This window comes from Tasmannia lanceolata, unplaced genomic scaffold (assembly GCF_043159265.1).
Source record: "Tasmannia lanceolata isolate RefF3 unplaced genomic scaffold, GAP_Taslan_0.1 ptg000005l, whole genome shotgun sequence".
Classification (NCBI taxonomy): domain Eukaryota; kingdom Viridiplantae; phylum Streptophyta; class Magnoliopsida; order Canellales; family Winteraceae; genus Tasmannia; species Tasmannia lanceolata.
In genome coordinates this window covers 16,353,723-16,496,765 of record NW_027518682.1, presented here as the reverse complement: position 1 = coordinate 16,496,765, position 143,043 = coordinate 16,353,723, and the positions used below count along the sequence as shown (strand labels likewise).

Below are 143,043 nucleotides of genomic sequence, written 5' to 3'. Positions count from 1 at the left end.
ATAAAAAAGGTTGCCACTGCTGCCTCCAAAATAACCTTTCTTTAAGAGGAGTTCCATTAGCTCCACCCACTCCGGCCATGGATGCGAGATTTCGACCTTGAATTCTTCCGAGGAAGAAAACCCTCTTCGATTCGGAGCTTCTTTTTCTTCTTCTTCTTCTTCTTCCTCTTCTGTGAGTTTTAGAGATTGAAGTTGTTCAAACTCCTTCAAGACGATACCGAATTTGGAATCGGAGATTTGGGTATTTTTGGACGAGTGGAAATGTGAATAGGGAGACAAGGATTTAGGGCTCTTGGATTGATTTCTGAGAAATCCATGGGTTTTCAGGAGAAGCCTATACATGAAAGTTAACACACTGTATCGAACATCAACAGATTACAGTTCTGTTATCAAATTGCAAAGAGGGTTTGCCTCATTGTAGTGACATCCCCTGCAGCATAGTGGGTTCGCCTTTGATTGATCTGAACCGTCCGTTTCATCGGACTTTGTTGTTGATCTTCTAGGGTTGGGTGATAGATACTTTTCTAATAGCCACTTTTTGGACGCATATGTGCCAAGTGGACTAGATCGGACTCAATCCAATTGTCTATTTTTGTAGACCCATCTTGATCAGATGATCATAGATCCCTGATCCATCAAGCCTCATCTAGGGTTCTGCCCAAGAGACGATGAACCGTTGATTTTTTTTTATAGGCCTTTATCTGATGGATGGGATATATTCGGCATGGTATAGAAAAGAAACAATGTGTGTCATCGTGAGATGATCAATAAGATCAATGATCTAGATTACACAGACATGTCACCGTATGAGCCCAATGTTGATCATTAGGATTGATCCAGATGATGTCCAACTCTTGAAAAATACTAACATCTTAGCGATTGTTAGTCTCTTTCCTAACAGGCACTTTTTGGGTGTCATAAGGTAGCTGTGATTGGGTTCACTAATCCAACTGTTGACCATAAGTCTGGTTTATTGTCAATGGTGCAACTCGGGTCTGGTTGGGTCGACCCGAGGAACTCATTTTTCCAACCCAAATCCGACCCGATTCAATTTTCAAACCGACGAGGTTCAACCCGACCCGAATCGAGGAACCCTTTTTTCTAATCCATACCCGACCCGACTCGACTTCAACCCGACCCAACCCCAGTTTTTAAGCCTTAAAAACTAAAAAAATCATAAAAAATGTCGGGTTACACTTGGGTCAGGTTGCCAAACCCTCAACTTGAGCCCGACCCAAACTCAACCCGGGTTGGGAAAAGTCATCCCGAACCCAACCCGACCTTTTTCCGGTTGAACCTGACCCGAGTTGCACCCCTAATTGTCATCGATGCACCTTGTTAGGATTATCCTAGCCCCTTATCCATCAAACATCTTTTAGGGTTCTACCAAGAAAATCTAAACCATTGTTATGTAGGCCTTTATCTTATGGACAGGATGTCCGTTCGGCATGGGACCCGTATCATATGAGTCACCTAGTCATGGTCGAGAGGATCAACAGTCTCAATTAGGTATGCATGTCCTGATGTTACGATGTATGGAACCCAAATGGCATTCCTATGAAGAGATCTTAATGCCCTGTCTGGACTTGCAATTCAATGTGAACCTAGTCATTTAGGTTTTAGCCCTCCATTTCTAGGCCACTAACCAGATGGCTAAGATGGTCAAATCTGTAACATAACACATCTCCAATCAACTTCATGGAGATTTTGTCAAGATTGAGATTACCCGACTTTGTTAGCTTAGCCGGAGGACTAAACTAAAACTAGTCTTTATCTCATATCCCAAGTTTAAATGGTCTTAGTTGATTCGCTGCTCGTAATTTGAAACTTTCAAATGAACCTAGTTTGGTAGGAGTAAGCTTCTCTGGTTTGCTTCAGTTTGCCAGCTTGGTCGATCTTTGGTTGTATGTAGGAAAATTATTCAAATGGATGGAATGTTTGAAACTTAGAGCAGAAAACACATGGAGCTGTAACTAAGAAAGTTAAAAGCTGGGTATCAAACAGCTTATCTTTCATGTTAATTCGTAATCTGCTAAGCTTTTCTTTCAAGTTAATTCGGAATCTGCCAGTGTTATCTTTCAAGTTAATTCGGAATCTGTCAGTGTTATCTTTCAAGTTAATTCGGAATCTGCTAGTGCTCTCTCTCTCTCTCTCTCTCTCTCTCTCTCTCTCTCTCTCTCTCTCTCTCTCTCTCTCCGTGCGTGTTATCAGTTTAGGTTCGTTTGGCACCCCATTTGGCTTTTTTTATCCATGAAATTCCATCTCCGCCACTGAGATGTCATTTGGGTAGTCCGATAACAACATGGTGTGCAGTTTGTGATCCAGTTTGATTGCTAAATATCAGCTTAGTAGTTACTTAAAAAGGGTAAGACATTTAAGAAAGGGCAGTGATAATCGACCCCATATTTCCCTATACGGAGTCGATTTAAGATAAATGGGGGTCGATTTATCACTGCCCTTAAGAAAAGACACTGTTAAATCCTAGAAACAACATTCACCCCACATATTTTGCACTTAGCAAGATCTGAAACAGCCTCACTTCATGTGAATCTCCACCCCAATGTAGCTCAGTCTTATATTGATGTACCTGTCAAGACACGATGAGACTGCAAAATTATTCCTAAAATTTGTGAATTTATCTGTATACATGAATATTGTTACCACAGAAAGATAATGAATGCAAAATACAGGAACTTCAATGATCAACACTTTTCTCGTTTTTTTTTCGAGTTCTTTAAAAATGAGCTTTACAAGCGGAATTGCCCTTCTTCACCGATATTGCTGGATCGGTATGATCGAGCGCTCTTGCGCCGAAGATGAATGGGGCTAAGCGATCTGCCGAAGCTGTGGGATGTAAAAATGCATCGGTAGTGGCGGCTCAGGATCAGCCTCATGAAAACCTTATATTCCCTAGACTGCTATAAATCATTAAAGCGTCTTCTAACGGCCCTTTTGGGTGTGATTCGTTTGTAAACTTGAAATTTAGCATCTACATCCACGACCGCCTTGCTAGTCGATCTCATATTGATGAACCAAAACCGACACGATCCAATGCACGCACTTGGCATGTGTGCCTTGTGATTGGGACCGTTGCTCAGATGGACCATCGCATCGCATGTAACCCAATGGATCTAGATCAATGTTGAACAGAGATCGAATTCACATGATCGATGCATGCAAAAATTGCAGGCTTTTTTTCATCATGCTTGATTAAAGTTCATCCGACGGATTTATGACGACCAACAATATTCTTCAACCCAATCACCGCACACATGGGATCCATGCCATAGGTGGTTGTTTCCGTGACAAAAATGATGCTCTTCTTAAGAGATATTTTCTTTTGCATCCATTTAATAGATGTTACACCACAAAAAGGAGAGGAGATAAAAGAAAAAAGCAAACGCAGTAAAGCATTCATTAACTTGACGTGCTCAATGGCCAAGGCTTTGTTATACAACCTCGAGGTCGGAGGTTCAATCCCAACTTACGTACCGGAAAAAGGGAAACAAAAAACTATATCAGTTGAAGTCATATATCAAAAAGGCATTCATCCCTCTCTCCATGCGACAGTCGTGTGTATCAGAAGACAGTCATCCGTGCCCTGCTGCTCTTTTGAGTTGATCCATGACTAGATGTGCTACTGATTCATATCCCTTCTCGCGAGCTTTTAAATTCACCACATTCCACGATTAGCAAAACCAAGAATTTTCAGTAATCATTGAGCACATAAGAAAAAAAGACAGAAAAAAAAAATGCACAAGGAGATCTCTCCTAACCTTCATATATTGCTATTCCAGTTGGCGCAATCTTTCTCTTCCTCAAACAAAAAGAGCTATGCAAAAAAAAAACAAATCCCAATGTTACTAATCACCATTCATCTGCAAAATGACCGAAAAGGGAACAATCATTTGTATAAAACACATTACACTGAAACCCAGTACATCACATAAACATCCTCTACCATCCAATCAGTGCACATTCCTACATTGAAAATTGAAATGATCAGTTGGCGCAATTACTACACTGTCACTGATCCATGATATTCTCAATCGTACCTGCTCAAGGGATTGATTGGCATGTGCAGTGATTGGACAGGAGATATGGTTTATGCACAGAGTTTCTATAGCAAAGATCATTCTACATTGTCTATGCTTTCTCCAACAAGATTCCTGATGATACAGTAGGTAATGGTGATGAAGACAAATACCTGTTGCATATCCAATATGGATTTATTCCTTTTTCTTCAATGCAGTGTGGGCACATCCATTCCTTGTTCTCTCTCACCTCGTCCATCTCTACCAAATGATAACCCAACAAAAGATCAATTTACAAGAAGGTTTTATATGCTGTTGTCTTCTTTAATTATACTGTCTTTCTTTTTAGTTCCTACACATGAACTTTACCTTCTCCATATCTAACCTTGAGACAAGCTCGACAGAGAACACCGTTGGTAGAATGGCAGACCGAGCAATCTGTCTTGCCTGGTTTCAAATATGTCATCAAGTGCATTTCTGATTTCTGAAGTCCCAACTAAAAAGCAATGTATTAAAAAAAAATAGCCCTCACCAATGCATGGCTGATCCACATCTCTATCTCCACACCGCTTGCAATCTTCCTCCCCACACAATTTTTTTTGCCTGCATTAATAAGTTTAGAAATTTATGAAAAAAGAGATGACAACTTTTATTAATAGAAACAAATGCCCTGTATTTTATGAAAAAAGATAAAAAGTGACCCCTTCTCACTGAAGAGCAATGATGCCACTTAGATTGGTCATTTTGTTGGATGGGAATGTTTTACCAGACCAAAGAGGAGTTATCCTATTTATTGGCTAGAGGGGGCTTCTCTGAATATTGTTCGAAGACACCACTAGCTGCTGCATTATTAGTTAAGGCAAAAGGCTGGCTAGCATGGCTTACAGGCAGGGGGCTAAAATCCTTTGGCTAAATCCGCGGGATACGGAAAGGCATAGAAGAACTATGATGATGGTACATTCCTTCTCTTAGTTTTGTAATAAGACTAAGATTGAAGAGCTAAATGGGTATTTGAGCAAGAAGATTGAACTGAAGGATCTTGGCCCGGCCAAGCAAATACTTGGGATTGGGATTTAAAGAGATAGGAGGAATGGGACCTTGTCACTTACTCAAAATGGGATTTGTGGAAACAGTGCCTGAAAAGTTTGGCATGAGCAAGGAAAAAGCAGTTAAAACTCCAGTGGCACCACATTTCAAGCTAGCTTCCGATGATAGTCCAAATACAAGAGAGGAAAAGGAGCTCACGGCTAGGTTTCCCTATGCAAGTATTGTTTGGATCTTGATGTTTGTAATGAAGTATACTAGAACGGATATTGAAGTCTGGGAGCTCACGGCTAGGTTTCCTTATGTTTGTAATGAAGTATGCTAGAATGGATATTGCTCATTTGGTTGGTGTTTTAAGTAGATTTATGGCTAATCCTGGAAAGATGCATTGGGAGGCAACAAAGTGGGTGCTTCGGTACTTGAGAGGCACAAGTGATTATTCCATTACTTTTTAGCGAAGGTTCAACATCAATTCAAGGTTTTTTGGAAGCAAGTTATGCTGATGACCGTGGTAAAGGGAGATCTACTACGGGTTTTGTTTTTCGATTTGCTAATGAACCGATAAGTTGGATTTCTAAACTTCAACAATGGTGGCATTATCAATTACCGAGGTTGAGTACATGGCGGCAACGGAAGCTTGCAAGGAAGGGGTTTGGCTTCAAGGTTTGATGGGTGAGATTGGCATTGAGTCAAAACCCATGGATTTATTTGTGATAACATGAGTGCCATTTACTTGGCCTAGAATCTGAAGAATTTTGGAGAGAAGATTTCACTAATCTTGAATATCTTAGATCAATTACAAAGACAATTGGTGGTGCTTATAAAGAGCACTTACATGATAAACATAGAAATAAATCAAGACAACTATGGAAAGAGATAACACTAGAATATTCTAATCTAACCTAATCAAATCTACTTTTCTAATCTCTCTTGCTTGCCTCTTCTAATCCACTTGACTAATTTATCTAGTTGCTTCATTTAGCCAACTTACCCAATCTACCTCCAAGATGATCCAACGGTGAGATCTTAACCCAATCCAACCGCTGGATCCCACATATTCTAACATACCCCCTCAAACGTATGTGGATTGAAAATCAACATACGTTTGATTACAATGAAATTCCCCAATAAGAAAATAAAATTTGCTCCCCATAAGAAAATAAAGTCTTTTGATTGGAACCGCATTGCCGAAGTTTGATGATGAATATGCCTTGATGTTATCGCCGAATGTATATTGCCGAAGAAGATGCCGCTTGTTGATTTGCCGTGAAGAGATGAATGAGAACAAATCATAGCCTTAATGGGCTAGACAAGAATCAAACCTCGATGGGGGAGTGGTAATGGGTCACTATGGACCAAAGCCATAATGGGCAAGTCATTAGGTCGATTTAGAATATCGAACCTTCTGGAAATAGGTCACATTGGACCAAAGCCTCGAAGAGCAAAAAGGATGCCTCGATGGGCGAGAATGAGCCTCAATGGGCCAGACACATGGGTCGGCAAGTTCCGATCCTCATGAAATTTGGAAACAACTCTCTCAAGCACGCACTTCAAAACAAATGAAGCACCTCAATTGAAAAAAGAGAATATTCCGGGCACGCACCTCAAATGAAGTACCTCAACCGAAATATATATGAAAAAAAAATGGAAGAAAAAGAAGATAGAGAAGAAAAATAAGATGGAGACAAACTACAACTAATGGCTCAAGGACGACAATTATTGGCAAACATAAAAGGTCATGCAAAACCTTTCATAAGAAATTGAGCAATGTGTATCCAAAGAGGGCTGCAAATATCAATAATCGGTAACGATATTTCTCTAAAGAAAGGTAAGAGGGTGTTCTTCTCAATTTTGGGGTTAAGATATTTGGGTAAAAGCAAAGGAGTTTAATTAGTAATTTGGAGGTGATTAGGTAGGTAAAGAAGAAAAGGGTTTCTAGAGTAAAACGAGGAGTCCTAAATATGATATTAGTAGAAATTTGGGAATAAATGGGAAGGAAGGGTGTGCTTACCAAATCTGGGGTTGAATATATTGCAAAAGACAAAGGAAATGATGTAGCCATTAAAATGAAGCATAGTAATTCCCCCAGCTCTTCTCACTTCCCCTGAAGAGGCATTTCGGTATATGCCACATACCCCATATGTCTCAATAATACCTTTTCAAACCCCATGTGCATGGCCTTGAATTACGTAATTGCTCCTTTACAAGGCATTATGCAAAAAATAGTGTTGTTAGCTACTGTAAAAAAGAAAGGGCTGCACATAACCTTGGAAATAACAGAGTTTTGCTGAAATCCCTCATCCGTCCTTCACCATTAACAGAAAGTGGAAGCGCTCGAACCATGAAAAGAATCAAAACACAGGTTTGAGCAAGAGCAGCATATGGGATCAGATTTGCTCTCGTTACTCTATTTTTGTGTTGACTCCGAATATCTAGACCTTTTTTTTTTTTTTTTTTTTTGGAATCGGATCTGCCCTCGTTACTCCATCATCTCCAGAGATAAGATAGCTATGCTCTAACCCTCAATGTTTGAATACATTGTGCTTGGATCTAGTGTCTGGTTTTCCTTCTGGTGCTTCTCATTGCCATCACTCCGGTCCACAAAGATGAGGTTCCGATTAAAGACATGGTTGATTTTATGAAATCGGCCATTGGCAAAACCGCTCCTTAAGAAAACCGCATAACACAACAGATTATAGAACACACAGATCTCATATAGAACTCAAATCAGAGAAGAGTAGCAGGACAGCTAGATTAAGAAAACAAGATGGAGGAAACAAATAAAAATGGATGGACCGGGCGGACGGCTGATCTAGCCGTCCGCCAGAGAAATACGTCAGACGAGTTGTGCTCAGGCCAAGGAAATGGGCTGCTCTGATACCATGAAGAATTTTGGAGAGAAGATTTCACTAATCTTGAATATCTTAGATCAATTACAAAGACAATTGGTGGTGCTTATAAAGAGCACTTATATGATAAACATAGAAATAAATCAAGACAACTATGGAAAGAGATAACACTAGAATATTCTAATCTAACCTAATCAAATCTACTTTTCTAATCTCTCTTGCTTGCCTCTTCTAATCCACTTGACTAATTTATCTAGTTGCTTCATTTAGCCAACTTACCCAATCTACCTCCAAGATGATCCAACGGTGAGATCTTAACCCAATCCAACCGCTGGATCCCACATATTCTAACAGAATCCTGTTAATCACAAAAGGACCAGACACATATCGGTCCAATATCACTACATTCAAGAAGCCATTGAAGATGAAATGATTCGGTTGTTGAAAGAGGGAGCCAAAAAGAATGTGGCGAACATGCTTAGTAAAGCGGTTCAAGGCGAGAAGTTGGATTGGAGTTTATCTTCTCTTGGCGTCAAGGAGGAAGGCTCGACAAGCCGGTGATTATGCATCAAGGTTGGAGTTTGTTGAGTTGGTGATACAAAATCACTGATATTTTATTTCTTTTTTGGATGGGGTCCCATTTGGTACTGAAATTGGGATGTTTTCTTGCTCTCTTATACAATTTGTAAATGGAAAGAAAGATAGGGTTTTCAAAAGAAGGGGAAAAGGGAGAGAGGTGAAAAAAAGGAGAAAAGTTTATGGCAAAAGAGGGGTTTTCTCTTGGGGCTCTATAAGGGGTTTTGCGGTGAGACAAAACCGAGTTTTTCTTTTTCTTCTTCCTGGTGGCCTTCTCCCTTCATTCTTCTTCTTCTCCGTATGGCTTTCTTCTTTGTAAGCCAAGCTTTATATTGGAGGGTTTTCCAAAGGGGTTTTTCCTCGTGCTCGATGCAGAGATTTGAGGGTTGCGTAGAAGGTTGGAGAGAAGGGTTTTTTCCGTAGTTTTTACCAGTGTGGAGGTAATATTGTACTATTTTGGTTCTAAATAGTGGATTTATGTTTCCTTGTCCATGGATGTAGCCCATTGTGATGAACCACGTATATTCTTATCTTTTTGTGGTTTCTTGTGATTTATTTCTTTTGCTCCTTTGTGGTTGTGGTTTGTTGGCATATCTTTCTCCATCTTATTTGTGCAAGATTTTGGATTTTCCGGTAGCTTTTACCGGTGAGGTAACATTGTACTATTTTGGTTCTAAATAGTGGATTTATGTTGCCCATGGATGTAGCCCTGTCTGTGGATGTAGCCCATTGTGGTGAACCACGTATATTCTTGTCTTCTTGTAGGTAACATCGGGCTTCTCAGACTAGCTAAGAAGCGAAATACTCGAATCCGCCTCTGGCGGATTCGAGTATTTGTGGTTTGTTGGCATATCTTTCTCCATCTTATTTGTGCAAGATTTTGGATTTTTCGGTATGTTCGCCGGTGGTATTGGTGATAAGTTTTCACCGTTAGATAAATATATCAATAATTAGCATATCATACAACGGATTTCAGAGTCTTGATATGCCCTGTGTGTAAACTCAAATTAAGTTGCTTATATACCTCATTTTATCTAAACATGAAAACATTGATTCTCCCAAAATATTAATCTTCTCTTTATCCAAAGCATACCACTTTTTCCTCATATCCCCGTTCATAACTTGGTCAGTTCTAGTAAAGAATATCCATATTCTAGTTGTATTATACATTTGCATTGTTGTATTCAACATCGACTCGTACCACGAATTCTCTCTTTCGATTTCCAATCAATATTAAAGTTCACTTCCACTACTTGCTTCAACATACCACTCGTAATCATAGGTAATAAGTTGATTATTACTGTTATTCAGAAAAGGGTGGTTTTGTATTTTGATGAACTCGAAATTTAGAAGGGTATTTCAGTGGTATACAAAAGAAAATCAGAAAATTTTCACATCTACAAGAAAATAACTCAGCAAAGGGGGTATAAGAAAAAACCTGCAGAAATGGCAACAAATTCCTAAAACAGGATCATAAACGCTCCCTCTGCTCTTGCTATCACATCGCCGAGATAAAACATCTGGAGAAAGCTGCAGTTTAGAAGGGTGAACGCTCAACAAAGGCGCATTCGCGGGTCTCCTCTCTTCGCTCCTTGCTAGGCTAAACAATCTCTTTCGAGCCGGTTCCACAGACCTAACTTTCTCTGCCATAAGAGGAAATGAGAAAGATAAATCAGAAATCCAGTAAAAGAAAAAGAAAGAAAGGTTTCAAGATTCGAAGAGAACCTTCTAGTGATTTTATCTGGTCAGGACTTTTTCCCTTCAACCGGTCAGAACGTCGCAGAGACGTGTAACTGTATACGGATTTTTTATATTTCCGAACAGTTTTTATTGGGGTGGTGATGGCTCGAAGATCGCTTGCACTTTTCTCTAGCCCTAGAGATAGCATTCGTGCCTGTTCATGAAATATACAGAGAAATCAGATCAAATCAAATCGGAGAGAGAGAGAGCGAGAGAGAGAGAGAGAGAGAGAGAGAGAGAGCGAGAGAGAGAGAGAGAGAGAGAGAGAGAGAGAGAGAGAGAGAGAGAGATCTAATGGGTTTCTGTTCGCGGACCTGATTCTCTGCGATCCGGGCATTTCGAAGATCTTCGTAGTCGCTCTTTGCTCTGAGCCTTCCCATGACGTCAATGCTGAGGAACGCTGGGATTTTTTTCTCTCGGAGAGGAAGTTGGGGCTTAACGGCTATATTTCAGAGTGCTTTTGAAATTCAAATGTTTGTGACCCTGAGGTGTCATCACAGGAGATTTAACCTTAAAAGAAATTACGAAAGCCCACTTTCTTAGTTTCTTGAAATGTTATCAGTACAAGCTTATTTTCATATTTGCGGAAACCCATCTTTCTTGTTTAATTGGCTGGTGAGAGTTTTGTTGGGAATGTAATAACCGAGTTTTTTTTATTATGTAAGCCCTTAAAGTCCCGTATTTTTTCAAAAAGTATTGTACGGACTACGCTATAGGATGATCCAAACCATCCATCTGATGGGCCACAACGTAAATAGGTTGTGCCGAAAAAATCATTTCCATCGATCACAACCCTCCGATCTACAAAGGGACTGAATATTATGGAAACATCATAGATCGGAGGGCTAGGATCATCCCATGGAAATGATTTTTGGGGCACAAGCTATTTGCGTTGTGTTCCATCACAACGACGGTTTGGATCATCCTATGATGTGGGACGTATAGTACATTTTTTAAAAATACGGGACTATAAGGGCTTACAGAATATAAAATCTCGTAATAACCTTTTGAGTGCTTTTTAAAAAGACGACATTTGGTCAAAATATAGTGAAACTGATAAACTTATAACATTCAGCATTATACCCGAAAGATTGTTTTTTGGTTCTTTCTTTAGTCCCATGCTTCTTAGCCCTAGCCCCTAGGAGGTCTTTCTCCACTAGCAACTTGGTTGGAGAAATATCCTTTCTTGGTTTCCTTTCCGCCAAACATTTGACCAATGCCGGAGGATATCACCAACCGGGTATTGAATACCGCTCTCGGATTGAAACAAATTAAATTCACCGCCATATGGCTGACCGGCGATTACTAGCGATTCCGGATCCCAAAAATACTAAAAGAATATCATGTATTGGCCCAGGTAAATCCATTATGTATAAAATAAGAGATAAAAAAAGTTAAAATATTTCATGACCTTACTGACCCAGAGCGCTACCTTCGCGGAACACCATTCTTTACCTGCAAAAAACCGATTATTACGTTCCTCCCAAATGTGCCATACTAACGCATTTGGGATAGAAAACCACATCGATAATCGATTCACCGACACAACCAATGAAAGCTCCGCTCCTTTTTAGAATTAGACTGCAAACACTTCTCTGAACTACCCATGAGAAACCGAAAGATTTGAGTTTCGCCATCCACACCTAGAATGAGAATGGGCAATGTAAAAACAGGTGGTTCAGATACTCATCAGATTTCTTACACAGCACAAACCGATTGGCCATGCTGAGTCCCCGGCGCTTTAGTCTTTCGCAGGTATTTATCCCTCTAAGCACAAGGGTCCAAGTAAAGGCCAAGACGCGAGGAGGGGCCACCGGTTTCCATACAGTAGCATAGTGAGAAGGGGTACCACTATCATCGTTGAGCTTCTGAAAGAAAGACTTGACAGAAAAGCCCCCCTGAGAGTCCGGGGCCCACACCCAATGGTCGCAGATAAGTACACTGATGACAATTCACCCAAGAGATTGCCAAAGAGAGTAATCTCCGAGTCTTTAAGGTTACGCCTCATCCGGATATCCCGTACTGTTCTTCCGTTATCATTGCTCCTATTTATATTAGCAGCTATGGTTGATTCCGGCTCGATTGCAATCCGGTAGAGCTCCGGATAAGATTCAGCAAGCGTAGAATTTCCAATCCAGATGTCTTTCCAGAAACGCACCAGGTTTCCACGTCCAGGCATGAATCTCACTGAAGGAAAGAATTCCTCTCTTGAAGAGGAAATAGATTTCCAGACACCAGATCCTTTATGATTTAAAGGACCATTGCAAGTCCAATCCCCCCATCCCCTACCGTATTTGGCCCCAATGACGGAATGCCATAGCGCCTCTTTGTCGGTACCGAATCGCCAAAACCATTTTCCAAGAAGTGCCTTGTTTCTGAGTCTGATTTTCCCAATGCCCAATCCGCAGTTTCTTTTGGATTTGCAGACCTTTTTCCATGCTAGCAGGTGGCAGAGCCTTTTCCCCTGCTCTTTGCCTTCCCACAGGAAGTCCCTTTGTAGCTTTTTGATGCGCTTAGCAATGCTCGCAGGGATCCTGAAAAGTGAGAAGAAGTACACAGGCATGTTTGCAAGGGCCGACTTAATCAGAGTTATACGACCCCCAAAGGATAGGTAGTTCCTTTTCCAGGTTGAGAGCTTCCTTTCGATTCTCTCAATGACCGGATCCCATTGGGCAGCTTTTGGGATTCCATAGCCTAGTGGAAGTCCGAGATACTTGATTGGGAACAAGGCACCCTGGCACCCTAAAGCTCTTGCGTATGATGCCATCTCCACCCGATCGAGGTTTATACCAACCGCTACGCTCTTAGACATGTTGATTTTTAAACCGGAGATGATTTCAAACCACATGAATAATCGTTTCACATTGATAATCTGAGATGCATCAGAAATAGAACCGTATCATCTGCAAATTGTAGATGGGATAGGGTGGAAGAGGATCGACGGCTAGGTTTTAAGCCATTGATCAGCCCACGATCTTCAGCCTTGGTAATAAATAAGCTCAGCTATTCCGCCACAATGATAAACAGATATGGTGCTAATGGATCCCCTTGTCTGAGACCACGCGAGCAGCCGAAGCATCCTTCAGGAGATCCATTAATTAGGATAGAGAACATTGCCGTCTTTAAGCATGCCGACATCCACAATCGCCCCAAAGCCCATGCGGGGAGGGAATGTAGTCCAAAACCCCCCAATCCACGTGATCATAAGCTTTCTCAAAGTCAACACCCCACCCCCCCCCCCCCCCCCCCCGGCCCGCATTAGCGATTACAATTCCATCCAAAATCTGCCTATTGCGAACAAAAGCCCCATGATATTTTGAGATGATTTCCCCCATTACCGCACAAAGGCGCCTAGCCAAAACTTTCGATTGTTTTGGGATGATTTCCCCCCGTTAATCCTAAGTCCTAACCATACAATTTCATTTAATGGTTAGCTAATTTTTTTGTTTTCTGCTTATATTGTATGTTTTCAGCCCCTGGATTGTTTTCTGAACTATTTCTAGAAATAATGGGAGACTTTTTGTATTGATATTAAATTGGAGAGCTCTTATTTCCACCCACGCATTTGGGTAGTTTCCACCAGCTCCTTTGTTTAAGTTATTTTCAACTGTTTGTAGTTTGTACATTTCACAATGGGTTGTATAGGCCAATAAATAAATTCTAAGCAACAGAGATGGTGGAAACTAGCAAGTAGCAATACAAGTGGTAGTATCCCTTGAAATAATCATGGGAAAACTGTAAAGTTCTGCAATTTCAAGTTGTTTTGATTGTTTGGCATTTAAGAAGAACCACTGGTCAATACTTTTGATTAACTTGGAAATTGGTCATTTTATTTCTCAGTTTAGCTTGAATGAGTCAATGATAGAAGTCTCGTATGTTAAAAAATTTGAAATCTGAATCAATACTTGGGGCCCAACTCAACTTGGTTGAGTTCCAAGTCGATCAGTGAGCTTTAGAACCTTAATAGGAGCTAATAAAGTTCGTTTATCTTGACGTGTTTTCTTTCTCAGGGCGATGGAAACTGTTATCAATCAGTATGGTCTTGATATTGATGCTTTGAGATCAACTCGTCTTCCCTTGGCTGGTGGAACTCAGATGGGGGATTCTGGGTATGTAAGATTAGAATTTGAGGACAAGGATGCGGCTCACAATCCATCTTCTATAGGCAGCGGCACTAACATGCCTTCTAAAGGAGGGCACTAGCAGTGATTGGAGAGGAGATGTGATTTGTGGCTTTATGCACAGAGTTTCTACAGCAAGGATCATTCCACATTGTTTATGCTTTCTCCAACAAGATTCCTGACACTCTATACTATTTCATTAAGTGCATATCTGATTTCTAATGTCTCAATAGAATAGCAAGATATTAAAAATAAATAAATAAATAGCACTCACCTATGCATGGCTGAACCACATCTCTATTTCCACACCGCTTGCAATCTTCTTCCCCACAGATTTTTTATTTTATTTCTTGCAAATCTGAACACGTTTTTGTTTTCTATGGTGAAAGAAAACTGGGATTTTTTTTTATTTACTGAAAATCTCAATGGTGAAAAAAGTGTGTTTTTTCATATTTTTCTGAGTTTTATTTCTTTGAGATCTATTTTTTTTTTCAACAGTGAAGAACTCGTTTTATTTCCTACAAATATGAAGATATTTTATCTGCCATAAGCTACTATAATCTCCTTCGGGGAGAAATTGTGTATGTCACTGAACTTGGTTTCATATCACAATGGTTCATAGAATCACAGTCAACATGCATTTCTTCTATTTAAACACTTGCATTGAACTCCATAATGGTTTCTTATACTCCTTGTCAGTTGGTTTGTACATGGAGAGTGGGCTGGGATACCTGCCCACAAACTAGGGCCCACAAGCTTCTCATGTAATGGTAAAAAAAAGGCCATGATTTTTTTTTTTTCGCCCCCTTGTAGTATAATGCTCCCCCCCTTTTAACGTGATTTGGCATAAAAAACATTAAGTCTGCCCACAATTCACGTTTAAAGGGGGGCGGAAAAATCGTCTCCCTTAAAAATGAGACTATAAAACTTTTTAGAACTCTAAAGACCCGATTACTATGAAGTCCAGGCTGGATGAGTTTCAGGCATTCCCAGAGTCGCTTAGAGTCAATGCAAGTTTCTCAGAGCCACTCACAGTCTGCGAAGTCTAACGTGCATTCAAAATTCCGTGCGACTAAAGCTCCTCCAAAAGCACATGCTAAAACAATTGTGGCTGTTAGGCTTGTTCTTAATAGATATTATTTGGGGCTTGCTCGAGCCCCCATCTCTTTAATCTGATCCATCTGTCCGCTGGGGGCCATAAGCATGGTTAATTAACACCTTGATTGGATGATCTTAGAACTTCTTGATCCATCTAGTCTATTTTACAATTTCAACGGTCTTGATTGCACATACATATCTCCATGTGAGAGTGAGACCCTAGGATTGAAAGTGGCACCATACTGCCTATTGTTTTAAAACGCATATATTATCTTCTAAAACCACCCCCTCTCTCAAGTATATCTAAAGTCTCTCCATTCTCGAGAAATCTCTCTACTAGCCGGGTCTTGAAGGATTCGCACCGACCCATGGGCCTTATCTCTCTTGTAACGCAAGCCCACTCACTGTGCCTGTGTTATAAAAGAAGGTCAATGATAAATTCGCACCCCCGCTAGGATAATTCGCACCCTTGTAAAGGAGGATATGTGACAGACTTCTACGCCTTTTAACATGAATTGGCGCGAATTATCCTATCGGGGGTGCGAATTTATCTCGCCCAACAAGAATCTCGTTTTTTAGGGAAGTGATATATTCGCCCCCTTTTCTTCCCTAGGCCAGCCCACTCTACTGTAGTTGTGTGACTTTTCTCTACTCTTTTACAGTACAAGACAAATAAAGGATGTCCTGGGAAAGAAAAAGGTGGTGAATATATCTTATGTTTTTTTTCATGACTTCGTCGCCCTTTCCTTCTGTGCCTAAACTCACCCCATATGAACAGAAGGCAAAAGTGGGTTCGAACCTCTTAATGGCGTAATTAGGGTTTTCCTTTTCCCATAATTCCGAACAGTAGACGTCTCTCTTCTGATCGCAGGAAAAAAAACCTTAAAATCACTCACTTCTCGTTTTATAAAAGAACTCGGGGGGACTTCAATACCGATGCCGATTAGGGTTGCTCTCTCCGATCCCTCATCATCTTCATTTCCTCCGTGAATGAACTCGGAAAAATTCAGCTCTGGTTTATCGAAAAAGCGTATGCTCTTTTCCAATTTTGTTTTCTTCTCCTTTTTTATTTGGGGATGTTTGCTTACAAATTCACTTGCTATTGCGTGGGTTAGAGAATTGCACTCATATTGTCTATTTTTTTTATATAATCTCTCCAATATGCCATTGCGATATATAAGCAAATGCGTGTACAAAAATAATCTATCTTTTTTGTTTGTAATTTTGTCCCACTTTCCTTTGGTGTTAAACGCTGCCTGTATAAATAGAAAAGAAATGGAAAAAAAACTACACCAGGTGAAAGTGGGTTTGTAGCTTTTAATGGCAGAATTAGGGTTTTCTCTGCAACTACACTGTTACATGCCTAATTGGCCGTAACACGAATAAACAAACGGAAAATAGAAAAAAAGAGGGGGAGATAGAGGTTGATTTGAGGCAACTGGACCTCCTAACGGCTCAATTCGAGAAGAGTCATGACTCTCCTAAACAAAGTCTCCTTTGCTGTAAATTTATCTTCTTCCTCAATTTCATTCAAATACACTTTTGAAATACAAGCATAAAGGTAGTCCCACATCACTACCTTATTAACTCACTTACATGACACGTAACAAATAAACAACAACCCTCACCTACATGACACATAACAAGTAACACGGTAACACCCACAAATCTAAAATGAAAAATCCTACAATAACTACTTTGTAACTAAATCACATACACCATAACAAGTACGTATCATACACCTCCTTCTCCCAGAATTCCGAATCATAGACGAGAATTCTTAAGTTCTATTCATGAAAAACCCTTAAATCTTTCATTTTTCTTATTCAATTCCCGTTTTAGAAAAAGAACTGGCTAAGAGGCTCTCGTAATCAGGTGGCTAAGAGGCTGCCTCAACGTAAATAAAGTGGTGGTTGAAGGAGACTCCCTCAACGTAATCAGGTGGCTAAGAGGCTCTCGTCCAGGTCCATGGAGATTCACTGCTTTTTTTCCTGATGAAATTCAAGATAGAATTGGGGCTGCATCGACTTCATTCAATCATATCAGGGCGGTCAACGAATAGTGAGGCTGACAAATTGGCTAGAGAGGGAGTTGCTAAGGAGACTCTTGAACTCTTCGTTTTCCTTCCCCCATAGCTGTTTTCGTACTCTTATATTTTCTTTTCCTCGAGCTTTGTTATGCTGCTTGTATTGCTAGGGATCTCCTCGGTCTCTATTTGCTTTAATAGAATCCCGTTACCATTCAAAAAAGAAAAGAAAAAGAACTGGCAACGTGACTTCCTAGCGATGGCGATTAGGGCTTCTCTCTCTCTCTCTCTCTCTCTCTTTGATCCGTCAACGTCTCCGTTTCTTCTATGAACAAACCCGGAAAATTTCTGTGCTGGTTCAAGGAAAAAGAGTATGCCCGTTTCATTTGTGATTTGTTCGCCTTCTAATTTTTTCCCCGTGTTATGCCTAGAAATTCATTTTCTATTGGGTTCATAAACCCATTGTTACCGAAAACTTCCTAGTTGGATGGGAAGCTCGCTTCCCCGGAAACTCACTTCGGAAGCTATGTTCTTCCCGCTTCCCAAATTTAGGGGAAACGTGCTTCCCAGACGTTTCCTATGTATTTCCTCTTCAGTGATTATTTCTTCTTAAAAGAATATTTTCTCCTTTTGATAATGCTGAAGGATTGTATTTAAAAAAGATAATGTTTAAGGACTGTATTTAAAAAAAAAGCATGCATTTAAGACATGAAAACTCATCTGAAGTTTCAAATGCAAATTATGTGGATCTTTTCTCAAAATCTCAACGCTAAATATACATGAATAAAACATGTGAAACTATAAAATCCTAAAACTTGTAATTCTAATTAGTCGGTCTTTTGTTCTACTTATAATCCTTTCCTATATGAACCACCCTCCCTAACCTACTACAGTCCTACGCTTTCTATGGACTTTTCGTTCGCTACTTCGCTTACAAGGAGGTTTATTACATGCTTCATGTTGACTTTTAATGATGCTTCCCACATTTTCTCTTCACTTTCTTTAGAGCTTTTCGCTTCCCTCATTTTTACCTTTCTAAACCCCTCGCTTCCCGCATCGCTTCCCACTCTGGCAACTATGCATAAACCTCGGTTTGTTTCATAAACTGTTCCCGCTCGGTTTGGTTCATAAACCTCTTCTCCTTCGGTTGAATTTATAAACTGCTCCTCTTTGTCCCCATATCTTTCCTCTTTTCTCGATCTTATCTCATTCTTGTTTTTGATTCGCTGTTCTTCTATTTCTTTATCCTGGCTGATCAGCCATTATCTTTATACTCTAGATATCCCTCTTCTTCATCCTGCAAAGCTTGTAGCAGGACGACGTTCGAGGCCCAGTACGCAATCCTTGGTAAGGATCTATTATTTATTTTCTTGTTAGCCTACTCATATTTTCTTTGACTCTTCCTCTCAACCTTGACCCATTCTTTCCCATATTATTTTCCATGCTTCATTCCCTGAACCTTCCTAACATTAACCTATTAGCCTTATATCCTGTTAGAATCCTTTTTGGGACGTAGCTAGGTATTAGTTAGAGGATCTGATTTATTTGATTGATTTTTACTGTGATCTGAATTCCTTGCTTATTTAGTTGATCTCTTTTTTACTAGGAACTCTTACTAGGATGGGTGTAATTCTATTGATGCATTAATTTAAAACTTTGGAATTTTAAGTAAATTATAGATGCTTTGATTATTATGTGTTGTTTATTTCCATTTGGGAATGCAAGTTACTGTTACTCTGAAATTAAAAACCATTTCTTATGCTCCTAAAGTTCCCAGAAATTAATCTGCGAATCATAACTTTGCATCACAATCTTAGAGGTTGTTTTAGATATTTGATATGATGGATAAATTTGGAAGTGTCCTGTATATCTTTTACCTGTCGTCCATTCAATTTACAGCAGGATTTTATTTGGTTTTACAAGCAAGGTTTTGCGTTCACATGCAGTTTCCTGCCCAAGATGGCATCATCTCATCACGTTGAAATGGAGGCGGCCAAATTTTTGCAAAAGCTTATTCAAGACTCGAAGGATGAACCTCCCAAACTTGCAACAAAACTCTTTGTGGTGTGCATCACTTTCCTTTTCCCAGTAATAGAATTCGAGGTTAGATCCAAGGTGATGCCTATTTTTTCATCTTTTTGTATTGTAACAGATATGCCAACATATGAAATCAAGTGGAAAGGAACAGTCCTTGCCATATCAAGTAATATCCAGGTGAAAGATACGAAATTTCTTTTTTCCTCTCTAAAGTGATATAAGGGTTTCAAACTTCATTTGAATTTTCCTACTTCTCAGTGGTGAGCTATCATTCAGTGCATGGACAAAAAAGTTATGTAGGGCACCTTTTAACTTCTTGATATTCTTTTAGTTGGGTTTATCTTTTGTTCATGCTTTTGAATTGAAACTAACGCAAATTATTAGTCTCATGGTTCCAATTAATGCCCCAAATATAAGCGGGAAGCATTTTGTATGCATGCATTGTTGAGCACTTCATGTGTGCATTTAGTTAATACAATTGCAAACTAGTTATGTACATTAGAAACCATTAAAAAAAGTTTTGTACAGTAGAAAATACAAGCTTACCATGATTTCTATACATATGGTGCATGTGAATATCTGCATGGATTTTGTCTGTACTAGTAAGATACTGGATATAGCTTGCTTGTGATTCAGGTTGTGACTGTTCCTTGGAAGTATTTCAGATATGGTCCATGCCATAGTTTTATATTTTCCCGAAATGTTTCCATCACCGAAACGACGAAATCTCAATGAATTCCTTCCACGTCATTATTTCCTTAGAAATTTCGACCAAAATGCCCGAAATTCAACCGAAATTGTCGGAATGACAAAAAATGGAAAGATGTTTTTATTTACATCCTATAGAGCTATTTTTTCTCAAAAGAAAAAAATCCTGCCCTGATCCGCTGTAAATTGAAAAACACTGCAAATCAAAGGAACACATTTTTCTTCGTAATTATATGCGGTATTGACATAGAGTTGGGGTCCTTTGAAGGGGAGACTGGTCATTGTACTTTCTTATACTTCATTACATTATACTTCTTTATTGACTTTACTGTTTCAGTCCAGACATGTGCGACAACGCATGCCATTAGGTGTTCGATGTGATTAAGCCATTATGGATGGCTTTCTTGCTTATATAATTTTTTCTAAGTATGTATTTGTGCTTGTTCTAGCATTTCCCAAAGTTTCGTCTTAAAATTTCATCATTTGTATCTGTTTCCATACGTTTTTGTGGTTTTACAAGATTTCCACCGAAACTGAGATGTTTCTGTTTCCCTATCCATCGAAACAAAAACCGAAATTTACAACCTTGGTCCATGCATGGGAACCACATTCTGGACGCCAGTGCATGTGGTTGCAAGTCAAACCTCTTAAATACTACATTTATGTCATTCAGAACAAGACATATTTTGCCTTCAATAAAATTAATTATCAACTCTTAGCGGTGAAGATTTGGATTGCTTAGGGGCTATACGAAATGAGTTCCTCTTGATTTGGTGCCCATCATCAGCAGCACTATTGCTAGAAGCTTACTTGGTGATGTATTAACTTGGTTGCCTATTCAAAAAGAAAAAAGAATGCTTGGGTGTTATATCTATTTACATATCGTGGAGCCAACAATACTGACATTCATCAATTTTGTGTATGAATGAACTTATAAGATGGAAAAAGACCAGGTAACACCCATTTTATGAAGTGTAATCATGGGACAGAGCTGATTATTTGGCATGATTGTGGACATGTTGCTGTTTCGTAGCCCATTCTTGACAAACCTTCATAATTCAACGGCTTATATTGGTTAGATTTTACGTGAATCATGTGGGAGCTTGGGTTTGCGCAGAAGTGCAATCTGAACCTCAGTTTCTCCTTTTCTCTTTGTTTTCTTGCTATATTAAGGTCGTACTGCAATGTAATACCTAAACCTACTGGAATTGAGCATCAAAAACTTGATTCAAAGCGTGGATTGACGAATCTAACCTGAGTTCACGAATTTGGGGATTTTCCCATAGGTAAAATCCCTGATTCTTTCCAATATTTCTTATGGGTTAGTTGTAATTCACCAAAAAACATGTATGATTTGTTGAATGTGTGTGGTTTTGACATGATTTTATGAGATTTGGGTGGTTATTTATGAGGATTTTCTCAAAATTTTTCCCTTATTCCCTCATCTTTACTCTGTAATAAAATTCTTACTTACCAAAGACCAAAAAACTATGAAGAATGCATGAAATGCTTCTCTTTGGTTATTGTTCGCTTTGAGAGTAGAATGTCTGGCGCTTTCTTTGTAGTCTATCCTTGCGAGTGTTTCATTTGAAGCTAGGCCCCCTTCCTAGGCTGTATCATGTCATCCAATGATTTTAATTACTGCAATAAGATCACAGATTAGTATTAACTGAGATAGTTGAATAACCATGTGCTATTTGTCCATTATATTCATTGTGAAGGCTGCATTCTTTCTTTTAATGGTTAGCTAATCTTTTTGTTTTTTGCTTATATTGTATGATTTCAACCCCTGGATTGTTTGCTGAACTATTTCTAGAAATATTGGGAATTTGGGAGTACTTTTTGTATTGGTTTTAAATCGGGGAACTCTTATTTCCACCCGCGTGTTTGGGTATTTTCCACCATCTCCTTTATTTAAGTATTGCAACTTTTTGGAGTTTGTACATTTCACAATGAGTTGTATGGGTCAACTAAAAAAAATTCTAAGCAACAGAGACGGTGGAAAGTAACAATTCAAGTGGCAGTATCCCTTGAAATAATCATGGGAAAACTGCAAAGTTCTGCAATTTCCTTCGAAAACAGGAAACTATTGCTCCTAGACATGTCTCTCCTGTACGTCAAGTAGTTTTGATCGTCTGGCATTTGAGAATAACCACCGGTTGATAGTTATGATTCAACTTGGAAATTGGTCATTTTATTTCTGAGTTTGGCTTGAATGACTCAATAATAGAAGTCTCGTATGTTATAAAAATTTGAAATCTTAATCAAGACTTGGAGCCCAATTCAACTTGGTTGTGTTCCGAGTTGACCAGTGAGCTTTAGAACCTTAATAGGAGCTAATAAAGTTATTGCTTGTAACTTGAACTGTTTATCTTAACATGTTTTCCTTCTCAGGGCAATGGAAACTGTTATCAGTCAGCATGGTCTTGATATTGATGCTTTGAGATCATCTCGTCTTCCCTTGGCTGGTGAAACTCAGATGGGGGGTTCTGGGTATGTAAGATTAGAATTTGAGGACAACAAGGATGCGGCTGACATTCCATTATCTATAGGCGGTACTAACATGCCTTCTAAAGGTGGGCCCGTTAGTGCATGGCATTCTGCGTCGAGTAGTAAGATGAAGGAAGATGACTATCACAGTTCAATACAGAGCGTTGGGATGTTGAAAGATTCTAAAGCAACTTTAGCTGATAATGATGTGGCCAAACACGACACAGTTATTTCAAACAGGCCACCTGTTGGACCAAGCAGGGGGGAAACTATGGGACATGATTTTCACCAAGGATCCATATCTCAAAGAAATGCTAGAGCATTTGAGCATGGAAGTCCTGCCAGTCTGGGAATGGAAGACTCCAGATCTGCCAACTCACAGGATAAACAGGGACATCAAAAAAATAATAAAAAGGTCAGTGGTAAGAGAAAAAAGGGAGAGTCAACAATCACCATGGGGGTGCGTTCTGACAACTTCCAGCTATTAGATACTGTCGGCACGGGATTCACTTCGAAAAAGGGGAAGCTAATGAACAGAGGTGATACTCAAGGTAATTTTACTGTTATGGGAAGTGAAAATGTGCACACAAATCCTGTTCCACATAGCGGTCCTTTGGAGCAGCTCTCATCATTATCTAGTGCCTCTAGGTCAATTAGAGCCAAGCAAGAGCATATGCAAGGTTTGCCTGAAAGGATGGTTGATAAAACAAAAGTCTCTAGTTTGATGTCAAGGCCTCCGCCTCCAAAATATCCCGAAGAAGGGGAAGTTTCTTCTGGTCACGTTGTTTCTGGTCTGCAGAAAGGAGGTTCATCACAGTCCAGACATGATCTTAGTTCTCGGGGTTTCTGGAATCAAACCCAAGCGGGGTTGGTATCAGAAAATTCTCAAGGTTTTAAATTTTCTCCCAATGTTGTTTCAAGTTATTCTGGAGACGAAATTTCGATTTCACAGTCCAAAGAGCCATCTCCTGGAATTAATAATGAAGCTACCACTCCTGGAAAGGAATTGAAAATTAACATACGAGACTCCATATTGTCAGAAAGGCAGATCTTTGAATTTTCTGGACAGTCTTCTGAAGGGACACTTCTGAATAAGGTTAGTAAATTTTGGGGACCACAAAGAAATCCTCATTCGGCGCAGGTAATTGGTGAAGAATCCATTAATAAAGAAGGAGAGCACGGGTTTGCAAGAAAATCATCTGGAGTAGTAAATAACAGCCCACCAGTTGCTAACTTAACCACTAACAGCGCAAGCGGTGTTGGCAAGGTAAATGTGGAAACATCTGGTGGTTTCAGCTCATATGCGACGGTGAAAGCAGGTTTCTCTCCCGCGAGCCATTTTAACAGCTCCTCATTTGACAGCCAGGGTTTGGCTTCAAGAACAGACAAAGAAAGAAGTGCGGAAGCTTCTTCTGGTTCTCAGTTACTGGAGAACAAGGAAATGATGGATTTTGTTACTGACATGAAGGCTCCTTCAATTGAAATAGGTAGTGGTAAAGGTGTCGCTGATATAGTACCGCGATTTTCTGAGAAAGGTCCAGAGGTTCAGGTACGTCTCATCTATGTTCACTTTGTGGTAATTGAAACACTGATGGTTGGTGCTGGCTGCCAACTTAATAGCCATTGATATATCTTTCAAAAAAATACTTAATAGCCATTGATATGATATTCTTATTGTGTTTAACACTATTCAATCAAATATTTTATTTCAACACAAAATGAAATTTCAAACCTATATCATTGCTGTTAGTTTTTTGTCCAAATCCCCTTATCCGGAACAAACAGTGACGCATAAAGAAAATTGTATTTGCAAAGCTCTTCCTCCATACTATGATGAATTAAATTCAGTTTATACATTCTGGCATCATTTTCTGCTACCTTCTATGACCGTTTTTAGTCATTAGGTTTTTTAATGTTCTTTTCTTGTTTCCATCTCCTTGCATAAATTAAGATTGCTTTTATGAAGTGACTTTGTATCTGTTATTTTTTCTTATTGTTAATGGAGTAGCCTTTAATAATTTGGTATGCAGTATTGTACTTTTTTTTTCCTGTCTATTTTGTTGCCTCTTGTGTAATTTACAATATCTGATACAAATATCCAATTGCAAATCTGGTGTTGCATTTATCAAAACTGATGGGAACATCTAAACAGGGCAATGGAACTCCGAGCTTACAATGGAAGTCAGAGGCGCTCCAAAAAGATACAAGTGGTGAGTCAAAAAGTAATATGGAAATGAGTATGCACAAAAGCGCAGCTCCGAGTGATATGGGAAGAGCTTCTGTGTCTCAGGCTTCTGCCTCTTTGGACAAGCCATTCAAGGAACATCATCTGAAACAGCTCAAAGCTCAGTGTCTTGTCTTTCTTGCTTTCAGGCATGCCATCTACCTCAAGTACCTTTCTTTGTATCATGATTGAGCATGCTAAATTTTGTTGTGCAAATCACTAAAACTATCTCCAAATCTTTACTTTGATGATGACTATTCACTACTTTTCTTTTACACACAGAAATGGTTTGGAGCCTAGGCAATTGCATCTTGAAGTTGCACTCGAAGACTACCCGAGGGAAGGCAAGTGCCGCTCTTCTATGTTACATGGATTCTTCTAAATGGGCGAAGAATCGGTGTTGGACACATATCGGATTCCAATCCTGAAGGATTCTCTAGGACACTTCTAGATTTTTTGTCCTTTTTTTTTCTGAATACTATGACCACAACTTTACAACCACTGCATGTTTTGAGTTTTACTCATCCTAATAGTATGTTTCTTAAATGGAAATAATATATTATGTGTACTTAGCCTATTAAAATGTTCAATATATTACTTATTATAGTCATATAATCGTATACAAAATAAAATTTGAAAATTGGTTAAATTATTTTGGTGAATCCATGAATCATCCTTTTTGAGGTTTGCCGAATCCGACACTCGATATGAGTGTCAGATTCCGACACTTGTATCCGTACTGATGCAACATAGGCTCTCTTCAATGCCGATGCTATGTTCTTACTTATTGATCGACCCATGTGCTTTAATTGCAAGGCTAAATTTGAATAGTGGAAATGCAGATGGAATTCACAAAGGACTGAATGATAATAGAAGAGATCTAGCCCTAAAGGTGCCTGGTAACAGTCACGAGGCCACCGGTATGTTTGGACATCCAAATGATCCGAGGGAAACTGAAAAGGAGATTTTACTAACCAGAAACCCACCAGTTTCTTCATCCACTGGACGGCCAAATGATGAGACGGATGCCTCGTCAAAAGGCACAGATATCACAAAGAAGATGAAAAATAAAAAGGGTTCTTCCACCAATCGATCTGTAGCAACAGAAGAAAGAAAACGATTTACAGAATCACAGGCAGTGATAACCATGCCATTGGAGTCTGACTCTTCGTTGAATGGTGGAAGAACTTCATCTGAGAGTCATTATGAAAAGGATGATTCTGAGCATAGCCATCGGCAAGTTGGAAGGCCAAACCAACCCTATCTCTCTGTTTCGGCAATTCGCAAGCAGGTAGAGCCTGAGATAACCAATTTGACTGGAATTGGAATTCATATTGATGCTTGTAAGGAAACACTGGCAACTCCTTTGCTTGAATATGAACCTGTACCGAAAAAAATTGATAACCATATGCACCAGTCTCAAGTTTTTAAAGACAATGGAAGAGAAAGCAAGTTCTATTCAGCAGAAACTTCCATGGTGCGGTCAAATACTCTTTCAGATAAGTACCCCTCTACTTTTTTGGAGAAAGAGCAAATTGCACCCATTGTAGGAAAAGATATTGAACTGGATAACTTCAAACACATGGTGAATCCTCCAAGGGATGTCAATATGTTCTCCTCTAATATGGGTCAGGCAGAGAGATTTCCAGCTGGTGGAAATAATGGCACAGATGAGAAGAGGATTTCTGATATTCAGAAGCAATGCCCTTCTGATGGCTCTAAGACTCTCAATTTCAATGATGCCGTAAAATATGGGTATCCGATTGCGGTGCCAGAAAAATCTGCTGAGACTGAAGAAGAGAACAAATCACTTTCCAATGACGCACCACGTTCTTCTCCAAAGTACAGTACCTCAGAGAAGTGGGTTATGGACCACCAAAAAAAGAAACTTCTTGAGGAGGAAAGTTGGTCATTAAAGCAAAGGAAGGCGGAGGAAAGAATTACAGCATGTTTCGACAAGTTAAAGGTGTGCTTTAAACATGTTTGACATTTTTTTGGCAATGAAATTCTTGAGTATTGTTTTTGGTTGGTATTGTTGTCCACTTTGCAATTATTCATTGTATGTTGGGAGTTGATTTCGAGAGAGTTTCTTGTTAGCTAGAAGATTTATTTCTGCCATTAACCTGGAATATGCTATTTACTACGTCCAGTTGAGCTTGGAAATGACGACATGATTACTTACTGTCTTTGTTTGATTGATAATTATAAACTAATGATAAAATTGCTAAACTTTCAAAGGTCTTCACTGGTTTGGCCACATTCTCGATCTTTTAACACAGAAGCTTATCCAAGACTTCTTATAAAGCTAAAATTGAATAAATGTATTTTGGTTAATTATTAGGCGTAAGGTTGGCAGCCGGCCGTAAATTTTTCCACTTTTCTATGAAATGAATCCTGTAGAGAATTCGTTGGGGCTTAACCCGCTTAGCGATGCGCTACATCGGCGCCTGGATGTAGTGTTAAATGACTAAGGGTCCTTGCAGCTTCATGGGCGGGTGCAGGGAGTGAGGAGGCTAGTCTTGGGCCGTCACTCCCTTATTGACGTGCCACATCGGCGACCGGGTATGGTGAAAAATGAGCAAGGGTCCTCGCACTTTACTGGACGGGTGCGTGGGGTGATGAAGCTAGCTCAAGAGAGTAGGATTCGTTTGGCTAGTTGGAACATAGGTTCTTTAACAGGTAAGCTGAGGGAATTAGTTGATACGATGAGTATAAGTAGAGTTAATATAGCTTGCCTTCAGAAGACTAAATGGGTAGGAGAAAAATCAAGGGAAATAGAAAATATGGATTTCAAGTTATGGTATACAGGGAAGGAGAGGAATAAAATTGGTGAAGGGATTATAATAGATAAGAGCCTAAGAAATGAGGTTGTAGATGTCAAAAGGGTGATAGAATTATTCTAATTAAATTAATATCAAGTGAAGAGACGATTAAATGCGTGTGCACCTCAAATAGGATTAAATGAATCTGTCAAGAGGCAATTTTGGGAGGATATGGATGAAGTAGTCTAAGGAATACCACATGGAGAGAAGTTATTTATATGATGAGATTTAAACGAGCATATAGGAAGAACTAGTAGAGGTTTTGAGAGGGTTCATGGAGGACCGGGTTTTGGCAATAGGAATGAGGCAGGAGAAGATATTTTGGAGTTTGTAGTGGCATATGATTTCATGTTAACAAATACTTTTTTTAAGAAAAGAGATTCACACTTGATAACCTTTAGTAGTGGCACCAACTACAGTCAGATAGATTTTATCCTCATTAAGAGAGAGGACAGAGCTGCGTGTAAAGATTGTAAAGTCATACCCAGGGAGTGTTTAGTCACACAACATAGGCTGGTGGTGTTGGATATATCCATTAAACGTTGGAATTGAAAAGATAGAGATGTTAGACATCCGAGGACTAGGTGGTAGGATCTCAAAAGGAAAAAAACTAAATATGTTTTAGGATAGACTGCTTAAAGAAGGACCTTGGAGTCATGACGAAGGGACCAATATTATGTGGAATGAGATGTTTAGTTATATTAGGAAAGTGGCTAGAGAGGTACTTGGAGAATCTAGAGGGTGTGGTCCGCTGGTGGTGGAATGAGGAGGTCCAAAAGGCGATTATGTCTAAAAGGGAGTGTTATAAATATTTGCATGAGTGTAGAAATGAGGAGAACATTGAGAAGTATAAATTGGCTAAAAAAGAAGTTAAGAAGGCAATAAGGCAATAAGGGAAGCTAGATGCAAGGCCTATGGGGATTTGTACCACAAGTTAGGGACGAAATAGGGTGAAAAAGATGTTTACAAGCTTGCTAAGATGAGAAAAAGGAAGAGCAGGGACTTGAATCATATAAAATGCATCAAAGACGTGAATCAAAGATTGTTAGTAAAAGAAAACGAGGTAAAAGAGAGGTGAAGAAGTTACTTCGATAAGTTGTTGAATGGAGAACCTGTAGCGAATTTGGGAGAACTTGATAATGCTTTTAATGATACAAATCGGAGGTTTGTCCGTAGAATCCGAACATCAGAGGTAAGAGTAGCTATGAAAAAGATGAAATTAGGTAAGGCTATGGGGTCTGACGGTATTCCTATTGAGAGTTGGAGATGCTTGGGTGAGGTGGCTTTGGTTTGGTTAACTAGATTATTTAACAATATTTTGAAGACTAAGAAGATGCCTGATGAGTGGAGGAAGAGTACATTAGTACCTATTTATAAGAATAAAGGGGATATCTAGAGTTCACTAATTACCGAGGAATTAAGCTAATGAGTCACACCATGAAGCTTTGGGAGAGGGTAATTGAGCATAGACTAAGAAAAGAGACTAAGGTGTCAGAGAATCAGTTTGGCTTCATGCCCCGATGATCGACTATGGAAGCTATCTTCTTAATTAAGCGGTTAATGGAGAGATTTAGAGAAAATAAAAAGGACCTTCATATGGTTTTCATTGATTTGGAGAAAACATATGATAGGGTTCCCAGGAGTGTTATGTGATGGGTCCATGAAAGGAAAAAACGCTTACTAAATATGTTAATATGATTGAGGATATGTACGATGGATCAGTAACTAGTGTCAGAATTACGGATGTCATGTTTAGTGAGTTTCCAATTACGATAGGACTGCACCAAGGATCAGCTCTAAGCCCTTATCTTTTTACTCTAGTTATGGATGAACTTACAGAGGGTATACAGGACGAGGTGCCGTGGTGTATGTTATCTGCAGATGACAAAGTATTAATTGATGAAACCAAAGCAGGAGTTAATGCTAAGTTAGAGTTATGGAGAAGTACTTTGGAATCCAAAGGTTTTAGATTGAGCAGGACTAAGACAAAGTATATGGAGTGCAACTTTAGTAATGTAAGGAGGCGGGGCGAGGATGTAGTAAATATGACTGGACAGGAGGTACGTAAGAGGGATATCTTTCGCTATCTTGGTTCAATCCTACATAAGTAAGGAGAGATTGAAGAGGATGTTAACCATAGAATAAGAGTGGAAGCATGTCTCAGGAGTTTTGTGCGCGATCTTAATATACCTACCAAGTTGAAGAGAAAGTTTTATAAGATAGTTGTGAGGCCAGCCATGCTATATGGCTCAGAATGTTGGGCCACCAAGAAGTAACATGTGCATAAGATGAGTGTAGCAGAGATGCGAATGCTTAGATGGATGTGCGGCCACACAAGGTTAGATCGAATTAAAAATGAAGACATCCGTAAAAATGTGGGAGCGGGGCACCAATTGAGGAGAAGATGAGAGAGCACCGCTTAAGATGATTTGGGCATATTCAACGTCGGCCTTTGGATGCTCCAGTGAGAAGAAGTGACTCGTGCCAAGTTGATGAAGTAAAAAGAGGTAGGGGCAGACGGAAAACAACTTGGGTAGAAACAGTGTGGAAAGACTTGAGGGCTAGGAACATAACACAGAACATGACCCTGGATAGGATAGAATGGAAGAAAATGATCCATGTAGATGAACCCAACTAGTGTCAGGAGTATACTTAGTCAATTTGAGCCGGGTAGATCCTTTCACCTTCTTCATGAAAATTCTCTAAAGGAGTCATTAGCCGACTCCAACTAGTTTGGGACAAAGGCTTAGTTGAGTTGAATATTCTAAATGGATGAACTTGTACATCTTCATCAATCAGGAGTTATATATTTCTCTGTCCTGTTTCTCCAACTTATCTATGTGAAGTAACTGTTGAGCAAGTACGAGAAAGGAAAGAGATTTTCTTTGCTTACAATATCCATGTGTGATGAGGTCAGCCATTTTTTTGTGTTATTTGCAAAAGAATGCTCCTAGCTGGACCTCTCTTAGTTTCTCTACGTATTTTTTTTCCGTTGAATTTATGCTGCTGTCAACTGGTTTGCATTGCTCTTGTACAACACACAGAATTAACCTGCCATAATATGGTTTCATGAAGTCTATATCTTATTCTTTTCTTTTTATCAAGACAAATTAATCAACTGAATGGCATTCCACAATGCTATCATTATATTGCCACTTTATTTATCATTTTTTAAAGCTTATACATGTGGCATGCCCATTGTAGTACCCCAAGTCACTACATATTAATCTTAATATCAATTCTCATTAGACCATCAAAAATCATGTTCAATGGATTAATATTTCCTTTGGTATTAATAATTTAAGTTAATTAATTTTAGTTTTACTGGTTGTTACTAGAAAATAAATATGTATATAGTATGCCACCATAATGGTCGATTTTCTCATTAGCAAATAAATGTCGGGTTGACAATCTTTATTGTCAATTCTTTTGCTAATTTTTTCGTAATTGCATTTTGCACTGTGCATGGTAGAATGTCTCATAATTTGTTCATTATTATTGATGTATTATGCTGCTCTTTTGGAATTCTTTTAAGCTGGTCCATTTTACAGGAAAATGTGAGTTCATCTGAAGATATTTCAGCCAAGACAAAAAGTGTCATTGAGCAGAAAAAGCTTCAGCTGCTTCAGGTTCAACGCCGTTTACGGAGGTATTTACTGGCTCTTATTTTAATATCAACACGGTATCTTCTAAGATTATGTTTCTTATTGTTTGCTTATCAAGTTATGTTGTGGTCTATCATTTTATTATATATTATATATGTTATTTCTTGTATATTAAAATTATAGTGGAATGCAAAATCTTGTTTCGTTTTTTTTTTTTTTTTGATAGGCAAGCTGGAATGCAATATCACCATTCAAAAAAAAGAAGCTGGAATGCAATATCTTGTTCGTTTATTTATTTTTTATTTTTCATTTTATTATATGTTGTATATATCATTTCTTTTATATATATATATGAGGAAACTGTTGGTGAGCTTAAGCTCACCAAACTTATGGTGAGCTAGCTTGCCCAATCACATGGGTCCCACATTTTGGGGAGTGATCCAAACCATTCATTTGCAAGGCCTTATCATAGATAGGGGGTGTACCAAAAATCAGCTCCATAGGATCATCCTAACCCCTCCATTTGTGGAGGACAAAATGGGGCAAATTTGTGTCTGTCCATTTTTGTCCTCCACAAATGGAGGGGTTAGGATGATCCTATGGAGCTGATTTTTGGTACATCCCCCATTTATGTAAGGGACTTTCAAATGAATGCTTTGGATCATCTTAACAAAGTGGGCCCCCATGTGATTGGGCAAGCTAGCTCACCATAAGTTTGGTGAGCTTAAGCTCACCAACAGTTTCCTCTATATATATATATATATATATATATATATATATATTAAAACTATTGCGGAATGAAACAGCTTGCTCCATTATTTCTTTCCTGACACTGCTAGTGTTGTTCAAACAGTGATTTTCTGAATGATTTCTTCAAGCCTATCACATCGGATATGGAGCGCTTGAAATCAATCAAGAAACATAGACATGGAAGGCGGATGAAGCAGCTAGAAAAATATGAACAGAAAATGAAGGAGGAGCGACAAAAGCGAATTCGGGAGAGACAGAAGGAGTTTTTCACTGAAATAGAAGCTCATAAGTATGTATTGTTTTTTCTGGTAGTGTCTAAATTTTTTTACTATCATTAGTTCTTTGAAGAATTTGCCCACCATGTTTAGGTGTTTGACAATGGCTTTAGTTTTGTTTAATTTGTGCATAATGTGGTACATAACATTTGGAATTGGGTTTGAGCTAACATATGATTTGGTTGATACTTTGAATTTATTGCTGACACATGTTTCGTGTCATGTCTGACACGACACCCGTGTCCACACGGGTCGACACTCCTTTCGACACTTTTAAATGTACCCTAGAAGTGTCAGACTCAATGTAGGCGTGTCAACGCGCTTTTGTATTATGTCAAGTGTGACATTCTATTTTATTATTGAATATTGTGTTTACCGCTTTTATTATTAACTTTTCTTTCATTATAAACTCTTCTTTTGTCTCTTTTTTAATTAATATTTGTTGTTACATCCCCTCCCCTAAACCTAAAAACCTAAACAAATTCTTATTCCACTATTATATTCATTGTATCCTATTGGTCTTCATTTCTTGTTGCATTGGAGATCGAAGAGAACTAGATTAAATAAATGAAGGCATTGTTATTTGATTATCTCATGTTTGTTTTAGATTATAATTGATTAATCCTATGATTTATTAGTTTGCTAAATGATTACTGTATTTATATTGTTACAAATTATGATAGTAATTAGTAATTTTATATGTATGTGCATGTATGGGTGTGTCACCATTTCTAGATTTTTCAGGGTTTCCATGTCAAACACCTCATATGCATGTCGAAACTCTACACACAAATCTGTGTCCACAAATCATGATTATATATACTTTTTATTTTAGCCGTGTCTCTGTTTCTAAATTTTGGGGTTTGTTGTGTCCGACACTCCCTTTGTGTGTCCACAAATCATTGGAGCAAACTTCTTTCGTTTTTGCATGTTGGGGCACATGATTACAAAGTAACATGCTTTGGTTGTGTTTGGATGATTTCTTTTAGGGAGAGACTGGATGATTTCTTCAAGGTTAAGAGAGAACGCTGGAAGGGTTACAATAAATATGTAAAGGAGTTCCATAAAAGGAAAGAGAGGATACATCGGGAGAGGATTGACAGGATTCAGCGTGAGAAGATCAACCTATTAAAGAATAATGATGTGGAAGGATACCTACGAATGGTTCAGGTATGTGAAACAACCAATTACTCCAGAACCTTAAGCCGTTGGAGATGGCATTATTCAATCTTTTTATGCTTTAACACTCCCCCTCACGTGTGGCCCCTCTTTTTAGTATTGGCCTACACGTGGCACATGAGGCCCCTCTTTTGTGTTCGCCATCACATGTAGATTTTTAATATCAAGGAGTTTTGAACCCAGGACCTTTGCTCTGATACCATGTGAAACAACCAATTACTCAAAAAGCTTAAGCTGTTGGAGATTGCGTTATTTGATCTTTTTATACTTTAACAAGGTGTTAGCAAAATTTCTTTTCTATGGTCATTTAAACTAGTGCAATACTTCTTGATTTATATGTTGATGCATCATCATTCATAACCATCTAGGATGCAAAATCAGACCGTGTTAAGCAGCTCCTCAAGGAGACAGAAAAATATCTTCAGAAGTTAAGCTCAAAACTACAGGAGGCGAAGTCCCTGGTGAGACATTTTGAGATGGAAATGGATGATAATCGGGCTGTAACTGCTGTTGAGAAAACTGAGGCTACTATCGATAACGAAGATGAAAGTGATAATGCACAGGCAAGTGTTACCTTTTGTGCTCTTTCTGTAAGTTAATTGCCTCTCCCTGATTTTTATAAAATTTTATGTTTTGTTTTCCTTTTTACAGCATTACCTGGAAAGCAATGAAAAGTACTATCTAATGGCTCACAGGTATGTATATCATATTATTGTCCTGGCATCTTGGTTTAAGGGAAGGTTGGATGTCATGTGTTGAATGGTGGGCAGTAATGGGCAGAATTTAGATTATGGTGTATAAGTAATGGATTATTGTTTACGCCTTCTGTTTTATTTCCTTTTTCTTTTTTCATCTTTGTCACTGAGAGAAACCTCTGGGCATATTCTGATCTATTTTAAAAAAAAAATTCCATTTTTCTCCATTTATTTGTGACTTTAATGTCACTATTGGGATTTAATACAGTGAAGGTTTTTTTCTGCAGTATAAAAGAGAGCATAAGTGAGCAGCCAACTTGCCTGCAGGGTGGAAAGTTAAGGGAGTAAGTCTAATTTTAATGTTTTTTAGTTTCCCGACTGGTCTTCTCTGTTTATTTTTTGAAATGATGAAATTCATAAAAAAAGATGGAAAAAACAGGAAAATTATGACGTGCCCATGATATTTTTGCGAAGTGCCCATGATATTGCCAAGTCACCCTCCACCCATTAAATCACCACTCAACTCATTGACCAAACTATCGATTCCTGTCAGCATCATGTGGATTTCTCAATTTATTTCAAGTCAAACAAGATATTCTCTCCTTAATTTTTCCACTCTTAATTTTTTTTGTAGCATATAGCCTTTCACTGTAAGTCAAACTTTATGTTTATATGGTCTCCATTTTTTATGTATAGGTACCAAATGAATGGTCTGCGATGGTTGGTTTCATTATACAATAATCACTTGAATGGGATTCTTGCAGACGAAATGGGGCTAGGTAAAACTGTGCAGGTATGGCTGAATGAAATGGAATTTCATAACTTGACATTTTTTTTGTGGTTCTTCTCAGCAATGGGATTCATATCTGTATAGAAGCATTTAATAAGCTGTGTTTTTATAGGTTATTTCTCTTATTTGTTACCTAATGGAAACCAAGAATGACAGAGGACCATTTCTGGTGGTAGTCCCATCCTCTGTTCTACCGGGGTGGGAGTCTGAAATCAGCCTTTGGGCCCCGGGCATTAACAAAATTTCATATGCTGGCCCCCCTGAAGAGAGACGCAGGCTATTCAAGTAATGACATTACTGTGAAATGCTTTGCTTTTTATTGTTTTGCTACTTACTTTAACGATGGCTTAAACTCCATAATTGTGAAATACTTTGCTTTTTATTGTTTGCTAGTTATTGTTATCCTTTCTCTTCGTTGTTATTGCAGAGAAAGGATAGTCCAACACAAATTCAATGTCCTCTTGACAACATATGAATACTTGATGAACAAGCATGATAGACCAAAATTAAGCAAAATTCATTGGCATTACATTATAATTGATGAAGGCCATCGCATAAAAAATGCATCGTGCAAATTGAATGCGGATTTGAAGCATTATCAGAGTTCTCATCGGTTGCTGTTGACTGGAACACCTTTGCAGGTCAGCTGAGAATCCCCTCTCTTCTGCTTTTGTTCTTATCAAGTTCCATGCTGTTTAGTGTGTCCTTGTATTTTTCCTTTTCTTTTTTTGATGTGGCTTATTTTAAATAAGGGAAAACTACATTTACAACCCCTCTAGCTTTTGACACATACACTTCTAACCCTGACTTTCAAAACGTGACAACTGCACCCCTTGAATTGCATTTTGTTATAAGTATACCCCTTCCGTCAACTGTCCGTTAGTTTAACCCGACAGAATGGCCCAAACTAACCTGGGTTAAGATTTTGAGGACAGAAATACCCTCACTGGTTTTATGCCATTTGTTGAGGGATTAGAGTTATGCCTTTTCCTTCATCAAGGCCGCTGTCGCAATCTCCGGCACAACCCATTTACGTTGTGGCATGCCCGAACAAATGGATGGTTTGGATCATCCTATGGAATGGGCGTACCGTACTTTTTGAAAAACCCTGAAAGCAAAAGGTCATGAACCTTAAAAAGAGAAATTATATGGTGTAAGGGCTTACAACAATGAGGCCTTTGTACGGTGGAAGTAGTACCCTTGACATTTGATCCAACAGCAGCTCCTCAAAAAGCTAAGTGAGCTGCTGTTGAATCAAATATCAAGGGCGGTACCCCTACCGTATTGTTGTAAGCCCTTACACCATATAAAATATCCCTTAAAAAAAACCAGGAAATAAGAAACAGGGATAAGGGCAAATGAATGGGCTTTTTTATATACCTGAAATAAGATCTGTGATAGTGTGAAGGAATCAAAATGGGTTTCGAAGTTGGGTGGCTGCGAAGGTGAGTTCCAGCGGCTATCGATCTGGATTTCTGGATGGGCGAATTGGGCTCCGAGAGATGTATTTCAAAGAGGGATGGGATATTGAACTTGGGTTTGAATGGGTTGGCACTGAATCTGGGCATGAATAGATTTGGAAATGAGATGGGTTTGGTATTGAATCTGGATTTGAATGGTTTTGAAGATGAGTGAGATGGGCTTGGAGTTGGTTCAAAGTGGATTTTGGGCCTGCACATTTGGAGCATATTTTTAGGTATCCAGGTTGAAGATGAGATGGGTTTCATGTTTTTGAGATAGGGGTTTTGAACAATTTGTTGAAGTGTTTTGGTGATTCAAGTTACGTTGGATTTAGATCCAAGTTACTGTTTTGTTTCTTCTTCTTATTCTTTTATTACTTTTATTAAAGTATTTTGATTTCAGTTCACATATTAAGGCTCAACAGATCCAAGATTCAATACCCACCTTCGCAGCCACCATATCCATCTCATTTTCAGTTGGGGAAGACGAGGGCATTTTGGTCATTTTCGCCTCGCCGTCTACTCCGTCACGTTAAAAAAACCATTGTAACTTCAAGGGGTGTACTTGTCATGTTTTGAAAGTCAGGGTTAGAGTTGAATGTGTCAGAAACTAGAGGGGGTGTATCTGTATTTTTCCCTTTAAATAATTATGATTTATCGTTTTCATTTACCTCCATCTCCTGTGTCAGTGCTTATATTCTGTATTTCTCGTGTAAATTTTTGTCTGTCCTATTTCCATTGCAATAGTCAATTGTGTTTAAATTCATTTTATTTCTTGTAATGTCTATTGCCTATTTTCGTTCGTTTTTCCCCCTGTAATTCTACTTGGACTCTGGGTTTGGGTTGCGGTTTTCTAATTATGAATGCAACCATGCGTTGATTTATATAGAACAATCTTGAGGAGTTGTGGGCGCTACTGAACTTCTTGTTACCAAATATTTTCAACTCATCAGAGGATTTCTCCCAGTGGTTCAACAAACCATTTGAGAGTGGTGTTGATAGTTCACCTGATGAAGTAAGCGTTTTACTTCTTCTATGCTTGCTATATGAATATGTTGTTCTGTCTTTCTTACCCAAATTTAAAAGCAGGTTGTTAAATTCTTATATTCTTGTTGATGGTTATGATTGAATAGGCTTTACTATCTGAGGAGGAGAATCTTTTAATTATAAACCGTCTTCACCAAGTCCTTCGGCCCTTTGTACTTCGGAGGCTGAAACACAAGGTGGTAGATTTTTATATTTCTCGGATGTATATACACTCTGGAACATGTTGTTCGTGGTAAACTGTTTCTTGAATAATATCATAATAACGGATACTTATAATTTCCGATTTCTTTATTTCTTGAGAAGGTGTAATATATTTACAGTTATTAGTTTATTTTGTATTTAGCCATTCTTGTAGGCTATGCATTTAGTATTTGAAATATGTTGTTCTTGTTGAGCTACTTGATAAAATAAAAATCCTATTAAGTGATGATGTAATACTCCTGGTTCCACTAATTTTGTGGACAAGTTGCATCATTTTGGTACTTAATGTAGTGATATTTGGAGATCTTCAAATTTTATGTATTATGGATTGGATTGGAACTAGAATTTTCATTTTGAATATATATGAATGGCATGCACGAGGCTTTTGGTTTTGTTTATTAAATGTATATAGTATGGACTATAGCCGACCCCAACTAGTTTGGGACAAAGGCTTAGTTGAGTTGAGTTAGTTGAGAGTTGATGTAGTATGGACTATAGAATGACATTCTTTTAAAAATATATGAAATTATATATATGTAGAGTACCAGAGTGACCCAGATTTGGATCCTAATCGACCCGTGAGCCGAAATAGCGAACCGACTTAGCCTACCCTCATCGTACCGCGTACTGGGCTACCATCGTAGCTCGTATCCGTTCTAATCTATTCAGCCTCTTATTTAAATAGAGATTTGTCTAATGTCCCTGCGCTCCCTAGTTTTGGCGGGCGAGATCAATTAATTAGGGAATCAAGCCTCCTACCCTTCCTATCTGAACTCGTGTCTTTTAGGGAAAGTCTTTATTTGCTGGCGAGAAAGGGCTAGGTTGTAGAGTGAGCAAGTGGACCGAGTATGTTAATAATATGGCCCTTCATGCAAAGTATAGCCAAAGAGAGGAAAGTTCCAGCTTAGGCTGTTCCTTCATGGAGCACAACAGAATGAAGAGGAATTTGTATCATTTGAAATTCATATTCTTATTGAGGAGAGGGAACGAGAAAAACCGAAATCCTACTCGAACAAGAAGTCCTTTAGTGAAAAACTCTTCTTTATATAGTAATTCGACCTATTGCTCTAGAACACCCCCCCCCCCCCCCCCCCCCCCCCCCCCCCCCCCCCGAGCTTTCTGGATCCAACCACCGTAGCGTAGATGAAGAACAAGCTACACGAGGAACAAGCCTCCTATTAGTAAGGCCACGGAGTAGACCATCTCGTAGCACATAAACAACACTCCATAACATTCCATAATAGAGAATAGGCTCTTAAGCGCCTATCCACCAGGGAAGGGAGGGGGGGGGGGGGGGGGGGGGGGGGGTTGTTGATGGTGGGGAGGGGATAGGAAGGAATTGAGGTTTGCGAGTCGCGAGGTAGGCCTTTACTTCTCATATTATGAACAAGTCCCCGTTTTCTCTCGAAACATCTTTCTCTTGAAAGATGTTTGGATTATTTAGTATATGAGGTTTTATTGTTCGTGAGATGATTGATGAAACTTGTGCTCAAGAGTTCACGTTAAGGTTAAGGTAAGTGAAGACCTAGAGATGTGTCCTAGTGCGTCTCGCCTTACTAAATAGAGACCTTCAAGCTTATCTGTCCTTTCATCTTCGGGTTGATGTGCACCAGCCCTGTTAGCCTCCTATCCTGCCCCTTTGCCCAAAGCAAGCAATGTCACATGGCAAAGGTAGCTGAGGTTGAGGGGTCTGAAGAAAGAAAGCTACTGCGTTCCTCGGATTCTGGGGGTTGAGTCTGACGCTTTAGTTACGTAGTGGTAGCAAGCAGACGAAGCTACTAGCACATGTTACGTAGGTGAATAACGCTTAGTTCATTAGGCAGCTGGCGCCGCCTTAGGTCATAGAGGGGAATGACATTTTCATAAGCATAGTTGAAAAATCTCATTTTCTGTGTGGTTTACCGTATCGTGTACCGGAACGAACCACGTTCCAAGTAACCTTGTTCCTATCCTGGAAAGTTGACCAAACCGTCTAGGACTCTCCATTTATAAAAGTGGATCCCTAACCTTAAGGTACACGCCTAATCTCTTAGAATCACACTATTATTCTGCGCCTTTGCTCGGGCTCTATTGTTGAGGCCTGATCTGACTTGAGCGTTGGATGGTTCCCCTGGAGTCCAAACTCCTGGTCTCCTGACTGTTTGTTCTTTGAGCGTGGGTCGATTCTCGAGCACCGACACCAACATCCTCCCAGCATCTTCGTGCTCCCATCTAGATCTCAACATCAACAGATTGGTGCCCTCAAGGTGGACTTAGAGGAAGCCTATGATAGGCTTAACTGGTGCTTCCCCAGGGTATTGGACTCATGGGATCGAAGAAAAAACAAGAATTTGAGCACCATGGTAACGAGAAGGAGCAATCGCACTCACCTGGGATCACCTTCTGAGGTGAGACCGACCCCGCAACACGGTTCTTGGGGCCTCTTCCACTTGAAGACATTCGACCCCCGGCCCCGCAGCTAGTAGCTGGACCAACGACCGAAGAATTCAATGATTTAGTGAGACGAGTAGCGGATTTGAGTGGTATGTTTAGAAGATTCGCCGAGATAAAATCGGGTTGCCACACAGGTTGAACGGCCTGCGGAGCAGGTAGATGATGCGTCAGCCCAACCGTACAAACTAGAGATTCACGACCAGGCTCCCCTTGGAAGAAATCTGAGGAGACTGCGGCAGCCGAGGAGTCACTTTGCCTCCGAATCTAGTCTTGGCCAGCTGGCCGAGCAAAACTGCCCAGCGGAGCCTGACCCAGCAAACGCTGATCTCTGAAGTGATCTATGAGATGAACCGGAATATCTGCGAAATGATAAAGGGGAAGGACCTTGCAGACCAGACGGATCTCGACGAAGAGCTGCTCTCACTATAAGAGATTCTGAGGGAGCAAATCCCTCATAATTACAAGTTACCCCAGCTTGACCAGTACGATGGTACCACTGACCCCGTCGGGCGTTTACGATATTCCAAGGCGACGATGCTGTTCCACGGGGTATCGGACGCCGTCACATGCCGAGCCTTCCCATCCACCTTAAAGAAGGCCACTTGCACCTGGCACGCCAAGATCCGATCTGCTTCCATAATCACATTCAAACAGCTCAGGCGCGAGTTCACGGCTCACTTTGTCAACAGCCGTCCTCGCCACAAGATGATCGACGTCCTGAGGGTTATCAAGCTAAGAAAGGACGGGACGCTGAGGGACTACATAGCCCGCTTCAATACCGAGGTGATGGAGATTCAAGAGCTCGACCAGTCCATAGATTTAATGCTGAGACGATGTACATAGCCCACTTCAATACTGAGGGAGTACATAGCCCGCGTCAATACCGACCAGTCCATAGCTCGACCAAGCATTCCATTCAAAAAATAAAATTATGATGGGAGGATTCATGCTGTTGGAGATTGGAATCAGGTTGGTGATCATGCTTCGAGTGGTTGTTGACTTTGGATCATAAAATGGTATAGTTTAGTTGCTCCCACTCCTCCAACTCCTTCCAGATGTTGTGGTAGCTAAGTGATTTTGAAGGGTGTGTTCTAGAAAAGGCAAAGAAAGTGATGAGGGGAAAGGGAGTAGAATGTACGAGGAAAGGAAGGGAGCTTGGAGGTAGAATAGGGACTAGTAAGTTAATATTAGTGGAATGAACCATGAGCTAATAGAAATTTTAGAAATGCTTGCAGAGTTCATTGAATCATTGGTACAATGACATATTGAGAGATGGAGGTAACAGATTGGAAGGATATGTTGCATCCTTTGAATAAGGAAAGATCTAACAGAATAACATGCAATCAAATATATTAGTAACAAAATTCTTAGAATTTACTGCATACATATTTTACTTAAAAAGTGATTATGAAGTTTTAAAGTACTTTGTTCTTAAGTACCAGTTCAGTTATGGTTATAGTCTATTACTTGTAGGATGAGCAAGCACCGATTTGCATTTGATAGTACTGTATGTACATCGGGCTTTGCATCCTTTGTTTGAGAATGAATCATTCCATATGAATGGGTTTGGAGTTGAAATGGTGTAAATCCTTTATTTTATGTCTAGAATTGTTTTTGTAATACTTTTATTATCTTCTCCATCTTCATGAGTGAAAAAACCGTGCTGAATGTGGATTTATATTATTTTTCACACGAATTCCATCATTAAACAGGCAATCTTCTATATCAGTTGCAACAAATGTTCAATAACTTGGGCCTTTTCAGTTTTTGAGTTTGACTTGGCCGCTATCAATGAAAATCTTGCTGATTGTAAAAGTTAGCAATCGATCTCTGAATGGCTGATTTTAATAAAATTTGAATTTGGATCTGGTACTTGGATCATGAAGAAACTGAGCAAACTTGACATAGTTCCGAAGATTATTAGCATGCTTCTTAAACAATGGTCATAGCTGACACTCTGTTTTCTGTGCTTTCTGCTTACAAATTTCTACTCTTAATCGTTCTTAGTTGTGTTGTTTTCTAAAACCGCTGAGAATGTTAAAATCTTTTTTCGAGTTATATTATTAGTCCATTCATACATTCCTTTTCTCTTGTAGGTTGAGAATGAATTACCTGAGAAGATTGAGAGACTTATACGGTGTGAGGCTTCCGCTTATCAAAAACTTTTGATGAAGAGAGTCGAGGATAATCTTGGTTCCATTGGAAATTCAAAGGTATCCTTTACATTCTGATTTCTGTTTCCCATATTTAGGCTTCTTGTTAGTAACATCCGATTACTATGTTAGTTTGGGAGACTTTGACTTCCCTATCCTAAACCTCATTACTCCGTGATCAGGGCCGCTCTGTGCACAACACTGTGATGGAATTACGCAATATATGTAATCATCCATATCTTAGCCAGCTACACGCTGAGGAGGTATGTCCTATTGTCACCATTTCACCAAAGTTTCTGTTTAGAGTATTTCTCGGTTATTGTTGCTTTACTTCCATTATCATGCTGACTGCTTCCGTGCCTGTAGGTTGATAGTTTGATACCTAAACATTATCTGCCACCAGTTGTGAGACTTTGTGGAAAGCTAGAGATCTTAGATCGTTTGTTGCCAAAATTAAAAGCAACTGATCATCGGGTATGTAAAAATCCTAAGATACTTTTCTCAGTTCTCACTATGTTGGACTTGATATAAGGTGATACTTTAAGTACTGATGTTTGTGAACATATGTTTTTCTCTTCTATTCACGTTTTCGGTGACTTTATTTATTTGATATGTCTTTTATATAAATTCTATCCATGACATTGTTGTAAATGAGTATTTTCTTTGAAGGCTGGTCCTCAAACTCTGTACAGTATCGTATATCTTTTTTGTGTTCTCTTATCTGATCCTTATGAGCAATTCTACTTTAAAATTTTCCTTGCAAATTCCTCAATAAAATTTCCCCTTGATGTTGGAATCATTGGCTATTGTATCCTCTAAAGTTGTTGCAAAACATTAACTTCATGTTGCATGTCTTTTTTAAGATAAGGTCCAGTTCATTTTTTTTTAAAGGCATTAGAGATTTAATGGCTTCTACCTTCAGCCATGCTTCGAGGCACGATGCTTTATCAATGAGTGTGGTGTACACTTAGTAGTGTAAATGCCTCTGAGGTGGATGCCACTTAGTGCTGAGACATTTGAGGCGTACTCCTCTTTGTCATTCTGTAAGAGGTGCGAGGCTCTAGAAAAAATCCTTGGGCAGCTTTATCTCTTGTGAAACCTTTTTTTTTTTTGAAAGGTGACTGATTTAATTCCAGAACAGAAGAAGTACATCGAAGGGGACAAGATGTCCCAAAGCCTCAGTGCAATCCCGCCCATGGCTTATAATAGCCGTTACATTAAAATGGAAATCCAAACAAAGCCCATTGAAATAAAAGGAGAAAAGCAAAGAAAAAGTAATGGCATCGGGTAAATAGACAAGTTATCCAAAACCATATCGGGGTATGTTTTGAATCACCGCAACCAATTCCAAATCCACCCCGTCCTTTGCCAAAAAATCTGCCTTTTCATTGGCCGATCTCCTGTAAAACCTTTATTTATTTATTTTCTTTTCTTAAAAAAAAAAAAAAAAACTTTAACTATTTTAATACTTGTAACTATTTTATGTTTTATTTTCTTTTCCTTTGTTTCTTTTTTTTGTGCGTGTGTATTTTGGCAAATGCATCATTTTCTTAATGGTGTAAATTTTATTAGAAAGGGGCGGGGGGCGCTAATTCCCGAGGTGGTCATGTAAAGTACAATCCTCTAAGCAACAATTTCATGAATACACTATAAAACCCAACCAGCGCATTCTCCTCAATGAGACAACTGATCAAATATCAAGATCACCTCTTTATTAACTCCCGAGCGTGCCAAAGCATCCGCCTCTGAATTAACCGATTGCCAAATCTGCTGAATCTTTGTATCATAGCACTCTAACTGATTGTGGATCTCTTCTATAACATCTGCAAATCTCCATGGAAAAGAGATCCCATCTCTCACCCATCTAACTACATCGACGGTATCTCCCTCAATGACTGGCTGGTATATCTGGGATGGGTCATCTAGCCTGATCTCATAAAGAATAACTTGGACCTCTACCTCATTAGAGTGTTTCACGCCTATAGGTCCCGAATACACCCAGAGAACTTTGCTAGCCTCATTTCTTAGAAGCCCCCCATTGCTTGCTGGGCTAGGGTTGCCAACACTCGAACCGTCAAAGTTTAGCCTCAACCTCCCAGGCGGAGTAGGGCCCGTCTTGGCTGAGGATCCTTAGAGTGTACATTGCTCTGCCTGATCTCCTCCCAAGACTTGTAGGCAGAAGGCACCGAAATAACTCGGAAAATGATAAGCCTTTATACCCATTGGAAAACAGTAGAAAAGATTTTTATCTAATTATTATTTACGCCTTTAGATACCCCTCTGAATACTCTCATGTTTATTTCCTTCCATACGAGCCAAAGAGTGGCGGCCAAGAACAAATTCTACAAAATTTTACCTCTGGATGTCCAAGGAGCGAATATCCAGGACTCAAAGTGACCTGCAATATGGCCAACGAGAACCCAACTAATGCTAAAGTGTCAAAAAACGAAGAGCCAAAGGTTGTGGGTTAAGCAAAGGGCATGATGATTAACTATGTTCCCGTGTCGGGATCCGACATGGATTCGAGGTGTCGGATTTTTCAAACCCCCAAAAGTAGGATTCAGATTTGGTTCAAAATTTTTTTTTTTAAAAAAAAAATAAAATATATATATATATATATATATATATATATATATATATATATATATATGAGAAAACGGTTCCTACACATATGTGTAGATAAGTTATCTACACACTAGCTTAAAATACAGTGGGGGCTACATTATTTGGGTGATCCAAACCATTCATTTTTAAGGCCCTCACATAGATAGGGTGTCCACAAAAAATCAGATCCATAGGATCATCCTAACCATTCGAACTGTGGAGGCAAAAAATGGACTAATTTGTGAAGGTTTAAAGACATCAATTTTACCTCCACAAATCGTAGGGTTGGGATGATCCTATGGATCTGATTTTTTGTAGACACCCTATCTATGTGAGGGCCTTTAAAATGGATGGCTTGGATCACCCAAACAATGTGGGCCCCCACTGTATTTTAAGAACTCTCTACACATATGTGTAGGAACCGTTCTCTCTCTCTCTCTCTCTCTCTCTCTCTCTCTATATATATATATATATATATATATATAGAGAGAGAGAGAGAGAGAGAGAGAGAGAGAGAGAGAGGAAAAGGATTGTACGCTCGAGTGTACCTAACCTTAGGTACGCTCGAGTGCCAAATCACATGGGTCCCACATTTTTTTGGTCATCTAAACCATTCATTTGCAAGGCCCCATCATAGATAGGGTGTGTACCAAAAATCAGCACCATTGAATCATCCTAACCCCTCCAAAACTGGAGGGCAAAATGGGCAGATTTGTGGACAAACAGTGTCTGTCCATTTTGACCTCCACAAATGGATGGGTTGGGATGATCCTATGGAGCTTATTTTTGGTATGCACCCTATCTATGATGGGGCCTTGCAAATGAATGGTTTAGATGACCAAAAAATATTTGGGACCCATGTGATTTGGCACTCGAGCGTACCTAAGGTTAGGTACACTCGAGCGTACAATCCTTTTCCTCATATATATATATATATTCATGAAAATTTTGAAGGTAGAGGGTTGAGGCGAGTTTTGTATTAAGAGAGTTTAAGGAGGAAGGGGGTCAATGTTCGAAGCGCTAGGGTTTTTAACTTTTTATTAAAAGAGTACGGGTTGTGCTTTCATTCAGAAAAAGTTAAGAACAAAATACGTTTAAAGGGAAAATATATAGGATTCGCATTTCAAAAGAGACAACGATGAATCGGATTTGCCCCAAAAAAACAGGATTCGTGCGAGACACTGCTACGACAAGAATCCGGGTGTGTCCCACGTGAATCCATGTCCGATTCGGATGCGGAGACGTGTCGACACGGATTCGGCAGAGGGGAGGAAAGAATCCATGCGACATAGACTATGTTCTTATGTCTAAGACGAAGGTAGTGTATTGCGAGGATCTTGTCGACACAGCCATTAAAAAAAAGGATCTTGTCTACACATGCAGTCCAGCAAAAAACATTCTCTCAATGGGGCTTTTGATCTTCCACACATTTCTAGCAGATGATTGGGGAGAAACTTAGATCATGTGGCCATAATAGGATTTTATAGTAAATATACCCGTCGGGGTCCAACTCCATACTCATCTGTCAAATCCCTGTTTCCTGAGATAAACTGAGTTGATTCAGGATCGAAATGATGCAACGACTTCCAATGCCCTGATAAAAAAGGTTCCTTCTAAAATAAAAATTCCGGTCAACTAAGCCGTGCACTCTATGGATCACATCAACCACACATTTCTTTCTGATGCACTAAATTATATACGGAAGGGGAGTCTTCCTTTAATGTCCAGCTCTGCACCTTGTGTCTCTGCAAAATTTAATGTTCACGCCATCTCCCACCCGAAAAGAATTCCTTTATGAAAGAGGTTCGATAATTTCAATCTATCCCACCACACCATAGCCCTGGAGCTGAACTCATCCGAGCTCCATCCACAAAATCATGACCCGTATTTTGCATTTATAGTAACTCTCCATCGGGTCTTTCTATCTCTGCCGAATTTGCATGGCCATTTGCGAAAAAAGGGATTTGTTCGCAGCTTTAGCCTTTTAATGCCTGGCCCGCCCTTTTTGGGTGGCTTGCAGACTTCTTTCCTATTGACCATAGAGAAACCATTTAGCATAATTAAAATAAGTTGGCTGTGCTTGTGAGTGATTTGGCTTGTTGGAATCTCCTGTTTGGTGCGAACTTTGAGAATTGGCACGCCATTGCTTTTACCTTGTGTATGGATGTGATGCCGTGTTCAGTGTTGACTAATGCAAGAGTTTAGTTACTTAGAAAGTTAGAAGTAATTTATTTGAAATTCAGTTTGTGTATTTATACTTGGTAAATGAAGCATATTTTTTTTTCTCTAGATTTTCTCTGTTATGTCTATTTTTTCCGTAACTTTTTCAAGAACTATCAATTTTTAAAAATTGGAAAACTCATTAAGCTTGTTGAGGGGATTATTAAGGGGTAAAGGAGATATTAACATGTTTATAATAGGCTGTAATAGGTTCTAGGTTATTAAGGTTAAGGAAGGTTCTACAGATCTGGATAGATCTGTAATGATGGTGAGAAGGGGTTGATTCCGGATAATAAGGGCCTTTAAATTTCAGGGAGGTTAATGCAATTAAAAATTTAAAACATGTCATGGGAGGCTGTATATACGCTTTAAGGGGCAAGAGCTATGGGCTCTTACATGGTTATAAAAGAACTTTTTTTTTTTTTGAATGGCTGGGTTATCAGGGACTGTAGGTGATTAAACAAGTTGGTTGGGTTCTTTTCGAAGGTTTAGGGGTTGAGGTAAGGTTTATGAGTGCATTCGATGGACTGGGGGAGCAATGGTGTTCATAGGTTGTAGGTTTCAAATAACGAAAGAAAACAAAAAAATGTTGGAGGGAAAGAAGGGGAGAAGAAAAGAGACTGGAGGAGCAACAAAGCCAGGTCAATATCCAAAATTTAGATCTTCTCCTGGTTCTGGACGCAAAACTTGGGAACAACTCAATTTCTCATTCAATTCATTTTGCCTCTAAAGGTCATAGGCCATGCATATTTATAAGTTATTAGCAGTCCACAAAAATAAAAATAAAGGCATGGGAAACTAAACACAAAAAAAGGAAGGTAGATTCTAGCTGCCATAACAAAACATCCTATTAATTTGAGTTTCCTACTGCATGGGCTTTGTAAATAGGTACTAGGACTCTTGAATAGAAACTTCTATCAATACCCCACTAGCCTTGAAACTAAAACTCCACGAAAAATGTGTCAAATGTATTTGCGTTAATATTGATAATGGCACTCCACCCATCATGACACCAGAAATTGATAGTGACACCCAATGTTGATATTGACATCCCTTGTCAATAGAAATTCAAGGACTTGGACTTGACTGGGGCCTGTTTCTTTACCCCTAGTGCAACATATATTTTTATTTTGCAGGAAAAATCTGTGATGATTTCTACTGCAAAGATCCAATTTATGCTGCATCCAATATATTTCTTAACTTAGCAATGTTAATGCCTGCCTTAGTTGTCTTGAAGAGAAGTCTGATGCTCTATTTCCTTGTTCTTTTGTTTGTTTGCCAAGCAGTCATTTTCACACGAAGGATTGCTAAATGGTTATCATGTTAATTAGTATTTAGTAATGTTTCCATCTTAATACTGAAGGGCCATTTGGATCAGTTATTTGGATCGCTTTTCATCCTCTATGTTCTGGAAATTGACTATCTTTATCTGACTGATAATGCTGCAGGTTCTTTTCTTCTCCACAATGACTAGATTGCTTGATGTTATGGAGGAATACCTCTCCTGGAAACGTTACAGGTACCTTCGTTTGGATGGGCATACTTCTGGAGGTGAACGTGGGGCCCTTATTGAGGAATTCAACCGACCAGATTCTTCTGCCTTTATTTTTCTGCTCAGGTGAATTGATTGCTTTGTGTTGCTTCTAGACAGGAGTTTAGGCATCTAGGTTGTTGAATGCAATATGAATTACCTTGTATAGAACCAACTAGAACTAACTTTTTTTTTCTGTATGTCGCCGTAGTATTCGGGCTGGAGGTGTTGGAGTGAATCTCCAAGCTGCTGATACAGTCATTATATTTGATACTGATTGGAATCCCCAGGCAATATATAAAGGCTGTTCTTTTGAAGATTTATGTTTTGTTAACATGCATTTATGTCCATTCTAAGGCTTTAACTGATGGTCAATCAGGTTGACCTGCAAGCTCAGGCAAGAGCTCATAGGATTGGCCAAAAGAGGGATGTCCTTGTTCTGCGATTAGAAACGGTGATATTATTCTCCCTCGCTTAAAAGTAAAATTACTTTACTTGGTTTAGTTGGGAATATCATGCTCCGTGTCTATTTCTCTCCACTTCGTTTAGATTCCTTAAGCTATATTAATGTCTGACAGTATTATTTCCTCTTTGTTTTATGTTTTCACTTTCCTGTTTTTGTAACTACCCTGTGTTTTACTGGCCTTCTCTGTTAGCATTGCACCATTTCTTACTGACACAGGCATGCGTGGCTTATTTTTTTTAGTACATGAATGACTACTTTCGGGTGGCCAAAAATTTACATTTCAATTTTACACAGAAACTGTACCCAGAATTGAATTAGATTGCAAGCAAACAAAAATTTTGCCCAAAATTGAATTAGATAGCACACCAAAAATAGTCCTTAAGTGTTAATTCTTTTTGAAATTTATATTGAACTGATATAATAACTTTAACTACAATATTTGGAATATCAACTTAAGACGCTCTCATACAAAAGCTCAATGGTAGTAGTTCATTGTTAGTGGCTGGCCAGGATGGTAGTGGATTCTGAACCTCAGAGGAAATACTGAGATGGCATTCTCATTGACCACCACTCCACAACGCTTCTGCCTGCATCATCATGCCTCATGAACTTTTATGTAGTCCTGTGATGTAATTGAATAGAGTTTACTCGCATTAAATAATAATGAACTCCTAAAACTTTGATTCAAGTTCAACGTGCCCAAAAAAGCATTCTTTCCAACCTTATACATAGAAATAACTTCTGGGTTTGAATGCGTAAAAACATGATTTATACACTTGTGAACTTTGTTTTCTAGGTCATTTTACAATCCGTTGCTGTAATCAGGTGCGCACTGTGGAGGAACAAGTTAGAGCTGCCGCTGAACACAAACTAGGAGTGGCAAATCAGAGCATTACTGCTGGATTTTTTGACAATAATACGAGGTAAAATGTAATTAGCTCTTTTGAAAGTAAGACCTCTAGAATTTTCTATTATGTAAGGTTGCTCCATTGTGACCTGGTGGTCACGGGTTCGAGTCACAGAAACAGCCTCTCTGCAAAGCAGGGGTAAGGCTGCGTACATCTAGCCCTCCGCAGGCCCCGCAATGGCGGGAGCCTCGTGCACTAGGCCGCCCTTGAACATCCTGCATTTCTATGCAATAGTACTTCAATCCTGTTCATCTTTTGCTGAAGGATTTGCAATGTCTATCTGTCACAGTGCGGAAGATCGAAGGGAATATTTGGAATCCCTCCTAAGGGAGTGTAAGAAAGAAGAAGTTGCTCCAGTTTTAGATGATGATGCTCTCAATGATGTCATAGCCCGAAGGTAAATCTGACCGTTAAAAAAGGGTAAATCTGAATTAGAATAGGAACTAGTCTTTTGTAGACTAACATGCTCTTTTTTTTCTTCATCTTTCAGTGAGTCGGAGATTGACATTTTTGAATCGGTTGACAAACAAAGGCGTGAAGAAGAGATGGTCTGCGTAGATTTAGTCTCTGTTTATTTTTTTATGTTTGTGATTTATCACCTGGATTCGGTGTTATATGCTATTCTAATTGTTAAACTTTCTACCTACCAAATTCCAGGCAGCATGGCAGAGGTTGTTACAGGGACGAATCAAGGAAGGTCCAGAGCCCCTACCCCCTATGCCTTCTCGTCTTGTAACTGATGAGGATTTGAAGGCATTCTATAACGCTATGCAGATATATGAAGCATCTAACATAGGTGTAAAGCGTAATAGTGAGTATCTTGGGGGGCTTGATACCCAACAATATGGAAGGGGCAAACGAGCAAGAGAGGTCAGTTGATAATTTCTTTCACAGTAGTTATTGACATAGTATTTCCACCCTATTTTGGCTGTCATTTCTTGAAAATCCTTTATTTTCAAGGTAAGCCCAAAAGGAGGTGGAAATGCAGTTATTTTAGGAGAAGGCAAAAAAATGGGTGGAAATGCTGAAAAATGAGTTGGAAATATCATTTCAACTCATTACAGACGATGTGGATCCGCATGGAAACCACCAAGTTACCTAAATTACAGGCGATGTGGTTACTGTGATGTGGTGGTTTCCATATGCAAAAACGCCATGGGAGAGTGGTACCTGTCCTGTGTATAAGCTGGTTCAATTTCAGGACATCAAGTTTGCAAGCAGTACGCTCAAATGTTCTATTAAAGGCATTTCTTTTTCAGGTTCGCTCTTATGAAGATCAATGGACAGAAGAAGAATTTGAAAAGCTTTGTCAGGTTGATACGCCCGACTCACCTGAACACAAGGAAGCAACAAAGGATCCGTGTATGACAAAATTCATTGGTGAATCTAAGCTGGGGGGTACAGAAGAGTCCCCACCACTGTCCAAAGAGCCACCACTACCACCCATAGAGCCACAAATGCCATCCAAAGAGCCACCACTACCACCCATAGAGCCACAAATGCCATCCAAAGAGCCACCACTACCACCCATAGAGCCACAAATGCCATCCAAAGAGCCACCCCTGCCATCCAAAGAGCCGCCACTACCATCCAAAGAGCCACAGCCGCCAGCTAAAGAGCAGCCAACAGTGTTACAAAAGCCACCTCCTTATCTCTGCAACGAGCCACCACCTCCAGCCAAACGAGGAAGAGGTAGGCCAAAGAGAGCAAAGGCAGATGTCCCTACACCTCCAAGGATTCCTCCCATACCATCTGAAACTGTCAGCCAACTGGAAATATCGCCTCATAGAGACATTCGTCCTGAATCTGTCACCATCACTGGCGCTACTCCTTTCTTTATTAAGGGACAACACGAGTTTGGCAGTGGATCAGCTCCTGGTTTTCTAACCACTCCTAGTCATGCCATGTCCTCTCAAGTCAAGGGACAAAGTCAAAAGCCTCAAAATGTTTCAAACAAACCTCGAAGACGAGCAAACAAACAGGTTCCCAACTCTCCTGCCATTGGTTCTGATGTTAATTTGGCCTTAGATAATTCCCCAGCATTTGTTTTTGCCCAAGACAAGCAAAGATCAACTAGACCAGCAGGAACTTCTGAGGCACCCGCAGTGACTATTAAGGTTAACCCTATTTCAGGGCTCCAAAAAGTGGTTGATGCAGCGTCAGTCCGTGCCCTGAATACTCCCCGTGTTCAAGATAAACCTAAAAGCATGTTCCCTGCTATGGAGAAAAGGGGAACTCCAGTCTCTGAAGTTAAAGTTGCCGCTCTTGATACCAAATCAGCACCAAGCACAGATCGTACATTCTTGGTGGAATCCAAAAAGCATGACATTGCAAAGACCGGTTTGATTCAAGCTGGACAGGAGAACAAGGTAAGCCTATCTCCAACCATGATGTCTGCATTGGCACAAGATTTGATTGATAAGAGAAACCTTCGAATGGGGTCCTCTGACATGACATCTGACCAGAAGAGAAATCCAACTGGAAAATCAGGGTACTCTTCTGTTCAAAGCACCCAGAAAGTCGGACTTGGTTCTGATGCTCCTAAGGTGGAGCCTCCTGGTAGTTTTATGGCTAATAAAACCACACATATGGAACCTCGAAAAGACAACCCACGTACCAGCAATGCATTACATATGAGCTCTGAAGACATGAAGAAAGAATCATTACATATATCTTCTCCTGTGGCATCTGTCCAGAAGCGAAAGCAAATTGAAAAGCGAATCCGTGCTTCTGTTCAGTATGCTCAGAAAGCGGGAGTTGGTTCTTGTGTCGAGAAGCAAAATCCAATTGAAAAGACCAGGTATTCACCTGGCCAGAGTTCTCAGAAAGCGGTACTTGGTTTTGATGCCTCAAAAGCAGAGCTTCCCACTGGTCTGGCTGGTAATAAGGCTGCCCATCTGGACCTTCCCAAAGTCGAATCTGCTGAAATTCTTCCACATATAATTTCCCAAAATGTGAAGAAAGAAACATTACATGTCGCAACACCCCGCTCCAGAAAGAAATCCTCTGCAGAGAAAAACAAGATTGAGGTACCTGTCACAGCGAATCAGGGACGTGGAAGGAAGGGTCCCATTAGCGCTAATATCAAAGCTTCTTTTGAAACAAAAACTGCACCCACCTATGATTCAATGGTATCTAAGGGCCATGCTTACACGGGGATGTCAAAGGGGCCAGATGGCAACACGATCACTGCAAAGTTCATGGGAGACAAACAAGTGAACAATGTAACCCAACCGAGAATTGTTGAGCCTGAGCAGTCTTGTAATTTGGCAGAGAGAACCCTTAAGATTCAGCCCATTGAAATATTGTCTGAAATGAGGCCACAGTCAACTGAGAAGGCAGAAAGCTCCATTCAAAGTGATCAACAATCAGGTTTGCCAACAATTGGAGATAATGCTGCCAGTTTAATGGACATGAAGTTTGCTCCCAATAAAACAAGTGAAGTCGAATCTGTGGAAGTTAAAGTTAGCAATGAATTGCATCTCAGTGGAACACCACATTCACACTCCCATGAAGCAAAGAAAGAAGGCTCCCCAACTGTAGTCGTTTTATCTCAAATCTCTGTAGATGTGCCATCTCCAGAACAACAATTGAAGACTGAAGACCAATCATCCTTGAAAACAATGTCCCTGGTCGCTGATCGCATAATTGAAAAACAGGAAGGTCACTTTCCAAAAGAACATGATTCACAACTACCATGCAAAATAACTGATTTTCAAGTCTCTGAGGACAGAAGTACTGCACTGGAACTACTTGAAACAAATACTAAAGAAGATCTGGAAGTGGCAAGTGGACTGGTAAACCCTGTCAAAATGGTTGATGTGCCTCTGCTCACTGCTCGGCCTCTTGGAGTTGTAGGACAGGAGAAAGTTGAGGTTGGTCTGGTTGAACCCGACCTCATTTGTAGTGCCGGTGAAAACTCAAATGATTCTAGGCAACTTAACCAAGAGAAGTTTCATACAGGCGCTCGTGTTGTTAGTATTGATTCCGGAGTGGAAGATTCTTCCTCTGGGAAATCAGTCTCAATGGAAGCTAAACCCAACATAATCAGTGACGTGGCTGAGAACCCAACAAAGTCAAGGCAAGTTATGATTCCAGAGATGACTGAAATTGATGACGGAAGCAAACTGGATTGTGGTTCTGAAGAATTTCTAACCAAATCTGCTTCTATCAATGTTAATGATGGGCTTACTCTTCCTAATGAAATTGTCGAACAAGATAGTGGCCAAGTTGTGTCTTTGGTGGCAGACCTTGCTTTGGCTGAAACTTCTTGCTCAGTTAATCTCAATGCAGAGGATACTCCTCAGATACTCTCTGGAAACTCCGTTGAAGTTAAGAATGCCGAGTCTACTGAAAGTCAGTGTGCTTTGGAGAGTAAATCATCTGAACTAGTAGTTAAGGAGGATCTGGATGACCCTTCCAACAAATCTAGTGAGAAAGTTGACAGTGTAACTCCTGCAGAAGATGCTTCTATCCTAAATTGCTCCTCCGTTGAAGTTAAGAATGCTGAGTTTACTGAAAGTCAGTGTGCTTTGGAGAGTAAATCATCTGAATTAGCAGTTGAGGAGGATCTGGATAACCCTTCCAACAAATCTAGTGAGAAAGTTGACAGTGTAACTCCTGCAGAAGACACTTCTATCCTAAATTGCTCTAAGTCTGTTGCCGTTCCAACTGTTATTGGTGCTGAGTTAAGCCAGGATATCAAGAAGGAAAACATAAATTCCACTGGCAATGAAGTGGCTGTAACCGAGTCTGCACTGGATGAGAAAAACAAAGGTTTTGCTGTTGATGAAATTGCAGGGGCAGGCACTGCTCACACCTGCATAGTTTCTGAGAACACCAAGAAAGCTGATGAGCCTGCTGGATTTAGTCAAAGTGAAGTAGTGGATCTTCCTAATGTTGCCTCGGTTGTACCTGTGTCTGGCCAGACCACCCAACCCAACGACCATATCACGGATCCTGTTAATGTCACTGTTGCAGATAATGATTATGTAGCTTCTCTAAGTTCAGTGAAAGCAGATGATTCTACTGGAGAAAGTCACAGTGAAAATCCAAATTCTCCTGGTATTGCTATGGAGAAAGAAAGTGACTCTACTGCTCTATGTCACAGTGAAAATCTTTATCCTAATGGCATTGCTTTGGAAGTAGCTCCCTCCTATCAGCAAGCCCAATTGGATCAGCATACTTTAGAAGCTACTGATCCTGCTGATATCAGGAATGAATGTAATAATTCCGAAGTTCCCACCAATCCCGAGAAAGCTGATGACACTACAAATCTATCCTGTGTCAGGAGTCAAGATAATGGTGCTTGTGTTTCAGAAGCTATTCCTCCATTTCCTGTTGAATCTCGCAATTCAGACACTTTTTCAGAAGAGTGTCGCGAGCTTCAACTTCCAACCGTTGTAGGGGTTAATGATACCAGCGCTGAGAATCGCACTGAAGAAGTAAATCCAGCAGAACTACAAACATCTGTTGAGAAAATTGTTTCCCATCCCGAAGATGATCAGGCTCCAGAAATACTGGATCTATCCAACACTAAGACGGATACCCGTGGAAATTTTAGTGAAGAAATAAACCCTTCCGAAACTCAAACGTCTGTTGAGAAAATTCCGACCCATTCTGTACAGGATCAAGTTGTAGAAATACTGAACCTTTCCAGCACAGTTCAGGATGATACAGTGGGCGTTTCTCAGGTTGTTCCTGAAGAAGTAGCATTTGCAGGAAATACAGACCCATCTTCATCACCATCGGGTGCGAAAGATGAGAAGAATTCTACGGTGTGTACTGCGGCAGGGATAGAGACTAATCAAGAAGAGTGACTGGTGTTGGATCTGATGTAAATTTTGGGCACCTCTGCTGGTAAGAAAGGAGATGGAAAAAATGAAGGTTTTGCTGTATGATCAAGGGAGAATGTTGTGATTATGATAATAAACCTTAGTAAAATTTCAGCGGGGGGGCTCACGTCAAAATAGTATCTCATGAGTGGGTGATTTCACTGCCCTCCACGCCTGTAACTGCAATGACAGATGACCATTTTTTGTTTCTGTGAATGGGGCAAACTGTTCTAATTGTATGGGCGTATATAAAATTTGCAGGGTGTCTCTCCATTGATTTGTTTTCTTGTTTCAGATGTTTTTTTCTTTCTCCCGAGTGCAGACAGGAAACGGGCGTTGATTATGAAGGTTACCACTTATCAGTGCTACTCAGTGAAGATTCTGAATTTAATTTGGTTGTGATTTTCTTATTGTGCTTGTTCACCGTAAGGATATCAACGTGGGGTCTATTTTATCCTTGGATTGACTTGCTATCCTCTGTTCATGTTAACCTTTGTTCTTGCATAAACTTTTATCAAAACAAAATTCGTTTTACAATTGACACGATAATTTCAAGATAAAATAGTCAATCCAAAGAATAGCTTATCCGAGGATTTCTATCCCTGTGATGAGCAACCATATTAGATGTCGCAGATTCCTCATGAAAAAACCATAGAAAATTTAATAGATAATTGTCCACATGGACGAATCACCTTGGCGACGAACACAAATTTCTCAATGAATCATTAAAAGCTTAAATTTATAGACTAATTGAGACAAGGAGATCTACCTCAAATATGATCTCAAAGTCAGTATCAAAGCATTCAAGTGGGGTCACAATAGTTGAATGCAGGCAACGGTTATAAGCTGCAATGTACTAATCTTTATGTATTTTTTTTTATTCTTAACAAAAATTTCAACCCTTTTCTTATGCTAATCCTTTACTCTTCCGTTTCTTGCACCATTTTGAGCCATTCTAGATACCATTTCGAGGCCGTTGGCTCTGATACCATGTTAACTTGCCAACTTCTCCAAAAGCTTAAGCTGTTGGAGAAAGGCGTTATTTATCTTTTATACTTTACCGGTTAACATCACATAAAATCAATCAATATAGAGGTCATGAGAGTCTCGTTTCATTGTGTGCCTTTGTCTCACATTAAGGATGTGTTTGGTTACATCTTATCAAAACATTGGAGTTTTGATAACATTTCCCATTTTTTTTACTTGCTTACAGTATATCTCGATCATCATTCTGCTACCTGGTTGGGTCCTCATGAAAAAAAATGGCATTTCTTGAATGATTCCTGTTATCTTACGAACTTGAAACAAAAGGATTTTCTGACCTGAGTAGTCGATTTGAATTTGAAAAGAGGTGTGACAAGGCAAATTTGCCCCCCATGTATTCATCAAAACTTCACTAAATTTAACAAAGAATGAACTGAATGGAACTAAAATATACATCTCTTTTTTTCACTTTTTTCTGTTATTGAATCTCGTCTCAATTCTTAAACCATGATTTCAAGCAGGAACACCTGCAAGAAATGAAACAGAGTATAACACAAAGCAGCTGCTGCTGCCTTCTTGATTTCTTATCCCCACATTGTGGATTAAGAACTGAATTGGACTGAGAATTGTGTTTACATTCGTGGGGATCTCTCTTTGTACAAGAACACAGGCATCTCTCTGTATCCCTCCTAGTTGGTTGTTATCTCCCCCCGGCAGTTATGAGTATGGTGATGCAGTTCACCAGCTAGATTTGGAAGACGATTCACCAATTTATCGAGTGCTTCTTTCATCCACTGATAAGGACAGTGTTCTTTTGCTTCCATGACAGTTACCTATATCAATCATCACAATACAGAGCATTTTAGGATAACAAATTCGGAAGCTAGCACAAACTACAAAGATACTTGTATATACAATGTGTTCTTGGTCTAAAATATGATCATCTAGGTGTTATTTGAACCTACCCATTTCCGTTGACGGGCGTCCTTCTCAGGCCAGAGATCGAGTTGTTCTGTTACAAGCAAAGGAAACATGTGCCCCTCTCGAAATATATCTTGACTTTTGCTCTTGAAACTCCATTTACCAAGTTTATGCTGCAATGGTGTGGCAAAGTTCAGTTAGTACTTGAGATGCCTAATGTTGAAGTGTAAATGATTAACTGACACCAACTCTTAACAGCTTAAGCTTTTGGAGTAATTGGTTGTTTCACATGGAATCAGAGCTATTGCCTCATGGAAGGTCCTGGGTTCAAAACCCAACAACTCCTTGATTTTAAAAATCCACGTGTACAGCCAACCCAAAAAAGAAGGGGAGTGTTCAAGTATAGATGTTTAAATAACACCAACTCTAACAGCTCAAGGTTTTGGAGTAATTGGTTGTTTCACATGGTACCAGAACTACTGCCTCACGGCAGATACTAGGTTCAAAACCCAACAACCCCTTGATATTAAAAGTCCACGTGTACGGCCAACCCAAAAAAGAGGGGGGAGTGTTGAAGTATAAATTCTTAAATAACACCAACTCAAACAGCTTAAGCTTTGGATTAATTGGTTGTTTCACACCTAACAAATCTCGAACTTTAAGTGCAAACTAACCTTAATTTCTCCGTGTACTCCAGCTTCCTCTAATGCTTCTCTCTTGGCTGCTTGTATAATAGATTCATCGGACTCCCAACCTCCCTGAAAATTATATTGCAAAGCAATTTAAGGTAAAATGGTACCACCAATTTCATTATTATTGCAAAGAAATTTAAGGTAGTATCATTTGAATTAGTCATAAAATCTTGGGTGTTGGTTAGAAGTAAAAAGAGAATGATTCATACCTTTGGGAACAAGAGTCCACGCCCGTTACGTGTAGTGATCACAAGAACTTCCAGTGCCTGTTCTACGCCATTACTTAAAGATTTTTCGAGCTTAAATCTATACGGGATGCACCTGCACATATTTAAAAAAAAACAAGAGTATTATTAGACAAAACTTTAAGTTGTAAGCGTTTTCCTGAAAATAATTATCGACAGAGAATAAGCAAAATAAACCAATGATTCTCAATAATAGAGATTCCACAATTACAGTTTCAATCAGATATTGTTCCTCATAATTCTCAATACCAGGCCATAAGGAATTGTGAATTTATTACATAAAATTAGGGCTCGTTTGGATGTACCCAAGATTGCTATTTCTTCTTTCTTTTTTCTTTCTTCTTTTTTGTAAATAGCAATTTGAGTGCAATCATTTTCACCTCCCTAGATAGCTCTTGCACCCAAATTGTAATTATGGGTAGTACACCCAAATCGCCCTTAGGCATTAAAAATTCAAGTTAATCTAACTAAAATGTTGGCTCCATGTTCAAGAAATAGTGAAAATCCCTCTTTTCATTGAAATAACACATTTATGACCTTAATTTTACACAAAATGAAAAAGCCAAACATCTGTTGTGACCAAAACGCCAAATATATACATAAAAAAGAAGAATCAACAACATAATTTTTATTCACCTTCTCCCTTATTTTCAACTTTCTCCATTGGCTGCTATAATTAAGAAAGAGTTTACAAATGAGCCAAAAAAAAAAAAAAAACCCATGGAAAACAAGGGTTAAAAAAAAAGATAGGGCAAACTAAAACTATTTGTCAAAAATTCTTACAATAACCCCAGAAAGGATTAAAAGAGTCTTAATGGGGGTTTGTATGAAAACAGTCAAAATTTTCAGTTTTCACAAAAAACCCAGAAATCTTCTCAAACATGTCTCTTAAATCCATAGTCAGCAAAACCCAATTAAAATAAAAACCCAAAATGGTAAAATTTTAAAGTCTCACGAAAAGCCAAGATAATTCCCAAAATCTTACCCATAAACCCATGATAATAAGAAAAAACGAGAGAGAGAGAGAGAGAGAGAGAGAGAGAGAGAGAGAGAGAGAGAGACTAACCCTACAACAAGGCGACCCCCGCTTTGGTTATAACGTTGTAATTGTCTTCCCGTGCGAGCCACCAAAGCAACCATCTTTGCTCAATCAATAAAAAAGAAACTCACACTTTGTCTCTTACAAAAGTGCTTCCAAAAACCCTATAAAAATTGCACTCTCCTTTTTCTCAAAACAAACAGACCAATAATGAAAATTCAGTTTCTCTCCTATTAGAATTAAAACTAAGAAGAGGAAGAAGACGAAGCACGATTGATAATTGAGTGGCAAACGTTACAGCCTTTCCTTTAATAGAGAGCGAATGGACAATGGAGAGGTGTGTATAGCGCACTGAAATTGAAAATTATAGAAAAAAAATTTCTCCCAAAGCGTGTCCCGCTTTCGCACACTGTCCCGTTGATTCTCTGCTGTCATAACACGCTAATTGCACGTCAATCTGTTCAAATAGCTGATGATCTGAACCGTAGGATTTAATGACGCGCTAAAAGGCTGCTGAATTAATTGAAAGCCTTTTCGCAGTTGACTTTTGCCTGAGAGTGCGGCCACTTAAGATGATTAACTGAATAAGACAAAATTAGTTGAAAAGTGAGCTTGTGTGGCTGTTCTCTAGTGCAAAAGTCAGCGGTGAAATGGCTTTCCGCGAAATTCCACCGGAGAATGTTCCTTGTCGTTGATTAGACACTTCGATTCCTTTTCTTCCCACCGCTTCTAGTATCACAAGAGGAGTCACAAATACACTAGAGGGGTGGCCTGGGGAAGAAACGGGGGCGAATATATCACTTCACTTTTATTATTGCAATTTCTAGCCTTCTAGGTGGCCGGTGGGTGAAGATTAGATTTCCCGTTCTTTCATTTGGTAGGACCATCAGCTCAATGACAAAAGACAATTTCCGAGTCCAAGGAGGGACACGTGTGTAAAATCAAAACCGTTGATCTTGTAGATCAACATTAGGGGATTCACACGGTCTTGGTCCCATCCCCAACTGGCATCCCATGTGTAAGATAGAAGGTTATATAAAAATCAATCTTACCTTAGCTTTACTTGGAGAACAGTAAAGGAGGTTTGATGGATCAAGGGCCTAGGATCATCCAATCTAGGTTTTTTCAATGGTATTTGGTTGGATTTTCAGATCACCCATCTGATCATAAGAAATAAGTGGGGCCCAACAAGTTTCTTTTAGGAGAGAGAGAGAGAGAGTGAAGTTTTAGTTCTAATTACTGGGCCCACACAACTATTAGGGCATGTCACACAAACTAAAAGGTGGGACCATAGGATACCTGCCCTCCTTAATTGTGGTGAGAAATAGGGTGGCATTTTGAGAGGAGACACTAAAGAGAGAAGATAGATACATCAGCCATGTCCATGATGTCAATTGATCTTATCCAAGAAGAGATTAAAAAGTTAGAATAAGGAGAGACTGAACTAGTTGGTGAGTATTTTAGAATTAGATACTTTTCATTACCCAAATAAAGAATCAGTAAAAGAAGAAAGAGACAAGCCGCACTCCACCCCCTCCCCTAGAAAAGGTCTTTTAAAATCTTCAACTGCTCCGCTTCTTAGAAAAAGTCCTCCACCAGGCCACCACCACCAACAACAACACCAAATACAGTATGTCTCTCTCTTCTTTTTCCTTGAAACTCATTATATTAAGGCTGTTGATGTCATGGGCCCTACCATGTTTTAATAATTGCACAGACTCAGCTTCCGAGACCTATTTGGAGGATCTTTTAATCCTGTCATCAGCTAATTAAATCACAAATATCATTCTTGGGAATTTCTCGGCAAGGAAAATTCTTGGGATGTATTCAATTTTTATATTTTGGGTTTATATAGGAAAAAACGATAAAAATAAAATTATATAAAAATTCAATTTAAGAAATAATATGAAATAAAAAAAACGTCGTAAATTATATATCGTGATATTATCAAGATATTTTTCGGCTAAATGATAAACAAAAAATATCACTATATTTTTTTAAATCTCACAATTATTTTGGAATTTTGTCATTTTATCAAATCGGAGATGTTGGAAAGTTGCCTTATTTCCAACCTTATTTCTCAATTGCAGTGGGATTCGTTTGAGACAAAAAGGAAAGCCATCTTTTTAGGTTTTGGGGGAAAACCTAAATACTAAAAAGAGAGGGGGTTTTCTTGTGTGGAAAAATCAAGGAAGGAAAAGAGAGAAAAAGAAAGAGTAGTGAAGAGAGAGAGACAAATGGAGAAGAAGAAGAAGAATATAGGGTTTTCTATTTGGGTTTTCTTCTTGGGGTATTCTCTTGGGTTTCTCTTGGGGTTTTCTCTCGGATTTTCTCTTGGGTACGATCTTAGGTTTGAGAAGCAAGGAAATGATTGCGGGTTTGTGGGTTTGAGATTAATCCATTATAATCCTTGTATATTGTTTTTCTCATAGTGGAAGATCGTGTTTCTCGCTCGTGGAGTAGGCTTTGCCGAACCACGTAAAATCTTGGTGTTCATCTTGTGGTTTGTTTGTTTATTTTATCTTTCTGTTTAATTTGTGCACGATCGGATTGGATTGCCCGGCGGGATTTTCTCAACAAGTGGTATCAAAGCTCAGGTGGAGCGTCGAGGCTGGGTGGAGTGATCGTGGGTGTTGTGATTGGATCACGGTTAGAGCGATTTTTTGGGGTGGAAAGATTGTCAAAGAAGATTCTTGTTCGAGGTGGAGCGTTACACTGAGAAGTGCGAAGTAATCTGAGATGGCGGTAAAATCGAGTTCTACTCAGTTCAACATCGACAGATTTGACTCAAATGGTAGTTTCACCTTATGACAGATGAGGGTGAAGGACATCCTAGTTCAATAGGGCTTGGCTAAGGCATTGAAGGGAAATGATGGAAAGCCAAAGAAGATGACGGGTGCCGAGTGGGAAGACATAGAGTCGAAGGCGGTCAACACAATTCAACTATGTCTGGCAGATAGCATTATATTTAACGTTATGGAAGAAGAAGATGTGCCTAAATTATGGGAGAAGTTGGAAAAGCTTTACATGTCAAAAAGCTTGGCCAACCGGTTATATCTGAAGCGGCAATTGTACGGGCTGAAGATACAGGAAGGCGGGGATCTTCTGGAACACATCACGGTGTTCAATGGACTTGTGGATCAGCTCCACAAGGTTGACGAAAAGTTGAAGGAAGAAGGCCCTTTTGCTTCTTACTTCTCTTCCTGATTCGTATGACAACCTGGCGATGACTTTATTGTATGGTAAGGATACGATAAAGTTGGAGGAAGTCACAGCGTCGCTCTTATCGAATGAGATGCGGAAGAAACATGTTCTTGGTGCAAGTGAAGAGCATGGGTTGGTTGTTCATGGTGAGAATCAAAGAGGAAGGTCGTCTGACAGGAGATCAGGAAAAGGCAGGTCAAGATCCAGGGTCGGCGAAAAGGGCGTGCAATGTTATCGTTGCAAGGAATATGGCCACATCAAACGGGATTGTCCAAAGCGAGATGACCAGGTGGACAATGGTGCTACGAATACTGTGGTGGCGGTAACGGAGGAACAGAGCGAAGAGTTTGGAGACGTTCTCACATTCTCCACAGGTAATCACACTTCTCCTCATGATGAGTGGATTTTAGATTCAGGGTGCTCTATTCATGTATGCTCCAGGAGGGAATATTTTGATACGTTCCAGGAGACAAGGGCAGGTGTAGTAACCTTGGGTGATGGGTCTACTTGTGACGTCACGGGAGTTGGAACAGTAAAAATCAAAATGTTTGATGGAGTGGTTCGTACTTGGGTGGTGTGTCGTATGTCTCAAAGATGCGAATGAATCTAGTGTCTCTTGGCCGGTTGGACTCTAGGGGTTGCAGGCCAGATTTGACTGTTTGCAGCATGGGAGCTGATTACCCAAAAAATGCCTGGGAACAATGAAAAAAAACAAAAGATATCTCGGTAACGAAAACTATAGGGGGCTGTATTGGCGAGATCCAACGGTGAACAGCTGCCCAAAATAAAAACCGCCTTTTCAGCTGCAGGTGGGATCCATGAAAATCGCACGTGGTTGTATGGTTCTGATGAAAGGAGAAAAGTGTGGCGGATTATATCGTCTAGTCGGGGACATGGTGACTAGTGTTCCCAAGATCTCAATGGTTAGTTGGAAACGGAGTGGTAACGAGTGCATGCGTAGGGCTTCTTTTGTAGTTGGTGCAGAGATAGGTTTCCAGGTTACAGACGATGGTGAGAGGATGACGGTACCTACGTTGGGGAGGATGGATCGAGATCCCTCTCCAGAGTTGACTAGTTGAGTCAACGGGTTGACAGCTACACATGTGCATTGGCCGTGTTGATCGAATCGGGAAGAATCAGAACCAAGGTGATTCGAGGGGTGTGTAGCTGGTACTTCAGAAGGCCAATGGTGGTTTGTAGTGACAATAGACCAGTGACGACTTCAACGAAAAATCTTCAGGTGGGTGGGAAATAAGGCAAGGTGGGGATTGTTGGAAAGTTGCCTTATTTCCAGCCTTGTTTCTCAATTGCAGTGGGATTCGTTTGAGGCAAAAAGGAAAGCCATCTTTTTAGGTTTTGGGGGAAAACCTAAATACTAAAAAGAGAGTGGGTTTTCTTGTGTGGAAAAATCAAGAGAGGAAAAGAGAGAAAAAGAAAAAGAGAAGTGAAGAGAGAGAGAGAGAGACAAAGGGAGAAGAAGAAGAATAGAGGGTTTTCTATATGGGTTTTCTTCTTGGGATATTCTCTTGTGTTTCTCTTGGGGTTTTCTCTCGGGTTTTCTCTTGGGTATGATCTTAGGTTTGAGAAGCAAGGAAAGGGTTGCGGATTTGTGGGTTTGAGATTAATCCATTGTAATCATTGTATATTGTTTTTCTCATAGTGAAAGATCGTGCTTCTTGCCCGTGGAGTAGGCTTTGCCGAACCACGTAAAAGCTTGGTGTTCATCTTGTGGCTTGTTTGTTTATTTTATCTTTCCGTTTAATTTGTGCACGATCGGATCGGATTGCTCGGCGGGATTTTCTCAACATGAGATATTTGAGTATGGTAGGGACCGTAGGGTACGTGTAGCCATGATGGCATGATCAGCCATAACCATCTCAATTGCCTGACATCACAAATAAGTAGTTTTGTACAGTTGATTTTTGGATAACATGGAAAAGAATGCAGAAGCTATAGATGGATAGGCACAACCCAAAATGCAAGTCCATTATGGATCGCCTCGCCTACAAGTGAGTGCACCCATCTTCAGCAAAACGTGATTCGGCAAACAAAAAAAAGGCAGGACAGGAAAATTTGAGTTTAATACGGTATTGGTAAAAAACATGTAATAAAAAAAAGTCAAATAATCGAAAACACACACACACACAAAAATCACATTTAATACGTTTAAAATTTTGTCATTTACAAAATATAGCAGGGTAAAGTTGGAAAGCTGGCCAAAAACATGTTTTGAGTGTTTGTTTGAAGAAAAGGAGTGATTTTTTATTATTTTTTTGGCCGACTACGAGTGCCCCGTGGAGGGAGAAGAATTTGGCACCGATCAATCACTCTTAATTGTAATTTAACCAATATAACTACAGAAGGAGATTATTTTTTGAGTGTTTGTTTGAAGAGGAATTCTAGACTGAAAATGAGAGCCCCGGCAAAAAAAGGTGAAAGGGCTCACCCATTGGCTGCACATCACCATCTTGTTTAACTTTTCAACATCTTTTTTGCAAGGGCTCCCTTCAGTTTAGACTCCCTCTTTACAAAATTACATTTAATTCTACAAAGCGGGTAACTTGCAATAATAGCTAGATTATAAGGAAGCGATGTTCCTTCCTATAACATTATAGGCTAGATTATCTATATTTGCATTGCATACATTTTCATTTTTTCTCTTTTATTGGCATATGTAGAATTTATATTTCTTTTTAGTGCACCCCAAGTAGGGGTGTCAATGGGCCTAGACGGTCCTACAGAGCTAAAGAATCCAAATGTTAATGGACAGGACTTAGGCATAACATCTTGATCCGACCATGTCCATTGGATCCGTATCCTAAGTCCTAAATTATTTCGGATTATAACCCAGACATAGCCACAAATTCTGATGGAGTGTCCTAAATTCAAATGAAAGGCATCTTGCGTGTTTCTTTCCTCTTTCCTTTCCCTAGCCCAAATCTCTAACTATGAGCACAACATAAGTTAGGCCTAGGACACCCTGATCGACGTTCCAATTCAAAATGGATCGTGAACCGCAAAATAAGATCCGAAAAGCACTCCCAAAAGGATTAGCTCGGTAAAAGATCTAAACAGATTGTGACCAAGACATAGGTGGATCCGATCCAGAGTGAATCCATTGACCCACTCAACCACAAGTGTCTTTCTATTAATAATTCAACTAAAGGCACGCCGACTCAACTAAAATGCCATTTAATACAAAGTTTTCTTCTCCACTCTATAAACAAATGTTTTGGTAGCCGACCACGGTTTTGCCACTATTTTCTTTTAGAACTTTCCATTGTTCACTATTGCTAGTCATTTCCACTCTTACTCGGAAGTTTAATAGTTCAAAGATTCGTGAGCCGATCGACTATTTTTCTGGGCTAATTCCTTTGGAATTACTCCATATTTGAACAAGGATATCTGATTTTGAATTTTATCTTAGTTGACTTTAATAAAATTCATAAGACCTTTTGTAATGATTTAAATGCATTGAATATTAACACCGAGGAGGGATGTACGCAAGATGATAATTAGAAATCAAACGAATCTTACAATTTCTCCATTACGGTATATGAATCAAGTGTAGAGTCGTACCTCGTGGAGTAGACTGAGGACAAGATTGTCCAAATGCCTATCCTAATGTTGCAAAACAGGGCTATGGGGCATGGAGGACATATATGTACGTGTCTTCCTAGCAGATCCCTCAATGAAGGTTCTATATATAGATTAGTTTACTCGCTTTGGAACTGCATAGTTTCTTCAACTGGCACTTAAAAGATGTTGGGACCCAGGTAGAACTCATTCTTAATAGGTAGCCGTTAAGGGCAGGGTGCCAAGTCTTTTCTAATGTGGGATCTTTCACGTCCAAAGGATTTTCTCCACGTCCGTTCACTTTACTTAACAAGTCCTTCCACATCCGCTCACTTCTCTAATGTGAGATATGTGCTTTCGCGTGGAATCCCACCTGCCAATCTCCCTCTCCACGCAGAAGCAATGTGGGAACTATGAGTTCTTCTCCAGAGAATTTTCTCTATCCTCAAGGGTACACAGGGGTTACCGAGATTGATAAATTTAGAGAATATTTCACTAAACTTTGATACAATACAATTAGCCCTAATGAGTGATTATATAGAACACTCAAAAGGGTTAAACATAGAAAGAGATAAACATAACACGACAAGAGATAATTTTAGAAAACCTACCTACTAAGATTAGCCTAATTGCTAATTTATGCTAGCTACCTATTCTAGTTAGGTTACTCCATTATACCCACTTGCCTAATCTAGCCTCATGATTATCCAATGGTGTGAATTCAACACAATCTGACTATGAGATCCCACACATTCTAACATGCCCCCTCAAACGTATGTGGATTGGAAATCAACATACATTTGATTACAATGAAATTCCCCAATAAGAAAATAAAATTTTCTCCCCATAAGAAAATAAAATCTTTTGATTGGAACCGCACTGCCGAAGTTTGATGATGAATATGCCTTGATGTTGTTGCCAAATGTATATTGCCGAAGAAGACGCCGCTTGTTGATTTGCCGTGAAGAGATGGATGAGAACAAATCATAGCCTCAATGGGCTAAACAAGAATCAAGCCTCAATGGGCGAGTAGTAATGGGTCACTATGGACCAATGTCGGAATGAGCAACAAAAGGGTCTACGGACCAATGCCGGAATGGGCAAGAAATCGGCCATAATGGACCAATGCCGGAATGGGTAACAAAGATGAGAAAAAAAAAACAAGAGATGGGCGGCAATTAGCGGCTATATTGAAAAGGGCGTGACAATATTAGGACTTGTAAATTTTTATTCAGAGGGTGAGAATATCAAATTTGGGGACAATATGAAAGAGTGCAAAGGAGATTCTAAAACATGAGAACTCTTAAAATGGAAACGGTGCCATCATCTTGGAATTTCAAAACAATGAAAAGATAGGAATGCACTTATCAACTCTTGGACATGAGTACTTAGAAAAGATGAAGAGAGGGTGCCTCAACAACTATTTTATCTAGGGTGCAACTTGGGTCGGGTTGAACCCGAATTTGGGTTGGGTTGGGAAAAATCAACCCGAATTGGAAATAGGGTCTGGTCGGGTTGGGGTGTCGGGCAACCCGACCTGACTTGAAACCCAATTTCCAATTCCAATATGTATAAAATTTTACTTCTATGTTTGTTTTGTCATTATATAACTCAAATCTAGAAAGAAATAAAAAACTTGGTGAAAGTTGTCCTAATTAACCCTCTTGTTGGGGAACATCTAATGACTAGGATGAGATGGAAATACAAGAATAAAATGGAGAAATCAAACAAATGATGAAATCGAGTTGAGTCGGGTTGAGAAAATTATAAATCGGGTTGGGTCGGGTTGGCCTCAACCCGACCCTACCCGACCCGAGTTGCACCCCTATATTTACACCCCCCCCCCCCCCCCCCCTTCTCTTCTTTTATACTCAAATGGATGCACAAGATGACAATGAATATAAGGCAGATAACATCGCAATGAATAAAACTCACATTGGATTGGATAGCAAAGAACATCAATTGGATGCACATGATGACATGGAAAATCACATGAGATGAAACGAATTACAGTGACTGAGTAGTTCAATAGAAAATCACATGGAAAATCCCTCCTGCTTCATTGATGACAGTGGATTCAAGGTCTAGAAAAAAAAAATAGCGCGAGGGAGATGCTCGTTGACAAGTTTTAGGTTTGGATTTGTAGTAGTGGGATCAATGAGGACTGGGCAGATCTGGTAGGAAACAGCAAGCGAGGCAACAATGGTCAATGGTTGAGAATAAATAAAATTGCTATGCTCATAGAAAAAAAAACTAGGATTACTTGCCGGGCGGACATCCTTGGTTAGATCGGCCGTCCGACAGAGAACGAGATCTCTGGTGTTGTGGTCAGTCCGAGGTTCGATTGACCAGCTCTGATACCATGATAAATTTAGAGAATATTTCACTAAACTTTGATACAATACAATTAGCCCTAATGAGTGATTATATAGAACACTCAAAAGGGTTAAACATAGAAAGAGATAAACATAACACGACAAGAGATAATTCTAGAAAACCTACCTACTAAGATTAGCCTAATTGCTAATTTATGCTAGCTACCTATTCTAGTTAGGTTACTCCATTCAACCCACTTGCCTAATCTAGCCCCATGATGATCCAATGGTGTGAATTCAACACAATCTGACTATGAGATCCCACATATTCATGTTAACTTCTTCTGGAGAAAGGTGTTATTTATCTTTTATACTTTAACACTCCCCCGCATGTGTGGCCCACTTGGCAAACACGTGGCACATGTGGTCCCACTTTGGGCCGACCATCGCATGTGGATTTTTGCTATCTGGGAGGTTTGAACTCGAGACCTTTGGCTCTGATACCATGTTAACTTACCAACTTCTCCAGAAGGTTAAGCTTTTGGAAAAAGGTGTTATTTATCTTTTATACTTTAACATCTCCGACGGATTTTCTCCATCCTCAAGGGTACACCAGGGTTACCACACTACGGCCCTAATACCACTTGTTGGGAAGCAAGGCCTTTCATATCCATTTACTTTCTGATGTAGAATCTCCGTGTGTGCGTGTGTGTGTGTTCAAATGGATCATGACACGATATTAGTTGATCGGATCCAAATAAGGTCCGTTGTCAACCTACTTATACATGATTGGACCGGTTCATTTGGGACGCAGATCATGTTTGTCGCCTCGCAAGCTGGCACGGAGTTAACCAGGGCTTCTTCCTCGAGTCATGTCATGATCGTGCGTGCACTCGACAAAAATAGCTTTACGAGCAGCATTGCCCTTCTTCATTCACATGATATTGCTGGATCAGGCGTTCGTCTATTGCCCAAGATTCCACACTGCCGCCCCATGGGAGTCTGTGCGGTTGTTTAAAAAGATCAATGGTCATGATTGCAAATATCTGTACAAATGTGGGACCCAAAAATTGATTTTAGCATTAATTGAATGTGATTTTTTGCCTAAATCATTCTCTATTCAGAAATAGATCGTGTTAGCGAGTACAGACTTCTTATGCACATATGATAAAACTAAGAAATTTTAGTCTTTAATAGCCAAATAGCCGAATAAGAGCTAGCGACAACCATAGTTAGCAAAACTAAATTTTAAAAAAACATTTTTTTAAAGAAAAAAAAATGTTTTATTGGTGTGCCGTTTAAAACGAATAAAACTCCCTTTTTTTTAGGCAAACGTTTTAAACACGTATTTTGGCCAACTTTCCAATTTTACCCCCACCATATTTTGTAAATGACAAAATTCTAAAGCCATTTTCTTATATTTCTATTTTTTTGAACTAGTACCGTATTAAACTCAAATTTTTGCTGTCCCATTGTTTTTGCTAACTATGGTGACAAGCTTCCCCTCACATAGACCTGGCAAAAGCGACCCGTGCCCGCGGGTCGACCCGACCCACCCGCAAATTTGCGGGCACGAGTCTGAGTTTTAGTGACCCATCAAAACTAACCCGCGGGTGACCCAACCCGCAAAAACACGGGTCGGGTCGGGTCAACCCGCGGGCACCCGCAAGTCACTTGGCCTTTTTAAGGGTGGTGATTTTGTTATGCTAATCTATTAGATGGCTTTTTTTTCTAATGTAAAGGATGGTGATTTTGTCATGCTAATCTATTTTTTAAGGGTTTGATGCCTGAATAGGTTATGGCTGGCATCATAGAATATAAATAGGTTGTGGCTAGCGCCATAGGTTGATCCCAACCCTCCGATTTGAATGTTAGAGGGTTGATCACTTGATCCTAACCCTCTATAGATCAGAGGGTTAGGATCAACCTATTGAAATGATTTTTGGGGCACAGGCCGGCCCGACCCGACCCACCCGTTTGCCAGGTCTACCCTCCCCCCCCCCCCCCCCCCCCCCCCCCCCCTTTTTTTTTGGCTGACGCTTTCTAGCATCAAGAGGTCTCCCAATTCCATTTCTCACTGAACTGAGTTGGTTATGGAAAACCTAGGTTTCTTGGGTTGGTTAAGAAAGATGAGACTACCAACCAAACGGTGTCACCTAGGAGTGGTAACGGGGCGGGTTGTTGCATTCCCCGACCCCGTCCTAGCCTCAAGGAAAATTACCCGTCCCCAATTTGGAGATGTCGGGGAATCCCCGTCCCCGACCCACAGGGAAAATCTAATCCATGTCCCGCCCCGCACACTACGGAGAAAATTCCCTGCCTTGCTATAATAACAATTTCTACTCTTTTAATCTAATTAAACAATTATTAAATAAGAATCCAAAGTTGCAAACTAAAATATAACACTTCATGGAAAGACAGTCACTCATATATTTCAAGATTTTCATTTCAAACGCATTCGCTCCCCTTTTAACGTGATTTGACGTCGAAAAGCGTTAATGACGGAAGCGAATGCGTACTACAAAGGCAGTGAAAATATCATCTCCCAAAAAATAATATATTATACAATCTGAAAGAATGAATGAAAGAAAGAAAATGATCCACATCGAAGAACCCAACTAGAACCAGGATTATAGCCCGGTAGATTCCTTTTACCTTCTTCATGAATTTTTTCTAAAGGATTCATTTAGCCGACCCCAACTAGTTTGGGACAAAGGCTTTGTTGAGTTGAGTTGAGTTGAACATAATCGAAAAGCAAGAAAGAGGCTTTTTTGTCGGGTAATGGACACGGATAAAAATAAGCTCGTCAACGCTATACCACGCTAACAACACGTGGAATGTTTCACTAGATTTGAAAAGAAAGTAACTGGCTCAATACGTCAACAGGTTGTTCAGTATTAATTTTCGGAAAATTTGCCAATGGGTACATCAAAATACGAGAATTGCCAACGGGAAGACACACTTTTGAAAAACTGTCAAGAGAGGCACGAAATGGGGTCATCAGCCCTCTAAATGGGGTTATCAAACTCTCAAAAGTGGGTTATCAACCCTCTTTAACAATTTTTCAAAAGTGTGTCATCGTTGGCAATTCTCGGATTTTGATGTCCCTCATTGGCAATTTTTCCTTAATTTTCAGCAACAAAGCGGATTCTCCATTCCGGTTGCAGAACTTACTCCCTCCCCTAAAGAAATAGATTGATTGATTTCCGTATACCGATGATTGGGATGAGAAAGCAGGAACCTTAGCAAGCTTAAAGGGGGGGGTGGAATATCATTTCCCCAATTTTAACGTAACTGCTGGATATATCCTTTTAGTAGCTGCAGGATAACACAGAGGGAGAGAGTAAAAATTTTCCATTGTTAAACATGGAATTATAGCCTAAGCTTGCTCTTCTTAATGGGTAACATGCTTGTCCCAAAAGATTTTTCTAAAAATAAAGATGTTGAGCTTAACAAAACAAATAATAAATCCATCAAGCTAAATCACAAACAGTTATTAGAATTAGCCTTGACAAACATGATCACTAAAATATTCAAGATACTTTCGTTCGATTACTTGGGATATTACCCTTGGCCCAAAAGTTTTAGGGCTACATCTGCACATTACATCATTCACAAAGCAAACTAGTCTATTCAGCTTGATGCAGATGGTCCAAGTCATCATTTTCCTTCAATTACATTACCTGGTTTGAAAAATTAGAGCTACATCTCCACATCTTAATAATACAAGTTTTTACATCATTCACAAAGCAATTTAGTTTATTCAAGTTCTCATCTTGAAGTAAATAGCTCAAGAAGTCATTTTCCGCCGCTCATATCTAGAAAATCATCTATATTTTGACATTTAAAGTCCATTATTTGCTGCATATAAGGTATCTTCATCTGCTCATCGTATCATCTCGTGATAGTCTTCATTAAATTGATACCGATAAATCAACCCAGTATCAATTTCTACACGTCGTAGCCATAAAAAAACAAAAATTTATATGCATCGTGCATCAGGTCATGCATCTTTCAACAACACCCTTTTTTCTAATATCTTTTGAAAAATTAGATCATGGATCTTCATCTGCTCATCATATCATCTCGTGATAGTCTTCATTAAATTGATACCGATAAATCAACCCAGTATCAATTTCTACAAGTCGTAGCCATAAAAAAACAAAAATTTCTATGCATCGTGCATCAGGTCATGCATCTTCCATCAACAATATTCTCTCTCTCATCTTTTATACGAAGATGTGAAAGCATTATCCATCCACAGCTTGAGCACTTTGCGTAACATTGTATAAATTGAGAGGGTAAGTCATAATAGCTAAATAAAATGACTGCAACATACTAGCATATAAATAAATCACATGCTTTGTCCGCTTCATCTTTCGATTAAGGAACGCCTCTATGATTCTTAATCTCTCTTTCAGTTTACCATTCTCTAACCTTTTATCAGTAGTCATCCTCATAAACATTTGGGGAAATACTAAAGATCTCTTCCCTACCAACGAGCCATCTAACTATCTACAATCTTAGCAAACCCAACCTAAGACCCATCTCAAATGGTAAAATATGAGAAGACTCTGTACCCCATGTAGTGTTTGGAGAAATAAGTTAATTTTCATACCTGATTTACATCATCTCTTTGAAGGCTTCAACTCTCTCCATCCATTCCCAACTTCTTCAACTCTCTTCATCCATTCCCAACTTCCACCACAACCTTATCTTCTTGCTCCTAAATCCTTGTCGGTTCTGTCTATTTTCTAGCAATAAACCAATGAGAAAGCACCACGATCAACAACATGGTGGGACCCACTTTGAAAACATTAGATGATAAGATGCTCCCTCGTCACCACCCACTTGCTGCCATGTGAAAGAGATTCTCGCTGGAATTTAGTGAATTGTCCAAAATGCTCTTAATTAAAGACTTTAATCTTCCATCTATTCTTTCCTTGCATATAAAGGACTGATATCTGAACAACCTTATTTTGATAATGGCACAACTAACTTTTGCTTTACACTTTTTCAATTAGCTTTTTGGTGCTGTTTCAATACTCAACATCTATCCATAAGAGTAAAACAAAGTGAGCAGTGTGATTATCCAAATATATAGTAGTGGAGAAATCACCCCCCTATATATCACATCATTTTCATTCAAGGGTCTTTTTGTCATTTGTTAAGCCAATTTGTCCTGCCCATCAAAGTCATCGGAAAAAACAAAGGCAAAAGTGGCTATGCATGTGAAACGCACTAAGCTCGATAATCGATACACATGAAAATGAAGAGATCACTTTTTTGTCGAGCATTTCTTGCCGTTCATCTAAACAACTTTGAATGTATTTATGTACACTGTCCTTCTTGGTTTCTTAACACTTTATTTTTAAGCTCGCAGATCAGTGAAATTATATGGACAGCCGTGCATGCACGCAGCCCAAAAATACAGCGGGCCCGTGCCTCAAGGTTCGATCCAGCTTGCCTACAAGAAAACAAAAATTGGGTAAATTACATATACACCCATGTGGCTTGGCCATTTTCCGCTTTAACGTGGTTTGGAAGTTACCAACGATAGCCCCTCAACTTTTCGTGGGTTTTTTTTAACGTGACATTGAGGGGAAAATGATTCAAACCCTAATTTATTTATCAACACAAATCCTCGATTTAGGAGTTTTATTTGTCTTCATTCACGTCATTATCATCATTTGCAAAAAAAACCCTAATATTCTAGGACTTTTTTTGTCTTTTGTCAATGTTTTTTTCTTGAAATGTGGGTTTGATGTAACCATGGGGTGGGGTTTCATTGTCTACGGTGGAGTTGACGGCGGTGGCCGGAGATGGCGACGGTGACGTTGGCCGAAGGTGGCGACGACGGCAGTGGAAAATGCCATAACCCTAATCCCTCTGCAAATGGCTTTAAAACCAGTGACAAAGGTATTTCTGTCCTCAAAATATTAACCATGGTTACTTATAGTCATTTCGTCAGGTTAAACTAATGGACCATCAACGGAGGGGGTCTACTTAAAAATGTCAGAAAGTTGAGGGGATGTCGTTGGTAACTTCCAAACCACAGGATTTAAAGCGGAAAATGGCCAAACCACAGGGGGTGTATATGTAATTTTTCCAAAAAAATATAGTGGGCCCCACATTGTTTGGGCGATCTCAAAACATTCATTTGTTGGGCTCTTAAGTAGATAGGATGTGCCCAAAAAATGGTCTCCGTGGGATGATCCTAACCCTCCATTAACTAACCCTACAATTCATAGAGGGTTAAAATTGAAGGCACAGTATAGAAATCAACACAGGTCATAGGGTTAGCATCATCCGATGGGGAGGATTTTCTAGGCACACCCTATCTACATTAGGGTCCAACAAATGAATGGTTTGGAACACCCAAAAAATGTGGGCCCATTGTATATTTGAGCTTCACGGCCTTCCACCAAATAAATTCTCAATCAAATCATACGCTTTGCGAGCTCTCTTTTTTTTTTTTTTTTGGTCAAAAGTAGTTTTTAGTCTATATTTGAGCTCAACATCGAGCCCACCAAATGATACTAAGAGTTTCTCAGAGTATCATTCCTCACTAAGGATGCAACTTGGGTCGGGTTACAAGCTGAAGGCTCAGGTAGGGTTGGCATTTCCTTCGGGATAAGTTGCGTTAGAATGGGAAAAGAATATCCGATTTAATTTTGGATTGGATTAGGTTTGAGGCCTTGGGCAACTAGACGCGATCTCCATCTTCTAATTTTATTGTGGTTTTCAAACTCTTAGGGCAATTATTTTTTTTTCCCAAGGCTGGCTAACCCAAACCCGAACCGGATCAACTTGGACTGGCTTGGGACAAATGGGTTAGATGGGTGCAGATAGGGTTGAGAGATTTAGTGGCAAGTTGGGTTACGGTTGACCATCACTTGAGGCTCGGGTTGGGTCAGGTTAGGGTTGAGGGAATGTTATCTATAAATATATTGGATTGGGCTAGGCTTGGCCCCAACCTGACCCAACCCAAACCCGGCCAGTTTTGTACCCCTATTCTTCACATAATATATAGAGATCGACTAGGGAGACATACATACAGGGTAGAGCTACATGTAGCATAAGGGAGGCAGCTGCCTCTCTTGAGTTGGGCCAAACTCCTTAATAGGCCCAACTCAATTGGGCCCAGCCCACTTTAAAATTTGAAGCCTGGCCCCTTATGTATAAATCCTGCCTCCGCCACTGCATACAAAGAGATAGACTAGGAAGACGATCCCGTCTTCTGTGATGAACGGAAACTGTCACGACTTAAAGATTTTTCAAAATCAAGTGTTTTGTGGTCAAAACAAATTTTGAAAAATATTTTCTTTTAATTGTTTTGGGAAAGAAAAAACTATTCTTTGAAAGTTGCTTTTTGCTTTTGCTTTTGGAAAGAGTGTGTAAGTGCATTGAAAAGATAGTTCCACATTGCTTCGAAGAAAAGTTGGAGATGAGCATACATTAGTTCACCCATTCCTTTCTCTTGTTTGTGTGCATGTGGGGTCTTAGCCATGAGTCGAACCGCCGTCCGTGCACGTGCGGTGTGGGCAATGGGCTATAGGGCGCATAATGGCGCTTTTTTAGGTGCACGCCGCATCGTAGCACTTCAACGGTCAGTGGTGCGATCCATTGGGTTGTGTCCCTTCCCCCAACGGTCAAGAATCTAGGGGGTGCTATCTGTACCGTAGATGAATCATCTAATGGGTTACAGGGGAGGATGTGATTTTAAATATCCTAACAGTCACTCCATGATTGATTTGGATCATTGAATCACGTATGGGCGCAATCTAACGGCCAGAATTCAAACCGAACTGGAAAGACACTATTCATGGGTGCTTTCACACTGAAAAGTCACCGGATGTTCAATAAAAAGTGCAGAACCCAGCCATTTCAAAAAAGAAACGAATTTACTTATTTCTAGGGCAATTCTCAAGACTTCCAGTGCAATTATACTCTCTTTTCTCACTCCCACCAAATTCGTTTTACATACTGTTTTCATTATTGTTTATCTAATTACTGTAACAGTAATTAGGCTGATTCTCTAAGGCTTGTTATTCTCTAAGGGCATTTCGGATTTGACTCCGCTTGTGCATAGCGTCGTCAAATATAGTAGGACATTCATACTGGCTTCATTGTATCTTGGAGACAGTTCGCAGATCCCCTTTGCACACTTCTAGTGGGGGTGAAATCTGTCTTAAGGAAAGCGATTTCGCGCCTTGAAGCAAACCGGTTACTATTATTTATTCTCCAACAGACACACTTTAAGATACACTTTATTCTCCAACAGATACAAATTATCCCCAACAATGCACACGTGGAACACTTTCTTGTTGATTGGGATTGTTGACCTTGGACAAGCAAGTGAGTTCAGTTCCTATGCCAAACAAACATCTCATTCGAAGGATTCAGGAGTACAAAAATCAGAAGACATTTTAAAGGACAATTTTTTCCATCATGCATAATCAATGGCCTAAAATCATCCAATTACAGTGGGGAATGGATATTTGTGATGGCCAACAATAGTTATGAACACATTACACAGTCATACTACTTGATCACTATTATTTGTCCTGACTCAATAGAAATTGCCCTCCTCACAATAAACATGCAAATCCCTGAAGCTAAAATTTACTTGATTGAAGGTTCCGATCACATCTTGGGCCTCAATCCTCCACTCCTTGCCGTTGATTTGATGCACTCCAAGTCCCCCTTGATGGTTGCTAAATGATTGTGCTAATTGCTCGGTACATCATTGAGGACCCCATCCCTTTTAACGGTTCAACAAGGTTCTTTGTCGCATATGGGCCTCTCTAGTGGCCTCTCTAGTGGCCTTAATTACCCTTTATCTCAATGGAAATGCCTCTAAACAAGTAGGGATAGAATATGGTTTTGTGTGTGTGTGTGTGGGGGGGGGGGGGGGGGGGGGGGGTTAAACGCAGCCAGGCTTATCACGCATTAGTCTTGAATGAAGTTCGCTTGCTAGGTTAGGAGGGCTTTGCAATTATGTGGGCAACACCCTCTCCTTGGCGAACCGAACCAGCAATCACGTGCCCGAGACAGGTGACCGTGCTCATGACAAATCGAACATTTCAATGACAATTTCTTTTAGAATCAAGGTTCCATTAGCACTGTCTAGGAGGCCCTAGCTAGAAGCCTTAATGAAAGCTAGAAATAGTGCTGCAAGCGAGACCCTTGTTGATTCGGTTAGCCTTTCACGGTTCATCAGCCAATCACTCAGAAAATACTACGGTTCAATGATACGATACCAACAGGATCTCCCCGTTCTGTAGAATCCTACGTCATCTCGTTCATTGTTGTTCCTCGGCCCTGCTAGCCATTTGCTTGCTCGAACTGGGGTGGTGGTGGCGGGGGTGTAGTAAAATAAAAAAATTCCATTGTTAAAATACTGTGGTTAAGAAAACAAATATGTAAATCCATCAAGCTAAGACACAAACAGTTATTAGGCTTAACTTTTACAAACGCAGTGACTAAAATAATTTTCAATTACTTGGGAGATTACACTACCTTTGGAACCAAATTTTTAGGTCTACAACTGCACATCTCAATCATACAAATTCCCAAATTGTTAGGGCAACATCTGAACATCTTAATAATACCAGTTTTTGCATCATTCTCAAAGCAACTACTCCATTCAACTTCTCATCTTGCAGCAGTCCAAGTCGTCATTTTCCGTCAATCTACACTACCTTTGGCCGGAAAATTTTAAGGCTACATCTCCACATCCTGATAATACAAGTTTTAACAACATTCGCAAAGCAAACTAGTCTAATCAAGTTGTCATCTTGAAGTCAATAGTTAGAGCCCTCATTTTCCGCTCCTTTGATTTAGAAAATCACCTATATTTTGAGTTTTTAAGTTCATTATTTGTTGCAGATTAGGTACCTCCATCTGCTCATCATATCAACTCACGGCATTCTTCAATACACTTGGTAATAAAAGCATTGTCAATTTCTATACATCATGCATGAGGTCATGCATCCTTCAACAACACTCTTCTTTTTATCATCTATTTTTTTAAAATAAGATCATGGACCATTTTCCCTATCCTTTTTTGCATGAAGATGTAAAACCATCCTCCATCCACAATCTAATCAAATTGCTCTATTCAAAGTTACAATCTTTACGAAATATAGAGCAATTTGCATGACACTGTCTTAATTGAGAGGGTAAGTCATAATAGCTAAACAAAATAACTGCAATAGACTAGCATATAAATAATCACATGCTTTGTCCACTTCAAAAGAAAGATCACCTTTAGATTAAGGAAGGCCTCTATTATTCTTAATCTCTCTTTCATTTTCCCATTCTCTAACTCTCTATCAGTAGTCATCCTCAAACATTTGGGGAAACACTAAACAAATCTTCTCTATCAATGAGATTCTTAACAAATTACCATCTCTTCCATATCCTAAGCCCCATCTTAAATTGTAAAACATGAGAAGATCATACCTGATTTTCACCATTTCTTTGAGGGCTTCAACTCTCTGTATCCATTATTCCATTCTTAACTTCAACACAAACTTATCTACATATCCTTAAATCCTCATCGTTTCTCTCCATTCTTTATCAATAAACCAATGACAAAACACCACCATGGTACCCTTGGTGGGACCCACTTTAAAAACATAGGTGATAAGATTGTCAGCACCACCCACTTGCTTCATGTGAGAAAAGAACAGAAATTAAGAGATTGTCGCGTTCTTTTACTGAATTGTCCGAAACACCCTTACATTTAAAGGCTCTAATCTTCTATCTAATCTTACTTATATAAAGGGCTTGTATATATGCACAACCTTATTTTGATAATGGCACTATTAATTTTGGTTTTTACTTATTTAATTAGCTTTTCAGTTCTGTTCCAACACTCAACATGCTATCAACATCTATTAAGAAGAGTGTAAAACAAACCGATTGGTGTCATTATCCAAATATGGTAGTGGGAAAATCAGCCCCCTATATATTAATCATTTTTATTCAGTTGCATTTTAGTCATTTTATAGGCCCATTAGTCCTACCTATGAATGTGAATCACATTAAGCTCGATATACACTAAAGTGAACACATAAGAGATCACTTCGATCGAGCATTTCTAGCCATTCATCCAAACGACTTGAATGTACCCAGTCTTTCTTTTCTTCTTAACCGTCTATTTTTAAGATTTCAAAACAAATCATACTCTTTGAGAGCATTTTTTAGCAAACGCCGAAAAATTCATTCTCTATGAGAAAAATTAGGGCTGCAACTCGAGCCGGGTTTTACCCGACCCGCATCGACCCGACCCGAAAATAGCCTGGGTCGGGTTCAGGTTTCATGGGTTTCGGGTCGAGCCGGGTTTAGCATTCAAAAACCCGCATGAATCTTGGGTCGAGCCGGGTTTGAAGGGGCCCGACCCGACCCGACCCGAGTTACATAAGTTATAGTATGTACATTTTTTCTATTGATAGTTAAAAGTTAAAGGGATAATTACATTTACACCCCCTCTAGTTTCTGACACATCCACTTCCACCCCTATAGTTTAAAACGTGACAAATACACCCTTGTAGTTTCAACTTGTTTAAGGTAGGCCCCTTCAGCTGAAGGTTCATCCATAGATTGAAGGGTTAGGATGATCCGATGGAGCTGATTTTTTGGGCACACCCTATCTATGTCAGGACCCATCAAATGAACGCTTTGGATCATCCAAACAATGTGGGCCCACATTATTTGGATGATTTTTTGGTAGTGTTTGGATTCGGGTAGGGGCCCACATTATTTGGATGATCCAAAGCGTTCATTTGATGGGTCCTGACATAGATATGGTGTGCCCAAAAAATAAGCTCCGTCGGATCATCCTAACCCCTCAATCTATGGACGAACCTTCAGCTGAGGGGGCAAACCTTAAACAAATTGAAACTAGAGGGGTGTATTTGTCACGTTTTAAACTATAGGGGTGGAAGTGGATGTGTCAGAAACTAGAGGGGGTGTAAATGTAATTATCCCAAAGTTAAAAGTGAAAACCCACGCACCTACTGTTACTGTATGTGAGTGTAATTTCTGCCTCTATGAGTTGAGTTGATTCAAGTGTTTGATTCAGCATTATTTGATTGTAATTACAACATTGTTTGATTACAGCATTGTTTGATTCAAGTGTGATGTGAGTATAATTACATCATTGTTTGATTCAAGTGTAATGTGAGTGTAATTTCTGCTTCTATGAGTTTAGTTGCCTTGCCAAACAATAATTTTCCTTAAAAATTTGCGTCAACGTGAAAAAACCCGACCCGACCCGAACCGACCCGAGATTTATCATGGGTAGGGCCGGGTTTGGGAATCGTGGGTTTTCTGAAAAAAAACCCGACCCGACCCGACCCGAGATATTTCTCGGGTAGGGTTGGGTTCTCCAAAACCCGACCCGCCCGACCCGAGTTGCAGCCCTAAGAAAAATACTTCTGAACTAATAATGAAAATAATATTATACTGCATGGCACCACCATGATGTCTTTAGCAATCAGTAGCATGAATCTCGTTAGCCATCACAAGGCCCCTACTTCATTACTAAAGGGTGAATTCTTCCCTGTTTGGGTTTTAATAAAAATATTTCTGATGGGATTTTTTTTCTTTCCAGGAAAATGATTTGATTATTTAATTTAGAGGGATATTATCTTAAATCGAAGTTCCCTGTAAGTAAAAATTGAAAAGGGACCGTTCAAGTTACTTTTTTTTTTTTTTTTGTGCAAAAAATAAGTAGAAAATTTTAGAAATATTTTTCCTTTCCATAATTTTTTCAGAAAATTCGCCTTATGATATCTCTAAGCCATTGATTCTTCCCCACCTCAATCTTGCAAATGAGATTTTTCATACTAAGGGTAGATAAGGATGCAATTTGGGTCGGGTTGGATCAGATTAAGGCCAACCCTAGCCCAACCCGAGATAGCATTCCCTCAACCCTAGCCTGACCCACCCAACCTGAGCCTCGGGTTGAGGATGGTCAACCCGCTTCTAGGTTGGGTTCGGGTCGGGTTACCAAGGCCTCAACCCTAATCGGGTTGGCTTTTCCCAGCCCTAACCCAACCTGCCCGAGCCAAAATCGGGTTGAACCCATCGAGTTCGGGTTGAACCCATCGGGTTTGGGTTGAGCCCGACCCAAGTTGCACCCCTAAGGGTTGATTAGCAGTCCCGCACAAGACCCTTTTTTGAAACATTCACTCAAATGTTCATCTTCTAATGCCAATGCGAGCGATCATTGAGAGTCTAAAAAAGGATGAATTAAACCAAAAGGTATAGACTAGCAAGTCGATCACAAGATTGAGGCCTGGGAAGAATCAAGTGAAATACTCCAGTGTTGTTATAGCCAAATAATTTCCCCCCTATAATATTCGAAAAAAAAGATATTCATGGACCCTACACATGTCAGTATGTTCATCTCTGGCTTTCAGTAACAAAGCAAGTATTGGTTGGAACAAGAGGGCAAGAGCTAAAAAATTTACGCTGCACAAGGTCGAGCCGATCTTAGTTAGGTCTAGTTCATTGCCCTCACACTATCTATGAGAATCTTCATTTGAGGAATTATATGATGAAAGGGCGTACAAACATGCACTCATCATCCCCTCCATGATATTTTTTTATTTTTATTTTTTTGACGTAGGGTGTCCCCACCCCACTTTGTAGAGTGGGACTAATTCCCTCCGGATGCGCGCAATCACCTGTAAATCACACGCAACGGGTAAGCCCAAGGGTATTCGAACTCTCGTCTCTGGGGAGCATACCCGAGACTTTAAGCCAAAGAGCCACACCCGTACGGGTTAATCCTCATCCAACATCAGCTCACTTTTCAAGAAACTGATGTTGGATCAAATATCAAGGGTGGTACTTTCGGCATACTACCTTTACGTGTTTGTATGCATTAATTGTGAACTGTGTGTTCACCAGGGATTCATGAGAGTCCTACTTGGTTTTGACTTACAGGTGATGTATATATAGTGAACATGCGAATAAAGTAATTGATCTTCTTTTTTATTCTTTCCTCTTGTTACTTTTCAATTATTTTGTTATCTTATTCTTCCAAATTATCAAAGAAAGGTTTACAAGTGGTATCAGAGCAGGTGTTCGATCGGAATACCGGTTTGTTCTTGGATTTGCTACGAGGGGGATATCGAAGTGGGAATACTGGTTTGTTCTTTGGTTGCTTCGGAGTGATATTGAGGTTGGAAGAAGAGATGGTGGAAAGTGTTGGTATGTTAGCGGGGATCCAAAAGCTCAACAATACCAATTATATCTATTGGAAGTCGTGCTTGGAGTCGTATCTTCAAGGCCAGGATCTATGGGAGATAGTGAATGGCAACGACACTGAGGTACCAGAAGAGGAAGCGGATACGTTACGGAAGTGGAAGATCCGTGCTGGAAAAGCGTTGTACGTATTAAAGGCGTCAATACAGAAGGAGTTGATCGAGCAAATTAGAGATGTGAAAACTCTAAAAGAATCGTGGGAGGCACTCTCATCTCTCTTTTCACGGGCGAACGATACACGGTTGTAGTTCTTGGAGAATGAGATTGGCTCATTAATACAAGGTAATTTATCCGTTTCTGATTATTTTATGAAAGCTAAAAACTTGTGTAATGAGATATCTCAATTAGACGAAGAGTCTAAGATTGGTGAAAGTCGGATGTGGAGAATGATTATCCGCGGTTTGAGGCCTAAATTTAGCTGTTTTATTACTGCTATTCGTGCTTGCCCAACGCATCTGTCTCTCCTGGAGTTGGAGAATCTCTTGATTAATCAAGAGATGTTGGCAAGACAGATGGCCGGATTATCCGTGAAAGAAAGTGAGGAAGCGCTTGCGGTGAATAGCAAGCGGAAGTGGAAGAAAAATAAGAAGCCAAAGGATGGCTATAAGAGAGATGATTGGGCTAATAACAATGAAAAATCATAAGAAAAACGTGATTTTTATTATTATGGATGTGGCAAGCCTGGTCATATTAGAAGAAATTGTCGGGCTAAGATTGAGACCGATAATGAGAATGTTGTCATCGAATCCAAAGACAAGGAGGATGATGATGATGGTGAATGGGACATGCAAGCTTCTTTTGCATGTGATGTGGCAGTGGAAGAGACTGCTACGGAATATGACTTTAAGGGGGAGGTTTCTTTTGCACTGAATGTTGCGGAATCTCCTGTTGTGAAAAGTCATGATTGTGAAACAAATTTGGTTGGTGATCAAGAGACAATTACAGAAGAGTGTAATGTCTCAGAAAATCATGAGGTGGAAGAGACACTTACGGAAGAGTGTAATGTCTCAGAAGATCGTGAGGTGGAGGAGACACTTACGGTCGATTGTAATGTCTCAGAAAATAGTAAGGTGGAGGGGCCGACTTCTTTTGAAGAGGCAAAAGACATCAAGGAGTGGCAAATCGCTATGGGCGAGGAGATCACTGCCTTGAAGAAGAATGAAACGTGGGATCTAGTTCCACTACCTAGTAGAGTGTCACCTATTTCCTGTAAGTAGGTGTACAAGGTAAAGACCAAAGTGGATGGTTCGGTAGAAAGGTTCAAGGCGAGACTTGTTGCTTGAGGATTCTCTCAGAAGTACGGGCTTGATTATGATGAGACGTTGAGTCCAGTAGCCAAAATCACTATGGTACGTGTGCTCATTGCCCTTGCTGCTTATAAAGGGTGGAAGTTATGGCAGATGGACGTGAATAATGCATTCTTACATGATGAATTGGATCGTGAAATTTTCATTGAACAACCCAATGGGTTTGAGAGTACCAAGAATCCGCAATACGTATGGAAGTTGTAGAAGGAGGATCCGAGAGCGTGGTATGGTGAGATAGCGAAGTTTCATGATACTTTCGAAGGGTTGAACTACAAGAAGTTTGTGAAGTTTCGGAAGAAACTTAGCGTGGCTTGTGAAGAGTTAACGTTGAAGGGGAGTGCTAGAGTCATCACTGATTCATGCACGGCGTCGGAAGGGTCGAGTCGACGGGGTTGATTCATGAGGGGTTTGAGTAGTTTGGCGAGTCGGTGTTGAGGGGGAGAATTGTGAACGTGTGTTCACCACCGACTCATGAGAGTCCTACTTGATTTTGGCTTATAGTTAGATAACTATTAGAACTGTTAGATAAGAGTTTTTTATTTATTAGGATTCTAGATGATAAGTGGTGAAGATGCGAAGAAAGTAATTGATTTTTTTTATTAGTTTGATTTTATCTCTAGTTCGTTGTGATTATCCAATACAGGTGATGTATACATAGTGAACATGCGAATAAAGTAATTGATCTTCCACGGTTTCCGAGATTGCAGCTTCTTTCTCGTTTTTTATTCTTTCCTCCTGTTACTTTTCAATTATTTTGTTATCTTATTCTTCCAAATTATCAAAGAAAGGTTTACATTAATCATATAAATTCTCTAACTTATGGTTCAAAGAGTTTTTGTCAAAGGAAAATTCATGATTTGTTAAGCTTCCTAAAGCAAAATTAATGATTTTGTAAAAGGAGGTTCCTTGTTTTCTAGCTTTCACATATGTTCATGGAGGGTTTTGCTAACGAGTGCCTTAAGGGCACTTGTTAAGAATCATTTAATTGCCCTTGGAATCTTGAATTTACACATACTTTTAGGAAAAAGTCTCAAAACATGTGTAAACGTCTAAAAGTATGTGTAAATTCAAGTTCCCAAGGGCAATTAAATGATGCTTAACAAGTGCCATTAGGGCACTCGTTAGCAAAACCCAATTAGATGCAACTTTAAATTTTTAGGTCAACTAATCAGTTTTGGACTCAAAATCGATTCTCAAAATCCAAACAGGGCTTTAGATGTTGAGTCCAAAATTGATTATTGAACTTAAGAGTGAATTTTGATGCACGATGCCATAACACAGCCCAACAAATAACTGGTTCGGGTGATTGAACGACTGAGCGCCACTTGTACTTCTACCCAACATTTGGAAGATTATAAGCCATTGATCAATACTTTGTTAAGATCATCCAACCAAGGAAGGACCTCAAACCAATGATACTTCCAAATAAGAGAAGTGATATATCTCTTCCCCTCCCCCACGGGCTCCTTTCTTTTTACCTGGGACTGGCCACTCTAGTGTACTTATGAGTTATGACTACTCTTTTACACTAAAGGAGGGCTGTCCCAAGTAAAAAAAAAGGGGCGAATATATCATTTCCTCCAAATAAACATAGATCACGACACAATGCCACATGTTGTCAAAAAAAATAGTGGCACTCATGTCAACCCAACAACTACTTTAAACAAGAAGAGTGCTAAACTGAAGGGCGCCTTTGAGAAAACTCCTCCCCGAGGATGCCTAATTGGATCCACGTAACCCAATTGCATTTATAAGGGTGCTGAAAATGCAAAATTGAAGGGAAGATAAATGCAGTTGAGGTGCTGTGGACCTAATGGAGCGCCCCTGCAGATGGGTTTTTGCAAGGGTCCTTCAGTTTAGCATTCTCTGTAAACAATTACATGATAATATTATTTGAACCCATTCTATCTAAACATAAAAATACTTTATACCATTCATGCCATAGAAACAATAAAGGATAAACTAGATAGACCAAAACTTTAAGTCATGTTAGGCAAATGACTGACAATTTTAGTAATTACCCAAATCGTGAGGGTTTTCTTGGTAAAAAGAAAGCTTACTTCAAGGGGGGTTTTCATAATTTTTCAAAACACCTATCGATGTGGTGGTTCTTAGCTAAAGTTCATTTTAAACGGCATTTCTTTGGGGGTAAAAAACATTTTGTAGGTTTGTTCCTTAAAACTTACTGCAAAAAAACTCCGTTTTTCTTTAAAACAACGTTTATTAAACACATTTTTACCCCATCTATATATACTTTGTAAATGACAAAATTTTAAACATATAAAACACGTTGTTTGTGTTTTCATTTAGGGGGAGTGATAAATCGACTCCCAAATATCTTAAATCGACTCCCTTTGTGTCTTTCTCTCTCCACTTTCTCTCTCTAACCCACAGGGGAGAGAAAGACACATGGGGAGTGTGCCCTTTTTTTCTGCCATATCACGTTTTGTTACCTTGCAATTTGAAAGTAGTTTTTGTTTTAGACAGGAGCCACTGGTGGGCTAGTCATAGTTTGAGGGTCAGTCAAGGAGTTATACCTAGTCAGGGTGCGTAAAATCAGCCTACTGCGCATGTTAGCATAATTCTCTTACCTCGCTTCGAGGAAGACCGAACCAAAAACGCTATTCAGGTAGGTAACTTGTGGTTGAACCTCGCCTAACACATTTTCTCTTCTTTACCCACCATGCCATTGAGTGGGTCTAACCACTCTTCAAATCTGAATAACAATATCGAGTAGAATTAATCATCCCCCAATTTAAAGTCGTATACACCAGAATTGTAGTGTACGATCCATTCACAAAGCTCCCATTCATAGTTGAACGGTGGTGATCAGTGGGACCCAGCACCTGCTTGAACAGCCCAGATACTTAGTTGGACCCGACCCATCCGTCATCATGTGGGCCCACCAGCAAGATCTTGCCAATTTGGAGGTCTTCCACATTGTTAAAGATTCTACAAGCTAACACAATTTGATCAGAACAATGGAGTAATAGTCTGCAAGATCGAACGGTTAGAATTGTTCGATCAGGATATAGGTGGGCCCAGATAGAGGTTTTAATGCTAATATAAATAGTCTTTAAGGATGAATTATGGAATCTAATGTGGAAGAGTTTTGGGGAGTATTAAGGTGGCGTCCAAAAGTGGCATACTATGCCACGTGGCATGGTTTTTCCAATGCTTCACGCAAACGACTGCCGAGTGCCGGCAGCCGACCAACAAACAAAACCGTGAACCTATTCCCCATATCAGTTTCTCCTTTATACCCTTGACGAGTTTATAAAATATCGTAACTGCCGTCTGCCACTCTGTTTAACGAAGCACGAGGCTAATAAGGTACATTTGTAAATGGTCCCCTCTTCTGGAATACCTTGACTTGTCAATTAAGGAACGAATCACTGGTCTCTCATAGAAGAAGGGCGGAGAGTTGACTGGAATTACGATGGCTCCCGCGTTCCTTAAAGAATATATCCTCAATACTAAGTTACTAACCCCCTATTTTGAGATTATTACCCATTTACCCACGAGTCAAAGCATCGACCAAAACGAAGCACCTAGAAGAGGAAAAATAAAAGCAGAGAAATGTCGGGTCGAGGGAATTTTATTTTATTTTATTTTTAAATTCAGATCAATTTCAAGAGGTATTTTTGGGTCCCACACGGGAGAATGTAAGTGCAATCAATACCATTAAACTTGTAGCACATCTGACTCACTTGATCTCGTGCTTAAGATAAAGGATTATGAAGATCGATGGTTGAGATTTTCTTAGCCGAATGCTATGATAGATCAGAGGCCTATAATCATCCAATCAAGGCGTTCTAGACGGTCCATATAACGGGCTCCATCGTAAATATCTACTGTTCCAAATACCCAATTGTTTATGGAAAATGATTGTAATGACTAATGCAGAAGAGAATTGGAAATCGTGTGTAGATTAAGGGATTAATAGAGAGAGAGAGAGAGAGGGAGAGAATGAAAAACAAATCAATTCCCAATATACATATTGCACACGAAATGGGTCTTCAATATCGGACGAGATGGCGTTCTAATATTGTCATGTGATTTTCCAATATTGTCTATTATTGTTTCCAATATTGCCGAGCTTTCCAATGTTGCCGTTGCCAATATTACCAAACACGTCGCCAATATTGTCAAACACATTATTTCCAATAATGAATCAATTTCTAAGATACACATTGCACACTGGCTAGCTTTCCAATGTTGCATGAGATGGCCTTTTAATATTGTGCATGAAATAAATCTTCCCAGTATTGCCGAATGCATGAATATTTTTGTTTCCAATATTGTCTTTCCTTCCAATGCTGCCGTTGCTAATATTACCGAATGCGTTGTTTAATATAATAAGTTTTCCAATATTGTTGTTGCAAAGATCACAGAACGCATGTTATTTCCAATTAGGAAAAATTGTCAATGGGGGACGTCGAAATACGAGAATTGCCGATGGGGGACACACTTTTGAAAAATTGTTAAAGAGGGTTGAAAACCCCCTTTTGAGAGTTTGATAACCCCATTTCGTCCCTTTCGAACAATTTTTCAAAAGTGTGTCCCCCGTTGGCAATTCTCGTATTTTGATGTCCCCCATTGGCAATTTTTCCTTCCAATAATATTGGTCGCCGACAAATTCACAATTAAAGCTAATATAGTCTAATTTCAATGAACAAAATTCCGTTGAGATAAATTTATGGGTCCCGCATTGGGACATGCATGTGTAATCAAGACTGTTGATCTTGTAGGGGGTCTAAGTTCCGTAAAATAAAAGCCTACAAAAATTGCCCGTACAGCTTTACTTGAGGGAACCCTAAACAAGGCTTAATAGATCAAGGAACTAGACTAATCGGATCAAGAGGGCGGTCCTACCGGCAGCCAGTAAGATCAATGGACCCGATCACATCCATGTCGCCCCCAAAAAAGTGCTATTTCAAAACATTTTTTATACAATAAAGGGAGCAGATGCTATATTTGGCAAAACGAAGGGTATTTTCCGAACTCTCAATATCTAGAAAGGCAAAAGGGTATGACGGTATTTATAAGACAAACCAGGGGCATTGTCTAACTTTCATATCAAAGTTCCCCAACAGTTCCAAAGAGTCGTCTAAAACTGATTGAGGAAAAGAAAGAAAATAACAGACATTTCTGACTACCTTCCCAAGTTCCCATCCTAGGACTGACTCACGTAGAAATCGTGAACTTCCCCAACCATCTCTCCACTATAAATATATATATATAAACACTCCTTCCAAAGGAAACACAAGAAGGTGATTTTATTTGTGTGAGGATTCCTACCAAAACAGAACACAAGGTGATTTTGTCATCTCTAATGGAAAAGAAGAACAGAGGAGAAGAAAGAATGGATCTGGGTCGTCCAATTCATAGCCAAGTGAGGAAGATCAAGCAAGAAGATGAGAAGATAAAGGATCCATCTCCGCCTCAGGCGAAAATCAGACCGGTTTTTCGAGAGATAACAAGACAGCTCTCGCGTTCGCCACTTGGACTGGCCAGCCGGCCTATCTCGGTCGGTGACTCATAGAATTTGATACCTTGTAGGAGATAAGTAGGAGTAGAAGAAGGTGTTCTTTTTCCTCTTTTTTTTTATCTTGTACAGTTTTTTTTTTTTTTGTTATTATGATCTTTTTCATGCCTAGTTGACAGTAGAGGAATAGGAGTAATGCTTGGTCTCTTTTGTGTTCTTCCCATGTTTTTGATGTTCTGATGGGTTGAGTCAGAAGATATGGACCCTTTGAGTTTGGCACATGGGTGTGGATATTAATACTAGTATAATTCTTGGGTTTTCCTTTATTTTATCTGGGTTAATGGTATCTCTGTTTTTTTTCCTTTTGGATGATGATGATGATTAACACAAGGTGTTTTGATTTTCTTGGGTACTTGGGATAGAGAGAAAAGGATTTAATTTTCACTTTTATTCTTCTTCCTCTTCTTTTCTTTTGATCTGATGTTTTCTTTTCTTCTATGGCTATAAATGGATACTCTGGTTTTTCTTGGGTAAAATTTAAATTTAAAGTTATAAAAAGTCTAGTCTTTATTTTTCTTTTTATTCCTCATTAATGAATTAAATTTAAAACAATCAAATTTCTCTTATGCTTATTAATATTCCATAGAGGGACAAGTTCCCGAAGATACCTTCCCTTGTTATTATTCTTGTGAATAAAGATCAAATAGAAAGAAGCCAGGAATCTCTGATCTCTTTTTGAAGCATTTTTAGATTCAAAATTCACTATACAAAAGGGCTGCTGTCCTTACCATTCAAAAAAAAGAAAAAAAAAATCACTACGCAAAATTTTGAAAGGCAGATGAAGATTGCTCAGTGCAAAATTTATTTTATATTTGTTGTTGTTTTTTGTTTTTTGAACTGGGCCTTTCTATTTGTTTAGTTCTCAACTTTTTCTTAAATCTTTTTTGTTTCAGATTTTACAGCAAAAAATTTGATGATATTCCTACTTAATCTACCCATGTATCTGAACCATCCCATATACAAGGAGAATTAGAAAGCTTAAGTTTAAATCCCTTTTTTTGAAAGGTGAGTTTAAATCCCATATACACAGAAATTAGGAAGGTTAAGTTTAACTTCACAAAATTTTCATGACACCGCCAAACAAGATGATTCTAAGATCACCAAAGTAGAAATGGCAAATAAGCATGAACTAGAATTCAGAAGAGTACTAAAAGTATAACTAACCTAAGCCGTGGCCTTTTCCTTTGACTGCATCTTATTAATCCTTCTCGTAAGATCTTTCATCACATCAATGATCATGGATTTCTTCTGAATCCTGAACTGAATAGCCAATTTTGTTGTGCTAGAAATGTCTTGCTTTAACAGTGACTCATCCTCCATTATCTTCGTGGGGAAGTGCCCGAGCGCTATTACACACAATGCGATAACAGTACGAAAAGCTGCGATTTCATTCGACACACCTAAAGGAGCTTCAACCGATAATGACTTCAGAGTGTTTAAATCATGCTGTTGTATGGTTGCCACGTCACTCGCAAGGAGTACTCTTAAGGCAGCTAACAAGCGGCCATCGACTAATTCGGAACCTCCTAAGCTTACCTGTGGAAAAACTAAAATAAAATCAGTATTAGCAAACAAGAAAATTTTCCCCTTGTGGGAAATGATAGGGAATGAGGTCAGGAAACTTTTTGTTATAACACACGTGCACGCGCGCACACATACACAAACGCTTATTTCTCTAAAGAGAAATACACAGAAAGTCACTCTCACGATCAATGGGAAAAGGCAATTTTTTGGGTCCCACTAGGAGACATGTATGTCAAATCAAGACAGTTGATCTTGTAGAAAATCATGAGGCAGCCCATATGGTTATGGTCCCATTCCAAATGGGAATCCTATACGATAAAAAACTGCAAAAATCATTGGTTTAGCTTTTCTTAGTAGAATACTAAATCACGTTTCCATTAAGGCGTTCTCAATGATATTTTGCCAAATTTATGGCTATTGTTTGGATCAACAGGTCTAATCACATATGCAAAGCAGTAGTGGGACCCAATAAGCGCCTTTTTGGAAGGAGCATAACGGCTCGCCTTTTTTAGCATTTTCCTTTTCTAAATAAGAAACCCCGAAAAGTGTTGAGAGATGGATACGTGCATGCATGTGTTTGTGTTTGTCAGATAAAAAAAAGTGATCTAATTCAGAAAATTGCATAATTTATTGAATTATTAAAATATTTAAGTTTAAATGAGCCATAAAAATCCAACATTTTTTTTTTCAAGAAATGCTCAATTATTCTGAGAATTTTGTAACCATCGACATTGCAAGATGTTTGATGAAGTCCACAAACTGACTTGTGAGGGAAAGAGTCTTCTCTCTATATTAGTCAGACATAATAAAACTCACTGTACACTTCAAGCTTCCAAAGTCGCAGCATGCAAAGGGAAGGAAAGTAGGCTGGCTAAAATATTATAATATTTCATGTTTGGTAGGTGCTTAATTTTTAATATTTCAAAAGAACTTTTAGTGTAGCCGCAAATAGAAATTGACCCATAAGAAATTTAAATATCAAGGAGAAAAACCTTGAGAAGAGCAGCGTCTCCATGTAAATTTAGCTGAGATAGAACCTGCTGCTGCCATTGAGTGGGGGAAGAGAAGTTGGGGGATGGAACTCCAGCAGCCATGCTAGCAGCGTCTAAAAGAACTCCATCATACTTGAGTTCAACATGGTCGTAGGGGTTTGAGGGGATCACAAAGCCATAATCTAGAAGGAAAAGGTCGTTGCTCAAATAACCATAATTCAGCATCACTGGAGTACCTCTTTCAATCTGTGTTTCTGCTACAACCTGTGTACACACCAAACAAATTAGCTGGTAATTGGCATGGATTATAGAATACGCTTAATAACTCGTGCGATTGTTCATAAGGTGTTCTTAGCATAGTTACCAGAGTGGCAAGTGAGTGTGAGAAGCGTGTGGGAAGCAAGGAGTTTAGAAAAGAGAAAATGCGAGAAGCGAAAAGATCTAAAGAAAGTAAAGATAAAATGTGTGGGAATCGTCATTTAAAGCCAACATGAATCACGTAAGAAGCCTCATTGGAAGCAAACAAGTACATAAAAAAGTAGTATTGTACTAGATTAGGGAGGAAGGGTTGATATAGGTCAGGATTGAGGATAGGATAAGAATTACAAGTTTTAGGTATTTACAATTTCGCATGTTTTATCCAGGTAAATTAATGTCATGTTTTTTGGAAGGGATTTGCTAGCGTCCATCACAGAAGGCATTTCACGGATGGTCTGTTGCAGTGAGTGCAGACACACAGGCTCACTTTTCAACAGATTCTGTCTTCATTCATGAGGTGGCTGCACTCACATGCAACAGACCATCCGTGAAATGCCTTCTACGATGGACGCTAGCAAACCCCTTTTGGAAAAAGAACCCATTATTTTCATTTGAAACTCAAGAAGAGTTTTCAAGTTTTAATTTTACTCTTTTTAAAAAATATGCTAGTAGAGGAAACACGTAGGAAGCATCTGGAAAGGGCGTTTCCCCTAAATTTGCAAAGCGAGGAAAATTTAGCTTCAAAAGCGAGCTTCCCATCCAACTAGGAAGTTTCCGGTAAGAGTGGTTTTTAGACTGCTGATATGGAAGAAAACATCAAGGATCTCATTGGACACCTCTAAAAAGTTTTTGGGCATAATCATATATGCAAATGTCTTGAAGTTAGTTATGATTATTGGAAAAGAAAGACACTGCAATAGTTTCAGAAATGAAATATTTAATGGCTTCCAAAGAGGCCTTAATTTCCCATTTGAAGATAAGATTACATTGAAATAAATCATACTTGAATATAAGGGCCAGTTTTGGTGGCATCTAGAGGCCCTAAGGTGTGGTTTCTCTCTCAGACTTCAGGATGAAAACAAGAAAAAGTAATCATTTACAGTCAATAGGAGAAGAGTTCTAAGTTGCTCAGTTCAAGTTTATCAAAATATATAAATACCAAAAGAATGACCTGTAATTTATGAGTGATTTTCAAGATTCAGGGGAAAATGTGTCGTAGATTTAGTTACAATCAATGAGATTGTAGAAGGAAAGATCAGTGCAAGAATTCAACCATTTGCATAAGATTATGTAGAGCATAATTACAATGGAAGAATGAAAGAAAAGATCAATACAAGAAAATAATAGCATGAAAAAGAATATGGACTATACACTACTCACCACACATAAGAATCACACCATGTTTTGTTCTTTTTTGGATTATACTTTTTAATGAACCTAGAATCTAAAAGAGGATGAGTAATTTCTGATGAGATAAGATATTCAATAGCAGAAGCTAAATGGAAATAAACGGAATAGAAAATTGCCTTGACCAACACTTTTGGATTCCTTGTATCTTGCTCCTGAACAATTTGAGCATTCGGATGAAAGCTGTGGTTGCACATATCAATAAGAGGAAGCAGCATCCGGGTGTTAGTGTGCACACCATTTTCAACTATTTCACCACGCAAATGGAATGCACGAGAAGAGACTGCTGACATGGCCCATCCAAGGGAAGATGCATTTACATCTTGCCCGCCAAAAGGATGATCTTTTGGTGCCAAATTCTCAACCATACGTTTGATCTCTTTCTCAAAATCAAGAAGAAACCGACATCTTTTATTCACCTGATACATAAAACAGACCATGGTTAGTTAAAAAGTTAAAAAGTTAACTCAACAGATTCTGCACTAAATTAGCCACAACTGCTTAAGGGAATGACTCGAATACCTGATGAAGAAGAGGAGCGTATTGTAGATTTTTTATGTCCTCTCCTGGAAAAAAAATAGGTATGCTGAAGGCTTCTGGCAAATTGCTGATGTATGGCCACCAAAAGGAACCGAAGGTAGATCTTTCTTGAAGAAGCTTCAAACCCAATCTCATTGCCCATAGTTCGTCTGCCACATGCTCCCCACAGGGTCCAATTTACTCCTTACTGAAAACTCAGTCTATAGCATAGTTTTGAAAATTAGAAGTCACCATCTATACTGAGCCAGGAAACTTCAAGCTTCGCAGCGAGAAGCCCAAAGCAGATCAAAGTAACTACCATGAGATTACTTCCTTACAACTTTGTACTGTACAGTTAGTTTTTTTTTTTTTTTTTGAAGAGGTAAGTATAATCTATTAAAAGGGGCCAAAAAGCCCATAGCAAGATACAGGGAAAATACAATACAATACAATACAGAAAGGGAAAAGAAGACAAAATATCAAGGAAGAAGATAGGTATGATTTGGCCGACACATTTGTCGTGCCGTGTGTCGACACTCCTTTAGACACTTTTAAGTGTACTGCTAGAAGTGACAATAACTTTGTATGTATGTATGTGTTTGGGAGTTGACATTATTTTTAGATTTTTAGGGGTTGCCATATTAGATACCTCATATCCTTGTCGAAACTTGGCACACGAATCCGTGTCCACAAATCATGATTATATGTACTTTCTATTTTAGGCGTGTCCCTATTTCTAGAATTTGGGAGTTCGCCGTGTCCAACACTCCGTGTCTGTGTCGACACGCGACACTCGTGTCCATGTCCACAAATCATAGGAAGATAGTCAAACAATTGCAAGCTCTCCCTATGTACTGTACAGTTAGTTATTATTCTACAAGGAGAGAATGCAGTAAAAATACAATAGTTAGGGCTGCACAGTTCTGGTGAATTATGTACATATTTTCTTTGGGGAGCTGATGTAAGAACTCCCTTGTTTTGCTATTGGCACCCTTCTATATCACTTTTCTCTGTGGCTGGTACAATTCCTAACAACCTCTCAACAGCAAATTGAAGAAGTTTACAAAAGAGAGGAGAGACAATATTAAGAGAAGGGAGTGTGGATAACATCTCACTATCTGTGTCGAAAACTCATGGGCTGCTCATAACCACATATTAGTACAGTTTACTGAGTGGGAAGAAGAAAGCTCATGCACATCCTCAGGTTGCAGCTATATTAATTCCAGCATTAAGTTATGTTATATCGGGCCGAATGAAGTCAAATCATTTATGAATGCATCATACTGAAATAAGTAAGCAGCATTGTGCTTAACTAAGATTTCTAACCAAGCAATTTCCACCATCATTCACCTGAGGATAAATAAACACTATTAAACACTATAGTCTTTTAGGAACGTCGAGGGAGCAAACAGAGAACTTCCCAGCATGCGTCCAAATCCATATCCTCATATTCGTACCTCCCCATCTGATAAAGACAATCCGACTTGGTCATGAACTCTACTACACCGTTAACCTCTCAGTCAAAGACTAGTCTCCAAAAATGAACCTTCAATCTTCGACACTAATCAGGCGATCAGAAGACACATTGAAAATCCCCAGGAAAAACTCCTTGAGAGGCAACTCACCATACAAAAGGTCAAGCCAGAACTGGATCAGATCCCCAGTGCCAACTCTGAACTGGGCCCTCCACTGAAATAAGGTCAAGACATTTCCTAATGTCTCTCCAGTTCGTACCCTTAACCCTGAAACACTCAAAAGAGCTCCAACCACTAAAGCTAGTACCTTACATTTCCTCAATCACCGAACGCCATAGTTGGGACTTGGGACCTATCCTCCCCAAACCTCCATAACCACTTTCGCAGCAACGCTCTATTCATGGATTTGAGATTCCTAAGCTAAGAAGCACGGGTACTCTCCGGGGGCCCACGTACCCATGTCGGGTGCGTATCGGGTGCAAGTGCTCTTGGGTACTCTTTGGGTGCGTACCAGGTACGCACCCGGGTTTGTGTACGTATTGGGTACGCACCTGGTTCAAATTAAATTGAAAATTACATATTTACAATAGAGGGGTTGGGACAATTAACAAAAGAGGGGTTGAATATATCAATATATATATCCCATAATTAAAAACCTAACAACTTATAAGTAATATTAGATTTTGGTGATGTTATTGTTATTTGATTGTTCTCCAATTAAATTGTTTGAATTAAAAATATTTATTTTTTTATTTTTATAAATATATAATAAAATATAAAAATATATTATATTCAGCGTACCCCCAACGTACCCGTATCCGTTTTTTTTTTAAATCACGTATCCACGTACCCGTATCGGGTCATACCCGCACCCCGTACTTCATTGTTCCTAAGGCCAATGTTGCCAATTGATTTTGACATGCAAACTTAACCACAACACCCCCCCCCCCCCCCCACCCCCCCCCCCCCCCACCCCCCAAACACACACACACACACACAACCACTCAACCAAGTGGAACTTTTGCACTCATTTTCATTCCACAGGAACTCCATCTGCAGCTTACTGATACTCCTAATCACACCCAACGGGCAGCTGAATATAGACATGTAACATAAAGGAAAATTGGTGAGCACAGACTTGACAAGAGTTGTCCTGCCTCCGAGGGAAGAGGATTTGTTTTCCAAAAGGAGAGCCTTTTCTCCATTTTTCAATCATTGGGACCCAAAGCTCTAGATGAGCCATCTGCCACATAACGAAAGACCCAAATAAGTTTTGGGAATCAAGCCCTCCTACCTTATATGCATCTTGGCAAAATGGAACCTTTCTCCTTAGGTGAATAGCCATCATCACGGACTTGGAGAAATTAGATTTTTGACTCGAAACCATCTCATAACAACGAAGTATTGCCTTCAAATTCTTGATTTCCCCATCCTTTATTAAACACCAATGTGTCATTAGCATACCGCAAATGAGTTATCTAACTTATCTCTGCCCCTAGCGAACCCAACCTAAATCCTTCAATCAGCACAGCCAACTTAGCTTTGTCGATCATGAAGGAAGAGAGACAGGAGACTCATGGGACACAAAGCACGTCGTTATTGGGAAAAGGAAAGGAAGAAAAGACTAGGGATGGGGTTTAGAGTTGCAGGGCATTTTCTGTAAAATGTTAATTGGTAAAAAGTCAATGCTAATGTTTGTAAGTGAAAAAAATTGGGTTTCAAATGGGGAGGGATGAAAATTCAAGGGCACGTTTGGTTACCGTGAATTTTTATTTCATGATAAATAGGGGGGTTCCGAATGGAGATGAGGGTGAAGTGGCTAAGAATCAGGAAACAAAAAACAGGAAACTAGTGTCTCGGGTGATGAGAAGTGGAAAAAATCAAGAAGCAGTCAATCTGATTTTGAGTAGAGATTTTTGTTTCCTGATTCATAGGGAGGAAGGAGTTCTTGTGCTATCCAATTGGGGTCATCTCTCAGAATTGGTCCACCATGGTGATACGTAGGGAGTCAAAGACTAAGTGTGCTCCTTCTTGGATACTTCCTGGGTCTAACACAATTAAGCTTAACTTTGGTCATGCTTCCATGTGCAATCCCATACAGGTTGGGGTGGGTTGGGCTTTCAGAGATCATGTTGGCGCAGTTCCTGTATTATTGGGACCGATTTGGGTGGAGCGACTCCAACGAGGCCAAAGTCAGAGCCTTCATTGATCCTTACCAAGCTCAGATGTTACATACGGGTTTTTTTTTTTATGGGCAGCAGCTTTTAGTGGAGGGTGACTCCTCCAACATCGTCAGCTAGATTAGGGGTCAATCTTTGGGGCCATGGCGGTTCACCATCATCGATGATATTAGGAATGTATGCAATAATCATTTGAATCTCTTGAGCTTCCGTGATGCCCTCCATAGTACAAATGCTTCGCTAATGCATTTGCCAGACATGGTGTTGGTGAAACCTCTGCCCCCCTTATAATGAGATTTTATTTTCTATGAAATTTACCTTTTCTCACATCCCCACGAAACCCACCCCACCCAAAAAAAAAAAAAAAAAACAAGCAAGAAAACACATAAATAAATCAGGGTATAAATACATTATATCTTCTTTTTTTTATTTGAAGAAAACCTACTATGATATCTAACAATACAAGCCATTCATTTATTTGGATTCCAAGAATACCCACTACGATTTCTAACTACGTAAAAAATCATTTATTTGGATTTGAGGAATACCAACAACCACAACCAAGTCTAAAAGGGAAAACGCAGAGAAGTTATGACAGCAACTAAATTCTCACTATTGAATTATGTATTGTTCCAACAAAGGGGCAGAGAGTGAGAACAAAATCTCCAAACCCATATATCAATTCAGTACCTAAGCCCCCCTAAAGTGGCAACAAGCTATACACATTAACAAAGTCTATCAAGAATGAAATCCAACAATCAAACAAAAAAAAAACAGCAAACAGCATTCACACACAGCAAAACCCAAAGAATAATACCTGGAACTCGAAGACCAAGTTGGACTAATGTGGAAACAGAACCATCTCCCCCCAAATCAGAGTGAGGAGATTGGAAACACAAAGGCAGATGATTGGGAAGTGAAATGAGAGTAGACCCTTTGGAAATCTCTTCAGAAGAGACCAAACCAAGCCCATAAGAGTCTCCCTCAGCTATCTTCAAACCCTTGTGAACAAAACCCCCTTCCCTCCTCACCCACCGAATCAAATCAGGAGGCTGTGGCACAAGTCGCGTATGATAAGAAGAAGCGCACGTTAGAGGACGGCAATGTGTTAGAGAGACTGTTGATGAGTAGATAAAATCCCTAGTCGCCATTAACATTTTTGAAGCTACCAAGTTCACCATCTTCACTCACGTATAACAATAAGAACGCTCTGGTCTTCTTGGGCTCTGCCTCTATATAAGGAGATAAAACCCCAGTATAAAGTGGGAGCCACATTTGGTTGATCTGGACCGTCTATTTGATAGGACTTACGTTTAATATCCATTGATCCAAAATTCACCTCAATCGTACAATCCTAACATAATTTTGGCCGTTGAATTTGAAAGGTCTAAAACTTCTTTCGTATTCAATGACCAAAGTTTATTTTTTTTGGCCCCTGGAGATCCAATGCAGATCCTACCAAATGGACGGTTCTGATGAATCAAAATGGGTATAGCGTGTGATAGAGTTGGCGTGCTTCAATGAGATCCCGTCCCACTGAGGAACAATTTTAGAGGGTAAACCGTAAACGTGAACAACAAATTAAGACCATATATCTGGTGGGCCATAGATCTTAAAATAAATGATTAGATGATCCTAGCCGTCAGATCGGTACAACTTGTTCAATAATGAAACAGAAACCACATGGTACCTTGTGAAACCAAAACTTTACATCAAACATTAAACAGGCCCCAGTATCAAGCAGGGTCAGGATAGCAAAGCAGGGTTTATTTATCCTTGGATAGAAGTACTATCCTCTGTTGACAAGGACATTTGTTCTTGGATAAAGCATTACCTGAATTAAACTGTTGAACACCAAACAAGACAATTTCAAGATAAACTTACCCAAGCAGGATAGTCAATCCCAAAAACAGCTTATCCAAGGATTTCTCTCCTACAATTTTTTTTCTTCTACAAAAATCTGCAACCTGACTTCAATACTGCACAACAATGGTGATGGCTTATTAGTATAACAGTTCACTCTGCCACTCCATCAGATTCATCCGAAGTTTCTTCAGACGTCAAGCCCGACTCCGAACTGTCTTCATCCTCATCTGCTTCCACGGCCGCTCTTCTGTTCATCATCCTACTTAATGCTGCAGTCTTACTTGCCCTTTGAGAGCGCCCACTGACCAGACTGGGAGTTATTGGAACAATTGGAACAACTGGAACAGGTGAGGCTTCTTCTTCATCATCAGATGAAGAAACTTCACGCCTCACACGTCTCCTGGCAGTAGCAGTTCTAGTTGAACGTGGGGCCGGTGTTGGTGGCAATGTTGCAGAAATATCCATATCAAGGTTGAAGTCCAATTCTAGCTTCCCTGCATCCATAAAATGCTTTGATATAAGAATTGTCATCTAAGACATGGTGCCCAAAAGTTAGAAACCTATCCTTTGCCAACTAAATCTGGAGATATAATAAACCAGTAATCAGTTTAAGTTTCTTGTGCACTTTGTTTGATTGTTATAGGAACAAAGTAAAACTAATACCGAAAATAAGGCTGGCTTGATCTTGTGAGAATTCTTGTTCAGGGTGTTCATCTATAGCTTTAAGATGTTCTGACATCCGCTTCAGCTCCTTGACAATTTCCTTATCCGTTGACGCAGCTTCAGCCATGGGACTCAAGAGTCCCCTCATACATTTTATTGCTGCTTGCTCCGAGGACCGGAAATGTAGCAAGATGGCTACTCTACACAGTGCCAATATGTATGACTTTCCAGCAGCTGTCTTCTTCACAGGACAACTTGCCACCTAAAAATGTACGGAGCAAGATATTGGTTAAGAGTTTCAATACATTTTTGAATGTTCAAACAGTTCAAAGCATGGCTTTAAATTTCCACCAAAACTAACACAAAACGACCAAAATGCTTCCGTTTCCGTCTCTACAAAAACTGAAACTGAAACAGCCGAAATGCATAAACCAAAAAAGTAAGTGTAATAGTGGTATATTAAATGAGTATCTATTATAGAATTATATTTATATGAATTGCGTGCGAAATGTTGTGTATGTATTATGTATAAATATTTATATGAATTATATATGAAATTTGGTATGTACTAAATAATCAGACATAAGCGACAATGCATGTCACTAGGTGTTCAATGTTTTTAAACCTTTATGGATGGTTGTCTTGCTTATGTGATGGTTTCTAAGGTAATGTTCGTTTAAGATTATGGTAACCAATTCTGAGTCCAAACCCAATTTATTGGACTCAAAATTAAATGTAATCTTGAGTGCAACAATTGGGTTTGGACTCACAATCGGTTGCCACAATCTTAAACGAACAGACTGTAAGTGTATATTTGTGCTTATTCAAGCATTTCTTGAAGTTTCATCTTTAAATTCTATCATTTGCATATGCTTCCATATATTTCCTTCGTTTTACCAGATTTCCACCAAAATTTCCAACCAAAACCGAAACATTTCCATTTCCGTGGCGAATGAAACTGAAATGAAACCGAAATTTAAAACCTTGGTTCAAAGTGCGTTCCCTCAAAAGCAATCGAGACTAGATAGTTTATGAGGTCAAAACTAGAAAGGTATAATCAGAGTAACACTCATGGCTTTAGATCAAGAAATAATAGCAAGAGATCATCATTAGACAAGTAGAGATTTTTTCCCCTTTCTCGATAGATATAGCTAGTAAAAAAACTGAAGATCATGGTGTTGTGAGATTTTTTTCGCTTACTTGGACCCAGGATAGTTGAATGCCAAGATTTTAACAGCAGCAAATAGATTATGTTCAACAAATATCAGGAGAATTGTGAGATTTGGAAGGGATTACCTCTGCGGCAATTTGAATAGCAAGCCCCTCCTCCCCACTATCGATACCAAGTGATGACTGGCTTGAATCATCGTGACTTTCAGGGGATTTATCGCTGCACTGGTCTTCCTGAGTTTTTTTCAGGTATAGAGGAGTTTGCATCATTTGCAGCATAAAACGGGATGCTTGGGCGGCACGCTTTCTCTGAGCAGACACCACAACAGGGGCTCCACCCGAATTGCCAAAAATGCCCGGCCACATCGAACGCATGACAGGAATAAAAGTCTTGGAGATGCACTTCTGCATGCATGTGGAAACTTCTTATTAACTGCCAAAACTCAAAAGAAATCAAAAATCATGTTATGTTTGCCTTCTTCAAAGAGGCACAAGAGGTTCTCAAATCTTGAATGTGCATTACTTGCCTTATGTTCTCCCGAGAGCGCTGGATAGTGATCAAAGAACACAGATAAACACTGTTTTAACCTGTAAAAAAGGCTAATTAATCAGCTTCTCTTAGAAAAATATCTTGCATGAAAAGAAAGGGCATGAAAGATGATGAGACACCTATGCAAGTCCTTTTGGTTACTGAAATACAAGTTGATGAGCCTGCCCAAGAGTAAAGGATGTAAAGCAGTAGGTATGCTTGGATAGTTCTGACTCAGAAGAAGAATTTTTGCAAATCCCTCTCCTATGATAGATTCAACTGACTCATAATCATCACTTTTTGTATGTTCACCCCAATCATCTCTATCAAGTCCAGAGTTCAAGAGATTCAGCAATCCAATGTTTTGATCACCATTTACAGCTGATAAATTTATGGAAGTAAAACCCTCCTTATCATCAGATGATTGTGGTGAAAGATCCAGTCCAATGGCTCTGTCAACCTCCTGGGGACCATGCCACATGGCAAGATCAAGTAGGGCCTTACTGGCCATGACACTAACTGAAGAGGGGCCATTAACAAAGGACAGGCGCAGCTGCTTCACTAACTCTTCACTAGGCTTCCTCTCTACCAACCCAAAGAGACCAAGGCATCTTGTAGCAACCCTCTGCACTTCCACGTGGATGTGCTTTGCCTACGTCCAATACCACAGGAACATTTCTTATAATCAAGTAAAACTGAGAGTGTTGACAACAACACAGTCATACAGATAGCCAAACAAAGTATAGCAAATTAGCAATGGAAACGTAAGAGTAAGGTACTAGGACTCTTTCGATGAAGCATACTCACCCCTGGAAGCAATAAGGAATGTAGTAACTCTGAAGCTTCAATGACCTTTCCTTGCAGGCACCAAAGGGATTTGATATTTTCCAAGAACAGGCCAGTCACCGCAAGGCAATGCATCCACTGTATAAAGTCTGCAGTTCTCTCCCTGCAAGGACGAGCAAGCTCCTCAACAACACCAATAACTACTTCATCGAACTCCCCAACAGAGGCATGAACTTTTTTTGCCAACTCAGAGACTGCTTTTGCCCAGTCTTTTTCTCCACCAAGGTTGATGCCATCTCCTATGACTACCATATTCCTATCATCATCAACTTCATGTTCAAGAGATCTGTGCAATAGGTCTTGTACAAAGGCACCGGCAACTTTCCTGTTCGTAGCATCAGAGAAGTCGAGCATTGCACCAAGTAGTAATAGTTGCCGAGATGCAAACCGATAATTTGGTCCTGAAACAATGACGCGGTACATTTCATGCAATCAATGTCAGAAGTCCTCTCATAGAACTAATGTGGAGGAGAATTATTGTACAAGACTACAAGGAAAGCAACACGCATAATGAAGAGAATGAATAAACTTAATGATATGATGAATGTCTTTGATCTAGGGACTAGACTAGAATGCTTGTAAAGTGCCATAGATAGCATTCCACGGTCAGTTGTCTCACCTGCAACAAGATGAGCTTTGACCAATTCCACATAATCAGAAACTGTTTCAGGAAGAACCCTCTCTAGAAGGTCATTGTTGTCTGTAGCTTCTGCCGCATATACTGCTGCTTCCGTGCCTGTTGTTGTTGCAGCATCAGAACCTTTTGCCTGCACAGCAAGGAAAATATCGCATCGTATGAGTATACTTTGAGCATAGCTTTACTAGAAGAATGACAGCTACAAGAGGATAACACCCTCAATGCTGAATTAGGAAAGAATCCAATATGTAAGCAACAATGTGGATTTAGGAGTAGGCAATTCTAACGGTCACTTAGAATAAGCATTACAAATAACAATTTAGAGATATAACTACTGGAAATGATATGAAATAGGATAACCGATATTAGAAGAAACTTTGAGCAATCGAAAAGAGGTAGGAAATAAACGTATCTTCTGAAAGGCGAAATGGATATCAGAATCAAATGGATTTAGATTCGAGAAGATGAAAGACACGAACCTAAACTGGTAGCTAAATAACACAAGCAACCGCCCGTAATTGAATGCAAATTTGCAAGTAGATTTTTTCTCCTGTCAATTTCATCGGTCGTGTGATACTCGGCATTAAAAGTAGATGCTTCCAATATCAAATAGGTGCGTGATTTAAAATCATTAAGTTTTTCTTTAATTTATGGAACAATATTAAACAGTTATACTGAAGAAGCACAGCAACCTAGGTTATGATGGATCAGAAAAAAAACAGAAAGTTATATAAGATTGAAACAAGCATGTGCAACATGGAAAACACAAATGGATGGAATTTTTTCAAAAACTTATATAATTGCTATAGGGCCTTCAACCCAGATGAGAAAATAAGCATGAAAGGATGATAATTTGCTCACTTGTTGATGATTTCATATTCACTGAAAGCATATTTTCTTGGAACTAAAGCAGTGCAAATACTAAAAGTGGCATGCATAAGCCGAAGGGTCAGTGATAAATTTACAAAAGAACATATGCAGGGAAGACAACTAGAAATAATAGAAGGCTTTCATGCATACATGGAGCCATGGTTTTAAATTTCGGCACCGAAACGGTACTTTATTTCCGCCGAAATTTCGGTCAATTTATTTTTTTCCAAAATTTCGAAATTTCAACCCAAAAATCTTGATTTTTTTTAATTATATAATGTTTTCTCAAAATTTCGGTAATTTCGGTTGAAATTTAGTATTAAATATAATATTGTTTTTAATTGGTGTATAGGATTTCAGCCAAATGTTCGAAATTTCGATTTTGGTGAGGACCCAAATGCATTCCGAAACCAAAATTTGAAACCATGCATGGAGCAACATTAGTCTGATATAAGTTGACTCTCATTGGGAACTGAAAGCCAAAAGATGAAACAGGGCAGAGTAACTGACAGCAACTTATATACCAAAAAACACTTCACCCGGAGCTTATGCCTTAAAATAAGCATCGTGGAGAAAAAGAAAATGACAACAAATGAATACAGTTGCTTACTTGTGCTTCAATTTGCAAGTGCCTACATACGGTTCTCCAATAAAGAGCAACTTCCGCTTCCATTAACTGAATACTCGGAACGTGTTGTCCTGACATGGATATCCAACAAACTATTACGAAAAAGAATCAAAGGACATTAAAGCCCATCAATTTGTTGCTGAGAAAAAATAAAGGAGAGTATGCAACAATGTCCGTTGGACATGCAAAAAAGACCACCAAACCAATTATTATTCTGCATTATAATAGTCCTTTGACTGTTTAAAAAGCTGTAGAAAAGTTTAATGTAAACTAACTCTTTAGGTTTTTCCATCGAATCAAATGATCCTGTTTCAAGGAATCATGTGCACAATTTAAATATTGCAGGTTAACTGCCTTGCTTTATTTATGTAAACACCATCTTGGATGTCGCCAAAGGTAAACTGTGAGAGGTGACTGTTATGAGTACCATATATGCCCAAAGGAAATACGAGAGTATTGACAAGAATGTGTATGTCTTTGCATCCTTAAGGACTTTAAAGATGGACATATCTTTTATACAACAACCCCCACCCACCCCCCTTCTTCCCTCGCACACATGTGGCTCCTCTTTTTCACGTGGCTGGCACTTGTGGCCCTTTTTTTAGCATCAAGAAGTTTTGAACTCCGGACCTTTGCTCTGATACCATGTGAAACAACCAGTTACTCCAAAAGCTTAAGCAGTTGGAGATGGCATTATTTTATCTTTTATACTTCAGCAATAAGTAATAACTATGTTTCATTGCCATATAATAGCACGAACAAATGAGTGACTCCTGAGCACTATTTAATGTAACTATTCTGATGGTACATTACTAACACAAGGTGTTGTAGTACATTACTAATACAAGGGGTTATTCTCATCATAAACCACGAGGGGTAACTAAATGGCATTAACATTGAATTTTATAGAATATCTGAAATCAAACATGAGGTTTTGGTATTTCTTATTGACTATCTCTGGATCATCTATGTTGTTTGGGTATGAGTGTTGGAGTCCAATACGGGTTCCGAGTGTCAAACTTGAAAAACCACAAAACAAAGATTAAAAATAAAAATAAAAAAGGATTCGCATACTTAGCAATCTATTTTAATTAATTCAAAAAATTTAATACTTTTACATAAATAATAGGTAATATACTGGAAATTTTAATAAGTTTAATTAAATACAAAATTTTATTTGCATATAAAAACATACTATTGGGGTCATGAAAATTTTCTAAAGGATTCATTAGCTGACCCCAACTAGTTTGGGACAAAGGCTTATTTGAGTTGAGTAGAGTTGTTTTAAAAACATACTATTTGGATGGAAAAAACTCAAAGCCAGTGCTAATTGTAAATTTGTGCTAGCAGTACTAAAAAAAATAGATAAAACAGATCCAGAAGCACCACAACAAATCCATGAAGTGTCAGAATCGAAAATGTGTCCAACATAGGTACTTTGGTCATGCCAAAGAATACATGCAACATAGGTTGGAACCAATGCCGAAGACAAAAGTAATCAGTGTTGCAAGTTCACATCTAAGCCATCAAAGCTGAGTCAACTAGCAGCATAACATGCTGGCTAGTACACCATGAAGTGTCCCAAATCAGAAGAACAACATATTCAAGTATGCATGCAATAAATGCATTCATTCGCAACTAGATTTAAGTTCTTCACACCTTCATTTTTGGTGCATGCAGATACTAAAAATTGCCTGATGCTCTGATCATCTGGTACATGCACCATCCCTGCTTTTAAAAGAGCCCCCATCACAGCCTCCCCAACCGATTCATATGTTTCCACATCAAGATATTTCAGGAGGACTACAGGATCTCCATCACAACACTTCATAAGCCACTCATCTTTCATCAACTTCAAACACTCCTTCGTCACAGATGGGGACCTGTCGGCAAGCCCCCTCTGAAGAATAATAGTCCTAAGCTTGATGCTGATAATTGAAACCAAACAAGAGAAAAGTGGTTGAATATATTAATTTTTTGAGTCTACACATTACAAGAATAAGCAGGCATAGTAAGAATATTGGCAATTTTTTATGCTTAGATGATACATCGTATCATCAATTAGAGACCACAACTTTAGTGATCTACAAATGGACAGTTAAAAATAAATAAATAAATACAGAAGTAATTTGGATTGGCACATGGAAGTGACTCCAGGGCTAAACCCAGAACAAACAATCATGGGGATGGGCTCAATCACCGCATCTCATGGAAACACTCGTATAAGTTCATCAGTATATTCTCTGATATATAGTCATGGAGAATGTCCTTTACAGCCAAGGAAAATATAGCATATTGTAGAAAGAGTGCAAAATTACCTGAGGCTTTGAAGGGGAAACTTATTTGCCAAAACACAGTACGCTGCTCTACGCACCGACTCATTCACATCAAGTGTGCATTCAATGATTGCCACTGAAGTAGCATTTGAAGGGGGCATGGATAGAACTAATGTTTTACGAACCTCCTGCACATATCTACAATCGGTCATGAAGCAAGAACAATTTCACATATGAATCCAGTAAAAAAATTGATAGGAAAAACTGACAGAATTTTGTTCATGAGGCAAAGCCTGTAGGAATAAATCAATGATGTCTCCATTCTCTGCATCATTGGCAAAACGTGCAAGAGCACGAATGGCGAAAGTACGAACTGCAGGGACCTTGTCTTGGGTCCGTTGCTTCATGCTATCTATGACCTTGTCCCACAACTCATTGCTCACTTCTGCATCATCTGGCAATCGCATAATGATCTACAAAGCAAAATAACAAATCCCAGAGTTTCATCATAACCCTCTTATAATTGACACAAGGGGTAAATTTAAAATCAAAATTCCACACAAATACACAAACCGAGCTAGCAAAACTAAATTTTGTAACTCCACGTCAAATTTCTTCCCAATAATTAGTACACTACAAAATACCAAGTTCTCTAAGAAACCGTAGTTGTGCAAAAATAAACCTTTTATAATTGACATAAAGAGTTTAAAATCAAAGTTCCACACAAGCACAGACACCGAGCTGCAAAACAAAATTTTGTAACTTCTAGACAATTTTTTTTCCCAATTAATTAGTACACTGCAAAATACTGAATTCTCTGAGAAACCCTAGTTGTGCGAATAATCTCAGATGGAAATTTGAAAATTGAAATAAAAAAAATTGACAAAATCAAGAATTTTAATTAGTGAACTTCAAAATACCAAATTCCCTGAGAAACCCTAGTTCTGCGAATAACCTTGGATGGAGAAAATTAGAAAATCCAATAAAAGGGAAAAACAAAAATAAACAAAATCAACGAATTTCAACTAAAATAATCAAATTTCGTATCAATAAAAGTACTCAAAAGTCAAAAATCACAAACTAGGATAAAACACCTAAATTACACAAAATGAGATCTTACCTCAGAGATTATCTCACTCAAAAATAACAAATTCGGAAAAAACCCTAATCAAATTCGGGAAAAAAAAAACCCTAAATTACACAAAATGAGATCATACCTCAGAGATTACCGTACTCAAAATCACAAATTCAGAGAAACCCCAAATTGCACAGAATGAGATCATACCTCGGAGATTATCTGGCAGGAACGGTATCTAGCGGTCTTGTTAGAGGAATCAGAAGCAATCAAAAGGAATTGTAAGAACTGATCCAAAAACGCATCGCAATCTGTAGCGTTCTTCTCGTCACGGCGGACGGAGAAGAGGGAGACGAATCGGACGATCCGTTCGGCGGAGACTGTTCTTCGAGGGAAATCAAAGAGGGGTTTTAGGGCTTTAGAAAAGCAAGGGAAGAAACGGAGACGAGAAGCAGATCGAACGGTGGATAGCTCTTTAATCTTGCGAAGATGAACGGCATAGGAATTGCGGCATTCGTCTAAAATACCCGAAATCTTCTTAGTCAAGAGTTTCTCTGCTTCATTCTCTTTCTCCTTCGCCATTGATATGACTCTCTCTCTCTCTCTGGGGTTCTGCTCTGCAATTTTCTTTGAATGTGTTGAGCGGGAAAAGCAACAACTCGAGGGTGAAATCGCTCCAGGGACTTGTAAAGTGCCCTCCGAATTAATGAAATTTACGAAAAGGTTCGGTTTTAATAGCCCACGGGTCTTTGGAAGCCGCATATAGGGTGGCAATGGTTCGGTTTCAGTTCGGTTCCGTCAATTTTGCCATCCCTTACTCATAATCATTGGAAATCTTCGGTTTCGGTTTGGTTTGACCCCTTTACCAAACCGAAACTGAATTTTCGGTTCGGTTTCAGCTCGGATTCGGTTCAGTTCGGCCAATTTTGCCACCCCTAGTCGCACAATGTAATTGCACTCTGTGCCATTGATAGAACTCGTGGAAGGATGGACGTATGGCTAGAAAAGAATTTTGTACATAATGGTGCCCCCATGTAGAGAAGATTTTTGAGGCTATAGCTCTAGGCCCGATAGACAAATGTTTTATTACGTTTTCCACTTTTAGTCTAATGCCATGGCTCAAAATCATCAATATGAAAAATGAAGGTATCCATTTTTTTTTTATTATATCGTCTCATAAAAATAATAATTTTGCTTATGAATACCTCTACCCATTTTCTTTAGCTTTTACGTGGCATAGAAATACTGATTCATCCAAAATCGATAAGCTACATTACTGCTTTTCGTCTCCCTCACCCTCCTAACAACCCAACTATCAGTGAAACAACTGTTTCAAAAGCTTAAGCTATTAGATTTGGTGTTACTTAATCACTTAGGCCATATCTGGCCACCAGGAATGTTTTTTCATGATAAATCGGCGTCTTCAAGTGGGGATAATGGTGAAGTTGCTAAAGATTAGGAAACAAAATTCAAGAAACTAGTAGTGTCTTTCGTAGGGAGAAATTGCTAAAAATCGGGAAAAAAGGTTGATTCAATTTTGAGTAGAGCTTTTTGTTTTCAGATTTTTAGCCACATCGCATCATCTGGGACACTAGTTTCTTGGATTTTGTTCTAACAACCAATTATTCCAAAAGCTTAAATGTCCTTCCTCTCATTGTTAATGAGTTCCTCTATGTTAAATTCGTCTTTATTTATCTTACTGTGTGCAAAAGGGGATTTATCTATTACATAGTTCTTAGACCAAATGGATTCATCCGTTGAACCATTGCCAAAATTTTGGTAGCATTTGAAAGGATATTAAGTTTTTAAAAGCAAGACCTTATGGAAACTATGTCGAATGGGCACCCTCCCCTTAATGGCTAGCTTTTGAGCGTGAGTTCTACCCGGGTCCCAATAGGTGGTAGTAGAGGCGGGCTGTGGTAACCCTGGTTTAGCCTCTGGGGAGGGAAATATCCATTGGGAAAGATCTTGTAGTTCCCACATTCCTACCGGATGGAGGGGTGAGATTGTCCACAATGCTTCCACATGGAGAGGGAGAATGTTGGGGGTTCCACATGAAAGCAAAGATCCCACATCGGCAAAGCATTGAGATGTGGATGAACTTATAAGGGTATGGGCACCCTCCCTTAACAGCTAGCTTTTGAGGGTGAGTTGTTTACTACTAATTACACGGGTGGGACGAGTCTAGTCTTGCAGGCAAGTCATTTATAGATAAAAAGTTTCAATCACCACTTTTTACTCATTTAAGAACCATGCAATGGATAAAACTATCAAGAGTTTTAAAAAAATAAAAAAGGAGAGAGAGAGAGAATTTGGTGTGCTCATAATGAAATGCCATTAGTTGCATGAATTTTCGTAGTCATTCGCTAGTTCCACGTGCACCACTACTGAAAAGGATTTAGTCTCCCACCTCATTTTGCAACCCTAATAAGGGAAGTGATATTTACGCCCCTTTTCTCACCAGGGGCACCCAGTGTCAGTGTATCAATGGCAAAAAGGGGGCTCATGTACTTAATGTCAGAAGAATCCAGAGGCTTTGATTGTAAAGTATACTGGCAAATGGGTGTCCCTGGTGATAAAAGGGGTGTAAATATCATTTCCCCCTAATAAAGGTTCCTTTTTCTAGGGTATATTCCAACCAGAAAGTTTGGGTTTTTTTGTCTTTTGTTGAATCATTTTCACGGCTCGACCAATTGACATGCGGAATGAAGAAAAGATGGTGATCTCCTTGTCAACACAAGCATTGGGGAAGTAATTTATTCTTCCCTGGGCCGCCCCATTTCAGTGTATTTATGACTACTTTTTCACATTAGAAGTGGTTGGCCTAGGGAAGAAAAGGGGACGATTACATCATTTCCCAAACATTAATGCTTTGTTCCTTATAAAGGATTTGCAACAGATGATATCCCCCAAGTACGCATGCGCCCCCCTTAGAACGTGATTTTGACGTCAAAGAGCGTTAAAGTTTCCCGTGTCAAATCACGTTATAAGGGGGGCATGCGTCTCGGGGGGAGGGGGTGAAAATATCATCTCTTATATTGTTTTTTTGTTTTGTCTTTTGAGGTAGGTAGAGATGGCTTGATCAGGCAACACGTTTTGTAAATTATACTTCAAATCCAACAACTTACAAATGATATTTTAAATACAACAAACTTTATAAAGGGGCTGATATCCGGACTATTATTCTTTGATAAAGGCACAAATCACTATGTTTTATTGTTCTACACTTTCTCATTGGCTGCAGAGAGATTTATGGAAATTGTAATATCGTATGAAGGCTAGTTAGAAAAATGTGCAAAACATGGTGATTAATGCCATTATCAATGTTGGTGGGTCCAGCCCATGTAGGCCCCATGCTTACATTAAGAATCCGATTGAAATAGGAAACAATTGTTTTCCTAATTGTAAGAGGAAATTCGGAGAGAGAGTTGTGGGTGGCTGTGGGACGTTTTTACAAAAAGTCAATAAAACGTTAAAAAGGAAAAAAATGTGATAAGAAAAAAAAAAGATAAAAAGAAAGAACGGAAAAAGAGAGAGAAGAAGAAGAAGAAAACTAGGGTTTTTTTTTGTGCTCCTTTTAAGGGGTTTTGTGTAGGATCAAAACCTAACGTTTAGAGCGTTTATTCCTGGAGATTTTCACCGTGCCGTTGAATCCTCTCGTTGCACGGAGACTTCGTGAGGATTTGGATTTCTTCGACTTGAAGATCGAAGTGGGTATTTTTGGTGAGAAAGTAGGTTTGTTGTTCGCAACGATGTAATCTTTTATCTCTCTTGTTTCTTGTATTGGCTCAAGTTTTGGGTGAAAACTTGAGAAAGAGATGTTGTATTACTTATTTGATTAGTGGATATTTCGTCGGATTCGCCTCGTGGTTTTCCCTCTTTGTTTGAGGGTTTTTCAAGTAAATATTTTGTGTTTTTTTGTGTAATTGCTCTATTGATTATTTGGTTCTTTAAATCTACATATTTATTTGCTTCGTAATTAAAGTAAGTTTTCTTCGGTGAAAAACCAAACAATCAAAACACTAGTTCGTATATCAATCTCTATGATATAAGATTGTTACCTGAAAGAAATAAGTCACTAATACAAGGCTCAAACAAATTCGTGCAGTAGGGAGAGGCGGACCAAATAAAACTCCTTTTTGGGCTTCTATAGGGTCGCTTCATTTGGTAAAAGAGAATATATTGCATCATCTCTCTCTCTCTGTCTCTCTCTCTCTCTCTCTCTCTCTCTCTCATGGATACATGCATGTGAGGATGAGGTGGTCTTGGTCAAGAGTCAATCATGATTAACTCGTAGTGGAAGTAGGGTGCCTTTAAACTTGTCTGAGTCTGCTTTTGCCCTATAAAACTAATAAAAAAAGCTCCATTGATTGTCCGGAGTTATGACCGTGTCAATCATGATATAGTGTTCATTCAGAGGGCCCTATGGTGCCTTTAAAAGTTATACAGTTTACCCTATTTTGCTAGGATTGATTTCTTGCAGGGGAAGACAAATTTCTTTGAGAAGAGGGTTGGGGACGTAGGTGGTGCTGACACCCTTCATCTTTACTAACTACAGTAAAACAAGAGACTAGATAAATTTGACTAGCGTATCATCTGCCATTCTCAATAATTAAATAGCTAAGGATGATCTGGATGAAGGAGATTCTTCATTATTTACTGATTATATAAGTGGCAGCTAGAAAGTGGGTTTAAATTATTCTGATGCTTTCCGAGCAGGACCAATTTAGTGGCCTTAATCCTACATGGCTTTTCATAATGGCATGCATTTCTGCACCTACTCTTCAAAAGATGTGCACTGACTGTAAAGGATAATACTTATAATTTTGGAGTTACTTAGCTAGTCAAGCTTTTCCATAACTCCCCAAATAAATGCCCATTTGACCTTGCAGTTCCTTGCTAAATCCAACCACTGCACCAACACTTCAAAAGATGTGCTTTGACCATGAAGGATACTACATAGAATTTTGGGGTTTCTTAGCTAGTAAGTTTTTCCATAGTTCCACAAATAAATGCCCTTTTGACCTTGCAGTTCGTTGCTAAATCCACCCACCACATTTAGCATCCTATTCCAATTCCACCCAATACTGACATTTGGTTCAAAAAAATGAACGGAATGGAGTGGAATTAACTGGGTGAAAAACACCAGAATCTGTTTTCGCCCAAAGACGTTGTATTCTGACATCACCCCGGTTGGAATGAAATTTTCATTGAAATTTTAGAATTAAATTTTAAATTTTTTCCATTACAACTGCAGCGGAATCAGAATCTAGCAATCCAAACAAAGAAAGGCCTTTAATGTTCTTGTGAAGAACTCGCTTGAGGAAACAATACCAGTAAGGCAGAGTGCTTTACCTTCATCCATGAACAATAGCAATCACCCCATAGATTGGGCTATCAATATTACTATTTTTTATTAAATGTTATTGAACAGGATGGAGAGAACCAACAGCCAGGCCCACCATACACTCTCACATGCCTAGCTCAAAACCCAAATGACAACAAAACCACAACAACAGAGAAGCAGCTAAAAGATGAATGGATCCTAATGCAATGCATATTTTTCTAACAGGTTCCCATGAAGAAAACTAACATGGCGAGTTTGCCCTCGCTTATGTAGGCTTCCACAGTAAGGTTGTCTCCGCAATCATGGCGGTGACAACATAGGGATCCATGTTTGATGCAGGCCTCCTATCCTCAAAATAACCTACACAACACAAAGCATTCGATATTTCGCTCTTTTAGTCTCCCAAATATCAGATAAAGAACCAACGGAACTTGATTGACATACTAAATTTAAGACAAAAACAATATCAAAAAAGCAAAAAGTGGACAATGGCCAGAGATTAGTAAAATTAGAAAGATTGCCACCTTTGCCCTCTTTCTCTGTGTCTCGACCGACTCGAATTGAGGCACCACGGTTCGCAACTCCCTGTAAATCACAGCGAGATATAAATACATTCTTCCTAGATCCAAATGTTGTAGAAAGGATATCTTGATCAGTAGAGAGGAGAGGACTTACCCATAAGAATGTGTTGATGTCAGCAGTTTCATGTCGTCCGGTGAGGCGTCGCTCGTTCCCCTCACCATAGGCAGCAATGTGTTCCTTGTGCCTCAGTCCAAGCTTATCAATTGCCTTCTTGATAATATCAAAACCACCATCATTTCTCATGGACTTAGTGCTGCAGCCAACATAACAAATCTCAGATATCAAAGCTTGAGAGTTTCCTTCCAAATTAAGTTATAAACAGTCAGCATTTATCCAAATCAGTGAAAGGAAAAGCAAGAAAATATGTACACTTCTAGTTGACGTCTTAAAAACCATTCAAAAAAAAAATTGTCGACGTCTTAAAAAATAAAAAACTAGAACTAACATATAGAGGTTTAATCCAGATTAATGGCGTTAAATAGATGAAAGGAAAAAGTTTCTTTATTACTGTTAGCAAGAAACAGCTAATAGGAGAGTTTTGTTCAAACCCAATCACAAGTTGTTAAATTACCTGTAGTTCGTGTGGGCACCAGCTCCATTCCAGTCTCCCTGTATAGGTTTGGGGTCAAAGGAGAGAACGACCCCAGCAATCTCTGTAATCCTCTGTTTTGGCAAAAGAAAGAAGCACTATTAGGAAAAAGGAAATTGCCAACACATAAAATTTAAGTTCCACAGTGAGTAATACACATCTGCAATTACCTCCATAATGTAACGGGCAACCCATAATTCATCACCAGCAGAGATGCCAATAGAAGGACCAACTTGGAATTCCCACTGCATACGTAGCATGGTTCAAAATCACATGGAAAAGTAGAAAGAGACCAGAGCACCTAAGTAGGACAAAAAATATGAACAAAACAGGAAACAATATTCACCTGGCCTGGCATGACTTCTCCATTGATGCCACTAATGTTTATGCCTGCATACAGACAGGCTTTGTAGTGGGAATCAACAACGTCCCGTCCAAATGCTTTGTCAGCCCCAATACCACAGTAGTATGGACCCTGATCCAAATTCACATGATTGAGATAATATTAATCACGTATCAGGTGTAACAGAAAAATAAAATAGGGTAAGGAATTAACGATACCGACTTAGAAGGGGAAAAAAGAAGAAGAAAAGCAAGATACTTGGCAAAGACCCACAAAAAGAAACACCTTAATTATATAAATAAGCGGAAAAATGATAAGCAACTAAATAAAATACGTCAGATTAAGGGTCTCTCTGCATATCACCTAAACCTATCCGAACCAAGATTAATTTAAGTTGGGGAGTGTTAAATCGACTCCCCATGTGTCTATCTCTCTCCTCTTTCGGGGACTCAATTTATCCATTTGGGGAGTCGATTTATCACTGCCCTTTAAGTTGAGATTGGCTGTAAATTGGACATTGAGACAACTTTGGAAGCCATTAACCGGGACAGATATAAAATTGATTATCAGCTATTTACAAATAAGAGTATGAAAACAATTTTTAGGGTTCTTCAAAGAGGTTCGCAAAGGTCAATTTGGTCCAGACATAATTACCTGAGGGGCAGGATAACCTCCCACAGGCCACCCAATTGGCCATTTCACTTCTTTCTGCAAAAGGGTGTACTCCTGCTCTATTCCATACCTGTTCTTCAAAAATTAATAAAATGTAAAAATAACATACCAGAGAAAACACAATAAATCAAACAAAACAGAAAAGTAAAAGAAAAAAACAGTAGAAAAAGAAAATTACCAAGGCTCTTCAGCCACAACATCATGATGGCTGAATATCTTTGCAGCATCATGTCTCTTGTTTGTTGGAATTGGCTCACCAGCAGGTGTATAAGCATCACACATCACCTACCAACCAAATCAATATAATAAACAATGATATTTATATACAATTACAAATAATAAATAAAGTGAAATGAAAACATTTCTTGCGGATAAATTTTTCCTAGGAAAAAATTTCTGTTTCACAATTTAATGGGAAATGATATGATTATGGCTTATTTAGAGGGAAATCATGACAAATTAAAGGACCCTGTAAATAAAAAATGAACTGAGGTGGTTCAAGTTATTTGTTAAAAAACAAGAAATTCTGAAAAAAAAAAAACCCTTTTCTTTTCTTTTCCAAACTTTCCAGGAAAATTTTTGCAATCCAAACAGGGCCTAAAATAAATCATAATTAAAATAACTTACAAGAATATTGTTGCCTCTCCTAAATGGGTCCTTGAATATGGCCTGAGGGCTGTTGGAAACCATAATCAAAAACAAAAAAGAGACTCATTTAACAGTACAAAGAAAAACAAAACAAAAGTGAAAAAATAAAACCCATAAAAAAGATTGAAAAGTGAGAAGAAAACTTACTACAAAATTACTTCACTGTCTTGACCAGGAGCTTGACCCGTGCTTGAACCATCGTAGTTCCATTTGGGAAGCTTGTGAGGATCAGAAACAGGCCCTGGAAGGGTCTGTTCAAATAAAAAGTAAAAAACAAAAATGAACCGAATTAAGCAAGAATCTAGATGGTCAATCAAGCAAAAAATAAATCCAACTAAAAAAAGGGTAACAAAGAAAAAGAAAGTTAATATTACCCTTGCTTTGCTCCTAAGGTCCATACCAGATCCACCGATCCTATCCAAAAACAAACATAAAATAAGTCAAAAAAAAAAAAAATTGCAAAATATAAAATCCCATTATCAAAAGAGGTACAAGAACATAACAAAAACCCATAAAACAGAACTCTATACAGCATGGTTATCCTGTGTAAGCCCGTATAGTCCAGTATTTTTCAAAAAGTACTGTACGGCCCAGGCCATAGGATGATCCAAACCGTCCATTTGATATACCACAACGTAAATAAATTGTACCCAAAAAATCATTTCAATAGGATGATCCTAGCCCTCCTATGTATAGAGGAACTCCATATAATCAAAACATCTATAGATCGGAGGGTTGGGATCATCCGAAACGATTTTTTGGGCACATCCATTTACGATGTGGCCCACCTAATGGACGGGTTGGATCATGCTACGTTGAAAAATACTGGACTAAATAGAAAAAGGAAATTAAAAAAACAAAAAATAAGATAAGCCCAAAATCCTACCCATCAAATGAAGCTTAAAAAACAGAACCCACAATCCAATCAAGAAATATAAGAAAGAAAAAAAAAAAAAAAAAAACTCACCATATGTATTCTGCAATCACTTTCTCAGTCGAATCGGAGAGATTTAAGTTGAGAAGATCGTTCAGTAGAGCCATCTCGGAAAACCCAAAAACAGAGAGAAATCTAGGGAAAAAATTTTCTCCCTTCTAATGAAAAATGTGAAGATAGATGGGGGAAGGGGAAGCGCTTTTATAGAGAGGGTTAGGTGTTGAAAATGTAGAAAAAGGATTAAAAAGTTGAATGTAAAATTAAGAAAATATAGATGGGAAAGAGATTGTTTTGTGGGTGGAAAATGGAAAAGTGGGAAAAAAAAAAGGAAAAGTCTCCGGTCTTTGTTGGAATTGTTGGTAGGAGCATGCGTGAAAAAAATCTCTTATTTTTACAACCACAACCACTGTTAGAAAGTAGATTTCCCACCGGTCCTTTTTTCTTAATTTCTCGCCAAAAATATCGGGATTTGTAAAGATATGGAGTACTCCATTTTTTGGTAGTGTGCATTGTCAGGGAATGGAATCGGAATCTGATTCCAATTCAACCCAATTCTGAAGCTTGGTTTAAAAAACAAAATGGAGCCTAATGGGGTGGAATTGACACGAGATTGAGGGGAGAACATCTTCTTGAGATCTTCTTGAGATTGTTTGGTTGCCTTTTAAGGTCTTTGACCACTAGCACTGTCGGGCGACGGTCGGGTGATGTGGCGGGCTCGAGATCTTCTCCACAAATTTCTTCAAAGAAATTTGTGGAGAAGATCTTGGGGAGATCTTTTTGCCCTTATCTCAAACCCCCCCAATATTTGCAAGACAAACCAAACAATGTTTCTTTCTTCCACCCTTAATCTCCCCGTTGACTAATATTCTTTAGATCTCCCCTTTAATTTCCCCTTTGACCGCTGGGATATAGATCTCCCAACGAATTACCGGCATCCAAACAGAGGAGGCTGGATGTAGAGAGGGAAAATGCCAGAATTTGTTTTCTATCTACACGATTTGGTATTAGGATTCCGCCCCAATCGGAATGGAATTTTTATTAAAAAAATATTTGCCTTAAAATTTTTATTTTTATTTTGTTTTCATTTCGTTTAAGGGAGTGTTCAGCCTAAAGGCTGCTTCGGTGCGGTCGGTCAGTGCAACGCTCGTTGGAAACTCAATTCGAGGAGTGCGACAACCGAAATGTTTTCGTCCTCGGGATTGGATTTCCGACGATTTACTGTCATGGTATGCGTTTATTACGGGATTTCTAATTTAGGTTTATTTTCGTCTAAGTTTCTAAGTTTTATTTAAGTTATTTTAGATAGACGACTTATATTAGTTGCTTAAGTCTTAAACTAGTGTTTTGGGTTACGTTTACTTATAATTTCGATTGGAGAAACTCGACTTTGATGGGAACGAATTAAATCTCATCCCCTTGATGGTAATTGCAGTATTCTATCCCCTACCACGGTGATCGAAGGGACCCTTTTATTATTTATTCTATCCTTTTTTGCCACTACTGTTGCTTATCAAAGAAGCTTCCAGGTTTTGGACTGCATCATCTTGAGTCATGGGCGCAACTTAGGTTAGCATCTCTTTCTTGAGAGTTGATCCATCCAACTCTAAGAGAGGAAAAACAAGTCACTTACTAAATCTGTCCTCATACTGGATTCCCAGTTCTAACAAGGTGAGATAATATGTCATGATGCAAGGATTTAACACTAACAACTTTGGTCATTATGGAGTATTGAAAATCATTAAGGGATGCTAGCTAGAGCCTAATTAGGTGAAGGGAAATTGCATAGTCCATTACAAAAACCCTGTTAGTAAATTACAGCGAAACAATGCGACGTGATTTGAGCTCGAGTGGCTTAGGGGTGAGGGCCAATATCCACATGGGCGAGATCATTCAAGTGGGGTTAGGAGTTATATTCTAGCTCAAACCCAAACTAAGGTCCAATGAATTTCATAATCGAGGTAAATAATAATATGTAAGGGAAATGTTGTAACTTGACAAATAAGATAAACCTGCTTATGGATTTCATGAAGAGGACTGTGTTAAATTCACGTGAGAAAGTGGGATACATGGAGGAATCAAAGTCGGAGGAGTAAGGGAAAAAATTATAGTATTTGATCTTGACATTGAAGGCGGTTTCCAGGTTGATACGTATTGAATGGGGACTGATATCTTAATTAGTACCATATTTTTATAACGGCACTACTTACTTTGTTTTATACATTTTAATAAGCTTTCAACCGCTATTACTATAGGGGGAATGTTATCCGCGCTACCGTATTTCGATGAGGACACTCTCACTTTATTAAAAGTACGGTATGGCCCCCACGATAGATCGGAGAGTTAGAATCAGCTTATAGAAATGCTTTTTGGGGCACAACCTATTTAGGCTGTGGCCCATCTAATGGAAGGCTTGGATCATCCTATGGTGGAGGCCATATCGTACTTTTAATTAAGTGAGGAGTGCCCTCATCAAAATACATTAGTGTGGACAACATTTTTACTATAATGCTACCAACATCCAACCACAAAAGTCTAAAAGCAAAGTGAGTACATAATCGAAGTAAGGATTTTATATCCGTAAAGTCTAGTACTTTTCAAAAAGTACTCTGGACCAATTTATAAGATGATCAAAACCGTCCATTTGTTGGGGCACAACATAAATAGGCAGTACTCCTAAAATATTTTCCATAGGATGATCCAAACTGTTCGATCTGTCTAGAGAGATTTTATATGGTGGGGAGGTAAAGTCTAGTATTTTTTTCAACAAGTATCATGGGGCCGACTTCATGGAATGATCCAAACCGTTCATTTGTTGGGCCATAACTTAATTATGCCGTACCTCAAAATTCATTTCCATAGGATGATCCTTACCATCCTATCTGCAGTGGGACCGTATATAGATTGGATGGTTAAGATCATCCTACGAAAATGATTTTCGGTGTACAATCTATTTAAGGTGCCCCAACAAATGAACGGTTTGGATCATCCTATGAAGTGGGCCAGGTACTTTTTAAAAAAACACTGGACTTTGCGGCCCCACACCATATAAAATCTCATTAAAATGTACAAGTGCCGGTATTAAAGTCTTGCATCTGAATTTCAACTTGCGTATATCAAATGAGAAATTCTCGCCATTTTTTAAAGAGATCTTCCAATCCAAACGAGTAAGGTGAATTTTATTTTTTTTACAGCGTATGGGTTTAACCGGTTAAAGTCGGTTGAGGAGGGCGGACCGTACGTCAGGGAGTTATAGTCTGTGGGTTCGTGAGCGGGCATCACCGACACGTGGCGTCGTGTTGGAAGAGTCCTGGCTCGAATTAGTTTGCCTTTGCCACGTCTGAGTGGCATGGTCCCCACTTGGGATTGGAGTAATCCAATCATCTTCTTGTAGGGCCATGTGCGACATAGGGGTGGCTGACGTGGATGAATCTCAACCAAAAAAAATCTTCCCCAATAATCACTCCAACCTTTTTATACACAAAAAAAAAAAAAAACTCTTCGTTTTTTATTTGGGAGATGATTTTTTCGCCCCTCTAGAATAATGCGCCCCCCTGTTGACGTGATTTGACGTCAAAAAGCGTTAAATTTTGCCCGCAATCCACGCTAACAGGGGCGCATCATCGTACAAGGGGGGTGCGAAAAAAATCACATCGCCTTTTATTTTTGTGTTTATTTATTTAGAAAACCGAACTAAAATGAAAGACTTCCCGCCTACTCCTATTCCTCATTTTCTCGGAGATAAAGTAGAGCTTGGTGGCCCAGGGAAGAAAATGGAGTGAATATCAGTGAATTGTTCAATAATGGAGGAGTGTCATTACAGAAAAGAGAATGTGTGAATATCATTTCTCCTTATCCGATGGGACTGAATTTGCCAACAATTCATGTTTCCGATGCGAGAAATAAAACAAAACAAAAAATGGACAAATCATATGATGCCCAGGACTTATAACACAGTTGAAACATGGGAAGTGATATATTCTCCCCCCTCCCTTTCTTCCCTGGGACAGCCTCCTCTAGTGTATATCCGATTATTCTTTTACACTAGAAGGGGCTGTCCCAGGGAAGAAAATGGGGCGAACGGCGAATGTATCATTTTCTTTTTGGTATACAACATCTCTTGAAAATGATGCTTTTTCTCTCTTTTCATATCACTCTCATGCTCTTCTCTTTCTATATTGATAATGACACTCCTTACTACTATCATACGAGGGAAGCTCTAGGTAAATCAAATGCTTGTCTCCTCTCAGCTACAAGTTACACCACTAGTCAATGAGGTAAATACCAGCAACCAAACACATCTTTTTATCACAGACCGACATTAATAAGAAAAGCTTGCATGATGTCAGCCACTAAGATCAGTTTACTTTTCTGCAATTATTTTAGTTGTGGATTTTAGGTAAGTACCATCCATATCAATAGAAGAAAATAATATGTGTGGCTTCAACTGCCTAACTTCGTCGTGAAGCTCGATCGCCTCTCTAATATTTAACTCCAACTAAGATAGTCACGATCAGACCAATCCTAACAATCAACTGTTGGGTCCCAAAAGGACCCACATATGAGTTGACCCACTTTCTTATCTCTGCTTGATGGTATTCTGTTGGAGTCCTCTCTTTTTGGGAGCATGTTCCCTTCTTTTTTTTCTGGCTATTTAAGCCCCCCTAGTTGTAATTTTACTTCTTTTCAATGAATTATGGTAGGAGTCTTCCCTAACCCCACTTCCCGATCAATATATATATATATATATATATATAGAGAGAGAGAGAGAGAGAGAGAACGGTTCCTACACATATGTGTAGATAAGTTATCTACACACTAGCTTAAAATACAGTGGGGGCCACATTATTTGGGTGATCCAAACCATTCATTTTTAAGGCCCTCACATAGATAGGGTGTCTACAAAAAATCAGATCCATAGGGTCATCCTAACCATTCGAACTATGGAGGCAAAAAATGAACTAATTTGTGAAGGTTTAAAGACATCCATTTTACCTCCACAAATCGTAGGGTTGGGATGATCGATTTTTTGTAGACACCCTATCTATGTGAGGGCCTTTAAAATGGATAGCTTGGATTACCCAAACAATGTGGGCCCCCATTGTATTTTAAGCTATTCTCTACACATATGTGTAGGAACCGTTCTCTCATATATATATATATATATATATATATATATGAGAGAACGGTTCCTACACACGTGTAGATAAGTTATCTACACACTAGCTTATAGGATCATCCTAACCCCTCCATTTGTGGAGGACAAAAATGGACAGACTCCCCCCATCTATGTAAGGGACTTTCAAATGAATGGTTTGGATCATCCTAACAAAGTGGGCCCCCCATGTGATTGGGCAAGCTAGCTCACCATAAGTTTGGTGAGCTTAAGCTCACCATAAGTTTGGTGAGCTTAAGCTCATCAACAGTTTCCTCTCTCTCTCTCTCTATATATATATATATAAAATCAGAGTGACATCAACGACATTGGGCAGGACTTGTGGTAATTGATCGGGTTCATGGATCTGATCACATCTGCATGACGCACGTGGGTTCCAAAAGTGGATCTAACAGAAGATTAGGATCATTAATCCGATTTGCCATGGGCCATAGCCCAAATATCATAACATTTTTTTATCACATATTGAAGTGTTTTGTTGTTCATATTCTACAAGAGAAGTAGAGGCAGTTTCACCCCCACATGGATCTGATCACACCCGCATGACGCACCACTCGCTTCGTATTATACATTTTTAAGCATTACCATATTTTGATAACAGCATAACTCACTTTGTTTTATATTTTTTAATCAGCTTTTAATGACAATTAGGATACTCAATATGCTATCAACATCCAATCAGAAAAGTGAAAAACAAAACAATGCCATCGTGAAAATAATGTAGATGCATGTGGATATCATATTCAAACCATAGACTACTGCCATGGGTGGAGTTTCCTGATTTTTTAAGAGGCCACAATACCACTTCCCCACTATTTCTAAATGGTCTCTTCTTTGTATATACATTCCATGATCTTTCATATCCACATTCCATGAACAGAAGAAGATCATCAAACCTTCTAGCAATATGTAATCTCATTATTTCTACTATATTGAATTCAACTTCAAAAAGTCTTCAAATTTTTTATATTCTTGCATTTATTTGTGTTTGGTGTTAAATAGTCGTTCTTACTTAGTCTTATTAGGCTTCCTCATACTATTTTAATTGAAGACTACAAAAAAACATAACAATTGGATGATGTTATTTACATGTATTAATGTAAAGTCAAATTGCTGTGTGCATCGTATTCTCCATTGTTATCGACACCTTCATACTTATCATCAAATTGAAGTCATCATGTAAAGTAGTTCCTTCTCACCATAGTCTTTCCCACCTTACAAACAAAACCCATTCCAAGAATCATATCCACAACTTTGGGTGGTCTATCAGACCCTAAATGGGGCTAACTTGAAAGACCAGCCGTGTTGGGGTCATGTGGAGGATAACTTGCAACTTTTTCATTTGTCAAGTCGTCTGTCTAGTCATTAGGAGATATTGTCTAAAGAATCTCAGAGAATTGTATTCCACTGATTTTTCATTAGGAGATATTGTCTAAGGAATCGTATTCCACTGATTTTTCTGTAGTAAGCTCAGACGGAAAGGCTGCAATTTCCAACCTTGGTTACAGATTTGGGATGACTTTTTGGCAGATTTTGTCTAATTCATTGATGTTCCTGTCATCACATGCAAAGGAAAGGAGGGGCGAAAAATGGCTTTCCACAAAGGTGACTAGCAAATCCCTTAATTAATAGATAACCTCTTGTTAAGTAACTATATAGATAAGAAGGCATTTGGTCGTACCTCATTTATGAGCACCTTTAGCCAACGGTAGGAATTCCGGTTTATGCTAAACAGCGTTCTAACCACTGGCTAAATGAAAAAAAAAATTTAAAAAGATTTGACAGAAAAATATTTAAATTAGTGAAAATCTCAAAAGTTGGGAATCTAGAGGTTTTTGTAATGTGCAATCCCTCTATAAACCAGAGGGTTAGGATCATCCTATGAAAATTATTTTGGGGGCACAACCTATTTATGTTGTGGTGCAACAAATGAATGATTCGGATCATCGCGAAGTATGTCCTACAGTACTTTATGAAAAATACTGGACTATACATTCACACGCTGTAAAATCTCCCAAAAGAAAAGAAATAGCAGATGCAAAACAACCCCAAGTATCACAGAGAGAGAATAGGAGGCAGAAATTGGAACAGAAATATCATTTGATTTTGATTCTTCGAACCTAAAAGAAAAATATAAGCAAAGTTTTATAGATGAGAGACAAATGGAAAATTCATGGAAAATTGCAATTCCAGCCATGGCCATGGTGCATCTTTGCATCTCCATTCAGAAGATCTAGAGGTAACAATCAAAATTTTGGACCATAATTTCAAAACTCCCCCGCATCATCATGGACTCCCCCGAATCGATTCGTTTTTACCTTAGCCGCGTTCTTGTTCAACTGCGCCCTCCAAAATCAATCAAAACTCCTTTGACTCTCGTGCATCAATTTGACTCTCGTGCATCAACTGAGTACCTGGCCGTATTGTGCTGAGTCACTAGGATCTGCTTTGGCCACATTTTGAAACACTGATCTGAACACATACTTTCATGTGCGGAACTGACAGTAAAATATAGTTAAATGATTCATCTACAATGGGGTCATTTAGGATGCAGTGACCGGATTAGTGGAAGTGGAAGTGGAAGCACTTCTTTTGTCAGATCCAACTCTCATATGCACCCTAGGATGCGGGTTCTTACCACTGTTGCGACTTTTGTTTTTTCTAGCGACAGACCGCTGCATAATCCGGATGGGGATTCCGTCTATATTGAAATCTTCTTTGAGAGACCTGGCCAAGAACCTTATATCTGTATCTGAGAGCTGGGTCTTCCCAGTAACAAAGGCAACAAACGTCGGCGGCCGAGCCTTAACTTGTGTGAAGTACTTTATCTTGGGTTGTGCAGCTTGATCTTTCCATGAGTGCCTGCTCATAACCTAAACAATAAAAAAACATATACAATATAATTGGTGAAGTACTTCTATCATACAAAGTACAGAATATGGAGATATGTTTCTCATTAGAAATGTATGATTTTTATTTTTTGAAAGCTAACAATTTAGAAATGTATAATTTTTCCTTCTGCAACCAAATAATGCATGATTAATGAAACAGAAGCAGTCCCATTCCCAGAAAAGGAGGCAACTAAGCTGGATTATTACTAAGGCAGGTACATGCCATTATGGGAAAAAGGTTTTTTTTTTTTTATAGGCAAGCTGGGAGCCTGGGATGGAACCCTGACCTTAGGGTGAAAGAGCAGTCTTCCCCCATTATGGGACAGAGGTATAGTCAATATAAAGGAAATATAGTCTCATGCAAAGGCAATTTTGCATATTATGGTCAGCTAGATTTGATAATTTAAAACCAAAAATCAACTTTTTTTGGGGCGATGATAAATTCCCACGCCCATAGGATAATCCACACCCCTTTTAACGTTAATTGTGGCAGACTTTAACGCCTTTTGATGTTTAAAAGGGGTGCGAATTATCCTATAGGGGGTGTTAATTTATCATTGCCCTTTTTTTATAATTTGTTGGTATGACCTGTACGGTTAGCTTAAGACACTTCTCTCACTATTATGCAGTCAACAAGGCATAACAACAAATAGCCATAAAAGTATCCCGTCTTACCTTCCGCAACCAACGGTTGAGACGTGCCGTTGGCAATCTTAAACACCATTTTTTATATGTATCCACAACATGACGCATGACTGCTATCCGGCCCTTTCCCTCCAATGCTGAAACAAATACAACTGGTATACCTGTGACCTGTTAACAAAAAGCCATGCTAAATTGTCAATTGGGAAATTTAAACAAAGCAAAGGCCAAAGAAAATTGTAGATATTTCTATACGGCAAGAAAGATAAATTATTGCAGCAAAGTTCATTTTCTATTTGATATAGTTATTTTAACCAAAATTTTTTGCAGCAGATTTGAGTATTTATTAATCTTTTTTTTTAAAAAAGCGACAAATATATATATATATATATATATATATATATATATATATATATATTATAAATCAAACCGAAAATTACAGAAGATAGGGACCAGCAGTCCTTTGCATATTTACAACATCAAGGACGCCAACAAACCAAAAAATCCAAACCATCCTTGTCATATCTCATTCGTCTGGGACCACCCTTCCAAACTGAAAACAAATTACCTCTAAGGCACTATGCAACAGAACCCTAAGATAGTAAAAAATAAAGAACCTCTTAAAGAGACTCCCCTTAAGATGAGCACTTCTATAAAATCCGATAGGAGCCCAACAATCTCAGAGGCGATAAAAGTATTTATTACTTTTGAGACACGGATCACACAATTACTCATTAATATGCTGGAAACATATTCTCAGATCCTTAGGAATCAGAAGTATGGTTTCTTTATGAGGTAAAAATGGTTCAAGATCATTAAAGCATTAGAAGGTGTGATGATTAGACTATGAATGAAGTAAGCTTTGAAAGTATGTGCTTCATATAATCTAATTTTGGTGTATCGAAATCCAACCTATGGAGTCCTGAAATTCTCTTTAAAAGGAGAAATCTATCTAAATCTTTATCCAAATCTTGGACTGTTTTACTTTATCCCTCCACTTCATCCGAATCTTGGTCCAAGGTTGTTCATTATTCGGTTATAACCGAATAATCGAACCGAACCGAATTGGTTTGGTAGGTTCGGGTTCGGTTATCTCAAAAAAAAAAATCGGTTAACCGAATAACCGAAATTATAGATAAAAATCATTATTTTTCCAAAAAAAGTGCTATATGGGCACTCCGTAGGATGATCAAAACCGTCCATTTGATTGATCACAACTTAATTAGGTTGTGCTCAAAAAATCATTTTAATAGGATGATCCTAGCCCTCCGATCCAAACCGAGATTTTACTTTTTTTCCTCTTTTTCTCCCACTATTCGGTTATAACCGAATTTTTAATCGGTTCGGTTCCAGTTCGGTTTTTGGAAATTTCGGTTCAGTTTCAGTTATCGAAATTTGATAACAGAAATTATTTCGGTTATTAAATTTCGGTCTATTCGGTTCGGTTATAACCGAACGAACACCCCTAATCTTGGATGCGGGTCAGACTAGAGAACACTTTGACCGCTTCAACCCTACCATGCCTAAACCACCCCTCGCACTTGGCCAAGCCCAAATTACCATGAGAGCTTCCATAAAAGTTCAACCGAAATCCCATTCATAGAAGGCAAAAAAGGAGAGACCTAGATGGTCAATATAAGTAGGAAAGCGCATAAACAAGGCGCATTAAATATTCCATTGAACGGTTGGGGAAACATCATCAAAGTGCATTAATTATTCCATTTTTTTTTACATTTTCACTGTTATTATGAATGCACTTTGATGATGATGATGTGGATCCAATGGGGTCACTCTTGCGGCTGGGCAACCTTCATTTTAGCACTCCTCTACTGAAAAAGAGAAATGAAGGGGAAAATATATCTTTCTCATCCATAGCTCTAAGGAGCAGTTTGGATACGCGGATTTTAGAAACCTGTATTTCTTCAAAATTGTAGATGGGAGACGAGAGAAGAAAGAGACCAGCCGTCATTTTCTGATTTCTCGCCCTTCTTTCAGACAGCAAGAGAGCAGCAGATCGTCCCATGTTTCCAGGTTCTAGAGATCTCAGATGTGGGAGAGATTTCTAAAACCTGGATTTCTTACTTAAAATCCAAAAAACGCTGTCAAGATAGCATACAACAGCTTGATCATGAACCCCCTTTTACACTGTTTTCAAACTAAAACCAGGATTCTAAAATCCTCGTATCCAAACGGCCCCTAAACAACTATCTCAACAAGCAAGAAGCACAAGAAACCCACTTGTAGAATAGCATATCTGATATTCTAATTATAAAAAAAATATTTCCCACTGTTGTGTAGATGTCTTGTATTCTGGCATTATACATGACCATGACGGACTAATGTGCACGACGCACACGCGGGTCGAGCTAGGGTTGCGGGATGAGGTTTTCTTGGCCAATACGAAGAGACTTTGTAACCCTAGACCGAAATAGTGAAAATCTTCCCCCACGAGCGTAGGCAGTGCCTAACCACGTAAAATCTTGTGTTTCCTGTGTGATTGTGTTTCTCGGCATCGTTCTTTTGGTATATTGTTGCAGATCGTGTTCGATCCGTGTTGAGAAGTATTTCTCAGATTTTCTACACCCACCATAATCGACATGAGGACTTTCAATCCACATTTAGTTTCTCTAGCCATCGTTTATGTGGGAAGCTCCGAACAACCAAGCAGATTGGCATCTTTAATGTAGTGAAACACTCAACTCAACTCAACTCAGCTCAACAAAGCCTTTGTCCCAAACTAGTTGGGGTCGGTTAAATGAATCCTTTAGAAAAAATTCACGAAGAAGGTAAATGTAGTGAAACACGATGAAGAAAAATAATAGTGACAGTCGAAGCAGAAAGACGATGAAGAAAAATAGTGCTGCAGAAAATGAGTTGCCAAGCAAGCAAGCAGATGAGAAATGGCAATGGATTTTTCTCTTTTTAAGGGATGCCATGGCGTAATTTTTTATTAGATGACAAGGCCTGTGAAGTGACGAGCAGCTTTTGCAGTTTTTTTTAGTTTACAATAATAATAAGAATGATGATCACACAATTGCCAATCCGTCCCTTCCTCAGCAGAATTTTAAGAACGATGCCTGTACTAAACATATTTGGCCTATGCCCTAGTCCATTCTAATAAATCCAGTCATTTCAGTCTGTTTCAGTTAGTTTTATGTGGATTATGTATATCGTACATACATAATGTTGAATTTTCATTTTAGATGGATTTTAAAATGTTGATAAAAGATAGGTTCACTGAAATATGTGGCTTTCTTTTGATCTCGGTTTTTCAAGTGTCCTTATATTTTTTAACGTTTAAATTTTTTTTAACTTTTCAAAATTTTTGACAAATTTTTTTTGGAACAATATGATTTCCTTCCTCCTTGATGCTCTGTGATTAGCCCTCTGTACTTTTAATTTCCTTTTGTACAGTTTTTTACCATCTTGGTTCTTTTAATGAAATTTTTGACCATTCGAAAAAAAAAATTGTCAAAAAATTCTGAAACAGAATATCTAAATAGGCAGAAAGCCAAAAGGTTCCGTTCCAAAAGAAAAATGTGATGCCCATAGAACAGAAACAACTACAGTCAATATTCTTCCCTGCATGATGATAGTTATATTCTAATTTCATCAGTCTCCCAGATTCTTCTGATGTTCACAGAGGGGTTTTAAACTGAATACCATCCAATAACAGGCCACTAAAACTAGGTTGGTAGAGAATATTATTATCAATTACATCATTTTTTTAATGGCATTATCAATTACAACATTTAGAAAGCAATGTAATCCAAACACAATGAACATGTTTATGAAAACTGATATTTGAGCCTCGTTGTTTTGATAATGACACCCCTCTTTATTATAAAGTTCATTGGCTATTAAAATTTTCCACAAGCCGTCAACAGAAACTAAGAGAGAAAATAAAGAGATGGGTGCATATATCAAAATAATGGAGTATCATTCAAAGAAATCAAAATAAAGGGGTTGAAACTAGCTCAATTGGTTATGGCTTTGTTCTGCAACCATAAGGTCAGAGGTTCAATCCTAGCTTACCTAACAAAAAAAAAAGAAATCAAAATAAAGGAGGGCCAATATCAGGTCCTATGTCCATTTATCTATGTCAAAGTCTTGATCGTCTTCAAGTTTGTCAGGAACTCTAAAAACTACAAACCAGAAAACCTGATTCTTAACCCCAACAAAATGATTAATAATCTATTTTATGGTTTTTCTTATCTACAAATCAAATCACATATAAAAGTGAAATGGGTTATGAGTAATTAGTTAAGAGCAGGCTAACAAAGTCGAATGGAAAAGATGTTAGGGCCATAGAAATTTGGAACTACAAACCTGAGGTATAACAGTTTGAATTTCGTCGGGAACAGCCTTAATGACCTTCTCATATAACTTGGAATTTTGTTTCCCTCTCAGAAGATCCATCTTGTTCACAATCACAACCAGACCACGACCTTCTTCCACTGCTTGCCTTGCTATTACAACTTCAGGATGCTTCATACTACGTTTGGCTTTTGCGATCTATAATCACAGAATTTATAGAAAACATATAATAGTTAATAACCATAATACAAATAGTCAATATAACTTCACAAAACTCTAAAAATAGAAAGATTGTCTCCTGCCAAAAACATGCATAAAATGGGGGAAAAACTCAAAAATAAAATAAAATACTGAGAACATCATAATCTAAGAAAAATAGGGGGAAAGCTCTTATTTGGTTTCCACATATGACAAGAAGAAGAAGAGACAGGCCTTTGCCTTTCACGTGCCACGATGAAATCTCATAGTTCTAGGATTTTTTTTAGTGAGAAAAGCTCGATACTTTGATTAAAAGTTCTGCCATGGCATCCATGACTACGACTACGAGCTGGGTCACTTACAATGCATCCAAAAAAATAATTGGTTCTAATTGTGCATAAATTCATGATATGAATCAAAAGCCATTAGTTGTGTGAAGAACTGCATTTTATTTGTTTCCTTTCCTTTTGACCGAAAGAGAAACTTCATTATTTCAAAAGAAAAAATGAATCAGAACAAGGGACAGAGCTTGACCTACAAATAGTCCACTCAAGATACACCTTCCCCTGCTAAATTATCCACCATCTCTTTAGCTTCCTTCCAAATGAGAAAAGGAAAAATCCAAATCTCTTAATAAGATTATAAATCGCATCGATAATATTACTGAACCTCCAAGGTCCACGACTCTGCCTAGAAGCAAGCATTGACAGAATTGATCTACATCATAAGTATACATGAAAGTTCTCTTTTGGACATCTAGACCAACGAACTGAGAAGCCCTCTAGCCCGTTCTTCATATGAATTCTCAATTACAAGTGGCCAAGAGAGCCGTAGATCACCTTATCCACTTAACCTCTATCGTTTCTAAACACCCCACTAACCTCAACTAGAGCCAGTAATCTGAGAGAACCTCCATCGAAGTTCACTTTAATACTGACTGATGGACAAGAGGGCCACCTAACCATGATTCTTTCCTTCAGTACGCAGATAAATGCAATCTCCTCCCAGTTCCTAAGTAGATCATGGACCAAAAAACCTGAAAATTCCTCTCACAAGCACCAGGTGATGATTGTCCATTGGAGAACCACACAGTAGCGAAGAGAGCAAGAATGTGCAGAGGGGTGAAGAGAAAGAGGTGGGAGGAAATAGAGAAGAAGGGACTATTGCAGTCAAGACTTCAAAAACAGTCCAGGAAAACCATAGAGATTTGAGGGGAAAGAATGGAGAGAGGAAGGAAGAAGAGAAAGAAGAGAACGAGAAGGGGAAGAAATAGAGGAGGGAAGAGGAGAAACGGGCGAGGAAAACAATACCTTGAGCAAAGGATGACAGATTTTTCTCCCTTTTTTGTCAAAGGAGGTAGAGAAACTCCACTAGCGATTGTTCCCTGGTGGGTGCACAAAAATCACTTCAAAAATAGCGCACCCCCCACCCCTCCGGTGGCTTCTTTTTATAGAGCTTTCACGTGAGGGGCTGGTGGCCCCTCCCAATTAGCCAATAGGGATATATTCACTGAGTCATTAGCTAATGCCTTAAATGTCCCTATTTAATGGTCAAGTAAAGACAATCACTCAGGGCTAATATAGGGATTACGGGAATTATGAGCAAGGCAAAGGTGGGACAAAGGGTAATGGTAGGTGGTGTGGGCCCTAGGTGTGTGGACAATCCCCAGATCTAGGCTCCCAAAATAGACATAAAATCAAAATAGAAAGTGCTCTAAAAAATAAAAACTATCCTAAAAGTCCAAAATAGAAACAAATGAAATAGAAAGTCTCTTAAATAGTGATGATCAAAACTAAATTACATCACATCATATATGCACACACTTCTGTGATACATGTGGGTGTTCCTTGCATAGACAATGAAGGAACAAATAACATACAATTTGAGCAAAGTACAGTGAGGAACTAGTGCAGTGCAATGACTGGAAATGGGAGCATGAGGAGTTTTTGTTGCTTCAGAGCCATTCCACAATGGCCAGTTGCAGCTTCATCATACAGGAAATTCATGTAGGCTTTTAAGACATCATTAAATTTAATCGAGCATTGTCTTCTCGCTTTACAAGAATCACAACTGAGATGAATCCCAACAGGTCTCCGATATTAGAAGAAAATTTATTCCAATTTCCGAAAATTTATTCCAATTTATTCCAAGGCCTAAGCAAAGGCTAAGAGAGAGACATCAAACTGCTACAGGATAGAGAAAGCATAGAAACAATCAATCTTTAAATAACAAGGACTAGAAGTCTCAAAAGAAGAAAAAACAAAGCAATGGGTAGGAGAAAAGAGACATAAAACTACGACAGGATAGAGAAAGCATAGAAACAATCAATCTTCTTATCAGCTCCGGATTTTGATCGCTGATTAGAAGAAACTTATATGCGGACAAGCAAACATGCAATGCAAAATATCCAAACCTCTTCAGCATCAAGCACCAATGCGACAACATGAGCCCTCATAAGACTTTTTCTTGACTGCATAACACTCAAGGATGCAGGTCCTTTCTCTTTCCCTGATCTTTGCAACCAGCCAGCTGTGTCCACCTGTTCATTTAATGAAACATCAATCATATGAAACAACAGAAATGACAGTTTCACATTACCTATGAGGCTCAAATGATTCCAAAGTTAATGTAACAAAATATTCGGATGAATACAAAAATGGCAATGACGTTGCATATTCCCTTGCTCATAGATGGAGGAGGAGGAGAGAGGGGAAAAGTGTGCGACCGCGCGTGTGCGCGTGTGTGTGTGTGTGGTGGTGGTGGTTGGGGGGGGGGGGGGGGGGGGTGGATGCTTTAGTTGATGGGCACAAAGTTTTAAATTTCGGTTTCAGTTTCAGTTTTGATCGCCACACAACCGGAAACGTTTCGATTTTGATTGGAAATTCAGGTAGAAATCCTGTAAAATCACGAAAACATATGGAAAATGATAGAAGTTAAAGATGAAGGTTCAGGAAATGCTAGAAAAAAAACACAACACAAACTTAGAAACTATCACAGAAGCAAGACAACCATCCATAATGTTTTAAAAACATCGAACACCTAGTGACATGCACCGTCATGCATGTCTGATAATTTAGGCCGTACAAAATTTCATATGTAATTAATATAAATATTTATACATAATACATGTACCACATTTCACATGCAATTCATATAAATATAATTATGTAATACATACCGATATAGTATGCCACTAGTACATTTACGATTTTGGTTCATGCATAGCCCAACTCCAAAAGTATGAAGATATCGATAAAAAGAATGTAGTAAAGTAATTTGTTATCATAAAGTGAAACCATAACACATAAGAAACATGATAACTTACCAAATATATAGTTCGCCCTTCAAATTGGAACTGAGCTCTAACTGAGTCTCTCGTTAATCCAGCTTCTGGCCCCACCAGAACTCGATCATGTTGTAATAATGCATTCAACAATGTGGACTTTCCAACATTGGGCCGTCCTACAATTGCCAACTGCAAGGGTAACTCAGTTTCCTCAACCTCCGACAAACTACTATCATGAATGACTTCATCTGGAATAGAGAAAAAATCTTGGCTTAATGATTTAAAGATGTCAAAGAAATTGTCCAAATTTCTCAATAAATGCAAGCTCCAAATAAGATAAAGCAACAATAAGAAAATTGATTGGCCTGAGGCAGTAAGATCATATTGTATTGAAAATTATAGCAATGCCAATGAAACACTAAGGAGCTATTTTCCAATAAATATACTTGGATACAAAGCAAAGTAACACTGCCAATCCTGCTCCTTACTCCACTGGCTTTAATTAGCCAGCTCCAACCCCCTATCAAACGCCAACCTATTTTTCAAAACTCCCAATAGGCTATTGCAGAAATGTTGAAGAGATCTCATGAAGAAATTATCTACATCACTAGACTGGGCAGCAAGTCACCATTCCTCCATTAGTCTACCCTCGGCAAGGAACCCACACCCGCAATCTCAGCTGTGGAAGGCATCAGAAAGGATCTAGTCATGTCCCCTAACTTTAGGAACAAAGGGACCATTTCAATCAACTCTCACCCAAATCTTACCACATTGTCTGCAAGCAACCTTTCTTCTGAAGTTCAAGAATCTAAGGGGCCGTTTGGATACGCGGATTTTAGAAACCAGGTTTTTAGTTTGAAATCAGTGTAAAAGAGGGTTCATGATCAGGCTGCTGTGTGCTACCTGGCAGCGTTTCTTGGATTTTAAGCAAGAAAATCAGGTTTTAAAAATCTCTCCTGCAACCTGAGATTTCTAAAACCAGGAAAATGGGAGGATCTTCTACTCTCTTACTGATGGAAAGAAGGGAGAGAAGTCAAAATGAGTCAAAAACGACGGCTGGTCCACTTCTTCTCTTGTCTCTAACCCTCTTTTACACTGTTTTCAAACTAAAAACCTGGTTTCTAAAATCCGCGTATCCAAACGGCCCCTAAATCTATTGCAAATCCAGTCGCCACGATTACGCCGTATTCTTTCCTCCACTGCCTTACGCAAAACTTCTGCCTTCGCGATTTCTTTGGACCTCGCATCTCTCTACTGTAGCAACCCCAGCCTCCTCATCTGTAGCTTGAAAGTCCGAGCTGCACGAATTCCGTGAGTGCCCAAAAACTTACCGACGGGAAGAGCTGATCTTGGCCAGTCTTGAATTGTGACTCGATGGGGCCGTTTGGGAGATATCGATTGCCTTTCATTGGTATCTGAATGGAGGCGATCTTCAATTGTGATCCTATGTTATAAGGGTAGGCAACGAAACAAACAGGACCATGAAACTCCACTACTAGAGACTGTTTCCTATAACCAACAGAAAAGAAAGTACCCTACGTTCGTAGATAGGGTAAAATGCTATTTTTTGTGACAAAAGAAGCAACAAAGCTTGCGATGCTCCTTTAAATGTCATTACATATTGTTACAATAGCACTAGATAGACAGAATATGCTTGTCACAGTCCAGCAGAATCAAACCAAAGAGACGTGGATCTTACTATTTGAAACTTGAAGCATGTAGTTCTCAAGCAAAGGGTGGAGAGTGTCGTAAAGCTCTGACATGCCCAAACCGGTCTCAGCAGATATTGCAATAGGATCCCCAAATCCTAATTTATGGGCTTCCCCAGCTGCTGCCGTAAGAATTCCACTGTAGTCATCGAGTGATTCAGATTTATTCATCACAAGAATAGTATGGATTCCAGAAGCATGCTTGCGCATCCACTTCCCGACATCCAAATCTAGTGGCTGCAGTCCATCTCTGGTGACAAGAAATACATATAAATCACTTCCACAAGACAATGACACAATTCATCGATAGCAATAAAACAAAGACAATACTATTAAAAAAAAAAAAAAAAACAAAGACAATATGCAGTTTCAAACATGCTAATGAATCTTTCCATAAACAAGACTAACCTTACATCTATCAAGAAAATTGCAAATTGAGACCTTGCTAATACATTTCCGGTCATTTCTGCAGTTCTACTAAGAATACTTCCTGAAGTTGCAGCCATTTCCAAGCCAGCAGAGTCTAATACCTTAAAGCGCAAATCACCCAATTTAGCAAGGCCTTCCCGTATGTCCCGAGTTACATGGCCATCAGGAGTGTTGTACACGAGAGCTTCTCTCCTCCGTATTAAACTACATGCGCAAGGGAAATAAAAGTAAAGCTTAAAGCTGCTACCAGAAGTAGATTGAGATAACCATATTACGAATCAATCAACGCAGGTAAGTGGGCAAAAAACCGGAAACCAGACCTGTGCTCCTCACCGGTTAAACAGTGCTGACTTTCCCACATTTGGACGTCCAACTAGAATAATGGTTGGAAGCAGGTGAATGTCAACTTTGCGGAAGTCCACCATTGATTTCTTACTACGGGTACCCTTAACTTTGGGTTCATCTACGATATAACCAACATTACCATACTTATTTAATTTAGCAGTCGAATGGCAATGTAAAGAAGTATCTTGTTCATGAACAAGATCATTTGTACTAGTCGAGATTATCTCCAAATTTGAATCTTCCTTTGTAACTAATGATTTGAATCCTTGTGCAGACGAAAATCCCCACAAATGGGCGAGTGGTGGTGGTGAGTTTAGCAGCCTATTAGTACAAAAACTCAATCCAAGCATCATTATTCTGGTGTATGTTGCAAATAACAGGGGGGCTCGGGGTTTTGATAATCCTCCAGTTGCTGAAAAGCAAGTAAACATGATCATCCCCCATAATTATGAGTTAGAAAGACAAGATAATAGATAAAGTAGAAATCATCAAGAATGGAAATAGAAGTTGGAAAGTAGAGATTTATTACCAAGATGATGAAGATGATATTCTATGGGAAAGGAATCTATCATCATGCTTCGCCTTCCGCTTTTATTCCTGAGGATGCCAAAAACAAAACCATTTTTATTACAGCTTGTGGGCCGAAGTGCACCAATTAGAGCCCGAAACTGGGCCATGCTGCTACAATACTAGAGCTTACAGAAGCAGCAGCATATGAACAGAAAACTGCATCCCCTACAGCTTGCAGCAAAAAACTTCACACCTGAGAAGGCAAAAAGGTCTACAATTAAAAAAAAATTATTAAAATACAAAACCCTTTTTTTTAATTGTTTGAAGGATTCAGTCCTCAAATTTAACATTTATAAGATGATAACTAGTCACAATCATCAAAGCATCCGGGACAAGTAAGAAGTCGGTTGAAATTTAATGAAAACAGAGAGAATTTCTTGAAGCTTTGAATATAGACGGGGTGAAAAATAAGAGTAAGATCTCTTTCCTCTGAAAGAATAAAATGAAAAACCCAGACAATCAGATAAAAAAATCCCATAAACATCATGCAAAACCCTCAATCTACCTGTTCAAAGATACATGAATTCAGAATATCTCCAAGCTACAAGAGCACGAGAGAGAGAGAGAGAGAGAGAGAGAGAGAGATTACCACGATATCTCTCAGCAGTTGCTCTCTAGAACGCGTAGACTAAAGAAACTCTAGGTTTGAGAAAGAGGGAGAGAGAAATGATGGAGACGAAGGAGAGGAGAAATGTGGAGATACTACTGGGGTTTTAAAAGAGGGGTTTAGCCGTTTAGCCGGGGTGAGGAGAATGTTGTTTAGTCGAGCGGCCCGATTCGCACCCCCTATTGGATAATTGGCACCCCTCTCAACGTCATTTTGGCGTCAAAAGGCATTAAAGTCTGCCACAATTCATGTTTTCAGGGGTGCGAATTATCCTACATTGGGTGCGAATTTATCATCTCCCTAAAGATACGTTGGGGTATGGAAATATCAATTAAAAGGATATTTTTAATGCATTGGCATTCTTAATCATCAACAAACCATTCCTTCTTAGAAATAGCTAACAAGCTGGTATTAAGTACCTAACATAGTAGACTTGGGGGGGTTAGTCGCGCAGGATTTGAATGTGCAAACATTAATGTGCGGACTTTTCCATATTGTCCATGACTCTTTGAGGACTTGGACTTTAATGTGCGGACACTTGTGACTTTGGGGACTCCGGCGGGGACTTTTTAGAGTCATGCGGACATTGAAATCACATGTTAGTCATCAACAAATACATGACTTTGAAGTCCTAGAGTTTTAATAATCAATTTTTACTATGATCCCATGAATTTGTGGGCACTACTAAAATATCTAAGTAATATTGTGCATTTGTGGGTCCTGCTAAGGTAGTCATTTCTCTTTGGATAGGGTCATAGGCTCATCTGTCTAGGCCAATAATAAGTTATTTGTTAGATTGATCTAAGCCGTCTACTTTACAAGGCTTGGTTTGGATCTCCTATAGCCCCAAAATCAGGTCAGCTATGCTGGCAATCTGAACTGCCCACTTGATAGGGCTTGCTTTGGATCTCCTGTGAAGGCCACAAGAGATCCAAAGCAACACTTATCAAATGGACAGCCGAATCACTCCAAGGTGGGACACACTATACCTTTGTGGATGTGTACGATCACATCTGTTCGGTAGGAGGAATACTTTAGAAGGCGCATTCTTGTTGCACGATTACATTATATGCCCCACCATTGATTGATCCAGACCGTCAATTTGATACGAGAGGAATACGTGTGCCTTATACATTTAATATGACTGGGCCTTCTACGTGTGCCTTTACATTATGTGCCCCTCCTGCTACACATGGAATATAGTCTTCTTCAATTGGAAATCTAACTCCATGAGGAATACTTAGATTAAATATGCAAAAACACAATTTTGTGCTCTAAATGTAAATAGGGGTTATTTCATTGTAATTGATGGCTTCTTCTAGAATCTAAAGCTTAAGAAAGAAACCAGATTCAGACATTTGTACAGCCAAATTAAATCCCTCTAATGCATGTAATGGCCTTTTCAATTCCAAAGGAAATGTAAGGAGAACTTTAGAATTAACAACGGATTTATCCCCAATTGAGAATACAGGCACCACCTAGAGGTTAAACCATCTCCAACTCCACACAGCTTGAGTCTATAGGCTGAACCGAAATAACAACAAACTTGAAACCGTAGGAGTCTTTTATGCACATTTGATCAAACATGTGACATGCATAGAACTCTAAGAAAAAAAAACTTCATTCAAATGAGAATTGAGTTATAAAAAAACAGAGAGAGAAATGTGCTGTAATTTTCTTCTATTTCATAAACACTCAAATAAAAAAATTGAATAAAAATAAATAAAAGGGATGAGAAGAAGAAATGGGGCTGTGATTTACTTCTCTGTAAGAAGGAATTCAGCCCATTACTACCAATACCAAGGCTCTTTAAACATTTTTTTTCACTCCTCACCCAATATCAAAAACTGTACTAATATACTATGTCTTCAATGGAACAACCCTCCCAATCTCATCAACTTAATCCTTGACACCATATCCAAACCACGAAAAAAAAGGTATACACTAGCTATGATTTCTAAAACATGAAGATATTACAAAGAATACATTTAAGAGGTCAGAGATACGAAGAGGAGGGAGGAGATGGGCAGAAAACAGAGTAAAACCCTAGTTTTGTCCATCAAAAGGGAAGATCGTTCCTGATTCACAAGAGAGATTAGGGCAGAGATTGGGGTTCTTGTTCGCACTGGAGTTCTTGAAACCCTTTTTTGCAATGGGGAGGGAGAGGGAGAAGAGCATACCTCGAAACCCTTTGCAATGACGTTCTTGATTCGCAGGAGACTAGGGCAGAGAGCCAGAGATTGGGGTTGCCCTCAAGTCGGGAGCCAGGGACTTCAAGTTTCACCTGCGTACGGTGAACATTTGAAGCGAGTTTTTTTTCGTCTGAGTCGGGACTTCAAGTTCGCGCGGCAGGAAAAGTTCGTAACTTTCCGAAATTTTGACTAAGGGCGCATTTGAGAATCCCCGAAAAAGACACGCCCCACTGATGGTGGATTCATCAAATGCGCCAAAGACCACAAAAATCCGCCGCCACTAACCCCCTATTACTGACATTCATGTATTTGCATGCATATTTTCTTTTATTTTTTTTCTTCTCTTATACTAAGTAAGAAGGTTAGAAAGCCTCAGGGAGGAAGAACAATAAGAGGCTGTTTGGATATGTGGATTTTAGAATCCAGGTTTTAGCTTCAAAGCGGTGTAAAATTTTGGGTTTTACAATCCACTATCCTAGAATTTAAGTAAGAAATCCAGGTTTTACAATTCTATCCATCATTCTAAGATTTCTAAAACCTTGAAACTTGGGACAATCTCCTACTCTCTCACTCTACTAAAAGAAGGGCGAGAAAACGGACAGTCTCCTTCTCTCGTCGTCCATCCAAGATTCCAAAATCCGCGTATCCAAACAGCCTATTCAATTTTTATCCAGAGGGACCTTCAATTTATGATGATATCGAAATTAACTATAATCATATTTTTTTTCTTCTTAAGTGTGGAACCATAAGAAATGTTTTTCTTGCAATCCAAACCGGTCATGGTAACTTAATGTAATATTGGAATTTAGTAAGGATTATCTAGACCACAAAAAAAAAAAAAAAAATCCCGAAATCTGCTCATAAAAACCACAAAGCACCTTTCTTTTTATCTTACCCATAAAAAAAAAACCACAAAAACACCTTTGAATATCTAGTGAGACCTTGAAAAATATGTTTCTAGGCCAACCTTTTTTTTTTTTTTTTGGGGAAATATGGATTGAGGCATCCATGAGACTAAGTTTCACTCTACCATTTGGAGGGTTACGTTTTAATGAGATAATACATTTCCCCTGAATATAATTATGCATTAAAACCATGCACCACTACTCATAGATACTTACCCAAACACCCGTTGTTTCGAATTCATCGACCATTTAGGCTACCATTTTTGAGGAATCATCATGTCACCCCAAGTTGCGTACATGTAGTCCACCCTTGCTGACCCTTACGAAAAAAAAATACTTCACAAGGAAAATGTTTTCTTAAGAAATTTTTTTTCCCACCATTTAGGCCCTGTTTGGATTCGAGGACTTTAATGAAAAAGTTTGAAAACTTGAACCAATCTTTTCAATTTTTAATGATAGGGGTCTTCAATGTAATATAATATTCCTTTAAATGAGAATTTATATCTATAAACCTCCACGGATTGGAAGATTAGGATCATTCTATGGAGAAGATTTTCTGGGAGAACCTTATTTATGTCAAAGGCCCAACAAAGGAAAGGTCTGGGTCGTCCAAACAATGTAGGCCCCACTGTATTTGTGGGTTGCACACCATATAATTTTTCCCTTTAAATTAACTATAATCATATCATTTTCCTCTAAATCCTGGAAAGAAAAAATCTTCTCATTCATACAATGCTAGCTTTATAACATGATTTGCACGTTTAGGTTCATAGATACCACATATAGGGTCACATATAGCTTCACATACATTATATACATAACTGAAATGAATCTTTACATTTGCAACATTTTTCAAAATTAAAGCACTAAAACTCTAAAATTTGATATGAAACTCTATAAATAACTGAAATGAATCTTTACATTTGCAACATTTTTCAAAATTAAAGCACTAAAACTCTAAAATTTGATATGAAACTCTATAAATGCACATATAGCACAAATCGGTGGAAGTGGTTGCATCATTCTAATCTTCATACGCATGCTGGGTTTCCACTACAGGAGGTATTGAGTATACTAAACTGCAACTGAAATCAAGGTATTTCACTTTTGAACATTCAATTGAATGATTCCTCTGTCGTTTTTGGCCTCACAATCCCCCCCTCCCTCTCTCTTTCTGGTAGGTAAGCTGGGATCGAACTTGAGACCTCAAGGTCGAGAAACAAAGCCTCAACCATTGAGCCACAGGCACAATCCTTGCCACACACTTCCAGTTTTGCGGTATCCGCGGAGCGATCATATGAATTTATCGGTAGAAGTAATTCCCAAAGCAATACTTCAAGACCACTAACAGAGAGAATCTCCCAAGTGAACCATTTTTGGCCTCACAATTCAAGTTTTGCAGTATCAGCAAAGCGAACATATGAATAAATCAGTAGAAGTATTTCCCAAAGAAATATCTCAAGACCAAAAACCAAAAGAAAATAGGTCCAGAAACCAAAATATCCTATAGGGATCATCATTCTAATTTTAAAAGCAGGAACCTGTCTTAACTCTTACAGCATCCTTTTTATTTATTTATTTATTTATTATTATTATTATTATTTTGAAATGGGACCATCCATTTTATTCTTCGAGGTATAACAAAACTAAGGAGAACAAACAGATGAACTTGGAGGTAAAAGAAACAACTATGTTTGCATAAAAGACAGATGAAA

The 143,043-nt window shown here is 39.0% G+C and overlaps 9 protein-coding genes across 13 annotated transcripts in view; 2 read left to right on the top strand and 7 right to left on the bottom strand.

Moving 5' to 3' along the window:
* Window positions 1-459, bottom strand: part of LOC143877724 (uncharacterized) — a 4,404-nt gene extending 3,945 nt beyond the window's left edge. The window contains exon 1 of the mRNA XM_077379926.1: window positions 1-459. This exon is cut by the window's left edge and continues 83 nt beyond it. Coding sequence (XP_077236041.1) covers window positions 1-342 — 342 coding nt within the window. The 5' untranslated portion in view covers window positions 343-459.
* Window positions 460-3,318: 2,859 nt separating this feature from the next.
* Window positions 3,319-10,836, bottom strand: LOC143876714 (uncharacterized). 2 transcript variants are annotated; one of them, XR_013250462.1, is made up of 9 exons: window positions 10,558-10,836; window positions 10,229-10,397; window positions 9,942-10,146; window positions 4,567-4,637; window positions 4,404-4,481; window positions 4,208-4,295; window positions 3,927-3,981; window positions 3,777-3,832; window positions 3,610-3,664 (listed from the first exon to the last, which is right to left on the bottom strand). XR_013250462.1 is itself a non-coding variant. In XM_077378407.1 (8 exons), exons 1-8 carry the CDS (start codon window positions 10,621-10,623, stop codon window positions 3,591-3,593), a joined length of 807 nt encoding a protein of 268 aa, XP_077234522.1. In that variant the 5' UTR covers window positions 10,624-10,834; the 3' UTR covers window positions 3,319-3,590. The 2 variants fall into 2 exon arrangements, 1 of the variants encoding a protein (XP_077234522.1); XM_077378407.1 differs by lacking the exon at window positions 3,927-3,981 and having other exon boundaries at window positions 3,319-3,664; window positions 10,558-10,834.
* A 5,328-nt stretch (window positions 10,837-16,164) lies between these two features.
* On the top strand, window positions 16,165-56,193 carry LOC143877723 (uncharacterized). Its single transcript, XM_077379925.1, has 29 exons — window positions 16,165-16,492; window positions 19,435-19,552; window positions 19,641-19,702; window positions 22,628-24,272; window positions 24,876-25,096; window positions 25,230-25,291; window positions 25,790-26,913; window positions 31,321-31,418; window positions 32,228-32,417; window positions 33,393-33,569; window positions 33,947-34,141; window positions 34,230-34,273; window positions 34,561-34,617; window positions 34,970-35,066; window positions 35,176-35,348; window positions 35,491-35,704; window positions 37,413-37,538; window positions 37,657-37,746; window positions 42,301-42,417; window positions 42,540-42,620; window positions 42,724-42,831; window positions 48,630-48,799; window positions 48,924-49,002; window positions 49,092-49,166; window positions 50,004-50,101; window positions 50,376-50,483; window positions 50,577-50,634; window positions 50,744-50,956; window positions 51,346-56,193. Exons 2-29 carry the CDS (start codon window positions 19,448-19,450, stop codon window positions 55,903-55,905), a joined length of 10,347 nt encoding a protein of 3,448 aa, XP_077236040.1. The 5' UTR covers window positions 16,165-16,492; window positions 19,435-19,447; the 3' UTR covers window positions 55,906-56,193.
* Window positions 56,194-57,272: 1,079 nt separating this feature from the next.
* Window positions 57,273-60,181, bottom strand: LOC143877722 (nudix hydrolase 17, mitochondrial-like). The gene is made up of 5 exons (XM_077379924.1): window positions 59,829-60,181; window positions 58,727-58,838; window positions 58,500-58,583; window positions 57,870-57,998; window positions 57,273-57,737 (listed from the first exon to the last, which is right to left on the bottom strand). Exons 1-5 carry the CDS (start codon window positions 59,900-59,902, stop codon window positions 57,594-57,596), a joined length of 543 nt encoding a protein of 180 aa, XP_077236039.1. The 5' UTR covers window positions 59,903-60,181; the 3' UTR covers window positions 57,273-57,593.
* A 29,443-nt stretch (window positions 60,182-89,624) lies between these two features.
* Window positions 89,625-90,300, top strand: LOC143877721 (uncharacterized). Its single transcript, XM_077379923.1, has one exon. The coding sequence runs from the start codon at window positions 89,822-89,824 to the stop codon at window positions 90,029-90,031; it is 210 nt and encodes a 69-aa protein (XP_077236038.1). The 5' UTR covers window positions 89,625-89,821; the 3' UTR covers window positions 90,032-90,300.
* A 703-nt stretch (window positions 90,301-91,003) lies between these two features.
* On the bottom strand, window positions 91,004-99,612 carry LOC143877720 (Rubisco methyltransferase family protein). 2 transcript variants are annotated; one of them, XM_077379921.1, is made up of 5 exons: window positions 99,207-99,612; window positions 94,738-94,904; window positions 94,335-94,634; window positions 92,551-92,814; window positions 91,004-91,570 (listed from the first exon to the last, which is right to left on the bottom strand). In XM_077379921.1, the coding sequence occupies exons 1-5, from the start codon at window positions 99,568-99,570 to the stop codon at window positions 91,199-91,201; spliced, it is 1,467 nt and encodes a 488-aa protein (XP_077236036.1). In that variant the 5' UTR covers window positions 99,571-99,612; the 3' UTR covers window positions 91,004-91,198. The 2 variants fall into 2 exon arrangements, with proteins under 2 accessions (XP_077236036.1, XP_077236037.1); XM_077379922.1 differs by having other exon boundaries at window positions 94,738-94,955; window positions 99,207-99,347.
* A 529-nt stretch (window positions 99,613-100,141) lies between these two features.
* On the bottom strand, window positions 100,142-109,549 carry EMB2656 (ARM repeat superfamily protein). The gene is made up of 12 exons (XM_077379919.1): window positions 109,160-109,549; window positions 108,144-108,347; window positions 107,917-108,062; window positions 107,258-107,526; window positions 105,581-105,669; window positions 104,083-104,230; window positions 103,425-103,864; window positions 102,758-103,269; window positions 102,616-102,676; window positions 102,215-102,493; window positions 100,919-101,180; window positions 100,142-100,749 (listed from the first exon to the last, which is right to left on the bottom strand). The coding sequence occupies exons 1-12, from the start codon at window positions 109,529-109,531 to the stop codon at window positions 100,406-100,408; spliced, it is 3,126 nt and encodes a 1,041-aa protein (XP_077236034.1). The 5' UTR covers window positions 109,532-109,549; the 3' UTR covers window positions 100,142-100,405.
* Window positions 109,550-114,320: 4,771 nt separating this feature from the next.
* Window positions 114,321-118,352, bottom strand: LOC143877718 (glutamine synthetase cytosolic isozyme 2). The gene is made up of 12 exons (XM_077379918.1): window positions 118,098-118,352; window positions 117,505-117,544; window positions 117,278-117,381; window positions 117,110-117,158; window positions 116,661-116,767; window positions 116,465-116,552; window positions 115,814-115,942; window positions 115,638-115,712; window positions 115,450-115,541; window positions 114,972-115,131; window positions 114,821-114,881; window positions 114,321-114,656 (listed from the first exon to the last, which is right to left on the bottom strand). The coding sequence occupies exons 1-12, from the start codon at window positions 118,169-118,171 to the stop codon at window positions 114,562-114,564; spliced, it is 1,074 nt and encodes a 357-aa protein (XP_077236033.1). The 5' UTR covers window positions 118,172-118,352; the 3' UTR covers window positions 114,321-114,561.
* Window positions 118,353-125,308: 6,956 nt separating this feature from the next.
* Window positions 125,309-138,335, bottom strand: LOC143876712 (uncharacterized). 3 transcript variants are annotated; one of them, XM_077378405.1, is made up of 11 exons: window positions 138,214-138,335; window positions 137,755-137,817; window positions 137,584-137,651; window positions 137,043-137,466; window positions 136,689-136,913; window positions 136,271-136,530; window positions 134,611-134,819; window positions 133,699-133,824; window positions 131,100-131,285; window positions 126,804-126,941; window positions 125,309-126,110 (listed from the first exon to the last, which is right to left on the bottom strand). In XM_077378405.1, exons 2-11 carry the CDS (start codon window positions 137,784-137,786, stop codon window positions 125,781-125,783), a joined length of 1,998 nt encoding a protein of 665 aa, XP_077234520.1. In that variant the 5' UTR covers window positions 137,787-137,817; window positions 138,214-138,335; the 3' UTR covers window positions 125,309-125,780. The 3 variants fall into 3 exon arrangements, with proteins under 3 accessions (XP_077234520.1, XP_077234519.1, XP_077234521.1); XM_077378404.1 differs by having other exon boundaries at window positions 137,584-137,817; window positions 138,214-138,299; XM_077378406.1 differs by having other exon boundaries at window positions 125,894-126,099; window positions 137,584-137,817; window positions 138,214-138,299.
* Window positions 138,336-143,043: the final 4,708 nt, after the last annotated feature.

Excerpts from the sequence above, each read along its gene's own strand:
- LOC143876712 (XM_077378404.1), bottom strand. The coding sequence starts at position 137,731 with ATGGCCCAGTTTCGGGCTCTAATTGGTGCACTTCGGCCCACAAGCTGT. Across the intron at positions 137,467-137,583 it reads ATATCATCTTCATCATCTTG|CAACTGGAGGATTATCAAAA; the intron begins GTAATAAATCTC and ends CTTGCTTTTCAG. Across the intron at positions 133,825-134,610 it reads AAGGGCGAACTATATATTTG|GTGGACACAGCTGGCTGGTT; the intron begins GTAAGTTATCAT and ends TTAAATGAACAG.
- LOC143877718 (XM_077379918.1), bottom strand. The coding sequence starts at position 118,171 with ATGGCTCTACTGAACGATCTTCTCAACTTAAATCTCTCCGATTCGACT. Across the intron at positions 116,553-116,660 it reads GTTGTGGCTGAAGAGCCTTG|GTATGGAATAGAGCAGGAGT; the intron begins GTAATTTTCTTT and ends TTTGAAGAACAG. Across the intron at positions 115,132-115,449 it reads GGTGCCCACACGAACTACAG|CACTAAGTCCATGAGAAATG; the intron begins GTAATTTAACAA and ends TGTTGGCTGCAG.
- LOC143877722 (XM_077379924.1), bottom strand. The coding sequence starts at position 59,902 with ATGGTTGCTTTGGTGGCTCGCACGGGAAGACAATTACAACGTTATAAC. Across the intron at positions 58,584-58,726 it reads GTGGACTCTTGTTCCCAAAG|GGAGGTTGGGAGTCCGATGA; the intron begins GTATGAATCATT and ends TATAATTTTCAG. Across the intron at positions 57,999-58,499 it reads GAGTACACGGAGAAATTAAG|CATAAACTTGGTAAATGGAG; the intron begins GTTAGTTTGCAC and ends ACACCATTGCAG.
- EMB2656 (XM_077379919.1), bottom strand. The coding sequence starts at position 109,531 with ATGGCGAAGGAGAAAGAGAATGAAGCAGAGAAACTCTTGACTAAGAAG. Across the intron at positions 102,494-102,615 it reads CGCTCTCGGGAGAACATAAG|AAGTGCATCTCCAAGACTTT; the intron begins GCAAGTAATGCA and ends ACATGCATGCAG. Across the intron at positions 101,181-102,214 it reads CTATTCAAATTGCCGCAGAG|GTGGCAAGTTGTCCTGTGAA; the intron begins GTAATCCCTTCC and ends GTACATTTTTAG.
- LOC143877723 (XM_077379925.1), top strand. The coding sequence starts at position 19,448 with ATGGCATCATCTCATCACGTTGAAATGGAGGCGGCCAAATTTTTGCAA. Across the intron at positions 49,003-49,091 it reads ATACTGATTGGAATCCCCAG|GTTGACCTGCAAGCTCAGGC; the intron begins GCAATATATAAA and ends ATGGTCAATCAG. Across the intron at positions 50,635-50,743 it reads AAAGGCGTGAAGAAGAGATG|GCAGCATGGCAGAGGTTGTT; the intron begins GTCTGCGTAGAT and ends ACCAAATTCCAG.
- LOC143877720 (XM_077379921.1), bottom strand. The coding sequence starts at position 99,570 with ATGGTGAACTTGGTAGCTTCAAAAATGTTAATGGCGACTAGGGATTTT. Across the intron at positions 94,905-99,206 it reads ACTTGGTCTTCGAGTTCCAG|ACGAACTATGGGCAATGAGA; the intron begins GTATTATTCTTT and ends AGCATGTGGCAG. Across the intron at positions 91,571-92,550 it reads GAGACGCTGCTCTTCTCAAG|GTAAGCTTAGGAGGTTCCGA; the intron begins GTTTTTCTCCTT and ends GTTTTTCCACAG.
- LOC143876714 (XM_077378407.1), bottom strand. The coding sequence starts at position 10,623 with ATGGGAAGGCTCAGAGCAAAGAGCGACTACGAAGATCTTCGAAATGCC. Across the intron at positions 10,147-10,228 it reads CCAGATAAAATCACTAGAAG|AGAAAGTTAGGTCTGTGGAA; the intron begins GTTCTCTTCGAA and ends CTCTTATGGCAG. Across the intron at positions 4,482-4,566 it reads TGTGGATCAGCCATGCATTG|GCAAGACAGATTGCTCGGTC; the intron begins GTGAGGGCTATT and ends ATTTGAAACCAG.
- LOC143877721 (XM_077379923.1), top strand. The coding sequence starts at position 89,822 with ATGGAAAAGAAGAACAGAGGAGAAGAAAGAATGGATCTGGGTCGTCCA.